The sequence below is a fragment of the Trichosurus vulpecula genome, chromosome 6 (genome assembly GCF_011100635.1).
Source record: "Trichosurus vulpecula isolate mTriVul1 chromosome 6, mTriVul1.pri, whole genome shotgun sequence".
NCBI lineage: Eukaryota > Metazoa > Chordata > Mammalia > Diprotodontia > Phalangeridae > Trichosurus > Trichosurus vulpecula.
The window spans coordinates 238,372,096-238,516,274 of NC_050578.1; the positions used below are offsets into that span (position 1 = coordinate 238,372,096).

General features: G+C 40.2%; 1 protein-coding gene across 1 annotated transcript; it reads left to right on the forward strand.

Annotated features, from left to right (window-relative positions):
• Positions 1–5,287: 5,287 nt before the first annotated feature.
• On the forward strand, positions 5,288–71,970 carry BBOX1 (gamma-butyrobetaine hydroxylase 1). Its single transcript, XM_036763673.1, has 7 exons — positions 5,288–5,596; positions 7,184–7,298; positions 36,813–37,011; positions 53,256–53,361; positions 61,221–61,417; positions 69,499–69,665; positions 71,360–71,970. The coding sequence occupies exons 1-7, from the start codon at positions 5,375–5,377 to the stop codon at positions 71,518–71,520; spliced, it is 1,167 nt and encodes a 388-aa protein (XP_036619568.1). The 5' UTR covers positions 5,288–5,374; the 3' UTR covers positions 71,521–71,970.
• The last annotated feature ends 72,209 nt before the right edge of the window (positions 71,971–144,179 follow it).

A 144,179-nucleotide genomic window follows, 5' to 3' on the forward strand; every position in this document is an offset into this window, starting at 1 on the left:
TCACACAAATAAAGTCATACAAATAATTGGAAACACATCAGTTGCTTGTATCAGTTGCTAATATAATAAAAATGACAATTTCACCTAAATTAATTTACTTATTCAATGCCATACCAATTAAACTACCAACAAGTTATTTTATAGAGCTAGAAAAAATAATAACCAAATTCATCTGGAAGAATAAAAGGTCCAGAATATCAAGGGAATTAATGAAAAGAAATGCTAGGGAAAGTGGCCTAGCCATACCAGATCTTAAACTGCATTATGAAGCAGTAGTCATTAAAACTACTTGGTACTGGCTAAGAAATAGAGTGGTGGGGGCAGCTAGGTGGCACAGTGGGTAGAGCACTGGCCCCGGAGTCAGGAGGACCTGAGTTCAAATGTGACCTCAGACACTTGACACAGTTACTAGCTGTGTGACCTTGGGCAAGTCACTTAACTCCAATTGCCCTGCCTTTCCACCCCCTCCAAAAAATAAAAAAGTTATTAAAAAAAATAAATGCTCATTCTTTAAAAAAAAAATAGAAATAGAGTGGTGGATCAGTGGAATGGGTTGGGTACACAAGACATAGTAGTCAATGATTATAGTAATCTATTGTTTGATAAACCCAAAGACCCTAGCTTCTGGGATAAGAACTCACTGCTGGGAAAACTGCTGGGAAACTGCTGGGAAAACTGGAAAATAGTATGGCAGAAGCTGGGCATAGACCAATATTTCACACCATTATACCAAAGTAAAGTCAAAATTGGTAAACAATTTACATATAGAGGCTGTTATTATAAGCAATCTGGGAGAGCAAGGAGAAGGGAAGAATTTATGGAGAAGGGAAAAAGAGTCACGATGGAAAAAATGATTCACATCCAGACAAAGAATCATGGAGTCTGAATGCAGATTGAAGCAAACTATTTGCTCTCTTTTTTTGTTTTTGTTTCTGTTTTGTTTCTTCTTTCTTGTGATTCATTCCATTGATGTGAAGGCATACACAGAACCTGTATCAGATTGCATATTGTCTTGGGTGGGGAGCGGGGAGGAGAGGGATGGGGAGAAAATTTGAAACTTGAAAACTTGAGAAACAGAATGTTGTAAACTAAAACTAAAAATTAATTAATTGATTGATTGATTTATTAATTAATTAATAAAAAATAAAAGTTACCATGAGCACTGAGATATGACTTGCCCAGTATGATATAACCAGTAAGTGTCAGCATCTCATGGTGGCTTGGAGGAATTGCTGGGTCCCTCTAGACTATACTAGTAGGATATAAGCTGTGGCAGCTCCTATCAGTCTAGGAAGCTTTGAGATATGGGTCAGAAGACAAACTCTGTCCAAATCCCAACCTAGTTAGTTTCATGGAAGCTCTTCACCAAACTATTACTTTGTTGTTAATCAGTCCATCAGTTGTGGCTGACTCTTTGTGACACTGTGGACCAGCTGTCTTTGGGGTTTTGTTAGCAAACACACTGGAGTGCTTTGCCATTTCTTTCTCCAGTTTTAATCAGCATGAGTGCCAAGTATTGCCTAGCAGGTAACAAAAGGTTTCTCGGTCACAAAAACTCATGAGGACCAACCAGTGGTGGGATTCAAATGAATAAACCAGTTTGCCAAATTCAACCTAAAGTTAGGTACCAGTTCTGCCAAACTGGTACAAACCACCTGAATCCCACCACTGGGACTATCCACTTTGGCAAGGAGGTAATTGATCTGCTTCAAAAACAAATGTTTGTGAACCCAGGTCTATCTGACTCCTCAAGGCAGCTTTCATCCCCTACACCTCTAGAGATAAAATTTATAGGGACAAACAGAAAATTCTCTACTTGGATTTTAAAAATCAATTGTATAAATAGTAATATTTGCTTTATAGTTTGTAAAGGACTGTACAGGCATTACAATAGAGACAGTATGGTTTAAAAAGCCATTAGTAAGTGTTTATTAACTATCTACTGTGTAACAGGCATTGTAAATATGTACCAGGTGCTGGTCAAAGAAAGAGCAGTGAATTTGGAGCCCAAGAGCCTGGATTTGACTCCCAGATCTGTTAATTAGTCCAAAGGTTTGACCTTCTCAGGCTTTTGTTTTCTTGTAAGGGAATCCCTTCCAATTGTGAAATTCTTTGAACCACTTGATCCTAGAATGAGAAACATCAGTATGGAGCAGTATATGGACAGTGGGCTACAAGCTGAACGTGAATCAACCCCGTACATGGCAGCCACAACCAGCAATTTGAACTTAAGATGCATTATGGCAGTTCAGTCATATATTCAGTCAATCAACAAGCATTTATTAAATGCTTACTATGTACCAAGAACTGTGCTAAGCTTTGGGGATACAGAGAAAAGCAAAAACAAAACAGAAAATATTCCCTGCCCTCAAGGAGCTGACTGAAAGAGACTAAGTGCAAACAACTATGTTTGTTCATACAAGATAGATACACTTCCCTAGAGGGAAGGCACCGGCCTGGGTGGCAAGGAGGGGGATCAGAAAAAGCCTGCTGCAGAAGGTGAGATTTCTGCTGAGTATTAAAGGAAGTCAAGGAAAATCATAAATAAAGGTGAGGAGAGAGACCATTCCAGACATAGAGTCAGGGGATGGAATGCCATATTAGCTGAAGAGAAAGAAGACTTGTGTGGCCACATCAGAGAGCATGTAGAAGGGAGCAAAGCGTAAGAAGATTTCAAAGGTAGAAAGTGATCGGCTTGTAAATGGCTTTCAAAGTCAGTTGTTAGCTATTATTACCAGCTATTGTTATTGTCCAGGGAGCAACTAGAGTAGATGGTGGCCTCTGAGGTCCTGTCCAACTGTGAGGGTCTGTGATTCCTGAGTCAAAGCCTCGTATTTCCATTACTTGAAAGAGTTTCGTTTCATGGGGCTTTAAGTTATTAGAACTAACTTTCTGATTTGGAGATGAAGCATTTTTACAAGCTTATGTATTTCTGTAACGATATTACAGAATGCCTGGGGGTGGGAGAAGGTGATTTTTTTTTGGTTTGATTTGGGTTCAGTTTGGTTTGGACCTGTTATTTCACTGATCAGAAAGAAACTCCTAGTCAGGTAACCCCCGCTCCCCATCAAAGCAGATCTACAGCTTATAGTCTGGGAGAGTTGGCTAGGGCGCTTGAAAGGTTAAATGACTTTCTCACTTAAAACCCACTGGCTAGATCAGTTGAATACAAGATATAGCGAGTCCTGCCAATCTAGAAAGTCTTGTGGAAAATACTTTATTACATTGTTTAGAAATTTTAATCATTTTTATATTGTTCAAATATAACCTTATGTGACTAGAGATTGTTTGAACAAGATTGCCTTGGCTTCAGTAACTCTCTAGGAATACCAGAGGTGGCTACAAGGAATTTTGGGGTCCCCCAGGTCATGGATCTATCCCAAACATTACGTTTTGGATCCACTTGCCCAGGTCTTTTTAGGGTCCAAGGATTTCTCCTGTGTTTTGGCTGCACCTAAATTTTACTGAATGTTTTTATGTAATGATATCCATCTCAATTTACTTGTTTTCAAGCTGTCCTGTCAGGAAACTTCCTTAACTGCATACTTGGGTTCATATGTGGATACGCTTGTCTAAAATCCTATATAATGGAAACCTTTCAGAACCTGGAGGAAAGGGAGCCACCTTTTCTTTCCAGATCTCTCTTTCTCTCTCTCCTTCTCCCCATCCCTCCTCCCCCCCCCTCCTCTTTCCCTCTCCCAAACAACCTAATAAACCCCATCCTCAAACTATTTCACATTTCGGGTTTGTTCTCACGAATGGCAGTCTTCAGACATGAGGCCAAAAGCAATTTATGCCCGAATCTCAACATAGTTAAATTCAGAGACTCCTAGGACTCACAAAGCCATAACTCTAGTAAAGACCCTAATAACCTCCCATGTGGACCATTGTCATAACTTACAGTATGGCGACATTTGCTCCCTGCCTCAGTTCTCACTTCCCTGAAGTCCATCCTCTTCTTAGTTGACAAAGTGACCTTTCTAAAGCAAAGGTCTGACCACATCAGTCCCCTCTCTACCTGAACTCAATACACTCCAGTTGTTCCCTGATACCTCCCCGATTGAATATAAAATCACCTGTTTATCATGTAAATGCCTTTACAACCTGGCCTCTTCCTACATTTCCAGTCTTTACTTCCCTCCACTCATTCTAAGATTCAGCTCTACTGACCTCCATGCTGTTCCTCACATGCAACACTTTCTCCCAATCACCTTTGCACTGGTTGACCCCCATGCCTGGGATGCTCTCCCTCCTCTCCTCTGCCTCCTATATTCCCTGGCTCCCCTTAAGACTTGGTTCCCATCTTTTCTTCTTTCCCAGTCCTTCCTTCCCTATTCCCCCTCCCACCAATGCTAATACCTTCTTCCTGAGAGTATCTTTTACTCATATTCTATATATCTTGTCCCCATCTAATTGTTCACATACTATCTCTCCCATTGGAATGTGAGTTCCCTGAAGAAAAAGACTATGTTTTGGACTTTCTTTTATACCCCAGCACCTAGCATAGTGTCAGGCATACAGTAGGTGCTCAATAAAGAAGTGCTTGACTAATTGATGTAGCCAAAATTCAAATTAGTTTTTTGTGGATGCCAAACACAAAGTTAATCTGCACTGACCTTATAGTCTACTGTATATGAGTTGCCATCTACTCAAGCTTCCCCATTCTTTCATCAAAAGAAGCACAGACTCTCAGGGCTGGAACAAGGTCACTTATTTTATAAATGAGCACACTAAGGCAAAGAGGAGTTGAATAACTAGTCCAGGGTCACACATCCAGTACATTTCAGCTTTAAACTTAAATCTAGGTCTTCCTACCTGAGGCCATCTCTGTCTCCATTTTCTTTTAGGGAAGTGAACTGTTAGGTGACTTCCTCAGGGTCACATAGTCAGTACATGTCGAAGGCAAGATTTGAACCTAGGTCTTTCTAAGGCCATCTTTCTCTCCATTTCTCATAGGCATTTATTAAATAACAAATAATCTTTGTTATATTTTTCATTTATGGAGAATTTTGCTTCCTAAAAATTCCAAAGAGCTATTATACAGATATACTGATAAAATTACATTTTTCATCGAGTCCAAACTTAGTACATCTGATTATCTAGAATCACAATGGAAGAATTAAAGAACTGATATTTTTTGCAGTCCTTGATTCAAAATAAGTATCTTGTTTATTTTCTATCAACTGCTTCTGTTGCCAGCATGTAAAGTAATCTAACAGGAAAGGAACAAAGGTCTCCTCAAAACGTGGACTGTGGTAGCTAAGGAAAGAACAAACAGACCACACACTTTGGTGAGAGGGCAAAAGAACAGCTTTGTCCTTTTAACTCTGCTCTGTCATAGCAGCTTGAACAATTCGCACTGAAGGCTGGCAGCATGAGCTCAGCTATCCTGAAGGTGGAGGCTCTAGATGCTGAACGTGTGGTCCAGATTCATTGGGACGATGGCGAAGAGTCTCTCTACCCTGCTGTGTGGCTGAGAGACAACTGCCAGTGTCCTTGCTGCTACCTGGATTCTGCCAAAGCTCGTAAACTCCTCATCGAAGCCCTCGACGTTAACACATGGGTCAAGCACTTAACTTTGATCAACCAAAGAAAGGTATTTCTCTCTTTAAACCTTTCATCTTGACTTAAAAAAGTAAAACTAATTTTGAAGTAGTTTGCATTAAGGGACTTTTTTTTTTTACCCTTACTAGCCAAATGTGTACTCGTATCCCCAGAACCTAGCACAGTGTCCAGCATATAGTAGGTGCCTATACTCGATTGACTGATTGAGCTCAAAGTTCAGTGCTGAGACCCCCAACCAGAAGGTTGGGATCTACCAGCAAGTTTTAGAAGTGAATTTTAGACTGAGAAAGGCATCTTGGAGAATTTGGAACCATTTTTGTGTCATGCACCCCTTTGGCGATCTGATGAAGCCCACAGAGACTTTCTCAGTAAATAAATGAAGGAAATGCTAAATTTTAGTCAGAGATTAGTGAAAATGAGATCAATTTTTTTCTACCCAAGTTCACAGAGCCCCTGAAATCTCTCCATTGGTCAATGGAATACAGGCTAAGAACCTCTGAGCTAATCTAACTTTTTCATTTTTGTGTTTGAGGAAATAAATACTCAAAAAGATTGTTCTATTCCAGGTGTGGGTTAGGATAGATGGAGGTTTAGATCTTTTCAACTCCAAAATTCTGTTCTAAGTGACTAATCTGAGGCTACGTTTGTAGTTAGTATCATATCTGGGATTGAAAGCCAAGTATTCCAACTCCTGGAGTTAATTTTTACATGATTTGGCTACCTCTCTAATGTTGAAGTGGATTCCTGGCAAGGAGGGCCTATGCTGTTCACCCCTCAGGTCTCTCATTGACTCTAGGATTTCGCTGCTAGCATTCATGAGCTTCTGAACAACACTCATCTCATTCCCCTACCCCAACCCTGACCTCACAATGATGCCAGACTTGGACAAATCAACAAGAGGCCTCGTACAAAGGCTGAAACCTTGTGCTTTCATGGATATGGACAATCAGAGAGGAGAGAGGAGGTCATGTCCTTATCAGGATGCATCCTTAACTCTATCTAGAACTCTAAAATATGTTACACAAGTGTAAAGTGTCACAACCCCAGACACGCTCATTTCTTATCTTTCATTAGGCTAGGTATACTAGCCTCAGAAGCAGGGTGACGTAGCAAAAAGGACAAAGAATGGGCAGTGAGGAGATCAGAGTCCTTGTTCTGACTCTTGCCACTAACAAATCATGTAACCTTAAGCAAGAGACAGCTCTTTTCTGGGCCTCAGTTTCTTCATCTGCAAAATGAAGAGTTGGGACTAGATAGACTTCAAAACTCTAAAATTTTTGGCTTCTAGGCTAAAGAGTAATTTGGTTTATTTTTCAAATCTGTAGCTATTTGCAAAATCTCCCAATTCTCCATAATTTTTTAAGTGAATGTAGAACAGAGGTGACAAAATCAAAACTCCAGAAAGGTTTAAACCAGATAAAAATGTAATTTGGAAGTGTTTAACAAAAAAAAATAAAATAAAAATACGATATGACAAAGATAATGCTAATTTGTGGTTTTCTAAGTCAACAGGCGGGATCTAAGTCAACAGAGAACGATTTCTATTTGTGTTTGATACTTCTACTGAAAAGTACTGGAGTAACAGCATATAATACATGTTTATTTACTGTGTTAAAAGGTACATATCATATGGCCTGATGAGCACATGAGTGATTTCGAAGCAGATTGGCTAAAGAAAAGATGTTTTTCCCAAAAATCCAGAGCAAAACTCCAAAAAGAATTGTTTATGCCAGGTAGGTATATTTTTTAAATCTTTAAATCTTTTAAATCATGTTAAAGCCCCCTTCCCAGGAATCATTCCCCAATATGTGACAAAAACAAACATGATTTTCTAACGAGGGTTTACTAAAAGCTTGTCAGCAACACATAGGATACTGGTGTTTGGGTAAGTGATGGTTACTCAAGAAACCCAGACAAGGAAGAAAGGGCATCAAAACCTAATGGATTGGTCTCATCTATGGCTATCCCTTTAATTAGGGTAGTACAATGAATATGAAAAGCATAGAAACATAACAGCAAACACAGTTCCTGTACCCAAGGGGTTTACTAATTGGAAGCTGAGACCACAGAGGCAATTTGGCCCCAACTGACCTTTCTAGCTTTACTACCATCTGCAGGACTGCCCTCCATTCCTCAGCCATGCCCTTTTCTGTCTGACCTTCTGTTCACTCATGGCCATTCCTTTTGCCTGGTTCACCCTGAATCCCCAGTTCCACCTCCCCAGTTCTTACCAATCCTTCTAGGTCCAACCTGAATGCTATCCCAACCTAATATAATCATCTCTCAAATGCCTTTACTTGTCTTCCCTCTGTGGCTGAACTGCCTCCTTCTGCCCTCTCTCTTCCCAGCTTTATGTCTACTGATAATCCAGCTTTAATTTCCAATGCAGACCTTTTTCATAAGCAGATAGCACCATTAAGAACCAGGTTAGGACTAGACAGACTTTGATGTACAAAAATTAAGCTTTTGCTGTTACTACAGACTGCTAGATGGTGCAATGGTTAGCGTACTAGACCCAGAGTCAAAAGACCTGGGTTCTAAACAAGCCTCAGACACTAACAAGCAAGGTGACCCTGGGCGTGTCATGTAACCTCTGTCATCTTCGGTTTCCTCATCTATAAATCGGGGATAATAGCACCTACCTCCCAGGGCTGTTATGAGGATAAAATGAGACATTTGTAAAGAGCTTTGCCAATCTCAAAGCGCCATATAACTACTGAGCATTTAGTCAGTCAGTGATGTTTAATGGTCTGAGAGTCATCCTCCTACCTAGGCTGTAACCTTCATGAAGGCAAGGATTCTATCTTACTCTTTTTTGGCTTCCCCAGAGGGCTAGCGCAATGAACAGGACTTACTAGGCCTTTAGTAAATATTGAGTGATAAAAAAGTGAGTTGGAAAGTCAGAGCCATTGGCCTTTTTAGGGGCAAAGGTAAACTCAGAATACAGTAATTGGGCAGTATGGCACAGGTCAACAGAAACCTAGCTTCAAATCTTACATCTGACTCTTAGTAGTTGTGTGACTATGGGCCTGTCCTTTAACTCCCAATATGTGTCAGAGGCAGGACTTGAACCCAGGGCTCTCTAACTTCATAGATGACCTTCTATCCACTATGACAATGCTCCCTCTTCATTTGTTATTACTGTTCAGTCGTTTTCAATCATGTCTGACTTTCTGTGATCCCATTTGGGATTTTCTTAGCCAAGATCCTAGAAGGGTTTGCCACTGCCTTCTCCAGTTCATTTTCTAGACGAGGAAATTGAGACAAACAGGGTTAAGGGACATGCCCAGGATCACACAGCTAGGAAGTGTCTGAGACCAGATTTGAACTCACAAAGATGAGTCTTCCTGACTCCAGGCCTGGTGCTCTATCCACCCCACCACCTAGTTAACCAGCTTCTTCGTTTATTAAGTGCTTAATAAATGTTTGTTGAATTGAATTCCAGCTGTTAAAACTACATGACTTCTCTGTGTGTAGGTTTCAATGGCTCCTTATTAGACCCATTTGTGCCTTGGTTGATGAAGGCCATCATTACACCTATGGAAAGCTTTGCATTAATATTTACAATCAGCATGGGAAAAGTAGGAAAAGGAAGACTGGGGTGGGAAGAGAAGGGAGGGGAAGAATGGAGAAAGGAATAAAGATGGGAATGAGAAGACACAACATAATAAGGCTATCTCGGGGACATGAACCTCCAAGTCCTGAGGAGTGAAGGTTTTTCAAAATGCACACCTTGCGTTTTTGAATCAGACTGGTAGGAGCTTCCTCCATCTACTCTGCAGTAAGATGTGCCTGGTGATTCTGTATTTTACATGTTCATCCAGCGAAATACACCTTCTTAGATCCTTTAGTCTGGCCAAAAAAAAGACCAAAAACATGAATTATAATAATAGTCAACCCTGACAGAGCAGAGAACTTTGAGATCTCTTTGTGTTATAATCCCCACTGTCCAGACTAGGAGACCTGAGTTCAAGTCCCATTTCTAACATGTCTGTGTGACCCTAGAACAGTCATCTGACCTAACTGTTAGTGCCATAGGCAACACCGGGATTCGAAGTTGCAGAGAAGATACCAAATGGTATTGGTAGAGGGAGTTTCCTGAGCTGGAAGTTCCTTATGGCCATGAAATCACTGGACCTGTCCTTAGCCTTACCATGTACATGATTCTGTACTCTCCCCTGGGAATATGAAAACAAGCTAAAAAGTCCCCGCTTCAAAGAACTTATGCTCTACTGAGAAGAAAAAACACATAAGTCACTAAGTTAATACAAGGTAGATATAAACTGATTTTAAAAGGCTGAGAACACTAAGAACCAGGAGGATCAAAAAACACTTGTGTAAGGAATCAGCACATGGACTTTAGCAAGGGAGTGATGGGATGGATTCCAAGAGGTAGAAGTGAGAAGATTGTACATTCCAGACATGGGGAACAGGCTGCACCTAGGCATGAAGGTGGGAAGTGAATTGTCATATTCAGGGAGCAGTTAGTAGGTCAGTCAACAAGCATTTATTAAGTGCCTACCATGTGTCAGGCACTGTGTTATGCACTGAAAATGCAAAGACAAAAGACTATCCCTGCCCTATCAGGAGCTCATAATCTAATGAGGGAAATGACCTGTGAATCACTATGCCTATACAAGATACAGACAGACTACATGGAAGTGGACCTCAGAGGGAGAGCACTGGGGACCAGGAAGGATCTCCTACAGAAGATGGCATTTGAACAGATCTTGAAGAGGGCTAAGAGGCAGAGATAAGAAAGGAGAGCATTCTAGCCATGAGTGACAGCCAATTAACAGAGTTGGGCAATAAGGCATTGTGTTTAAGGAATAGTAGGCCAGTCATTGGATTGCAAAGTATATAGAAGCATGTTAAGACTAGGAAGGTAGGAAGGGGCTAGGCTAGTATGAATTTTAAATGCTACACAGAGGGTTTTTATATTTGATTTGATTATATTTTATATTTATTTGTTATATTATATTTTATTTATATTTATATTATTATATTTTATATTTTTTATTAAATATTTATATTTGATCCACATGGTCAGAATTATGCTTTAGGTCTGTGCTTTTGACTGATAAATCAATCAATCAACACACATTTCTCAAGTACCTACTGTGTGCCAAGCATTGTGCTAAGTGCGAGGGATACAAAGGGGGGGACAGTCTCTTCCTTCAAGGTGCTTCCTCTCTATGGGGAATGCAATCCCAACCCAGGAGTTCTGCGCACAGTTAAAATCATAAATCCTTTTCATGATATTCACTAGGTCCCAAGTGAAAAAACAAACAACACAGAGGAGAAAGCAACAGACTTGAAGTCAAGAGAAATAAAGCTGAGTGTGGTTGGCTCTACCACTATATAATATCGGCAATTTGATTTTAATTCAGCAAAAATGTATTAAGCACCTACCACATTCCAGGCAATGTAGGCAGGTCAGTTTAAATGTATGTAGAAAGATGAGGTAAGACCAGAAAAAAATAAGTGGAAGCTAAATTAAGAAGCAGCTAGGTGGCCTAGTAGATAGAGCACTAGACTTGAAGTCAGGAAGACCACAGTTCAAATCCAGCCTCAGACATTAGCTACATGATCCTGGGTACAAGTCACTCCGTTTGCCTCAGTTTACTGGAGAAGTAAATGACAAACTACTCTACTATCTTTGCTAAGAAAACTCAATGGATAATATTGGCATACAATGGTCCACGGGGTTATGAAGACTTGGAGGTGACAGAACAATATTAAAAGGGCTTTAAATACTAGGCTATGGATTTTTAATTTTATTTTAATGGCAATAGGGAGCCACTGAATATTTTTTTTTCAGTAAAGACAGTAAAAGTCTTATCTGTATGCTAAGTGGTTAATGGATTGCTAATGAGAGAGTTTGGAATCAGGGAACTGATTAAGAGGTTATCATAAATAGTCTCAGCAAGAAGAAATGAGGGTCTGAACTAAGGGGGCACCATATGGGTAGAGAGAAGGGGACTATTGCAAGAGATGTTATGGAAGTAGGACCAACAAGATTTAGCAGCTGACTGGATATGGGGACCTTAGAGATCAATTAATAAAATACAGTTATTCATAAAAGAGGAAAGGACGTGTATAGAAGGTGGCATTCGAGTACTGCTTTGAACTAAGGTAGAATTTCAACCTGAATCTTTCCTGACTCTAAGGCTAACAACATTCTGAAAACATTCAAGCATAAGCCGACATAAGTTCAGTGAATCTCTCTGGTTATAAAAGCCACGAGTAGCCAAGAGAGGACATCCTGACTCAGGTCACCAGTACTCTGCCCACCATAACATTCCCTCCCCACTTTGCTGGACTACTAGCACAGAATATAAAACTGCTTCTTTCCTATTTCAAGGTGAGATCAAACCCTGAAAAAATCCTTCTTGTTAGCAATTTTAAGGCATCACTCCATTGTAAGAAGCAAGACAAAATTACCCAGATCCTTCTATCCTTTCTCCAGTTTAGGTAAAATTAAACAATCTGGATGAGATGCTATTGGAGGACATTCTTCCCTCCCATGTAAAGGAAAATAAATTATCTGCATTTTCCTACCTTAGAAAAAGAGAATGGAACCTGTTTTCTTTCAATGTTTTTCATGAAGAATTTGATTAAAAATAAAGATGAGTATCAAGACAGCATGTCATGGTAAAAAGAACAATGAATGGAAAGCAGGAGACCCAAGTCCTTATCCAGGACCTACCACTAACTAGCTCATGACTTTGAACAAGACCCTTTACCTCTCTGGAACTGTGCCCCATTTATGAAACTAGAAGGTTAGACTCAGTGACCCCTAAGCACTAACAGTAACACTCTAAATCAAATATTAACTCATGTACTTTGACAAAAAGATTTCCATGGTGAGATCGTGATAGGACAGCTGGTGCCAACATATTTTTACTTTTGCTGCTACTGTCATTATTAAGCACCACTATCTTAGGGCTTAATCATTTCTTTAAAGTTTTTCCCCTAATTTGATTCTAATTTAAAATAATAAAAATCACTCTCTTGATTTTGTTTCCTTCAAATTTTCTGCTGTCCGTTTTGACTATTTGAACAATAAGAAAACTGTGTTTTTTTTATTATTGCAGCTTATAACTTTCAAGCATTGTAAAAAACCTCAAGTATAGCATATGAATGTTTCTTGGTCATTATGATTTTATTTCTTTGAGTTGATATTTCTTATATGATCAGAAAGATGATGAACTGCTCACATAGTGAGAGCAAGAGATAACCAACAAAGAGCTCTGGCCCCTTGTATTCTTTAGAGGTCAAGAGAGTCTGAGGAAGGCACCTGGCACATTGAATAGGCACAGTCAGTTACCTTTTGACATAAAATCATCACAAACCCAATGCTAGGTGGCTCAGTGGGGAGAAGGCTAGACCTGAAGTCAGGAAGACCCGAGTTCAAATCCTGCCTCAGAGATTTACTAGCTGTGTGACCATGGATAAGACATTTAACTTCTAAGTGCCTCCCTTGCCTCAACTATAAAAGGGAGTTAATAATATTTGTGGTTTTTTAAAAGAAAAGCTTTGCAAATGTCATTTGTTATTCAGTCATTTAGTCATGTCTGACTCTTCATGAACCATGGGGTTCATGTGGTTTGCCATCTCCTTCTCCAGTGGATTAAGAGAAAGAAAGGTTAAGTGACTTACCCAGGGTCACACAGCTAGTATCTGAGGTTGCATTGGAACTCAGATCCTCCTGACTTCAACAGTGGCCACTGAATTGGAAAAGATTAGTTTACATCTCAATCCTAAAGGACAATACCAAAATACCTAAAGGACAATACCAAAGAACATTCAAATTACCAAACAATTGTACTCATTTCACATGCCAGAGTGGTTATGCTTAAGATTCTACAAGCTAGGCTTCAGCAATATTATTACTAGCAATATTGTTCAGCAATATTATTACTACTACTACAATATTATTAATAGAATTACTAGAAGAAAAGACTGGTTTTTAAAGAGGCAGAGGAACTAGAGACCAAATTGCCAACGTTAGCTGAATGATGGAGAAAGTAAATGAGTTCCAGAAAAAAATATCTACTTCTGCCTCATTAACTATACTGAAGCCTGAGTGTGTGCATCACAGCAAAATGTGGCAAATCCTCAAAGAGATAGGAATATCAGATAATCTCACTCATCCCCTGAGGAACCTGTATGCAGGCCAAGAAGCAACAGTTAGAACCAAATATGGAACAACTGATTGGTTTAAGATTGGGAAAGGAGTATGGCAAGGTCATAAATTGTTACCTTATTTAACTTATATTTACAATACATTGTGTGAAATGGCAGGCTGGATGAATAAAAAGCTGGAATTAAGGTTGCTAGGAGAAATATCAACAATCTCAGATATACAGATACCTCTCTGATATCATTCTAGGTATTTTGGAACAATCCCCCTATATGCATATGTGTGAAATTTCCTTTACTACTCCTATGAGGGCCAGATTTGCCATCTGAATTTTTTTCTTTTGTATTTTAATAAACAGTGGAGAAGCTGGAGTTATTAAATTTTATCTCAGGAAAAACTCAGAACTGGTTTGTTTGGTGTTGTGGAAACTCTTACTGCTTTCCTCAGGCCCCAGGCAGACTGAATTGCTAAGTGTACATTGGAAGGGCCACCCAGGAAAACCAAACCCTGATGTTGCTCAGCTCAGCCTTCTTGTCCTTTGCCCTTCCAACACACCTAGCTCTTCAGCTGTAACATGATGGAGTAACAACTCACAAAACCCAAAAAACAAACCGCAATCTGAACCACAACAAACACCAGGCTGGAGAGTTTAGATTTTCCTCATCTTTTTGTGCTACCCACAGGCAGCATTGGCGTGAGAAACAGGCCGATGCCTTCATCGGGATTATTAGCTGCACATGTTGCCTTTCTGCCCCACAGATGAATTGTCCAGCTTCCCTGCTTGTGGTCACAGAGGGATCACAATTAGCTTCAGTGGAGGGCATACTCACACAGATTAAAAAATCACAGCTACTGAGAGAGAACAACATCAGTAAAGTCGAGTAACATATCTGCCAGAATCAGCAGAATGGAGCAAAACAGAAATAAGACAATTTTCATTGAAACAGTGAAAAAACGGAATCATACTGACAAAATACAGACCAGAACAGTTATGAAGATAACTGGTTGCTGCTACCAGAACACACTGGAAAACTTTCTCATGATTTCAAATGGGCCCTGAATTTTAAAATCTATTTCCAAGGCATAGAATGTATAGGTTAAAGAAGAAACAATGCTATGTATAGATACCTATATGGATCTTTAGGGTCTTATTTTTCTATTTTATTACATGCTTTGTTATTACTCTCTCCCTCCAACATTCAAACTCCATAATTAGTATACAGATCAGTATCTTTATAAAAGATTCTCCAGTAAAATTCTATTCTGATGCCTCATCATGACAAGAAGATAATCCTGGGTTCTCAATGGCAATGGTAGCAGCATAAAGACTGGTGAGTCCTGCCAAGCAGGAAAAGCTTGCAGGTGTAGGGAACCTATGGCCTCGAGGCTACATGAGGCCCTCTAGGTCCTCAAGTGAAGCCCTTTGACCGAATCCAAACTTCACAGAAGAAATCCCCTTAATAGAAGGATTTGTTCTGTAAAACTTGGACTCAGTCAAAAGACCATACCCAAGGACCTAGAAGGCCACAGGTTCCCCACCCTTGCTAATGGCCCAGTGATAGACCCTATGTGTATGGGCTGAGGACCAGCCTAGCAAAGTACAGAGAGGTTCATCACCAAGGTGAGTTCCACAAACATTTATTAAACAGCTATGGTGTATAAAGCATGGATAACGTAGTGCCAAAATGAAATGTCTTCCTGCTTCCTCCCCCCTCCCACCCCAAGGAGCTTATTTTGTAACAGGAGCAGACGAGGGAGAGGGAGAAATAGATCAGATTGTTTGAGGGGAGTAGAAAGAACAAGTTCCCATAGCAATAGTGATGAAGGAAGGCTTCAGAGAGGCGGCGAATGATGATAAATATCCTGGGGGGCAGAGGTGGGGGTGGTTGCGCTGAAAGCATGGGAAGACCTAGCAGGAATAGATGGAGGTAGAAGACAAAATGTTAAGTTCAGAAAACAGCTCTCGGTCCACTTTGGCTATAAGATATAGGTATGTGATGGGGAGAAGTATTAAATAAGGCTAGAAAGGTCTGTTGATGCTCAATTATGGAAGCCTTTAAACGCTGGACTGAGAAGATTTTTCTTTTGTCCTACTGGGAGCCACGAAAGGTTTTTTGAGTGGAGTCATGATATAGTCAGACTTGTGAGTTAAAAAGACTATCATGGTGGCCTCATGGAATATAGACTGAAGAAGGGAGAGGTTGGGAGTCCAGTTAGGAAATTATTGCAATAGTCCAGGCAAGAAGTGATTAAGAGCCTGACCTAAAGTACAACGAGAGAACGATAGATGAGTTTTGTTTTTAAATGATTCTGTGCTAATATAATTAATAAAACTTGGCAACTGATAAGTATGGGGGAGGAGTACAGAAAGAAGAGTGAAGGGGGATTCTGTGGTTATGAACCTGAGAGGACAATCATATCCTTGACAAAAATTTGAATGTTTGGGGGAGAGGCAGAGTTAAGGGGGAAAACAAACAGTTCAAACTAGGTCATGGAGGCAGTTGAGCAGCACACAGTAGATCGACACTTAGAGAGAGGAAGATCTGACTCTAAATCTGGCCTCAGATACTTGCTAGGCAAATCACTTAAATTCTCCCAGTCTAAAGGATCAAGTTAGGCATGATAACCTCTAAGGTAATTTTCAATTCTAAATCTATGATGCAAAAACAGTTAAGAACCCCTGATCTAGTTTCTTGATATCAGAGGGTACCAATGGAACCCACAGGATGTCAAGAGGTTGTTCACTTTTCTTATGAATTATCAGCCTGACGACATAGTAGCTTACAACATTGTTATGACTACATGATATCAGATTTCTGGCCAAAAATTCAAAATGTCATTCAAATACTTGGAAACAAAGATTGCTGAATTTTGCCATTGGTGTATGGATGACTGGAAGAGCCAGAGATTCATTTCTATTTAGAAATACAAAATTTCTACCATACAGTCAAAATGATCAGCCCTTAATGCATTTCACAGAACAAGGGGAAAAAATCTGTATACTGTGTGATCTTCCATATGTGACCCTAAATCCATATGCTTGACTCTCTTTTTCCTAACTGCCAGAAAGCTAACATGTTTTTCCTATTTCTTTGAAATGGCTCAGAAATACTTCAAGTTAAACCCTGACTTTGACTTGTATGTTTTATTATAAATTGAAATTTGTAAGGCAGCTCCAATTCCTTTCCAAAAGATTATCAACGTAGAAGCCTGGTTTGTATGATGGAAAGAACACTGGGCATGGAGTTAAAATGTTCCAGAGACCTGAGTTTGAATCCCCATTCTGCCCCCTTAAAAATCTATGTTTCTTTAGACACAGTATATTATGAAGGGGATTCTTGTGCGGGTATAGGCCAAACTAAAATGGTGTCCTCTGAGGTCCCTTTATATTATTTTCAAATCACTTCTGTGCTTTCTCTCCTTTTTAAGTAATCAGAAAAGACCTCAAATATTGAATTTTTCTTAAAGATCTGGGGTGGCGGTGGGGGGACCGGCCTGATGCAAAATCCTTGGGCAATCTTCTTTCAGTAAGGGAACATCATTATGCAGACTGACCTTTCTTTTCCATTAACACTGATATAGAACTAATTTCACCCCTGCCATTTTGAGATAGGTCTAGTTGTTCATTTTTCCTTACATGAACCAGCCTCTCTAAATTCTATCTCTTCTAGTGCTTCCCTCTGGAGATAAGCACAATAAGTCTAATTTATTTGTTATAAGGTCAGGAAGTTTCATCAAAAATGATGAGACTAAAATATACATGGTTCATTCCTTTCCATTTTTTTTTCTAATCTGATGGCTACCTTAAAAATTACAGCAAATATATCGTTCAGTTACTTTTCAGTTGTGTCCCACACTTTGTGGCCTCATTTGGGGTTTTCTTGGCAAAGATATTGGAATAGTTTGCCATTTCCTTCTCTGGCTCATTTTACAGATGAGGAAACTGAGGCAAATAGGGTTAAGTGACTTGACTTGCTCAGCATCACACAAGAAGTGTCTGAGGCCAGATTTGAACCCATGAAAATGAGTCTTCCTGACTTCAAGCCCAGCACTCTATCCACCGCCCCACCTAGTAACTTTTATAAAGTCGGAAAAGCAAAACAGTGGCACTTGCCTATCCTCTTGTTCTCTCTTACAAGCGCTGTGTGTAGAGTGAGCATTTAATAAACATTTGCTGAATTAAAGTGAATGATAGTTTCACAAGAATGAGTTACCATACTATTGAGTAGGAGAAAAATAGAAAGGATTTTCTTTCATGGGTGAACAGCACTCAGAGGTCTCATGAACAAGGCTGCCTCCCCTAGTCCATGCCCCATTTTCCTTTCCTTTCCTTTCCATTTTATAGTCAGGGAATGTTTTTATAACATTGGCACTTGAACAGCAAAGTTCCAATTTAGAAAAGTTATATGGTATGACACTTTCGTGAAGTGGAGTTGGATGATTTTATGCATTGGCTTCATCTTTATCAGACGCTGTACACCCAAGGGACAGATTTTGGCTTGCTGATTCCACCAGTGCACACGTTGGGAAAACTACAAGCCAAAAAGGAAGCACAGAGTCAAAACTCATTACTCCTGGACTCAAACTCTACCCTGGTCTCTCAGGCAGGCAATCCACGGGGTAAAGCTTACACTCAGTAGCTCAGGATAGCATTCCAATGTGGACCCAGAGATATATATGAATTATTCTTAATTTCTCATCAGGTATGCCAGATTCAGATCCTCCAATACTCCCGCAGGCAGCTGGCATGAATGAAATGTGGACCACCATTTTTTTAAAACATTGTCCATTTGTATAGTGATGAGGGCCTTCATTCTGTTGGTTTAAATCAAAATCCAAGGAAACAATTAGGAAGATAGTGCTTAAGCTTCCTTGGCCTAACAGGACCTTCTTTTTTCTTGTTCTGTTACACATAATAAGTATTAACATCACCATTTGCCAACCACCTACCATATTCTTGCCAAATGTTTTTGATGATGATGGAAAAGATTGATATTCCCTTCCTCTTAGCATAGAATGTGTATTTATTAGAGTAAAAATGTGGAGTCTCACTGAGGTCCATAGTTTATTTACATTCTTTTTGTGCTTTTCTAGTCATCATTCGTCCATGAATTCAACAATTTATTAAGCATTTGATTAAGAAGAAAAGTAGTATGAGGTAAGGGCAAGAGAGTTGGTTTTGGCATCACAGAGACTTAGGCTCAGGCCCCCCCCCCCCCAACATATACTGGCCAGGTGACCCTGGCCACTCGCTTCACCTCTGTCAGATTAATCTTCCTATTGCCGATGCTTCTCACGTATCATAGTTTGTTCTTATTTTTTAATAAGATCTAGCATTTATATAATATTTTAAGATTTCCACAATAACTCTACTAATATCATCTCACTTGATCCTCACAACAATCCTGGGATACGGATGCTATTATTATCCCCTTTGATAGATGAAGAAACTGAGGCAGACAGAAGTTAAGTGACTTGCCCAGAGTCACACAGCTACTAAATAGTAAAGAAGTAAAACTAAAGCTGGATTTGAACTTAGGTCTTCCTGACTCCAGGCTCAGCATTCTATCAGCTGCCCTTCCTACGTTAATATCAGAGAGATGAGGCTATATATAGTTCATTGAAAAATAAAGATTTAAATGGAAAAAATCGTATCCTTAATCATAGTCCTTCCATTGCCCCATCTAACTGCCTATTTTTCCCCTAAATTCTTATATTGTAAGTACCCTGAGAACAGGATCTGTGTTGGGTTTATCTTTGTATTCCTGTAGTGCCTTGCACTATGTACACGTAGTGTGAGCTTAATAAATATTTGTTTAATTTTGCTTCATACATATTTGGTTCACTTAAGTAGTATACACACTTTCTATATCCCCAATGAGGAGCACAATGCCTGGCACATACTAGGTGCTTAATAAATGTTTATTGATTTGCTAAATAGAAGGAAGAATGTGAAAATACAATACTGGAGAGACATAAAGTCCTATGTTGGAGGGCTGAACAACTGGTCCTTGCTAGAAGGATCCAGGACACATAAACAGAAAGGATGGCATCTGAAGTGGACTTAGAAGGATGGGTAGGAAGAGGTTAGTTGGGCCTAGAGGAGAAGGATATTCTAAACAGGGAAAATAACCTGAAGACACAAACAGAAAGGAATCCACTGGCCATGTTTGGAGAACAGCAAGGGATCCAAATTTTCTATGGCATAGGCTGTGTGAAGGGAAGAAGCAGGAAATAAGACTGGAAAAACAGATTAAGACTGGACTGGGAAGTATTTGAATGCCATATGAAGGAATTTGGAATGTGGTTCCTGAAGGATGCATTGAATCATTTTCTTTCTTGGAGTCCCTGTAAAATAGCATTAGTCTCTAGACTTCTGATGCGTAGCTGAAATTTCTTTCAGGTTGCCTCCCTATCTGCTTTTATATCACAGGGCCTGGGACATAGTAGGCATTTTATGGGCAGCTAGATGGCATAGTGGATAGAGCACTGGGCTTGGAATCAGGAAGACTCATCTTCATGAGTTCAAATACAACCTCAGACATTAGCTACGTGACCCTGGACAAGTCACTTAAACCTATTTGCCTCAGCTTGCTCATCTGCAAAATGAGCTGGAGAAGGAAATGGCAAACCATTCCAGCATCTCTGCCAAAAAAAAACCCAAATAAAGTCTCAAGAAGTCAGACATTACTGAAATAACTAAACAACAAAGGCACGTCATGAATACTTGTTGATTTTTTGATTTGTAAACATGGAAGTAGAGTAGGTGATCACTGATCATTGAGTCCAGAGATTCTTAACCTGGGGTCCATGAACTTTCTCTAAAAATATTTTTAAAATTGTATTTCCATATCATTAGTTTCCTTTGTGAAATGTGGACCACCTTTTAAAAACAATTGTCCATTTGTATAGCGATGAGGGCATTCATTGTGTTGGTTTAAACCAAAATCCAAGTGAAATAATTAGGAAGACAGTGCTTAAGCTTCCTTGGCCTAACAGGACCTTCTTTTTTCCTGTTCTGTTACACATAATTTACAACCACCATTTGCCAACCATTTTCCATATTCTTGCAAAATGTTTTTGATGATGATAGAAAAGAAGATAGATATTCCCTTCCTATTATTATAGAATGTGTATTTATTAGAGTAAAAATGTGGAATCCCACTGGGGTCCATAGTTTTTTAACATTGTTTTTTGTACACATTGTACACATTGTTTTGTGCTTTTCTAGCCATTACTCATCCATGAATTCAACAATTTATTAAGCATTTGCTTAAGAAGAAAAGTAGCGTGTATTTTCTTTTATGCGTTTAAAAACATGATTCTCAGATATCCTTAGGTTTTACCAGACTAACTCACAAAAGAAGTTAAGAATTCCTGGACTAGTCATTTTATGGATAAGAAAACTGAGTCTCAGAGAGGCAAAGTCCAAGGTCACAGTGATAAGTGGCAACCTTTCCACCATACTCCCATTTACACACACACACACACACACACACACACACACACACACACACACACACCCCAAAACAGGTTGAAGCATATCTATTACAAAGAGAAATTTTGGATTTGCCTTTTTTTCCCTTAAAATATAAGATTAAGCTATAGGCCAGGCCTTTTATTAGAAGAATAGTAATCGAGAAATTGAGGTTTAAGTTGGGGGGACAAGTCCATTCTTAACTAGAAAAATGTGCCAAAGTCCTTTAACCTGAGTAAGAGTTCTTTTACTCAGCAAAGATCTTTGGTTCATTCTTATTTTGCTTTTTTGTTTCCTGGGCATTCCTATTTGCCATTTTTTTGGTTCCTGGGCATGGCCCAGAGAAGTTATTTACAGGAAATGATACAGAACAATTGGCCCTTCTTCTGCCCATTAGATGGGCTGGTCTCATAGCCAAAGGAACAGTTCACAGCAGGTGGGCTGAAGTTCCTAAGCTTCTGAAATAATACATTTCACTCCAATGTCATGCTCTTCTAAGGCTTTCTCTAAAGAAGATTTGGGGGTCCTTACCTTTTGAAATGAAACTTAAGGCCCAGGAGTGTGACAAGACACCGAACCCTCGGACATGATCCCAACAAATGGCTCCTTGACAGCCAGCACAGTATGTGAATAAATTTTATGATGTGTGAAGCATATGTCCAAGGAAGTATTTACTAGTAAGGCCACAAGGTAAATTAGAAAGAATGGGTCATACCTTAAATGTTCTGTAATTTGCTACCCTATTTATATTCCAATGCCCAAATGTGAAAGTTAAATTTGTTTTGAATGCATTCTCTTGACATATGACTTATTATAGTCAAGTGTGTTTTCATTCAAGTTTTCCATTTAGGGTAAAAAGGAAAATTGTCTTTTTATTTTTTATTTTCAGTTTCTAAGTTTTTGGAGAGAATAATATTGAGTAACACAGTCAGCATCATGTTTTGTTTTGTTTTGTTTTTTGCAAGGGCAGTTTAATGAAGTGTGATTTTATTTCTTCCCAACCATTGGGTTGTTTTTTTCATTCTTTGACAATCTTAATGAATTTGGTAATTGATTTGTCCCAGAGCTGTTTCTTTGAAAATGAAATTTGAAATAAAAGACTGCATGAATAGCTTCCATTCGGGCACATGTGCTGGGATCCTGACTTCTCCAGAGTTTATTTATGCCAGAAAGCTTCAATGGGGCAGTAGTGGTTGGGAATTTGCCACCTTGGCAGAATTTCAAGATCACGGTCACCATTCCCTTAGTCTGGTAAGTCAGGAAAGCATAATCTCAATAAGGTATCTCTAGTGACGGTGGTGGCATAGCACCTATTCCTGATGAACAGGACAATAGAGTTGTGAAGCACTTTATTCACTACTACCTTTCTGTAAGACCAGGACATTGGCTCCCTACTGATGTAAGGGCCAATCATTTTATCTTCTCCTTATCCTTTGTATCAGTTCTACAATATACATAATCAGTGACAGTAGTTCTATAGACACAACTTAGAAGTAAATAGTGGTATGCACACCCAATTTTTGCTGATAGAGTATGTGGCCAAAAAAGTTTGAACATCACTCATCTAAAGAGGGACATGAGGAAAGGCAGGCTCACCCTCAGGTCAGGAGAACCTGAGTTCAAATCTGGACTCAGACTCTCAAAAATCTGGGTTTGAATCCTATCTCAGACACTTGTTTATCTTTGTGACCCAAGATAATTCAATTTCTCTGAAGCTATTCCCTCTTCTATAAAATGGGGATGTTTTGTGAGATTCAAACAAAATAACAAGGCAAAATGTTTTGCAAAACTAACACATGATATAAATGTGAGCTATTACTATTCCTGTTAGTCCAACCTCTTCCTTTTACCCATGAGAAAAATGAGTCCCTGAGGAGTTAACGCTAAATTACATAACATAGTGAGTGGCAGATCTGGTGCTCAAATTCAGTGTTCTTTCCCTTCTACCATGCTTGGAAAATCTGATTTTGTCTATATTTAAAGAGAAAAGTTATTTCTCTTGTGTGGTCTTAAAAGGAAAATGAGCAGAAATATAAATAGCAATTGTACCCAATCATGCATAGTTTGTACCCCACGCACACCTTCTTTTGGATTGTCAAATGTTTAAATATTTACATTTATGTGAATGTGTTTCTTTTTTAATCTGACTTTAAAATTGCATAAGACTCAAGTCAATGAAACTTCCTGTGAAATAAGAGCAGTCTTAAGCAAAACCAAATGGCTCAAATGAATGGGCTACCCAAAATACAGACACATGTTAACAAAGGAAAAAGCTGCTTGACTGTTAACTGTGTCGAAGCACTATTCATTTTAGAAATGACAAGCGTCAGCATTGCGTATAATCTTGTGCAGTGAAACCTGCTTGTGTTGAGGGGTTTTCTACATTGAAATTCCCTCCCCTAAGTGGTATTTATCATTAAATGCCCAGATTCAAGCATGATGAAATAAAAGCTTTCTCAATTCCAACATCAAATCCAACAAATATTTGTCAGACACTTAGTCTGTGCGAAGCACTGCATTAAATTCAGGGAATCCAGGGACAAGCACGAAATGGATTCTCTGTATGATTTAGCCAAGTTATTTCACCTCTGGGAGACTAAGTTTCCTCAACTCTGAAGTGAATGGGATGAACTAAAATAATCTCTAAAGGCCCTTCTAGCTCTGATACCATAATGAAAGATCCTCTCATCTTATTTTAACTGCATAGTAGGTAAAGCACTGTACTTGGAGTCTGGAAGACCTAGGTTCAAATCCCTGTTGAGACACTTACTGCATGATCCTAGACAAGTCACTTAACCTGACCGTGCTGGATTATGTGGCTTGTAAGATTCCTTGTAGTTCTAAACTTAGGAACCTAATTTCCTAAGATGTAACAAACAAAGTAAGTATGAGAGAGTAAAGGAAGAATCAGATAGTGAGATCCAGGAATGTGTGAGAAGAGGGAGCACTAAAGGCTATGGAAGAAGATGTATCTTGGCCTTTCTTGAAGGAAGACAAGGATCCTGGGAAGCATAACTAAGGATAGAGGTCATTGCAGGAATGAAGAATAGCTTATACAAAAGCATGGAGGTAGGAGATGGTGTTATCTGGGTGAGGAGGCAACATATAGAAGAGTTTGGCTGGATTACAGAGTGTGTAAAGGAAAAGTCATTCAAAATAAGACTGGAAAGATATATTGGAAATAAGTTGCAGTGGACCTGAAAATGGGGCTTTGAAGGAGTTTCTGCTTAATTTGGGGGGCAGTAAGGAAGGACTAAAGGTTTATGATGAGAGTCATGATATGATCAGACTTGCGCTGTAAGAAGATTATTTGAAAATCATGTGAAGGAAAAACTAAACAAGGAAAGACTAGAAGCAGAGAGACCAATTAAGAGATACAATAGTTTGGTCACGGCCATGGCAATGAATAGAAAAGAAAGATATTAGAGGTGATGTGAAGGCATCAAAGAAAATGTTAAGGTTATAAATCTAGATACCTTGGATAGGAATGGGGTAGAGTGACCTCAACAGAGACCAGGTAGTTTAGAGAAGGGGTAGACTGAAATGTTTAATGTGCTGAATTTGAGGTGCACAGAGGACACCCAGGTGGCTAACAAAGTAAGACTAAAATTGAAGAGAAATTAGAGCTAGGTGCATAGATAGAAGAGTCATATGCCAAGAGATAATGATGATGCCACCAATGGGAGTAGATGAGATCAGCAAGAGAAAGAACAGAGAGAAGAGACTTGAAGATCAGCCATGCTTAGGAGACCAAAGAGGTCTGATGAGAAGGTGGACTTGGACAGGTACAAAGAGAACAGGAGAGGAGCAGAGTGATGGAAACCAAAAGAGGGAGTAGTCAACTCTTGGTCACAAGTTCCCAAAAGTTCAATGAAGATTTTTTAAAATGGCATTGAAATTAAGAGGTCAATGATAACATTTTGACGGACAGATTTCGGTTATATTTTGTCTCCCAGGAGCCTCTTATAGAGAACCATCAGAGTTCTAGGGATTCAAATAGAACATCAAAGAAATTAAGCAGCCAAAATAGGTCAAAGTCTTGGTATTCACATTTAGCAGACAAGTCCTGATTTTCTATACTAGACAGACACTTGGCACAGTGGCTAGAATGCTATACTTAGAGTCACAAAGATCAGAGTTCAAATCCTACCTCACACTTCGGCTATGTGACCCTGGGAAAGTCACTTAACTCCTCTAAGTCTCAGGTTCCTCAGCTATAAAATGAAGATAATAATAGCACCTGCCTCCCAGAGTTGTAATATGGATAAAATGAGATATTATAGGTAAAGCGCTTTGCAAATCTCAAAGCACTCCACTAATGCTAGCTATTATTAGACTGAACATTCAACTATATATAAGAAAAATAACAAATCACATATATCCAGGACTTAAACATGTACAGGGTGCTTTATATACATCCTTTCCTGTGATCCTTCAACAGTCCTGCACAGCAAATGTTATTTTAACGCCCCATCTTACAGGTGAGGAAAACTGAGGCTGTTTTAATATCAAGCTCGGGGTCACTCAGCTGGTGTCTGTATTGGGAATAAGACCCATATCTTTCCAACATCTAGTCCAACACTATCCATCATGCCATGCCAAATATCAGGTTTCATTTATTTGTTATTCTTCAGTAAGTCTAGCAAAGACAGTAATAGCACGTGCTTAAAGTTCACAAGCACTTGGTATAGTTTAACCCAGTTGATCCTCTCGACAATGCTATGAGATAGGAACTATTTATATCCCCAGTTAACAAATGAGGAAACTGAGGCAGATAGAGATTAAGTAGCTTGACCGAGTTCATACAACTGGGAAATGTGAGGCCAAATTCCAACTCAGGTTTTCCTAACTCCAAGTTCTGTCGTCTATCCATGGAGTCACTTAAATGTCTAATATGAAATGTCACCCTTTGCATCAGTAAGGCCATAGGCACGCATAGAACTCTATGCACACCAATTTAGACCCATTTGTTTTCAGTAGTGGTGATTGGTGTACACTGATCCAGCCATGCTCTCTCCCAGTGTTCCTTAAGACTAAAGAGATAATATTCACAAGATTTTATGCTATTAAGAGACCAGATAAACACTAACCAACCTGTGTGGGTAAAATAATAACAAATTAATAATATTATTAATTAAATTAATAATAATTAATAACAAAATAATACTTTATTATTACATGCTTCTAATTAGCTATGTGGTATAGTGGGCTTGGAGTTAGGAAGATCTGAGTTCAAATCTTGCCTTAGAAATTTTCAAGCTGTGTGACCATGCAAACTGCTTAACCTCTCTAGAAGTAACTTTGTTTTCTTATTTGCAAAATGAGGGGATTGGACTCTGTGGCCTCTTCGGTCCCTTCCAGCTCTAAATCTTGTGATCCTGTTTACTCTCCTTTAATAGGTTACATTTACAAAGTAAATAACTGGAATCATCTCTGCTTCTCACTAGACTCCCATGGGATAGGTTAACAATAAACACTACTATCCCTTTTCCAGAGAAGAGGAAATTAAGTCTTACAGAAAGGAGGTAATTTACTCAAGGTCATACAGTGTTGGCGCCAGGACACCCAGAACTTCATATTCAGAGCCTCAGACAGACTGTCCTTTCCACAGCATCACCCCTTGTCCTTGCCCTAATTGGCATGGGTTGCTAACCAGACAAAAAGAAATCGGTTGGCTTGTTGACTATATAGAATGTCAAAAGTCCTAGGGAACCCAACATACTAAAATGAATGACAGATTGATCCTGTGATCTCTAAGATTCATGCCAGCTCTAAAATTCCATGAATCTATTATTAAGTTTCAGGCTTGATAAAATCGAAGCCACTATCTGTATTCAATCTAAGTTGTCAGTTATATTTCATTTATTTATAACCTTAGATAAAAATAAATGGTGGTTTCTTTTTTATGCCTATATGCTGAAATTCTCTTCCAATTTGAAGTTGGACAATGTTATTGCCTAGTGATCAGTCAACATCCAAGGTATTTATCACCATCTGGGTCTTTTCCATCGATAACAGATTCTATAGCCTGACAAGTGATTTAAAATGGATTGAGCAATCCCAGGAGTGGCTAAAAAAATGTTGGCATGATATGAACATCTCCACCAAGCGGAGATATCTTTTTCTGGAGAAAGCTGGCTGGCCTCATGGTTATGAAGCTCATTTGGAATAGAAACAATGATGGAGACAACGAGGGCCACCCAAAAGAAAAATTGGTGGCAGATCTTGAGGAATACGGACACATAAACAACTAAATCCTGATTTCCCACAGTCTAAAGTGTGTCAAACATTGGGCTCTCTCAACTTTAGAAGAAAGATAATTAGGGTTAGCCAAAGTTACCATGGGCTGTGTGCCTTGTCAACCCCACTAAGAAAAATCAGTAGGGATAGGATATTGGTTGTGGCTTTGTGTCTAAATAATGTTTTGTAATTGAAGATTTTAAGGCTTTAAAACACTCATTCCTCCCTTGTCCTTTAAAGACAAGTCAGCACAGCTCCTGCCTTTACAACAAGCCTTATTAAGCTCACAGGGTTGGACAGACTTACAAAACTGGAATGTTTACTCTTCATCGGCTTGTTCAAATACTGTCAAAACTGCTGATAGTTCTACTCAGATCTCGTTAGACAAAAATGTTCTGGATGGAATCCACAATAATTTGTTGCTTATGGTATGAGGGTGCTTGTTGCATCACCATCCTGACTCCCAATCTGGGAGGGTTTTCTCCCTCCTTCTATATTTCTCTTATCCCCATCTTTAGGGAAAATGAAAAAACCCTTTGGAAAAATTATCTTAATGAATGCTAATTCCATTTTGACACCTTAAAAACAAGTACATTGAAATGAAATTTTTACTTTAAGAAAAAGTAACCTTTTTTTCTTCCTCAATCAACAAATTCTGCCTATCCATTACACACTAGACCAGATCCCCTACGCCTAGACATAACAGAGAAGTAGAAGACAGTGTAGACATTGTAGAAAGAAGGAAATACATATTGACAGAGCACCCAATATGCACCAGGCACTGTGCTAAGTACTTTATCTCATAGGATAATAACTTGTTTGACCCTCACAACGACCCTAGGAGGTAAACACTATTATTATACCCACTTTAGAGTTGGGGAAACTAGGGCAAACAGAGGTTAAGTGGCTTGCGCAGGATCGCACAACTAGTAAGCAGCTGAGGCTGGAAAAAGTACTGGATTTGGAGTCATGCGACTTGAGTTCAAATCCTTTGCTCTGTTGCTTACTACTTGGATGACCTTAGGCAAGTCACTTCACATTGGGCTTCAGTTTCTTCATCTGTAAAGTGAGAGGTCTAGACTAAATGCAAGCTGTCTTCTAACTTGAAATTCTATGTATAATCAACTAACCTATGTGTAATATACTCTGGAAAACAGCAAGAAGTTTTTTTTTAATTTACTATTTAATTGTTTTTAACATTCTTTTCCTTTTAAATTTTGAGTTCCTAATTCATTCTCTCTTTCTCTCTCTCCCTCGCTCCCTCCCCCACCCACTGAGGAGGCAAGCAAGCAACATGATATCAATTATGCTTGTGAAATCATGCAAAACATATTTCCATATTAACCATATTTCAAAAACAGCAAGAAAAATGAAGTGAGAAAATTATACTTCAATTTACACTCAGTCTATCATTTCTCTCTCTGGAGGCAAATAGCATTTTTTGTCATTGAGTCCTTTGAAATTGTCTTGGATCATCATATGGATCAACATAGCCAAGTCTTTCACCGTTGATTGTCATTACAACATTGTTGTTACTGGGAACAATGACATCCTAGTTCTTCTCACTTCACTTTGCATCAGTTGATATAGATCTTGCCATGTTGTTGTTGCTGTTTTTTTCTTGAAATGACCCCCCTTGTTACTTCTTATAGAATAATAGTACTCCATCACAATCATAACTTGTTCAGCCATTCCTCAATTGATGAGCTTCCTCTCAATTTCCAATTTTTTGCTAAGACACAATAAAAGCTGCTATAAATATTTTTGTACACATTAGTGCTTTTCCTATTTCTTTTATACAGACCTATTAGTGGCACTGGAGGGTCAAAGGGTATGCCTTTTGGGCATAGTTACAAACTGTTTTCCAGAATGGTTAGACCAGTTCACTACTCCACCAACATTGAATTAGTGGACCTATTTTCCCTCATCACCTCCAGTGTTTGTCATTTCTGATAGGTATAAGGTGGTACCTCAGAGTTGTTTTAATTAGCTTTTCTCTAATCAATAGTGATATGGAACATTTCTTCCTATAGCCATAAATATCTTTGATTTCTTCTTCTGAAAATTGCCTATTTATATCCTTTGACTTTATCAATTGGGGAATAGCAATTTTTATAAATTTGACATAGTACTGTACTGAGTACACATTTGAAAAATGAGACCATTATCAGAAAAAAAAACTTGCTATAAAATTTTTTTATTTACTTTATTGTCTATGGTACCCTGATTACCTTTTCATTAAGTTTATTTTTGCTTTTGCTTTGTCTGAGATCATGATTGCTACTGTTGCCTTTTTTTTTTAACTTCAGCTAAAACATATTAGATTATGTTCTGGCCCTTTATTTTAACTCTGCATCTGTTTCAAGTATGTTTCTTGTAAACAAAATATTTTTAGATTCTGGTTTCTAATCCATTCTGCTATCTGCTTTCATTTTATGGGTGAGCTAATACCATTCACATTCACAGTTTTGCTTTACTATCTCTGTATTTCCCTCCATCCTGTCTTCTTCATCTTCTCTCTTTATCCCGTCCTTCCTCAAAAGTCTATTTTGTTTCTAACCACTGACTCCCTTAATTCATCCTCTCTTTTAGCATCCTCCCCTTTCTCTTGTCCCTTTTCCTCTTATTTCCCTAGTGGGTAAGATATAGTTCTATACACAATTGAATTGTGTATATGTGTATATGTATACATATATATGTAATATATATACATATGTGTATTCTTCCCTGTTTGAACCAATTCCAATAAGAGTGAGGTTCAAGCATTGCCCATGTCTCCTCCCCCCATTTCTCCCTCCACTGTAAGAGCTCTTCCTTGTGTGCCTCCTTTTATGTGAAATAATTTTCCCAATTCTACCCCTCCCTTCTCTCAGTAGTTCCCTCTTTCTCATCCCTTCATTTTTTTTAAATCATTCCAACATTATCTACTCAGACCCATGCTCTCTGTCTATGTAAACTCATTTTAATTGCCCTGATAATGATAAAATTCTTAGGAAATACAAGTATCATCTTCCCATATAGGGATGGAAACAGCTTAACCCATTGAATCCCTTACAATTACTCTTTCATGTTTATCTTTTTAGGCTTCTCTTGAGTCTAATGTTTGAATGTTAGATTTTCTATTAAGCTCTGGTCTTTTCATCAGGAGTGCTTGAAAGTTCTCCATTTCATTAAAAAACTATTTTCCCCTGAAGGATTAAGTTTAGTTTTGCTAAGTAGGTTATTCTTGGTTGTAATCCTAGCTGCTTGACTTCCAGAATATCATATTCCAAGTCCTTTGGTCCTTCGATGTGGAAGGTGCTCAATCTTGTGTGATCCTGTGACTCCACAATAACTGAATTTGTTGCTTTCTGGCTGCTTGCAATGTTTTCTTGTTGACTTGGGAGCTCTGGAACTTAATATTCCTAGGAAGTTTCATTTGGGGATCTCTTTCAGGAGATGATCACTGAATTCTTTTCATTTCTGCTTTACCCTCTAAGATATCACAACAGTTGTCCTTGATAAATTTTTGAAATATGGTGTTTAGGCTGTTTCTCTGATCTAAGTTTTCAAGTAATCCAATAATTTTTAAATTATCTCTCCTCAATCGATTTTTACAGGTCAGTTGTTTTCCCAATGAAATATTTCACATTTTCTCGTATTTTGTCATACTTTTGACTTTGTTTTATTGTTTCTTGATATCTCATGGAGTCATTAGCTTCCACTTGCCCAATTCTAATTTTTACAGGATTATTTTCTTCAGTTAGCTTTTATGTCTCTTTTCCCATTTGGCCTATTCTTCTTTTTAAAGAGTTATTTTCTTCAATGATTTTTTGTGCCTCTTTTACCATGCTGTTAATTCTCTTTTGGTAACTTCCTTGCACTACTCTCATTTCTCTTTCCAAATTTTCCTCTACCACTCTTATCGCTTTCTTTAATCCTTCCAGGAATTCTTGCAGGTTTGTGTCCAATTAGCATTTTTCTTTGAGGCTTTGCTTTTATCTATTTTCACATTATTAGCTTCTTCTGCATTTGCGTCTTGGTTTTACCTACCACTGTAGGTTTTTATGGTCAAATTCTTCTTGTTTGTTTTTTGCTCATTTTCCAGCCTATTTCTTGACTTTGAACTTTATGTTAAAGTTGGGCTCTGCTCACCTGCAGGAGGGGAGGCACTGTCCCAAGCTTCAAGCTTTTTTCGTGCTGCTGTTTTCAGAGCTGCTTCTGGGTTCTGCCAGTTTTCAATGCTTCTGAGTTGGTGAGATCTGGGGATCTGTATGAGAGGTATGGTATTGGTCGGCACTGAAGTATTTACCCAGGAAGGGCCCCTGATCCCCTGCAATTAGAACTCCTCTTGGTCCTGGACCTGTGGCGAGGTCCCCTGCTCTTCTGCAGCTACAAGCTGTAAGGCTCCTCTTTGCCTTAGAACTGTGACCAGGGCCCCTGTTTCCTAGTGATTGTGATGTGGATACAAACAGTGCCCTAAGAGCTAAAATTAATAGCTGACTTTGTGGAGCTCCTAGTTTTCTTTCTAATCTGAAGGTGCCCTGGTGTCTCTTGTCTATCTTAAGCTACCATAAAACTTCCCTCTTATCCTGGACCACAAAATTCCTTGTCACCCCCTATCCAGGGTCATAAAATTTACCATCTCCCTTATCTTATGTCCTTATCTTGTGAGACTTATCCTATCCCTAAATCCCCAACCCCCATAAGACACCCTAAAATCATCCTACAGGCTATATAGCTTTTTGTCTATATAAGTCTGGTTCCTTCCCTACATCAGCACCTTTGTTTAGCTCCTTGCTAAATCTCAGGTCCATATGCTTTTGCATCAATAAAGCTCCCCTCGGCTACAGAGAAGGTCTAGGTGAATTCTTTCACATTTGATGAACCAGCTCTCCCAACTCTGACCTCATCTTTTTACCACCAGTGCTTCTATCCACCCTAGAACTATAAAGCAGAAATGTGTATGGGCAATAGAGTTGTCAATCAGCACCAGCTGCACACAGTGTCAGCAGAGGGTCCCTGGCAATCTCTTCCTGACCAGTTGTGTGACTCCCTGACCATCTCTGGGTTGAGAGCTCCTGAAGCTGCTGCTGCAATCAGTGTTGCCGCTACTGCTATGTTCATGCACTCTGGACGGACCTCCACCTAGTGCCACAGACTTCTCCTGATAACCTCCTAAGTTTTCTTAGGCTTTTCTTATCCTAAAATTTGATATGAGCGTTATTTAAAAGTTATTTGGAAGGGAAAGTTGAAATAGTTTAGCAAGATTTGCTGCCTCTAATCTGCCATGTTGGCTTTACCTTGGAACTTCAAAAGACTAAGATGTTTAAGATGGAATGTAAAGTTCCTTTCCTCTTCCAGATTCCAATTTAGCTACTCCCTATTGCTGCAGTGCTGTGTCTTCCCAATGAGAAGAATAGGCTCTGACCCAAAGCTTTCTATGGCTCATTCAGAATAGCAGTAGATTCTATTGGCCTTAGAACTTGCCATCTAGAGGAAAACCTTTGGGTTGTGTTCTGGCTCCTATTGTGATAGCCTTAGAGAGCAAAGGGTTTTGAACAAATCATCTATTACAACCCTCACAATTTAGAGGTGAGAAAACAGAGATCCATTCCTTTCAGTCTTGGTTTTTCAGCTTCAGCAAGAGATTCCCTGTACCCGGAACCAAGCTATTTAGAACACTTATTCAGTCATTTTTCAGACATGTCCAACTCTTCATGAATTGGGGAAACCCATTTGGGGTTTCCTTGGCAAAGATACCGGAGTAGTTTACCATTTCCTTCTCCAGCTCATTTTATAGATGAGGAAACTGAGGCAACCAGACTTAAGTGATTTGCCCAGGATCACACAGCGAGTGTCTGAGGCCAGATTTGAACTTAGGAAGATGAGTCTTCCTGACTCCAGGCCTTCCTGACTCTAGCTATTACACCACCTAGCTACAGGCTGTTAGGGTCCAGGGTCTCCCAGTTTCTCAATTCTAAAAACTTTTCCATTCCCTCACATAGATGAGAGCTAGAGCAGGGGATGTAGAGAAGGCACAAAGACAAAACTCATGCCAAGGGGCAAAGTCATTATCTTCTCCAGGTCTACCACACTCTTTTCTTTGCTGTATTCATGAGGCCAATGAAGCCTAAACCCATTTCAGGCATTCAGTTCCCTTGCATCAAGGACAAGTCAGGCTACGTGGCCACCAAGATTCCATCCAGCTCTTCAATTCTGTGATTCTGATCTAGATGTAGTAAGTTAGGAGTCTTTCTTCCTGCTTGTATTTATATTCCTAGAACTTATCACAGTGCCCAACAACTGATAAGTGCTTTATGAATGCAAATTGACTTGACCTGATGATGGGGAGTACAAACAGAAATATTCTATAAACAGTTGGGATTCAGAAATCAAGAAAAGTCAGTACTTCAAGTATAAATTTGAAATTTGGCTCATGACAAGTGATAGCTGAACCTGTAAGGGTAGATTGAGTCACCTAGAGATTTGACTGTGTCATTTCCCTGTTCAAGAAGCTTAAATGGTTCCCTGTTGCTTCTAGGATAAATCTTTCATCTGGCATTTAAAACCCTTGCAATCTTTCCAAGTTATTTCACATTATTCCTTACATACTACACAATATAAGTGAGTCTATTTTATTGTTCTCCAAATTCAGTATTCTGTCTTCCAGTTTCATTCCTTTGCACAGGCAGACCCAAACCACCCCTAAGCATGAAATGCTCTCCTTCACTCCTACCTCTTAGGATTCCTTGTCTTACCTCTAACACAAAGCTTTTTATATTCTCTCTCCCCATCATTAGCACTTCTCTATCCTTCTCCCCAGTAAAATCACTTCCTTCCTTCCTATGTTCTTTCTAGCTCTGGAACAATGTTCTTAAGATTCTCATCCCAGAGTTCTCCATTTTTCCTCATAAATATTCCATAGAGGAGACATCCAAAGTTCTAGGCAAGTTCCTCTTATTTTTAAATAAACCTGAGCAAAACCTAAGCACTAATGATTTTCCTGATGCCAGGATACTCAACTAGGGGCAAGGAGAGGGGGAGAGAAAAGAAGACTCTAAAAAAAAACAAAGAAGGGGATGAAGAGAAACTGACCATAGTTCATTGCTGATTAGTCCATCAATTACTTAAAAGATGCCATTAGAAATAATTCAGTAGAAAAGGAAAAGATTTTAAGTCAGAGGACCTGAATTCAAATGATGACTTTGAACAGTCTGGTTAATTTCTCTTGGGCTCAGTTTTTTTTCCAATTCATAAAATGAGGGATTTGGATTAGGTAAACTTTAAAATCCCTCCCGGCTCTAAATCCTGTGTTGTAAAGAGAATCAGATTCTTCCTAAAAAAAACAGGGGCTCTTAACCTTTTTGTGATGGGCTGGTGAAACATACCATGGACTCCTGTTCAAAATACTGCTTTTAAATGCACAAAATAAAATGAAAAAGATCACAAAGGAAACCAATCAATACTAAAATATAATTATTAATATTAAAAAAACAAGTTCATGAACCTTAAGAACCCCCATGATAGAATAAGCTCCCAACTCTTTCCTCAGATGTAAAATGAGAGGGTTGGACTGTATTCATTCATTTTTTTTTAGCAAATCTTAGTTTCTTCCACTATACAATGGAGTGTCTATTATAGACTCTGCATGGTCCCTTCAATTCTGATATTCTATAATCTGTTGTTTATTGAATCTCCATTTTCCCTTGGGAAGATGCACTGTCATTCAATATGGCACAGATACACACAAACACAGACACATTTCTGCAAGCAGGGGTATGCTGTTGAATATTTAACAACCAGTTTGGGTTGGGGAGCGGAAAATGTACACACAATACACTTTTAAATTTTATCTGCATTAAAAACATTTTGTCCAATCTACAAAATCAAGTCTTGGTTTGTAACATTTGCTGATTTCCAAGATTGAAAATTCTCACACTGAAAATTTAACAATCAGCTCTCCAGCTGGTTAGGTTCAAACTGGCTCCAGCACCCCATCTATAGATGTTCTTATACAGCATGACAACAGAAAGACTCCTAGGACTGGTGGCCTTTGAACTTTCTCTGGTTTTATGCAGGGAGTTACCAGGCTCCTTTCAAAGACGGAATAATTATCTCCCCTTCCCCAGAAGATCTGGAAAAATAAAGATCTCTCACAGGATGACGCTAGTCTATTATTCATTCCTAAATTGGGGATCATTTTAATATGACATAGATTACAAGTTTTTTTTTTAAAAAAAAAAGGTTACTATACTGATTCTGAGATCTTGAACACTTAGCCTCCCACTTAAAGTGGGTTTTAACTTTATAACAAGATGTGGATTAGAACTAGAAACCAAAGTGAATGATGTGGAATATCCTTCTTTAGTACGGCTGCTAATATCTGAATTGTTTGCCTTGGCAAAGTCTGGTTTCCTTTCTCTTCTATCTTCTCTGGAAGACACTAGTTTGCAATTCAAAGGGTCTTAAAAAAACACCAGTTTCACTTTCATCTTTCTACAGTGAATAACTGTACTGAATAATTCATACTTCAGCACTGTTCAATTAGAAGGAGCAGCCAGGCATCCACGCTTCCCATTATTTAACCTTTATTTTCAGTGATGTTGCCAACAAGAACCCACTTCATTGGTTTGAAGCCCAAGATGCAATCTTAATGTCCCAGGGCCAAGTTTTCATTCTACCCTCACTCTGGGCAGCTTCCACTGAGCTCCAAGGAAGCCTTTTCTCAGAAAAAAGAGGCTGGAGAAAGATCTGTCCCTGTTCTGATGAGAAGCATGTGTTCTTTCTTTTCCTTTCTCATTCCCATTTTTCAAATGGCATCCCCATTGATTTTACCAGGCCTTTTGCAATAAAATAGATAGATGGTAAATAAAGTAGAAATACTCAGAAATATTTCTGAGCAGATGTCAGGCACACAAGGAGCACAGAGGCTGAGGGTGTGTCCCATTGATATACTAACCAACTGCAAGTTGTTCTCTCATAATGGATATAACAAATAAATTTTATTTAGGTTCAACTGGTGGATCCATGTGTACACTGAGAAAGGCCAAGATTTGAGAGCTAAGTTCTTCCTCAGAAGTTCCCTAATAATCTATTTTTTATCTCTAATAACAATTCTGTACTCTACCTTGTAGTTACTTGGGCACATCTTACCTCCCCTACTCAGCAAAAAGAGCAAGAGACTCGGGGCCCAAAGATGCGAGTTTTGAGTTCGCTGCTCTGTCCTTTACTAGTTGGGAGTCTTTAGGAAAGTCACATTGTTAATCTGGGCCTCAGATTGTGCTACCCACTTCGTGGGGTTGCTGACTCATTGATTTATTAGGATGGCCTTTCCGTTATTAACATGAATGAATAATAATGTCAAAACCATGACATTTTACATTACCTTTCATTGATCCTCAGAATGTCAATATTGGGGCGCAAGTCTCCAGCTTCCTACTCTGGATTTTGAGGATGTTTTAACAAGTGATGAACATGCCTATAACTGGCTGTCCACTCTTAAGAAAATCGGCATAGTGAGGCTAACCGGAGCGGCTGCGCAACGAGGTGAAGTGGCGAAACTTGGCAAGAGGATTGGCTTCCTGTATCTCACGTTTTATGGGTGAGTCCCAGCTCAACCAACATACATAACATTTGGTCCACTCTGCCTTAGAGGTGAATCCTTTCACTGGAATTGTTTTAGCTGTCAATGCTAAGGCAGAAATTTCCATAACCGGCTGGAAGCTGGATAAGAGGAAAGCCAGTCAAAGAGGAAGCTTTGTAACCACTGGAAAAATTTTAAAAATTAGCTTAAAAGCCACAAGATGCCAAGAGCAATTAGTAGCTCATTCTTGAGTGTGGAAGAAGATCAAGTCTTTCCAGTCCTATTTCCAAATACTCAGATTTCACCAGCATTGATATTCTCTCTTCACAGAGACATAGTATAACTTAACGTGTGTGTACACACACATATATACACATATATGTATGTATATGCGCGCGCGCGTGTGTGTGTGTGTGTGTGTAATTTTGGGGAAGTAAACCAAATCCTACATATTCTGGGAAGAGGAAAAAAGCAAGCAGCCAACATTTATATAATGCCTTGAGGTTTGAAAAGTACTTTAGGTATTGTAGCTCACCTGATCCTCCAACAAGTCCAAGAGGCAGGTATTATTATGATGCCCATTTTACAGATGAGGCAACTAAAACTCAGACGTTAAATGACTTGCCAGGGTCACTCCCTCTTTCTGAGCCTCAGTTCATTCATCCATAGAATGAGGGAGTCAGCTTCAATGACTTCTAAGGTCCCTTTTGGCTTTAAATCTATGATCCAAAGTATCATAAGTGGGATTTGAACCCAAATCTTTCTGAGTCAAAAGGTCGCATATCTAGAGATGAAAGAGACCCTGGAAACCATTTAGTCCGATCTATGTATTGGACAAATGAGGAGCTGAAGCTCAAGAGGTGAATTGACTTACCTATTGCTGCATAGATAGTATCAGAGTAAGGACTGCAACTCGGGCCCCCAATTCCAAATTCAATTCCCTTTCCAAAGTCAACATTCCAACCACTTGACTATACCAACACTAATAGGAATAAGTGAGTTTTAAGTGAATGGAAACAATATATTTGTGCTCCATAGCAAATAATCAGAAATTTAATGCATTTCATTTTGAGTAAAGAGGCTGCTTAAAAGAAGGGCCCAAGAGTTCTTCAATAAGGAAGGATGACATCTCCAGAGAAAGAACTAATGGAGTCTGAATGTAGATCTAAACATGTTTTTTTTTAATTCTCTATTTTTCTTGGGATTTTTGGGGGGATCTGTGTTTTCTTTCACAACATGACTAATAGGGAAATGTGTTTTGCACATCTGCACATGTATAACCTATATCAAATGGCTTGCCTTCTCAATGAGGGGGGAGGAGAGGGAAGAGAATTTGGAACTCATAATTTTTTTAAAATGTAAAAAATTGTTTTTACATGCAGTTGCGGGGGGAGGGGGGTAAACTATTAAATAAATAATTGAGAAATAAAGAAGGGTGGCAAATAGCGCTTGGACATTGTAATCAGCACAGAGATACCTCATCCTGTTCCTTCCTGGGATGACACAGTTTAAATGTATTTATAGTCTTCCACATTCAACCTTTTATGAAGTTGTTGCCTTTAAATCTAGGATTATTTTTCTTTCAGTTACTTCCTATTATTTAATTTTTATACCTCACTCTCTTTCCAAAAGGGCTTGAGACGGCTCAATGGTACAAACATTCCTAACATCAGATGAGACAATTAAGTTCATAACAATTCAATTCAACGAACCTTTCTTAAGGTGCTTTTTTTAATTGTGGCTTCATAACGTTCCATTACATTCACATTACATAATTTGTTTTGCCATTCCCCAATAGCTGGATAGCTGGGCATCCCCCTTAGCTTCCAGTTTGGGACTACCGCAAAGAGTTGCGCAGATATATATATATATATGTGTATATATATATATATATATATGTGTGTGTGTGTGTGTGTGTGTATATATACACACATATACACATATATATACATATATACACATACATATATACATATATATGTACACATATATGTGTACACACATATATACATATATGTACATATATACACATATACGTATAAATACATATACATACACATATACATACAAATATATAGACACATATACATACACACATATTATATATAATGTGTATATATATTATATATACACACATACATATGGGTCTTTTTCTTTGATCTTTTAGAAATATAGGTCAACTAATAGTTTCACTAGACCAGAGGGTAGGCATAGTTTAGTGGCTTTTTAGTTTGTTATGCCTTTAAAAATAATTTTAAGGTGCTACTGTACAAATACTAGATCAAAATAACAGTAGCTCAGAGGCCAAAACACATGTCATTTTCAGCAGTTGTAGTTTCTCAGATGATGTCATCAAATTGTCAGCTCATTATCTGGACAACCAGATGAGACGGTCACTAAGACCCTATTTTAAGAAAGATGAATGTTTGCCCAGTAAGGGAGAAATAAGAGCAGAAAGAAAGTCTGTGCTTTCACATGAATCAGTCAGGAAGCATTTATTAATTGTCTAATGTGTACCAGGCACTGGGCTAAGCACTTGATGCATATGCATAGATGGTAGTGTCATCAATTGAGAGCTAGAATCTAGTACAACCCCCTGTTTTTACAAATGAGGAACATGACACCCAGAGCAATTAAGATCTGAAGCACCATGTTTGGGGTAGGGGGGACAGACTTGCACCTTTTTCTTTCCTTTGGAAGTGGTGTGGTTCAGTGGAAAGAATTTCACAGATCCTGGGTTCAGATCTCAACTCTACCATGTACAACCTGTACGAGTTTGCACTAGTCACTTAACTTCTCTTTTCCTCAGTTTCCTCATTTGTGAGAACAGTGTTGGGCTAGGTGAGCTCAGAGCATTCTTCTAGCTTTAAAGCTATGACCCTATGATTCCAGGGAATGTAACTGATTAAAAGCAATTAAATAACTGAGTTGAATAAATAGTCCAATAATAATAAAGGTGGGGTTGATGATGATGATGATAACGACAGATCCCTGGAGACATTTAGAACTAGGACGGGGAAGGGAGTGGGGGGAGAGAGGGAAAAGAAGAAATAATTTGCTATCTTTTTTTGTAGAATTAGATTAAAACAAGACCAGAGATTTCAGAAAGGAGACATGACTTAACCAGAAGTGGAATGTTCCTAGGACACGATGCTTCTTTATACCCAACCATCTTCAATGAATATTCCAAAATTTTGAATGATGCGTCCCAGAGTAAATTCCAAAGGAACCACATCCTCTGGCAGTTAATAGGAGAATTTCCTACTCTATAATCAGTCATCTAGTGGAAAAAAATCACTAGACCAGGAATTAAAAGGCCTCCTGAGTTCCAGCCCTGCAGCTCAGCCTGTCCCTTTGTTGCCAGGCTATTTAGAATCCATCATTTCACCTGCAGGCCTCATTTTTCTCATCTGTAAAAACGAGAGAGCTGGACTCGGTGATTTCCAAGGTCCCTTCTTCCAACTCTTAAATTCTTATGTCTCGATCTTTTCCCAGACTTCTTCCTCACAAAACAAAACTGTTCTTCAGGGATATTATACTTTATTTTTAAATGAATTTTTGATGCATTTTGGTTCGCTATTACAAATCCTTCCCAATACCCAAACCACTTTTCGAAGTACATTCTCCAAGAAAACGACTTGATTTTTTTTGTTAACAGAAAAGATAAATGGGTCCTTGAACTTTGGCAGTACAGTAATAAAGATGACTATATAACTGATGAGAAGTTGCCTCTCCATGTTGACTTTTAATTTATATTGTTTCAGCCACTATACATGTTGTCCTTTTAGCTCTTGTTTTCTTTACTCTCTAAATTCTTCGTATTTGTCATTCCTTACAATCCAGTAATTTTCCATCACATTCACAAGTCATAATTTGTTCAGCCATTCCCCAACTGTTAAACACAGATTTTGTTCTACCAGCAATGAAATAGTATGTCTTCTTCCTTCAGCCAATCCACTGTGGCTTTTTCCATCCTGATAGGTATGAAGTAATAATTCGAGGTTGTTTTAATGAACCTATCTCTGGTTATAAGAGATGTGAAACATTTTAGAGTAGTTAATGATAGTTTATATTTAGGGTCATGTTTATTTAGGATCATAATAAAAATAAGGTAGTAATAAGAAGTGCTGGAAGAGACTTCATAGACTATATAATCTGACTCTCATTTTTCAGATAAGGAAACTGAGGCAGTAAAGTAACTTCATAACTGGAAAAGTTTATCTGACATCACGCTCTCAGGAAGGGTATGATAATTTTTAACATTTAAAACTTTTACATTAAATATTCTAGACCAATTACAAAGCCACTGTAATGATAGGAGCTGAGATGCCTTAGCAGCACCTTGGAAGAAACAACATAACAAATAAATCTCAGATTTAAAATACACAGAAAGTTTTGCACAAATTGAATGTGGCAAGAAACAAATCAGAAACTGGGCAATAATCTCATTAATAAGAACACTGGAGATAGCCAAGGAGTATATGGAATACAAACCCCATCAACAGTTGTTACAAACAAAGAGCAAACATTAGTTGTTTCATAACGAGGCTATTCATCTTCTGACAAATAAAATATGCCATCACTTAAAGAGGAAGTTCCCTTAACTCATATGTGCCTACAGATCCCAAAGAAATGGATAGGAAGTTTTCTTCTACCAAGAATGCTATATGCCATGACATACAGCATAAAGAAGATAATACGTGCCTCTTTTTAGATGCTTCCCTCTCAAGGACATAGCATGATGGATGATGGAGTACCTTGTCGTAAGAGTGAAGGGCTGTTTCTCCATTCCATTGTAGGTGGTGGAGAGGGCATAGTGCTGGGCAAGAAGTCAGGAAGACCTGAGGTCAAATCCAGCCTCAGAAACTCACTGGCAGGGCAGCCAGGTGGCGCAGTGAGTAGAGCACTGGCCCTGGAGTTTAAATCTGGCCCCAGACACTTGACATACTTACTAGCTGTGTGACCTTGGGACACTTAACCCCAATTGCCTTGCCTACCCCCCTCCAAAAAAAAAAAGAAAATCAGAATTGGGCAAGGGGAAGCCAGCAAAGTTATAAGAAATCGAGAAATAATAAAACAAAATATAAAGAATGAAAAAATAGAAGAGAATATGAAACATCTCATAAGCAAAACAACTGATCTGGAGAATAGATCAGGAAGAGAAAACACAAGAATAATTGGACTACCTAAAAAAGCTATGATCAAAAAAAAAAGAAAAGAAACTCAACTATGTGACTCTGGACAAATCATTTAACCTGTTTTTCTGTTTTCTCAGTTGTAAAATGCAGATGATAGAACTTTCCTCCCAGGGTCATTGCAAAGCTCAAATGGAATATTTGTACAAAGTACTTAGCATAGTGTTTGGCACATGGAGGCACTATTTTTATTATTACTATTGTTATCATTATTATTATTATTCATCTCTCATTAATAATATTATCATTATTCACTTTCAAGACCCCTTTTAAGAACTTTGATTTAGGTACCACTGTAGTCAAGGGTTAACATGAAGAAGATTGGTAGCGGTAAGCTAACGCAACTTGACTGGGTTCAAAAGATCAGAGGTTTAGGGTTGGAAGGGACCATAGAAGTGATCTACTCCGATTCTCTCATGTTGTAGATGAGGAAACTGATCAAAGACATGGAGCCCCAATCCATTCACCTCTTGGACTTTTTCCAGTCACCCCTGCACTAGCTACATCTGTCCTTCCCTATCTTGACCCCTCAGTGAACTAGTTCAACTCTACTCTGAACTTTTCTTAAGTCCCTTGCCCCCTTATCCTATTAAAGATCTTGCCCTACCAAGCCTCAGCCTTGTATTTCTCCATTCATCCACTACCTGAAGACCCACTTACAAACCAGAGAATCAATAAACTGTGCTGACTGGATTCACTACAAATTTATGTTACATAATCTCAATCAAGCCCTTGATGTGGCAAAGCAATCCATTTTCATCTCTCTAATCAACTCACTCTCCCACTCACCATAGCAGATTTTCCAAACCTTTTCATCTGCCTTCAAACTTCCTAAGAAAGTTTCCCCCTGTCCTGTTCACTGAAAAAAACAAGGCCATTTGCCAAGAGTTCCTTCTTTTCCCTCAGTACTCAGATGCCTCCTGCCACCATCTCTCATTCATCACCAATCTCATATAAGGAAGTGACCCTTCCACTCCAGAGAGAGGATGGGGGACGCACAAGCACCAACAGATAGAATGACCAATGTGTCCATCAGACATAGCCTCTGACATTCAAAGTGGTTATATAAGCGCCTGTTTATCATTATCTGGCTCCCTTCTCACCTCTACCTTTTAAAATCCCTAGTTTCCTTCTAAGATCATTTCAAGCTCTATCTCCTTACGTAAGACTTTTCCTAACCACTCCAGCTGCTAGTGCCCTCCCATACACACACACACACACACACACACACACACACACACACACACGCACACAAATCACCTTGCATTTATTGTGCCTGTGTATTTTTTAAATTATGAACATATAGCCATGTTGTTTTCCCAAATAAAACGTAAGGTTCTTGAAGGCAGAGACTCTTCAGTTTTTTTTCTTTTATCTTTAGAGCTACCACAGTGCCCGGAACATAGTGGACACTTAATAAATGCTCGTTGATTTCTCAATTGTTTAACAGAGTATGACACCACCTATCCAGTCTAACTACTTCTGGTGTGGGTCTTCATCTCTCAGAACCAGAAACAATATTGAGACCCAGTTGGCAGCAGGCCAACTATTAAATAAATAATTGAGAAATAAAGAAGGGTGGCAAATAGCGCTTGGACATTGTAATCAGCACAGAGATACCTCATCCTGTTCCTTCCTGTATCCTCAATGTCCGTTGTCCAATGGAAAGTTTCTTACTGTATCAACGCATCTTATAGCTAGATCAATTGAGCACGGGGCTCCCAGACCGAACTGTCAGTGCCTTTCTGGCAGAGACAGCAGAGATTCTATCTCTCTATATCCCTTTTTCAATCTCAGAACCTTTGTTTAAAAAAATCGAGTCTTTTTGAGCAACACAGAGAAACTCCTCCTTTGCCTGAAAACCTTTATATACCAAAAAGAGGTGGGAAATAGTTTCAACTTTGCGTTCTTTCAGATGAGAGTGCAGAAGTTAAGATGTATTTCCCTCCTAAAACACTTACTATGTAGCTGAACACATGCTACCTCAGCAAATGGGGAACTGGTTAGATAGCAAGTGCATTATGTAGATGATAACAAAAATGTGTTTCTATGAAATATTGATTTGCATTGCTAGAGAGAAGGGAGGATGAAAGAAGAATTTGTACTGCCTCAGTAATTGAATTTGGTCCCAGTCCAATACAACCCAACATGGCTCCTATTTACCTTTCCAGAGTTGTTTCAAGAGTACAACCAAGTCCCACTGGCCTGCTAGCTGTTCCCAGTACATAAAGTTCCATTTCTTTCCATGCTTATTCACGTGGCATTCTTGGAGTGCATTTCCTTCCTCACCTTTGCCTCAGCATCAATAGCCAGCTGAAAGCATAACTCAGGTGCCATCTCTCACCCAAGGTCTTCCCTGATATAGCCCAACTCCAGTTATTAGTGTTAGCTCTCCCTGGGAATTAATTTGCATAAATATGTTTATGTGTATAATGTGTATGTTTGTGTCAATATGTATATATACGGACATAGACATACATGCATATGTACATATATTTGGTATCTCCCATATATGATACAAGCTTCTTGATGAAGGGGGCTTTTTGTCTCTCAAACACCATCCCCTAGCACTATGTTTGGATCCAGTAGGTGCTAAGTGTTTGGAAAACTGAAAAGGAAAAATATTTATTAAGAGCCCACTAAATGTATGACACAGTGCCATGCACAGGAATATAATGACAGAGAATAAAAGACAATACATTTACTGTGTCTTTGGCACGTAAGACTCTGTGCAAGGCATCAGTCCTATGAAGTTATTTATTAAACAAAAATCTAAGAAAAACTAAGAAAGATCGGGGCAGCTAGGTGGCACAACAGACAGAGCACCAGTCCTGCAGTCAGGAGGACCTGAATTCAAATCCAGCCTCAGACACTTGATACTTACTAGCTGTGTGACTGTAGGCAAGTCACTTAACCCCCAATTACCTCAAAAAAATTAAAAGTTATAGCAAAAGAGTAATTGGATCTTTTTTATGTATTCTTTGCAGCTCTAGTAGAGAGCCCTCTATCCAGCAGCACTCTACACATACCTATTGATTATTTGAGCACCACCATCTTATGAAGTGAGAAATGACAGCTATTCACATTTACTAGATATGTAACTTTGGACAAGTCCTTTGATCTTTGCCTCAGTTTCCTTAACTGCGAAATGGAAATAATAATACCACCTACCTCACAGGGTTGTTGTGAGAATCAATCAGGATAATATTTGTAAAAGCCTGGCGTAGAGTAACTGGCATATAAATGTTTATTTCCTAATCCCTCGCCCTTATTTAGTGCTTTAAGGTTGGCAAAGCACTTTACATGTTATTTCCTTTGATCTTCACAACAATACCCAGAGATAGGTGATGTGATTGTACATTGTACAAATGAGGAAACTGTCCGGGATTACATAACTAGTGAGTTTCTGAAACAGGATCTGAATCTAGGTTTTCTAGATTCCAAGTCCAGCACCCTATCAGCCATAGGAAGAGAAGTTACTATCAAGAAGGCTAAAGTATATGTAATCCATCAAACAGAAAAGCCACAAGTGGAAATAAAAGGAAGGGAATCTGAGTCTGAGTATGGTCCTACCACTAGTTCTTTGCTGGGAAGCAATTGGTGTTACCTTGCCACATAATTTTCCCTATCCCTATGACCCATAGAGAACTCAGCTAACATTTAAGCTTGGGAGTTCCTTTACTATCTTGGCCAAATACTCTCAGGTCCTTGTATAGAATTCTAACATGCTACTGCCCTAACCTTGTTATCATGGATTTCTTTTCCATAAGTCCCATCCACTGATAAAGTGAAAGCAAAATGTGTCCTTAAAATCCTGTTGGGATCTTTGTCAAAGAAAGCATGCCAGACTGGTTAAGAATTAATAGCAATAGCCTCTATGGGCGGGGGGTAGGGGAAGGTAGATCTATATAGTCTTTCCAACATTCAACGTATTCCTGCAAGCATTTCTGAGAGCTGCCTGCAAGCCAGCCCAGTGGCATTTCACACATTTGGTAATGTTATGGATCCAGGTTTCTGTCTGAGCAAATATGATTATTTCTTGGCATCTTGCCCACTGGAAGCACACAAGTGACTCTGAGTATTACCACGGAGGTGCAGGTTTTAGCCAAACAGGACAAAAAAATGGCTACTGGTTTGTGGTATATAACATTCCCTATTGACTTTGAAAGAGGCACCAACTTAGAAATCCAGAGAACAGAATAGACTATTAGGAGAAGAGCTAACAGTCATATATCACTTTAAGGTTTGTGAAACCTGCATTATCTACAACAACCCTGTGAAGTAGATGCTATTATTGTCACCGTTTTACAGATAAAGAAACTGAAATAATAAAAAAGAAAGAAATTGAGATGCAGAGAGGCTACATGATCTGTGTAGGGTCATACAGTGAGTGTCTTAGACAGGATTTGAACTCACATCTTCTTGACCTCATGTCTAGTATTCAATCCATTACACCACCTACCTGCTTAGGTAATAGAGAAAGAAAAGGATAAGTTTGCTCATTTATTGTGGCTCCTAACCAAAACTTAAAAAAACATTGCAGCCTGTCCTCAATAATAATGACTTCTCTCCTACAAATCAGTTTGACTTGCAAGGAAAACAGAAAAGACCTCTTTAAATTTTGAAGCTTGGTGGAAAAGCCCCTTTTCATATCTACGTTGGGGTATTTAAAAGCCTACTTGAGAAAAATTTGTTATTATAGTAAATTGGGGGAAATATTTTGAAAAAATATATACCCCAAGGAATGGCAGTTTTCCTCATTCAAGTCAAGCTAAGTTCTTTCAGGCTGTTGTGAGTCCCAGTTTAGGTTATCAGCCAATAGCTCTTCCCTTGGGGTCCCTTTGTAGCATTAGGTTTCTCTGTAATTAACATGGATGCCAAGAAAACCATTTGAGTATGAGGTCACCTCATAAATGAAAGGAAAAATAATTTGTGAGTCTCACGCCCTTCCAGAAATCATTTGTGGAAATTCATGAGAGACCCTGATCAAAACAATCCTTCTGCACCACAGTTGTCTGGACTTCATTGCCTTTCCTTCTTAGATTCAGTTAACTGGCTTCTGCCCCAACTCCAGTGCAGTCAGATGGCATGGCCCTTGTTTTTGACATGGCTTTCCCTTTTCCCCCTGATAATGGATTCATCATCAGATTCATCTTCTGCCAGAAGACTTACTCTTGGGTTCAAAGAATCAAACTAAGTGGCTGGTGTAGGAAATGGCCTTGTGCTGTTCTCCAACACTCAAGGGAAGTATAAAGTACAAATGTAGCAGGTATGGACTTTTTATAGGATAAAAATTATTTGACACCAAAAGCCTTATTTAGGCTCCTCTGTTTTCAATCTTTAAAAAAATGCCCAGGAGTCACTGTTTGTTCTACTCAGCTAAAATACGCCCAGTAGACCATAAGAATTATTCAACATAGGTCATTGCCCCCCCCCATTGGAAATTACCTCTTCTTTAATTGACTTGATAGCATTTGTTACTCCTCCCATGCCTTTTGCGCGTTTATTTAGGCCTATTTGAAGATACATTCTAGATCTCCCACTAGATTATAAATTCCCTAAGTGTGAAAACTGAGTCTCATTTACGTTTTCATCACCCAAGTGCCTAGCAAGATGAAATGTCCATAGTAGGTGGCTTATCACTTGATAAATAAAGCAATGAATTCATACTTCTCACCAATGATTTCATTTTTTTAGTGTTTGACCTCATTAGTTATTCTGATATTAACTAGCTGATTGAGGCACCAAATCTGGGGCCATCTCCAGTCATCCTGATCCATATCTGGCCACTGGACCCAGATGGCTCCAGAGGAGAAAGTGAGGATGGTGACTTTGCACAGCTCTCCCTCGCTTAAATCCAACTCACTTGCAAGTCAAGGCATCATCTTCCTGAAGTCATGGTCCTCTTTGGAGAACAAACAACAATTGGTTGAGGCCGTTATTTGAATGAAAAGTCCTTGAATGAAAAGACTAGGCAATTTTGGTTTTGCCTAGTAGGTGTTTTACAAAATGCTTCACTAAATCTGTAGAATCAAGATCATAGGAACGTACAAACAGAACTCAAAGGGATCTCAGCAAACATCTAGCTCAGCTTCCTCATTTCACAGATAAGAAACCTGAGTCTGAGAGAGTTTAAGTAACTTGTGCCTGGTCACAGTGATAGTAAGCATCAGAAGGAGGATTTGAAACCAGGTTCTCCAAAGACCCCAAAGCCATCATACTAATTGAACTGAATTTTTATTATTAAAATGGTTCTTTAGTTTTCATAGGTTTGGTCAAGATCTGTGGTTTCACTGGGAGAGGTAACTCTCAGGGCGTAAACTTCCTCCGCCAATGGAGCCCTTCACATCAGCATCTTCTCTGCAATCTTTCATATCAGAGAGATGCCTGGGGCATTCACAAATTAAGGAACTTACTCAGAGTCACGTGTCTATTTTTAGCTTTTTTCATATTGAGAGTGAAACAAGACTTTTTTTAACTTAAGGAAGGAATGTCAGATAAAAATGGAAGGTTATCCTTTGTTTTGTTCATAATTTGTCTTAAGATATCCATGCACCCAAAAAAGTTATCAAAATGCGTTTTCATCCATGTAATATAGCTTTCATAGACCCTCATTTTTTAAGGGTGAACTAGAAAACTGATATTTTTTAAACATACAAATGCTGAAGTCACTCTATAAATTATTATTAACGTTAAATAAATTTGGCAAATATTTAGTGCCTTGAAAGCAGATCATTGTGGTTGTTCAGTCATATTTCAGTTGTCTCTAATTCTCCATGACCCCATTTGGGTTTTCTTGGCACATATACTGGAGTGGTTTGCCATTTCCTTCTCTAGCTGAGAACAGGTGTGTGCTGGTATATGTTTAACAACCAGCTCTCAAAAAAAGATATACCGTACGTACTTGTAAGTTTAATCTTCACTGTTAGCATTCCCCCAACACTTTCTTAAGTTTAAACAACAAAAAAGCAATACACCAGGCCCTGATTTGTAGCTTGCCCATTTCTGGTCGTTAACGATCAACTCTTATGAGTAGGTTTGAGCCACCTTCAGCATATCCCTGCTTGCGAGGCAATTAACTGTGGAAAAAGTCAAGATTTTGAATCAAAAGACTTAGATCCAGAACTAGACCTCTCATGTATTAGTTGTGAGACCTTGGGCAAGTATAAACCTCACTTTTCCTGTGTAAAATAAGGGAATAGAATGCCTTCCATAGAGTCAGTTCAACATAGTTTAATTAAAGAAGCATTTTTAAATGCCACTTTGTGCCAGGCACTGAGGTTACAAAAGCAAAAATAAACTAGCCCTTCTTTCAAGAAGCTTATATTCTACTGGGGGTGATGGTGATGCAGTGAACCAATAAATAGATAAGCAGACACAAAATATATAGAAGATAAGTACAAATTAATTTGGTTTTAGTGGTAGAGGGCCCTAACCATTGGGGGGACCAGAGGTGGCAGTCGAGATCAACCTTGACATGAACTAAGAGGTCTCAGACAACGGAGTGTCCAGTCCTGAGGATCAGCCTATACAAAAGATGCTAAGGACTAGAATGCTGTGTACAGGGAAATGACAAATGGGCCTATACCATATTGGTCCTCTACTTTTACCCTCTTTTCTCAGATTTTCCTGAAATATATAAATATACATGTGTACATGTGTATGTATACTATATGTGTATGTATGTATAGTGTATGTGTAGGTATACATGTGTATATACAGATACATGTGTACTACATGCATATATACTATGTGCATATTGCACCACATGTGTGTATACATAGATTTCATGCATTTATCCATATATGAACCTGCATGCATATGTGCAAATGTGTATATGTGTGTTTACACATGTGTATGTGTATATGCATGTATGTATATGCATGTATGGCAATGTGGGTGTATGTGTTCTGTGAAAGTCAAGGTTGAATAGTACATAAATTAATTGCATTTTATTCCCGCTGTTTTCTTGAAGATTTAATATTTGTAAAAAAAAAAAAAGAGAGAGAGAGAGAGAGAGAGAATAATAGGTGTAGAAAACAAAGCCATCTCCCTGGAATGGCTGAGTTCCACCTAGGAGAAAGATGATGTCACAAGATCCTTTCCAGAACTGTTCTGTAACCATTACCAAAATGTTGTGACCAGAACTGATCAGTCCCATATTCAGGTCTGTATTGGTTCAATCTTTCAGTCTAAGCTGCCTAAGTTAACATAGGAGTGTGAGAGATATTTACTCATCACCTGCCAGTTAGCTAGAAAGAATACTGGCAAAGCCTAGGTCACAGCACAGGTTTGATCCCCATGAGATCCAGTTAACTTCAAAAAGAGAAAATGCTGCTTTTTGGAAACAGATGGAGCCCTGAACTCTAGCCAGCTGTCTCCCAAATGATTCCCCTTCATCAGGAAAGGGGCCAGGTGAAAAAGTGGGCAGGAGAGGATCAAGGCAAAACCATCAGCACTTGGGGGCAGGGGGTGAAAATCAATTCAATTCGAAACACATGTCCCAGGGACAAGTCGGGAGTATTGTCTTCACAGACACCACATTCCTCCTCTTGGTGAAATGAGATTTTTTTTTGCTCCTTTTAAAATTTCCTAAATCTTGATTATGCGTGGAGTGTCTATGTTGACAATAGTGTAGATCTGAATTCTGTATTACCTATGGAGTGCATCCAATTACATGAATGCCATAAAGAACAGATTTGGGGGGCTCCGGTTGCTACGATATAATGGATTGTTTGATTCAGACTTGAAATGTATTGCAGTAAGTTAAAAATATCTCTGCTCCTTTCACGCAGTCAGCTTTTCAATTCATGACCCTACGCTGTCTGTTTCATCTTAAATTTAGGTGAGAAAAACAGAGAAATAAAGAAATTCATTCTTAGTCACCAGGACAGGGAAGAAATTGTACTTACTCAATATGGAAGATATTCTCAGCTGATGAAAGAGGGTTTGACTTTGCTATATTTTTAAAAAAAGACAGTTTTATAATTTACATGCTTTAAAAAGTATTTTTAAAAATCCCTTAACATAGTACTATCTCTGCTCAAGCATAAATTCTTCCCCTACTCCTCCAAGAATTTAAGGAGGCAAGCAATATTTATTGACTATAAGATAATATGTTATATTATAGCATATAATATATATTAATATAATAAAACATATAACATAATAAAATGGAATACAACACAATTTAATATGATATAGTGCATAATATAAATAATAAATTTTAAATACTATATAATATTATATAATATGTTTGTGTGATATATGATAATCCTTACCTTCAAGGAAATTACAATTTAGTGGGGAAGTAGGTCATATACACATAGTAGGAACTTCATATGAGCTCCTTGAAAGTAGAGCTTGTTTCATTCTTTGTACTTGAATCCTCAGTGCCTAGCACAGTGACCTGCACATAGTAGGTGCTTGTTAAGCAGGTGCTTCACAAATCCCCATTGTTGGACTGTTATATTTATTTTTTAAAAATGATAACTACAAATATGAATGAAAAAATGGTTCAGTCAGAAAGTGCTGCTCCAGTTCAGATGTAGCAGGGAATGTTGTAATGCTCAAAGAAGGTCCTTTTAAGGTCAGCTAGGTAGGTGGTGCAGTGGATAAAGCACTGGGCCTAGAGTCAGGAGGATCTGAGGCCAAAGCCAGCCTCAAACTCTCACTAGCTATGTGACCCTGGGCAAGTCAGTTAACCTTGTTTGCCTCAGTTTCTTCATCTGTAAAATGAACTGGAGAAGGAAATGGAAAAGCACTCTAGTATCTTTGCCAAGAAAACCCCAAATGGGGTCACAAAGAGTCAGACATAAGTGAAAAATGACCGGACAACAACAACAGGATGTGATTGGGGTCTTTGGAGAATGAGTAAGTTTTTGAACAGGCAGAGTAGATGGGAAAGGGAAATCCAGGCATAAAGAATCTTGCTTTGGACTTAATTTACTAAGACAGAATTTAATAGTGTTAAATGTAGGGTTTTACACTTGAGTTAAAAACAAAAACAAAAGGGTACAACAAAATACAACGTAGAGTGGACGTGGTTGAAAGATAATTTATCTAATGAGGATCTTGGGGTATTAGTGGACTTCAAGCTAAGTATGCATCATCCATGTGATATGTGTAGCAGTCCAAGAAAAATAGAGAAAAGCTCTAGTGTCAAGGGATCTGTATGGTGTCCTGTATTCTGCCATAGTCAGCCCATCGAGACTCAGCTTGGGGTGCCACATTTTAGGGAGGATAGTGATCAGCTGGAAAGAACCCAGAGGAGGATCACTTAGATGGTAAAGGAGTGGAGATGATGCCTTATGAAGAGCGGCTAAAGGGAATAGAAATGTTTAGCCTGAAAAAAAGTAGTCTAAGCAAAAACATGGCAGTTGTCTTTAGCTACAGGAAAAGCTGTCATATAGAAAAGAGATTCTACTCATTGTGCTCATCTCCCTTGTCCACATGTCTCTAGCGCTTTGCACAGAGAATATGTGCTCATTGGAGAGGATTGGAGGCCAGTTAAAAAACCACTGAGATTTCAGGCATGGAGTTGGAAATGCCAAGGTCAGAGGTCAGTTTTCATGTGCATCTTCATACATATATGCATCAAATCAAGAAAAAAAACACCAAAATGTTCAGAGAACAGCTGGAGTAAATTATGGGATAGGAATGCTAGTGAGCAATCACAATGTCATGAAGAAATACACCTCGTGTCAGTCAAGCTAAAGGCTGAGCACCAGCCCCAATAAGAAAAGGGACCTCCTCTGGAACACTGTGGCTGTAGGCACATCCCAACTAGTCCCCATCCTCAGACCTGGAGAAAGCTTGTTGGATAAAAAGCATTTATGCAATGCCCCTTTACTGGGAGCAGGAATGGGAGAAGCCCTTTTGCCAGTGGCCGATTGGAGCAGGACAGGACCCCAGGGATTCCCTGATCCAGTCATCAGCATCATCCACCACTTCATATTCTGTTCTGAAAAGGCCCAGCAGCCTCTGGGTATCGAGTTCATACTTTCACGTTTTGTCTGTCTGGCTTGGCAGCAGCCTGTGCAAACATGTGTTTCTCTTATTTTACAGACATACTTGGCAAGTACAAGACAAAATCGATGCGAATAACGTGGCTTACACAACTGGAAAGCTAAGTTTTCACACAGATTATCCAGCACTACACCATCCACCTGGGGTAAGGTGAGCCTCATCACTTTTTCCACAAGGCAGGCCAGGGAACTGGATTTTTTCAATCATTTTGAAGGCAAGAGATTATGGGTTCCTTTTGTGTGCATGTCTGTGTGACAGAAAATGTGTATGTGGGCACACACACATATACACATCTAAATTATATATGACATGCACAATAGCAAAAGGTACATGTCTATACATTTATGTATGATGTATATACATATATATGTATATGTATATACATATATATGTATACACATATGTATAAAAATACACACACACACACACATCAGTGAAAGCTTAACCCTTGTCAAAGAATGTTTTTGAGGCTGCTGTAGAAATGGGTTGGACTGGATATCCTCCAAGGACCCTTTCAATTCTGAAATTCTAAATTTATAACATGAATGTCCTTGAATTATGTGTATGTAGACACTTATACATAATACATAATATAACCAAGAGAAACATGCATGTGTCTTTATGTTTGTGTAGATACTAACGCGTCCATGAGTTTCCCTGGGAGATATTCAATTAAACACTGAATTACCATGTGTCAAGGAATGTGAGGGATGTACGTAGCTCTAGCTATGGGTTGGACTATATAACATTTTCAGGGTTCCCTTTCAATGCTGAGATTCTGATTTTGTGTGTTTGTGTATGTGTATCACATACAGGAAAGGCAGTCTTGACCTGGGGGCTGTGAACTTTCATATATATTTTGATAATTATATTTCAGTGGAATTGGTTTCCTCTTCAATGTTTGTATTTGATTTTATTCATTTAAAAATATTATTCTGAGGAGGGTGGGTTCTAGAGGCTTCACCACAGTGTCAGAAGGTTCCATGACACAAAAAAGGTCAAGAAGTCTGATCTAAGTTCATTCTTACAGACAAGCAGGAGAGCTTTGAAAATAATATATTGAATTTATTCTATTACATGTGTATACATACACACATATGAGATTTATGGTTTCATATACAATCCTCTTCTTTCAAGTATAGAAATGTTTCTATCTGGGGAGAGGGAGTCCTAAATCCAGCCTCAGACACAAACCTCATGATCCTGGCCAAGTCACCTAACCCCTCTCGGTCTCATTTTCTCCATCTGTAAAATAGGGATAATAATAGCACCTACTTCCCAGGGTTATTGTGAGGACCAAATGAGACGGTAATATATGTACAGATAGACCTTTGCAAGCCTTAATATACTATATAATTACTAGTTATTATCAAGAGAAAAGTTTATCTGGAACTCAGACTAGGTGGAATCCTAGGACATAGAGCCAGAGCTGGAAGGGTCCTTAAGCACCGCCATTTTACAGCTGTCTAGCTATGTGAGCTCGGGTCATAGAATTCATAAGTGCCTGAAGCTATTCCTGATTCCCAATCTGACCTTCTATCCATCATACCACAATGAATGAGAGCAGTATAAGATTAGGCTGGATAGGTAGGTTGGAACCAGTCCGGAGTGCACTCAATTCTCAGATTATAAGTCTATTCAATGGACAAATGGAACACCACTAAAAGCTTTTGAATACTGGAGGGATATGCTCTTAGAACTGCACTAGGAAGATTATTCAGATATTGGCATGAAGGATCAGAGATTCAGAACTAAAATGGACCTTACAGAACTTGTAGTCCAACCCCTCATCTTACAGAGGAGGAAACTAGAGAAGTTGAATGACTTGTACCAGGTCACAAAGGAAGTCATCATTAGGGTTGGATTTGAACCCAGGTCCCTTACTCCAGAATCAATGTTCTTTCTAGTGCAGAGGGTTAAGAGCCCAATCTCTTGAGACTTGGATGATTCACATCATTTCTCTGGCTCTCTATATTTACTGAATTCCTGGCATGTATGTGAATTAGAGATAGAGAACTGGATTTAGAACCAGATAGAATTGGGTTCACGTCCCACTTCCAACACCGACTACTTGTGTGACCCTGGGCAATTCACTTAGCCTTTCAATTCCCCAGACTCCACTCTAAGAATATGTGATGAGGAAGAGATTCCCACATATAGCAGGACAGTGAGTTCCTCACTACATGATGAAATCATAGGTCTAGTTAACCCCTCCCATCCCTACCAAATTTAAAAAACAAAACCCTCCCATGTATAAATTGCACGAGATATGGTTTCTACACTTCATGTAGGTCATGCTTACATAAGAGATAACTATCAATACAATAAGGAAAAGGAACAATGTGGTCAGTATGTGTTAATAGATTTCAGACATGAGATGATATTTTTGTGGTATGGAATGGTGAAGGGAGATTTTAAAGAAGATAGGACTAGAATTAGGTCTTTGAGAGATTTAGGCAAGCAGAAATGAAGTATGGACACTCTCTCCATTTAACACAATATATTTTAATACCTCCATAACTTAGTGAATAATCTCATGAGTTACTGCAGCCAAAAATATGTTATCGCTACAGATTCTGACATACACACTTATATATCACTCGGGGCCCAGTCTCTAGGTTTATCCTCAGACAACAGACAACATATGTCATTGCCAGACCCAGAGTTGAGTCCTCTCCATGTTGGCAGGGCCTCTCAAAGCCCATACCCCATTGGCATGGCCTTTGAGAATCTCAGGGTCACCTCCATGACACAGTGAAGCACTGGAGAGAGCTTTCCATGGAAGGCATGCTATCATTATTACAAATAATACTGGAATCTAATGTTTGACTTCACATGTTTTAAATTACTGTGTTGATTCAAAAATACCACATGTGTTCTTTGAACTAAATGATGACAGAGAAGTGACCCTCCAGAGTCACCTTGGGGGGTTCGGGGTGGGAGGAGAAATGCAATGTGATTGTTCTAAATATGGCCTAAGTTTGGAATCTCGTAACCTCTTCAAGTCCAGGGGTTAAATGCCAGACTGATCAGCTCAGCCTTTTCTCTGCCAAAGGCCAGTTGAAAAAGAGGGGAAACTCAGAGTTTTGGAGGAGGACACCCTCAAACCAAAGGCACTGCTTGATTTTTAAAAGCTCATAATGCCTTTCACAAGGTTACATATTGTTTCTGGGACATAATCTAAACTTACATAAAACTGATTAACTGACTCCATGCATTTCCCTGATGTATCATAATGATGCCTTACATTTGAAGAGAGCTTTCTTTATAGACTTTCATGTGCCTCTTATTGGAGTCTCCCAAAAACTCTTTGAGGGAGACAACTACAAAATGAGAAGGAACCTTAAGGGCTATCTGGTCAATATTTTGAATTTACTTATGTACATTTTAATTAAATTTACTTAAAAGTAAATTTAACATTTACTGATGTATATTTGTGTGCTGTTTCCACCCAACTGAATAGAAGTTGTTTCTATAATCCCTAACACAGTAGGTGCTTCATGGGTTCTTGTTTTCAACTGAAATTCACAAATAATTGCCTACTCTGTTCAGGACACAGTACCAGGCTCTGCAGGAGACAAAATTTGGAGAAGCTGTAGTCTCTGGCCTCAGAATTTACACTTCGTAGTTTAACTCATTTTACGCTGAGAAAATTGAAACCTAGCAAAGTTACTGAGCTAATACCTAATAACGAACTATTAGTTGTACAACTAATTGCTGCACTGAGCCCAGGCTAGACCAGAACTCTTTCTATTCGGTCTTCCAATTTTTTTTTTGAAAACCAAATTTTAAAATATATACTCATTTTAAAATAATAACAATAAACCCATTATATGCTATCATAATTTACATTTTAATGAAAAATAACTATATTTTCCGAAACAAAAAATATTAAATGAGAATATTACTTTACATATTTTTACAAGACTTTAATGTCTGGCTTAATAAAGGTAGCTGGAATCTCCTATCTGCTTCTGCATTCAATATGCTGTGATATGTTGTTTTGGTTGAAGTCTGTAAAATCATGTCTTATATAGTCACATGGAAAAGGGAGAAGTATTTGAATAGACAAATAATGTCTTAGTGTTATTATAAAAATGGTTCTGGCCTCCCAGGCCCCTCGAAAAGGCATCAGACACCCCGAAGGGTCCTCAGACTCACCCTTTGAGAATCTCGGTGGCGTAATGGATGGAATAATGTTAATTTGGAATCAAGTGACACAGTGGATAGAGGGCTAGGTCTAGAGTCAGGAAGAATCCTCCTTGTGAGTTCAAATCTGGTCTCAGACACCCACTACCTGTGTGATCCTGGGCAAGTCACTTTACACTGTTTGCCTCAGTTTCCTCATCTGTCAAATGAGTCAGAGAAGGAAATGGCAAAGCACTCTAGTACCTCTGCCAAGGAAACCTCAAATGGGGTCACAGAGAATGAAAACACGACTGAAACGACTAAACAACAACAAAAATCAATCTTCCAAATTTTGAGTCATAGTTCTTCGCTGAGCCCAGGTTAGACCAAAGTCTTTCTACTCCTGAGTTTTGAATCACAGTTATAGTTTATACAACATAATTTTTTGTGGAATCAGGTACTGTGATTCAGACATCTTTTTCACAACACTTCACATTTCCATATCATTTGGCACAGCGTCTTGCACCATGTAGATGCTCAACAAATACCTATTTTTGCACGAAACAGCTGGGCAATTTCCCAAGTTTTCCTCTTCACTTGGCTAATATGAGATAGCAAACTGTTGATAAAGAACAAACAGGATTTCAAACCAAATGATAAATGAAAAATCTAATATTACATGGGAGAGGATAGACACTCAAATAGATTTTTGGTAGAACTTGATTCTTGAAATCTTCAGCTCCAATGGAATAGTGGTTAACATGGGTCTAGTTCAAGTTTCCAATTTAAAAAAAAAAGTTTGTTGCATAAAATTATTTCAATCCAATGGGCTGAAATTTTAATGTAACAAGCAGGTCAAACAATTGAGGTTGGTTTTGTTGGGTTTTTTCCCTTCCTAAACTAGTACCAAGCGGGCCAGGTGACAAGTTAGTTACCTGTTGAGAATTCATTTCGATCAAAATCGCTAACATGGAACAGGAAGAGTGGGTTCACTCTATTAATTCAAACCACATGCAGCTTAGCTCATTGTCTTTATCTGCGCCAAAAATCACATGCTGCTACAAAGTAACATAAAAAGGCTTTTCAGCTCAGAACCGCTTGCATGGAATAAAATTTGGTTTTATATATGTCAGACACACATTAACCATTTGGATTAGCACAAGTGTTAAGTTGTCTGGCTCCTACATTTAAATTCTTTCACAAAATTATATTAAAAATCTAGATGGCAAAGATGTCCTTGGTTCTTACCATATGTAAAAGAAATCAATTGGATTTTTTAAGAGTTTTAGTTCTGAAATGTGCAGTTCTCCTATGTCAAAATCTAAAATGTGATTTTAAGAACATTTTTCTACTTCCCTGAAGAATATCTTTATATTATCTTCAGGGAATTTGGTTGATTTTGACATTAACTTTTCTATTAATTTTTTTTCTAATCACATCATTTCTCCATCATTCTGAAGAAACCAGTTTGTTTTTAGGTTTTTTTTTTCGTTTTTATCCTGAACTTTAACACAAAACAAAATGAACAGTTCCACACACAAAGCAGACCAGAAAAAAATTATACATAAGACTGCATGTAGGTTTGGCTTTGTTTTTGGTGTACATGATAAATTCAACGTGCGATTTTCAAAATCGTCCTGCTGGTCTATGAGTCCTTTTGGCCTTTCTTATGTTCTCATTTCATTTGGGGGAGGGAAAGAGCGAGCATTCTACCCCTAGCCTCCCTTTCCTTCGCATCTGCCCTCAATTGAAAAAAAAGAAAACCCTTGTAACTAATATGTACAATCAAAATCAATTTCCACACTTGGCCATGTCCAAAAATGTATGTCTAATTCTGAATCTTGGATCCATCACCCTTTTCAGGAAGTAAATAGCATGCTTCATCATTAGTTCTCATGAGGATATAGAAGGCAGGAACCATATCTTTCCCCCAATGGTGCCTGGCATATAATATAATAAGCATTTAATAAATGCTTGTTGAATGACCAGCTGACTGGAATCATGATTGGTCACTGCACGGATCAGAGTTCTTAAGCCCTTCAAAATTGCTTTCCCAACACTGTCATTGGAAAAATTGGTTTCCTGGCACACTTCAACTCTGCATCGGTCCATGCAGGTCTCCCCAGGTTTCTCTGAAACCATCGCTCTCATCTTCTTCAAGCATAATAATATTCTATTTCATTCAAATGCCCTAATTTCTTCTGCCATTACTCAGTTGATGAATATCCCCTTAGTTCTAATCCTTTGCCACTACAAACAACAACACTAGAGTGTTCCTTCCTCCCAAGCTTTGTATGAGACTTTTTTTTCCTCATCTTCAGGTCAGGGTGGGAGTCAGGGAATTGTTATATTTGGCCTGTTGATGGAGGGAGGCAGGGAAACCAAGCAAACTAATTTTAAAATTCCTTTTCACTGGACCTGCTACCTTCTAATATCTGAATTTGGTCATATTTGGCTCTCTCATTCAGGGACCCTTCAGCCAGACATTGGCTTTTATTTTTATTTTACTTTGGCATGTACAGTTTTCACAGCTGAATGATGTTAAATGGCTTCTTCCTGCCGAAAATAATTCTCTATATTTAGTTTTACAAAAACATCCACAGTGATAATAAAAATAAGTCACATATCCAACTAATTCAGAAGGACTCCTCCCAGAAGAATATGAAGAAATTAGTAGATTTTTCAATTTTCCTAAGAAGTCAACCTAAAATTCTCATTCCTAATGTACTTTAGTATAAAATTGATAAAAACTTTATCTCTCTTCCATTTCTTTGTCCAACACTCTAGTTGACTGAGGTCATAATCACCGTCTCAATGGTGCCACCATAAGTCTTTTCAGTGGCATTCCTTCCTTATGTCTCCCCCTGTTCCAACCTATCTCACTATAATGATCTCCCTAGAGATCATACATTCATCATATCACTCCCCTACAGAAGGAGAACATTCAATAGCTCCCTACTGCCTATAAGAGTCCAAATTCCTTGGCCTGACATTTGAGACCCTCTACAACTTGGCCTCATCATACCTCTTTAATTTACTCTCTGACTCCATTTCTGCCATATGGTTTGCTCACCCCTACTAAAACACACCTCAAACTTTTCTCCTTTCTGCTTTGGAATGAATGGATGAAAAAAGCATTTAAGTTTTTACCATGTGCCAAGCACTAGAGCCACAAACACAAAAATAATAGCAGCTTATGCCCTCAAGGAGCTTACATTCTAACAGTCAACATATATAGAGGCTGTAATGGCTAGGGGTACTTGGGTTAGAATAGCAGTATCAATGTGATTATGGTTTCCAAACTTTTGTCCATATTGTTCTCCAGTCAACAACACCCATTTCCTTGCAAATCCTTTTCCACTACCTAAAACTACCCCCCCCCTTTCAAGGCTCCATTTTTCCATGTAGCGATCTCTGTTAGCCCCAAGCTGGAGTGATCTCCCTCCCCTGCCTAGGAATGCATTGGTTTCATCACGTATTATACATATTATATATATTTCTATACCACTCACCCTTTAATATGTCTTCAGCGTTGCCTCGAATTGTCATTAAAATCTCATACTGTTATTTAACCTATCAGTCAGTCAATAGACATGTAATAAGCACTAAGTACGTGCCAGGCACTGTGTTAAGTGTTGGAAATACATTATGCCTAGAGTGTAAGCTCTTAGAAGGCAAGGATAAACCAAGTCTCACACTCCTGTGTATCTATCCCCTGTGATGCCTTGAACACAAAAGGCTTGCAATAAATGTTTAACTGTATTTTTATACTAATATTGAAACTGTCCTGATCTAGGGGCCAAAAACATTGTTCTTAATCGAGGGACATTTTTAATTTGCATGTCTTCTTAAAGTTATTTCTCCATTTGATTACAGGTCCAATTCCTTCATTGCATAAAGCAAACAGCCACTGGTGGGGAAAGTGAAATCGTAGATGGATTTAACGTATGCCGACAGCTCAAGGAGCAAAATCCTAAGGCATTCCAGATCCTCTCCTCAACCTTTGTGGATTTTACAGATATCGGAGTTGACTTCTGTGACTTCTCAGTGCAATCCAAGCACAAAATTATAGAGTGAGTAGTGTCTTTTAAAATCGTGTGAATTATTACATGGATAGTGTGAGAACTTATGAACAGGAATGTGAGACTATGAGTGGGTTCATTGAGAACAAGTCACTGCTGAACTAACCTCATTTCCTGTTGATTGTTGTATCGAACTAAGAAGTAATGTAGGTATAGGGTAATAGATTTCATGAAGGCACCTTGACAGATTTCTCATAGATTTAGAGTTAGAAGGAACCTACTTTAAGATTCCCAGTATCCCTATGGATGAGAATAAAATGTGGACTGGATAATAGTAGGTATATGGATTTGTAGTCACTTATCCCCTGCCTCAGTTTCCTTATCTGTAAAATGGAGATAAAAATAGCATCTACCTTCTAAGAGTTGTTGTGAGATAATGAGATACTATTTACACAGCATTTTTCAAACCTTGAAGTGTTATATAAATACTAGATACTATTATTAGGTAATTGATTGCATACAGAATGGGAATGAAAGGATCAATCAACTTGAACCAAATTTCTAGTGACATGCCACCATGCTCTATCCTCAACAATGCTCCGCTCAACATCTTTAGCAATGATTTAAAGAGGTATAAGGTATCTTTATCAGATTTGTGGATGACACAAAGCTGAAAGAGATGCCAAAAATATTGGATGACAAAAACCAACATTCATAGAGATTTCAACAGGCCAGAACAAATATAAAGATATCTGTTATTCACTTAATATGAATAATGTAAAGTTCTGCATTTGAATAAAAAAGTCAACTGCTTAAATCAAGAATGGGGAAAGGATATGCTTGATAGCTCTTTGTGTAACAAAGACCCAGGAGATTTCAATGTACCACAAGCCTAATATGAGTCAACAGTGTGATGCAGCCCCAATAAATCTAACACAACCAATCCTAGGCTCCACAAATAGAAGTAGAGAGTCTATGTCATGGGTAGCAATTATTCCATTATGCTCTAGGGTGGTTAGGCCAAACATGGAGCATTATGTTCAATTCTAGGGGCTACCTTGTCCAACAAGCACATATCCAAGGAGAGAAGGAAGAATAAGAGAGAAGAGACATTAGATGAATTTGAGGGGCTGTGTCCTCAATGTAATAGCGTCCAGGGGTGTGGAACCTGCTTCCTCAAGACCATATATTCTATGAAGTTTGGATTTAGTCAAAGGGCTGCACTTGAGGACCTAGAGAGCCACATGTGGCCTTGAGAAAGCAAGTTCCTTACTCCTGGTCTGGTCCTGCATATAACAACACTGTTGTCCCCAAACATCCACGGGCGCAACACAGGAAACCAAAAAAGTGTCCTGTCCTAGCCCATTTTTTCCTTATTATAAATCACTGGTATCACATGCCCTGTAAGTGAAGCATGTTGACAGAAGCCATTTTGACCAAGTTAATCAAAGGAACTATCCTGAAAGCCATCCGTATGATCTTAAGTAAGTCACTTTGCTTCTTAGAAACTCTATTCATGTAACAATAATCAGTAAAAAGCAATATGTCAAAGTGGACAGTGAGCTGACCTTGGAGTCAGGAAGTCCTGGATTCAAGTCCCACTGCTGATACATATGCTGGGTAAATCATTTAATCTTTCAGTTCCTCAAACAACTCTAAGATTTTTTATTGTTATTATTGTTTCTCCATCATTTTTGAAGAAGATGTCTTGACTTGCATGTGAATTGGATTTAAGTGAGGCAGATGTGCACAGAGTTGTCAGCCTCACACTCTCTTCTTGAGTCAAAGTCCAGTGGTAAGATATAAGTCAGAACTGGAGATGACCCAGGATATGGTGGATGGCCTTAGCATCTTTGATGTCTGACCAAGCCACCTTCATGGACCCATACATATAAATTGTAGTCAGGCAGTCAATAAGCTTTTATTAAACACCTGCTGTGTGCCAGGCACTGTCTAAGCACAGGGAATACTAAGAAAGAGGAAACAGTCCCTGCCCTCAAGGAGCTCCCAGTCAAGTGGGGAAGACAGCATGAAAACAATTATGTTCCAACAAGCTATAGACAGGATAAAGTGGAGATGACTGGAAAAGAGAAGGCACTAGAATTAAGGGGACTCTGGAAAGGCTTCCTGTAGAAAGCACACAGGTCTTGAAGGAAGCCAGGAAGCAGAGACGAAGGAGAGTTTTCCATTCATGAGGGACAGAGAAGAAGACCAGAGCCAGGAGATAGAGGAAGAAGATCAGCAAGGAGGCCAGTGCCACTGGATGCCAGAGTACTCAGGAGTGAGGTGCTCATAACTGTATTAGCACAATGCCTGACACACAGTAAGTGCCTAAAAAGTGCTTGTTGAATTACTTGCTGACTAAGAAGACTGGAAAGATGGGGTGGCAGGGTGGGTAGTGGGCAAATTACAAAGAACTTTGAATGCTAAATGCCAAAGAGGATTTGAGATTTGCTCCTGAAGATGACAGGGAGCAGCCACCGGAGTTTATTCTCTCTCACCTCCAGCAACCAATATAAAATCGTCTGTCTCACATCTGAAGCTTTTTTTGGAACCTGTCCCCTTCCACCTTTCCAGTTTTCTTATACCAACATCCCTCCCCCATGTGCTCTACAATCCAGCAACACCGGGCTTCTTGCTGCTTCTAGATCAAGTCAATGCATCTATCAACTGCAGGCATTTTCCCATGGCCATCCCCCAGTCCTAGAATGCTCTCCCTCCTCATCTCTGCCTTTGGCCTCCCCTGGCTTCCTTCAAGTCCCAACTAAAATCCCACCTTCTACAAGAAGCCTGTCCTCCTTCCCCTAGGCCCTAGAAGCCTACCCTGAGTGATTATTACTAGTGTCTCTTATCTATACATTGTCTTCACATAGTTGTCTGCATTTGTCCATTCCATTAGACGGTGAGTTCCTGGGACTGCCTTTTGCATCTGCAGTGCTTAGCATAGTTCCTGGCGCTTAGTAGGCATATAATAAATGTTTACGGACCATGCGATTAGAGGTGAGACGTGACCAGACCTGAACTTTAAGAACATCATTTTGACAGCTGAGTGGAGGATGAGTTGCAATGGGGAGAGACTTGCATCAGGGAGACCAACAACAGTCTAAGCATGAGGCAATGGGGGCCACCGCCAGGGAGATGGCAGTGTCAGAGGAAAGAAGAGAACTTGTATAAGGGATAATACAATGTAGCATTTGCAGAACAAATGCTGATCTAAGTTGGTAGAGGGAAATTATTCACTGGAAGTTCCCTATTCCACTGAAATCACAGGTCTAGACCTTCTAAAATAAAAATGATCATTATAGTAATATTTATCATCTAATACTTCAAGGTTCACAACAACCACAACAGACATAGACATCATCTCAGATGAGAAGGTTGGACTAGGTCATCTCTCAGAGTCCTTCTAACTGTAAGATCCCATGACTAATAGAAAGAAGCATCAAGCAATGAGTCTATTATGGGCATGGTGAGAAGCACTAGGGATGTAAAAGCAAAATTAAGGTACAGTCCTTGCCCCCACTAGCCCCAGCTGGGCCTGAACTCAGGAAGACTCATGTTTCATGAGTTCAAATCTGGCCTCAGATACTTACTAGCTGTGTTACCCTGGGCAAGTCACTTCACCCTGTTTGCCTCAGTTTCCTCGTCTGTAAAATGAGCTGGAGAAGGAAACAGCAAACCACTCCAGTATCTTCACCAAGAAAACCCCAACAAGAACACAGAGAGTTGGATATGACTGAAAAATGGCTGAACAACAACATGGTGATTTTCACTGAGGATACAAATTCAAAAGTAAGACAATCCTCACCCGTAAGGAACTTCACATTTTTTTTGGCAGGATACAGATTCACAGATAAGTCAATTCAGGATACAGACAAAAGAACCACATGTTGCTTTGTATGAGATAACTATGGGACGCACAGGTAGAGATCTCCATCAGGCAGCTGGAGACGTGAGCCTGGAGCTCAGGTGAGAACTGGGTATGTAGGCTCAAGTGTCATCTGCCTAAAGAGGTGGTTGAATTACGAAGGTTAATGAGATCTCCAAGAGAGAGCGAGAAAGAAGCAGAGAAAGAAGAGAAGGCCCAGACCGAAAAAAGATTAAAAAGCAGAGAACCCATGTTCTCATTCTGGATCTAACCACAGCCATAGCTCCATCACCTTGACATGGTGTAATAGATAGGACACTGGGGAGAGTGACTTGGAGACAGGGAAGTTGTGGTTGTAGTCATGGTTGTGGTGGGAGTTGTTGTGGTTCAGTCATTTCAGGCATGCCCAACTCTTCATGACCCTACTTGGGAGGAAACCAAGGCAGAGTTAAGTGACTTGCCCATGTTCACACAGCTAGTATCTAAGGACAGATTGGACTCAAAGATGAGTCTTCCTAACTCCAGGCCTGACACTCTATCCACTGTACCAGGGTTCAAATCCTGCCTCAGACACTTACTAGCTAAGTGACTCAGGATAAGTAATTTACCCCTCGGGGCCTCATTTTCCTCATCTATAAAATGGAGGGAGGGGTTTACACTCTATGGCCTCTAAGGTCCCTGCTAGCAGTGACCCTGTGATGACCCTATGATTTCATCTCTCTAGGTCTCAATTCTTTTTGCTGAGTTTGTTTTCTTGGAATTATCTATTGCTCCTAAAAGTCAAGTATAATTTTTTTAATCCAGTTAATGTATGATTTTAGTTACTAGACTTCAGGTTAATTGAGGCTTTGCAGTACAGATTTATTCATCCACAAATTATGGGGTTAGATTAGGTGATCTTTAAGGTCCCGTCCAGCTCCCAGATTCTGTGACTCTACAATGCCATGAGAGACAGGCACCAACAGAGTAGCTAAAACCAGTTTTAATTACTTCATGATGATATAATTTTTGTAATACAATAAAATGACATTAAGAGCAATTAAGAACACTCGTCTTAGAAAACATAAACATGGAGGAATTTCACTCAAATGAAAAATCTAAGTTGTATTAAATGCAAGAAAAATAACTTTCACTGGGCTAGCAGTCCCAGTATTCAAGTTGTAACTTGTGGTGGCCAATTGCAAAAGACTAAAGTAGTTAAGAACTTGGTGAATCCTGACTGTTGAGACTAGGGGCCACTGTGTTTTTGGGATCTTTCACAGTGTTTTTCCACTATTGTCTCCCATATCCAGTAGAAGGAAAGAGGCATGTTTAATCTGGAGAAGAAAAGTCTATGACACAGGCCAGGCTGCTGCCTTCAAATCTCTGAAAAGCTACTGTGTGTAGGAAAGTGATTGAGGACAAAGTGGTTTATTGAAATTGATGCCTGGTGTTGGCAGATCAATGAGTCCAAGACATGAGTTACAATAGTGCTTAACTTAATAGTTCATTATTTAGCCTGGCAAATTCTTTTGCTCAAAAACTGGGCATCTTGGCTCCTAAAACAACCAGCCTTATAAGGTGTGGAGGAGGGGGTTGGGGGGCAGAGAGAGAAACGCATCCATCTCTGCCTCATGGCTTCCAGTTTTATAGGCCATCCTCTACTCTCTCTTCATCTTTTTTCCTCTTATTTCTGGCCCAGAAAGTTTAAACCAATTTGTTTCTTCTGTTCCAAAAGAATTAGATTCTGTCCTTGAGGTTTTGGAACAGACTGAAATACTGGTAGTAACTGAGCTTGAATCTATAATTTGGAGCCAGTGTCTGCTCAATAAGAAAGCCCTGTAAACACCATCCAGACAATGAAAAATGAAGGCACCAAGCACAGAGACAGAGAGAGAAAGGAGAAAGAAAGAGAGAATTGAAGGGAAGGCAGCCACAGTATAAGAGAAAAACCACTGGCTTTAGAAGCATAGGACTTGAATTAAAATCTCACCTCCGATGCCTGCTAGTCATATGATCTTTGGCAAGTCATTTAATTCTCAGGGCCTCATTCTCCTCATCGGTAAATTGGGAAAGAGTGATAAACTAGCTAGCTTCTGGAGGTCCCTTATGGCTCTACCTTTGGGACTCTACGGAAGCCAAGCAGCAGGTTTCTTTCCAAGTAGAAGACTTGTTTTGCCTTGTCTGGAGCAAGAGTTCTACATTTTTTATTTGTGAGGGATCCCTTTGTCAAAAGTGAAACCTCTCGGAATGGCATTTTTGAATGCAAAAAAAAAATACATAGGATTACAAAGGAAACAAAATTATACTGAAAAAATAATTATTTTAAAATGTTAAGTTTACAGACCCCAGGTTGAGATCACCTAGTCTGCAGGGCAGACCTGGAACAAAGGTGGAAGTTAAAAGGGAAGAATGTGACAATAAGAGCTATCCAAAAAAATTGAACAGGCTGCCTCGGTTGCTGAAAACTTTCAGACAGAAGCTTGCTGTCCTCTCCTGAGGAGTGTCTTTATCCTCTCAATGAAAAAGGGAAGAGGTTAAAATGTGCAAACTCTTAACCAGTGAGCTTGACTTTGATATCTGGTGAGATTCTAAAACACATGATTAAGGAGATGATTTCTAAGTACTTCAGAAGAGAAACACAGATCATCAAAATCCAACATGGCTTCTTCAAGAAAAAAATCAGGTCAGGCTAACCTGATTTCCTTTTCTGACAGGGTAACTCAACTGGTAGATAAGGTTTTTAATTGAACTCAAACAATTTCCCTATATCTTCATAGAATGTTCACTAAAACTCTCATGCTATGATTGTGGATAAGACGGAAACAGATGAGCTAGATAAGAGAGCATTGTTATCGATTTTGGAACTAGCTGAATGACTGGGCCCAAAGAGCAATCATTAAAAATTCCACGTTAATTGAGAGAGTGGTCACCAGTGGAAAGTCCCATACATCTGTCCTTGGCCCTATATAGTTAAACATTCTGATCACTGACATAGGTGAAGGAAGAGATATTATGCTTCACAGGTAATGGTAAACTTAAGAAAGGGACAATTAACATACAAGATGACAACTCAGATCCAGAAAAATCTTGATGGGCTAGAAGGTTAGGCCAAGTCAAACAACATGAAACTGAATAGGGGAAAAGAGAAAGTTCTACACTTGAGTTCCAAAACAAAAAAAGAAAACTTCCCATAAAGAGTAGAGAACACATGGCTAGATAACGGCTGATCTGAAAAAAGGGTCTTAGTGGACTGCCTGAGCTCCACTGCAGTTAGCCATGTTATGCGACAGTGAAAAAAAAAGCTCATGTAATACTAGGCTACGTTAATAAAGGCAAAGCATTCAGAATGAAGGAAGTAATATTTCCAGAATACTCTGCCCTGGTGAAGCCCCATTTGAAGTATTGTTTGGTATATTTAAGAAAAACCATAGATAAGCCTGAATGTGTCCAGAAGAGAGTAGCTAGAGTACTTAAAAGGCTGGATAACATGTCACATGAAGATGAGCTAAATAAACTAGGAACGTTTGGCCTAGCTTTAATAGCTTAAAACTGTGTTAAGATCATAGGGATACCTTGTATTTATAATATTTTGTTGGGGGCAGGGCGAGACTTGTTTGACTTGAACCTGGAGGGCAGGACTAGGGACAATGAGTTAAAGTTTCAGAAAAGTCAACAAAATGACATAATATTCATAAAGTACTTTATATAACCTTAAAGATTGTGGGCTCCTTGAGGGCAGAAACTGTCTTTTGCCATTCTTTGTATCCCCAATGCTTAACATTGTGCCTGGCAGAGTTGGTGCTTAATAAATGCTTATTGACTTCCTACATAAATGGTAGTTACTATTATCATTACTATTAGTATTATTTACCATTTAGGTTTGATGTAAAGAAAACCCACCTAACAATGAGCTGAACAAAAATAATAAATGGGTTTCCTTGGAAGGCAGTGGGATTCCTCCTCATTGTACATCTTCAAGTAAAGACTGAAGGGTTGTTTTTTGAGGATGTTGGAGAAAGAACTCTTGGTCAGGCAGGGGTAGGGCTGGTAGCTTCTATGGTTCGTTCTTGTGTTCAGATTCCCTGAATTTACAACTACACATTTATTATGTGGTGGAGAGATTCATGCTCTAGCTACCAGTTGAACTAGATGACCCATTAGGCCCTCTGAGGGGCCTCTGAGATATGATGATTCTAAGAAAAAAGGACTGTTTCTTTAAAAAGCATATAGCTATGGCCTGGGTTGTTCAAAATTATAACACCTTTAAAATAATTTTTTACAGAGTAGACAATAAAGGTCAAGTGATTCGCATTAACTTCAATAACTCAACCAGAGATACAATATTTGACGTCTCTGTTGAAAAAGTACGGCCATTCTATGCTGCCTTGAAAGAGTTTGTCGACCTGATGAATAACAAAGAAAACAAGTTTACCTTCAAGATGCATCCAGGTCAGTATATGAGCTTTTATCAATGCAGAAAATCATAGAGATTTTTTGTATTTATTTATTAATTAGCCAAAGCATAACGTAGAGAAGAGATTCTCAAACAAGGGTCCATGAACTTTTAATATAGATATAGATAAATATACTTCAATATGTTTGGGTTTTTGTTGTTTTTTGGTTTTGGCAATCACACGCATATTATTTGATACCTTTAATAATACCATTCTGAGAAGGGATCCATGAGCTTCAGCTGCCTGCCAAAGGTGTCCAGAACATAAGATAGGTCAAGGATCCTTGATTCCAGAGTTTAAACGTGTTACAACCAAGCTGTTGAAGAATTCTATTCCTCTGTGATAGCATTATGTGCTGATAGTCATTTAACAAAAAATGGGGCTTATCATCAATTCTTAAGCCTTGAAAAACTAGAGAGATTCCTCATTCATCTCATTTAAAACTACATTTAGCAAGGAATTGCTATTTACACCAGCCATCCTTTGTTTGTATCCTGAAATTTCTGATTCTCTAGAGTTAGCCACCTTCCTGCACCACCAATCCCCCAAAGGTGAGAGATTTGAAGGCAGAGGCTGTCTTTCTCATGGATGTATGTGTATCCCCAGTTCTTAGCACAGCGCCCAGAACATAGTAAGAATTTAAGAAATATTCAACTGACCATTTGCATATTAAGCTTACAAAATGAGAAGGTGTTGGGGGCACCTAAGTGGCTCAGTGAGTAGAGCACCAGCCCTGGAGTCAGGAGGATCTGAGTTCAAATCAAGCCTCAGACACTTGACACATGTACTAGCTGTGTGAACTTGGGCAAGTCACTTAACCCCAATTGCCCTGCCCCACCCAAAAAAAAAAAAACAAAATGAGAAGGTCTTTTAAACAAATGAAGATGAGAAATATTCTTATTTCTTCCAGGGTATCTCTAGATAACTGAACCCTGCAACTATTCCTATCTTTATAGCATGTTAAGTGGAAAGAACTCTAGAAAAAGGTCAGAAAAACTTGGTTCAAGTTGAAGCTTTGCCACTACTTATTGTATGATGATAGATAGTCAGTTTATATCTCTAGACCTCAGGTGGCATAGTAGAAAAAAAACCATGATTTGGAATGAAGCCATCTAAATTCGTAGCAATCAATCCATAAGCATTTATTAAGAGCTGACTAGGTCACTTCTGTGGTGCCAAAGATACAAAGACAAAAACAAAACAATCCTTGCCTTCAAGAAACTTGTATTCTGTCATCCCAGTTGTATATATTACATTATGACCTTTGGGCAAATAATTTTCTCATTAAAGGCCCTCAGTTTCCTCATCTGTAATATGAGTGGACTAGTTGAAGTCAAAGGTCTCTTCCAACTCTTTGATTCTATTAGTTCCTACTTTCTGTACTTCCTGTCTAAAGCAGAGTAATGATTCCTCTCCATTGTCTTAGTAATCTGGAAGATTCCCCTGATTCATGTTTCACTATGAAAAATGGCTTTTTGTTCATACTATAGCAATACCAGAACCTTTAAGCAGGCTACCACCTTTAATTCCAGTATCCTAAGTCCTAAAGCACCTTGTGCCATGGGTTGAGTCAAGTGAAGAAAGAAAGATGTGACAAGTGATGATATCAATTCCTAAGGTATTTGCATTTTCCAAGTAAGTCGTGTATTAAACATACGATTTGTTATGTTTTAAAATGATCGATTCTAGGTGATGTAATTACATTCGATAACTGGCGCTTACTTCACGGCCGACGGAGTTACGAAGCAGGAACAGAAATAACTCGCCATCTTGAAGGTGGTTATGCAGACTGGGATGTGGTTATGTCAAGGCTTCGTATCTTAAAGAAGGCTGTCAAAATTGAAAATTGAATTTAATAGTTGCACTTTTGACATTAGTGGAACTAAGGATGGTTTTTTGTAAGAAACAAAGTACTTAATCACCACTTGCCACAATCACTAGGATATGGATGGCCATATCACATAGATATTAATTTCTTTGACATTAAGAATGAAGCCAGATTCACAAGATTACCTTTTCCTTTATTTTTATAAATGTTATGGCAACAATATTGGATCCAGAAAAGAAATGAGGAAATATATATCTCTCTCCTTTCCTTGGAATGGTGGGGCTATGGGTACAGAATGTTATATATACCACCAGGCATGATTGCAGCATCAATTGGTTTTGCTCAACTATTTTTATTTTGCCTTAAGGGGAAGCTCAGTAAGTTGGGAGCAGGAGAGGGGGGTATATCCAGAAATGACTGTGATATAAAAATAAAAGTTACTAATAAAACTTTTTTTAAAATGCTATGGCAATGCTTGAGACTTTATTGTTTTCTTTTCAACTTTGTTCTTTGTAGGTAATTTCTTCTTTGATAGCTAGCTTGATAAGTGACTGGTATGCCCATAAAGTGAACTTATTAATGACTACATTCCAACTGCCTAATGGGTATCCTTTGAATACTGATAGAAACAAACAAAAAAGATCCCAGCAGGGGGTCATGGTTATAGAAATAGAATTCCGTGAAGACAGAGAAGGATATCTTTACACATCAGTGACTTGTACTTAAGGAGGATGGCATGTTCTTTTTTTTTTAATCTTGCAAAATTACAAGATTTTTCTTGCATAATTTAAAAAAATATCTAAACAGAGAGATATTCATTGTTCATGATTGGACTGTGTCAGCATAACAGAATTAATGATGCCACATCAATTAATCAATCAATAAAGCATTTATTAAGACTTCTATGTGCCAGGCCCCGTTCTAAGCAGTGGGGATACAACAACAAAATAGTCCATGCTCTTAGGAAGCTTGCATTCTATCAGGAAAGCATGTACATATATAAGAATAGACACAAAATATAGACACGTAACAGAATGAAAGTGATTTCTCTCTCCACCCTCCAGCTCAACTGCTATAGTTACCACATATTAACATCGTGATACAATTAACAAGATATAACACCTTATGATCTCCTTATGAGGTAGAAACTCTCTGAGTTGAAAGGTAATAATTTGATAGTTGAACAAATTAGCCACATCATTGCAGGTTTTATGTAGCTAATTTCTAGATAAATTTTGGGAATTTGAGGGTTTGAAAGAAATAAACCCCTGAAAGAGAAGAAGAGAGGGGTTTTTTCTCTCCTCCCTCTACCCAACCTTGACCCTTGTTCATGTTGCTTTGAGATGGAGTTTCTTGATTTCTAGGACACACTGCATTCAACAGGTAGCAGAATCACAATGTCTAAACAGAGATGGATACTGAGAGGCAGTCACTTGAGGCAGGAAGCAGCAGAGAAGAGAGAGTTCTATGGAGAGAACAGAAACTTGGAGCCTACACAGCAAACACAGCTCCAGAAGTGAGAATTTAGTGTAAGGTATATGTATGATGATCCAGAATAGAAGACAGAAGTGGCATCAAACAGGAAGAGGGAAAACCAAAAGAGAGCAGTGAACTCCCTGCCCCCACAACAGAAAGGAAGCATATTCTCCTAAATGCTGGCATCCTGAGACAAAGCCCCAGTCACCCCATTCTAGCTATAGACAAGCTGAGAATAGCATCCTTGTAGATATGACCCATAACATAAATGAAGTAGCTTTTGTGCCTCACTTATGGAATTAGTCCTTTAATTCAAAGACCCGAGAGGCAGTTTGGTGTAAGAGACATAGCACCAAACTTGTAATCACAAGATCTTAAGTTGATTCCCAGATCTGCCACTTGCTACCTGTATAACCTTGGCAAGTCACTTTTCCACGTTCTCATAAGACCACTCTTTGGTCCTTCGTTTCCTCATAGGTAAAATGAACAGTTCAGACCAGATAACTGCTAAGGTCTCTCCCAGCTCTCAATCCATATGTTACTATAAAATGTTTTATTTTGTTTTAAACCCATCAATTTTATAAGCCTTTCATTAGGTTGCCCTAATGACTTCATCTTCTTCCATTCCACTCTGACACCTTTTATCCATCATGCCCTTGGTCCATCAGGCTGTCTTAAGGAGATGGTGTTCTCTGCCACTAATCTTCCATTTTTATTGCAATTTTTAAAAACCTGCAAGGGAAATGGGGACTGTAGGACCGAATATAACCTCTACAATTTCCAAAGTGTTAGAGATGACATGACACATTATGGGCTACGGCAACTGTTACAGTCTAAAGATGATTAGGTTTCCTGGATACAATACTCTACAGATTTGACTTTCCACCAAACTCATAATAGATTTGAGGTTACTTGGATTAGAACCCAGGCCTGGATTGTCAAAGTGAGGCTGGCTGCCTGCTCTAGTTGTCTGATTTGCTCTTGGAAGGAGCTTTTTTTTATCATCATTGTTCTGCCATATTGAACGCAATCTTTAGTTCATCTGAATAACTCCAGCAGTCACTAAAGATAAAGCCCCAAGGTTCTCCCTTTCAGTAGCAAATGGTACCTCCCCTAAATGATAGGGGAAAAAAATGAGTAATGGGAATCTGTGTAAAATCAGGTCTCTGGAGTGAAACTTGAGAATACAGAAAGCTGTTGTTCTCCTCCGGAGGAACTGCAAGGAAGAAGTCAGAGACTTGTTATCTATCAAACAACATGTAAGAGATTCCCAAATGAATCGTAATCTTCTCCCTGGGCTCTGTCTCCACAACACAGATTCTCTATAGGTTGTCTTTAGTTCTAGTACTATAGCTTGGACATCTGTATACCCTATGAAAATTACACCCACTCTGTGCTGCTGTCCACTGGTGGAGGGAGGGGAGGCGGGGCGGGGGCGGGGGGGTCTTACATGCAATGCAATATCATGAAATAAACATATACCATGGTCAATATGATTTTCTAGCATTAAAAAATGCACAGTTTTAAAAAGTCCCATTCATAAGTATCCTGTGTTTTGGACCCTCGATGATTTCCAACTTTGCCTCTCTGACTCATGGTGCTGCTTTGGGGTTCTTTTGGATGTTGTTTTGACCAACACTCCCCTTTCAGTCCTAACTTTCTTCCCATTGCCACAGCCAAGCCCTTTGTTCAGTTCAAGACTGCCTTAATTATGGCATTTCTCCAGAGTGTATCAAGTACAATATCCCCTTTGTCCAATCACCCCACTGCAGCACCCAAATTCTTCCCAAAGCAGGGGAGTATCCCATGGAGTATGAATGGGGATGAACCCTGACCTCATAAGGTGAGCCTCATGTCCTAATTGGTCAAAGAGTCACAGTACAAGTGGCCCACTGAGAGGGACTAGGGCACAGGACCACGCCCACGCATGCTCCATGGGATGGCTCCGACGACAGTGTTTCTGTCTAACTTGTTGCTTGTGTCTAGCATGCTCTCATCCCTTACTTCTAACTGATAGAACCCCAGCCTCTCATCAAAACACAGTTCAAAGTCAACCATCCTGGAAAGGAGGCCTTTCCAGATCCCCCTCCTCCACCAATTTAAACTTTCTCCTCTCTCTCCAAAAGTTTATGTTTGCATTTACTTTGCATATATTGTTTATAATAATGCATGTACATGTTGTTTTCCCCTATTAAAATGTAAGCTTCTTGAGGACAGGGGTTATTTTGGTTTTTTTTTAACCCCAGCACTAGTACAGTACCTGGCACCATGCAATAAATGCTTACTAAATTTAATTGAAAATCCTGTGTTTATGTAGTGCATATCAGCGCATTTGTCAGGTTTTTCTTATTTTGTTTTTATTTTAAATGCTGGCTTCGTCCAAGCGTTAACAGTTTACCCGTCTTGTAACCTTCACTTGGGATGATTTTAATGTGATCACTTTTTCCATTCTTCAGGCCAGTGAATTATGTAATACCTTTATCACATCTACTAGAGTTATTCAGCTGGAGACCAAAGAACTGCTTAGATATTTTCCCAGATATTGTAGAGAGTATTCCTCTTTAGATGACGGTGAATTAGATGGCTTCTCAGGTCCCTGATGATGCTGAGATTCTCTGAAATATCTTGGGATGACATGGAGTCTGAGTGGTTGAGAGAATGCTGATAGTAAAACAGACAGAGTCTTAAGTCCTAGATGCAAGGCTTGCTTCCACTACTTCCTGGCAATGTGAACTTTGATCAGTCACAGATCCAAAAGAGTTGGAAGAGACCTTGGATGCCATTTACTCAAACTTAGGCCTGATCAAGACTCCCTTTCCCCCAACAATCTTACCAACAAATGTTCACCCAGCCTTTGCTTGAAGACTTTTAGTAATGAGGAGGAGTTTCTAGATAGCTCTAATTGTTAAGAAGCTTTTCCTTCTTGTAGGATTAAAAAACAACTGATTTGTGGACCTTCTCTGATAATTCACACATCATGCTCCCTCTATTCTTGACATGCCTAATAGTGACACTTCCTACTGCCCCTTTCTGGAAACAAACCAAGCTAGAGATGCCCATGCCCCACACCTGTGGGCCTTGCCAGTCACTTCCCAGAATCTCCCTAGAGGTAGATTTGGGGAGAAATGTCCACTCTGGCATCAGAAATGAATAATCAGTCCGGAACCTAGGTTTGCCAAATTGAGAGCGGCCTCTTGCAAAAATATGGCTGATACCTCCCCATCTCACACACACACACACACACCTTTCCTTCTCTTCCAGTGGCCAGAAGAACATCGCACCCAAGTCTCCAACATCCTCCCAGGTTGCATCCCTGATTGCCCCAATCCCATCCACTTTGATTTTTTTTTTAAAAGGAAGTTAATAAAGGCCTATTGCCTCATGAATTATTGTCCATTGGACTGGGTCGCTTTTCATTGACCTTTTTTAAGCCATACTTTTCTCTACTCTAAAACGGCCTCTTGTGAGTAGAGCACTATATACTGTCCCTATGAGTTATGTTGTTGAGTATTTGTGTGAAGTCAGGTGCCATTAGTAACTATTTCTTCTATTTCCTCCAAGATAACGGTGGTAGTAGTAGTGGTAGTAGTAGTACTTATATAGTATTTTAACATTTGCAAAGAACTTTAGCTATGTTATCTCATCTGAAATAAAAAATGTGAAGCAATATACTACTCTAATACTTACTATGACTTTTACAGAAGGTCTTTGACCCAGTAAAAATTTTGAAAAGGACTCTTTTACCAACTACATGGAATTTTTTCCTCCAAAGACCCAAAGAATGCATAATGGCTATACTGTGAACTAGTCCAGAACTTTATTTCAGCAGGAAATTAATTATTTTTCTTACTACAACTAAATATTAACAATGTGAGAGGAATGCAGATGGGGTTAGCAGATGTTATTAAAGGAAATATTTTTTGCCTTAAGACTATAGCATTGATGTAAGCACTTAATCTTATATTTGGGCAGCATAAAAACAATTTTGCAACAGATTTGTTTATGGGATTGGGGCCCACTGTCAGCCTGTGTTGATCCCTGCAGTAATGTGTTTTAATGAAATATTGGAGTAGTTTTAGAAGGAGTGAAATTTTTGCCTCCAAAGTCATTTCCTAGGCTGCCGGACCATTTTGTTAGCTCAGAAACAGGAATAGATTTTAGTGGCCACTGTTTAACAAGATGTCACTCAGTTCAATCTAGCAATAAGTGACCAGCCTGGATACTGCACTGGTGTTTGACCTTAAAAAATAGAAACAGACTTAAAGAGAAGTTTCTAGGACCATGAGTGGACTCTCTAGGGAAAGACATGAAATCTCCAAGGATCCAATCAAAAGAACACTTGAGTAAGACTTAGGTTGAAATCCTACCTTGGAAGTTTACTCCCTGTATGACCTTGGGAAAGTCACATAATCTTAATTTCCTCATCTGTAAAACAAGGTGATTGGAATAAATGGATTCTGAGATCTTTTAGAGCTCTAACTCTATGATCCCATGATCCTAAGAGGCAGAGAAGACCTATGACCCACACTAGGTCACAAGCAGAGTCATCTTGGTCCTTCCATTGACCCCACACTGCCTCACCCTTCCTCATCCCCAATAATGAAATCAGGTTCCAGGTCTTGATGAGATCTGATCTTTACAACATCTTTCACTTCTTCTTCCCCTCCTCTCTGCTCACACAACTCCCCTCATCACACACACACCCCCATCTAGACTATTGCAAAGGTCTCCTTCCTAACAATACACAACATCCAGTCTTTCCCCTAACCAACCCATCCTTCATACATTTGCTGAAATTAACTGAGGACCATAGGACCAGAGATTTAGAGCTGGAAAGTACCTCAGAGGTCACCTAGCCCATCCCCTTCACTTAAAAGATGAAAGCCAGAGAGGTAAAAATAGCTTACTGAATGGCATAGCAAATGGTGGTCAGGATTTGAACTCAAATGCTCTGACCGTGAATTCATCATTCTTTCTCTTGCACCATAAGCTCTGAATTAGTAGACTAGGCAATTAGTGTTATGAATGACCAGCAACTCCCAACTTAATTTTTGTTATAAATGATCATTACTCTTTGACTCTCTACTCAAAGCCCATTTCCCATTGTTGTATCCCCTTTAGTGGGCTCATACATGCTGGTGACTGGGGTTGAGAAGAAGTAATCTAATCTTTTCCAAGAGAAAGAGGGGCCGGGTCTGAATCACACAGGATACAAGTAATTATAAACCAAAGGCCAGGCAAGGAACCTCCTAGTCTGTGTAATGCATCTCCTCATTTCCACCTCCACACTTCTCAAACATGACTTCTCTCTATTTACATAGCTACTACCTTATTCAGGCCCTCCTCACTTCCTGCCTAGATTATAGCAATGGCCTTCATGACTCCACTGTTCCTTGGTGGGCTCTGTTGATGACTGTCTGGACTCCTTTCTCCCCCATGACCTGACAGTCTTCTCACCCTCACTGCAGCCCCTTCCTCTGATTGGTCAGTTCTGCCTGGAGCCTCCATTTTAAGAAAAGCACCCAAGCTAGCCTGGTTTGTGCATCCACTTCTCTCTGGATTCCACTACAATCTCTTCAGTTTGTTGTGAGGATCAAAATGAGAGAATATTTGTGAAGTGCCTGGCACATAGTAGGAGCTTAATAAATGCTTTCCTTCCTTCCTTTCTTCTTTCCTTCTATTAGGATATAAGGTCCTTGCACATAAGGATTGCTTCCATAACCATATTTATATCTTTAGTACTTGCCACATAGAAGGCTTGCTGATTGATGGCCTGAGGTCACACAACAACATACTACACAAAGCTAAGACTCAGATCCAAGTATCTGCTTCTAGTTCAGAGTGTGTGCATGTGTGTGTGTGCATGTGTGTGTGTGCACGCGTGCACGCGCACATGCACACACCCACACATGTAAGCATGCCACACTGTAGCAAACTACCTCATCTGAAAGGTCTGGCAGATACCACAGTTATAAAAGTTAATTCTGTCAAAATGGAAGTATTAATCATCTGTCCTGATGTTTCTCCACATTATGACATTTCAGAGCATTGAATACCACATGTAGTTATGACAGTGCTTCAGTATTTCAAATCAAAGATGCTTTCCTTCCCATTTGGCTCAAATCATGGTGTTAGCTCAGATACAGGTGTGGGTTTGAGTAGTTACTGTCTAGACATACTTAATTCAATTAAACCAACATTGATTGGAATAGAATAATCTCAGGGCTGGAGTGACCTAAGAGGCTGTCATATCTAACACATACCTAAAAAGCAATCTTCTTTGTAACACACCTGATGCAGCCATCTGGCCTTCGCTAGAGAGCCTTAAACAAAAGGGACCACACTACCCCCAGAATCAACCCCTTCCATACATAGAAAGTTCCAAATTTTTATATATTTTTCTGGGTATCAAACTTAAAGCTATATACGTTCCACCCAATGCTCCTAGTTCTTTCTGAGGTCAAGCAAAAGAAGTTGAATCTCTCTTCCACAATGAAGGAGAATGAGGCTAATTTTCACGGGTGTTGATTTCATGGTCTTCATTCCTCTGTGGTATTAGAAAAAGTGCATGCTCACACATGCATGCACATGTGAGCGCACGTACGTGCACGCGCGCGCGCACACACACACACACACACACACACACACACACACACACACTTTCAAAGTTGTAAGGAACCTAAGTAGCCATTAATCCAACCCATACCTAAAAAAGGAATTCCTCTATAACATACCCAAAGAGTAGCCATCCAACCTTTGTTAGAAGAACTGCAAGGAGGAGGAACCTACCACCTCCCAAGGGAGTCTTTTCCGCATTGGGAGAGTTCTAACGGTCAGGCAATGTTTCTTTATGTTCTCCTGAAATCTGCCTCTCTAAAATCCTCTATGTGTTGCTCCTAATTCTGCCCTCTGGGGCCATGCAAAACTATTCCATTCCCTCTCCTGCCAGACAATTTTTCAAATACTTGACAATAGCTATCATGTACCCCTAACTCTGCTCTTCTCCAGTCTAAACATATCTAGTTCTTTACACCTATCCCCAAATGGGATCTTCTCAAGGCCCTTCACCATATTGGTTGCCATTCTTGGATCACTCTATGGCTCATTTTTTTACTGGACCTATTGATATCATCCTTGTAGGATACTGCATTTAAGGTACTTCACCAACCAGAGCATACCGCCATCTCCTCTGCAACAAATATTCTTAGTGAATTGCGAGAGGTGATGAGTTTAAGGCTCTTAGGGCCAATAAATATCAAAGGTGAGACCTTGAATTTAGATCCCCTTTACATGGAGGCCAGATCTCTCACCACTACAATAGGCTGCTTCTCTTATCAATGACCCTCCTAAAACATGATGCTCACTACTAAAGCAGCATTTCATTTGTGATCTGTGTAGAGGGGAATACAATAGAGCTCTCAATCATTACATCCAAAGTCCTAAACTAGAACCAGGAGGACATGAGGAACTTTGGATTTGGTATTTGAAAAGGGTTAGAGTAACGAATGAGTTTTTATTCTTCCTATACGAGGTGGCATTTCTGATAGTCCTCTGGCCCATTGAGTCTGGGAGGATGTACTAATACATTTATTCTCTTGAGGGGCTGAATTTAATTTCATGGCAAAATATTTTTCCTGACTACAAAAGTCGGCTTCAGGACTGTTTATGTGCAGAATAAGCTATAGGACCTGACTCCCATTTTCAGTCTTGGGAAGCCATATGGAAGCAATTACTGTCAGTAATGGCTGATGAACCCAAATATCACCGTGGTCTCTGTCCAAAAGATATCTGGAAGCTGTCCTGAGTTCCATGTGTTCACTCGCTCTTTGACACATAAATCCCAGGGTTACCTTTTAGTGCTGCCCATGGATGAGACTAGTAAATAGCATTACCACCTAAGGGACAGTGTAGCCTAGTGGGTAGAGAATTGGCCTCAGAGCAGGCTCAAGTCCTGCCTTTGAGATATATAGGTGGTATGACCCTGGACAAGTCACAATCCCTCATGATGAACATTCTACCACCAAATCCCACAATTCTCTAAGCTTATAAATTACAGACAAATTAGCAAAGACTGAAAAATAATACAGTCAAGGAAATGGGACAGCACATGACGTTCAGGAGGCATCAAGAAGTCCAATTTGGCTGGATGTCAATGCGTGGTCTACATCAAGTGGACAAATCTTCCACTAATGAAACTCCTGTTCTCCCTTCCCTTTAACCATCCCCCCCCAAAAAAATGTATTTCACTCTCTTGGGTTAAATAACATATAGGAGGACCTAATCCTTGGTTTTAGACCAAAGAGTTTGGGAAAACCCGTGTATAGTAATATATTCTAGCAAGGATTATTTTAAAAGAAAACTTCTTATGAGATTTGTTTTGTTCTTTAACTCCTATACAATGTGTTTCCTATATGGTATATATATGTGTATGTGTGTGTGTGTGTGTGTGTGTGTGTGTGTTGTGTGTGCATACATATATATAGAAAGCCTTAGGGTCTGCCAGAGAAGAAATGAAATCTCTTAGCAAGTTTTGCGCTTAATGTCTCTAGAAAATCCTCCACTTGGTTTTTGGATACCAGATCAAGACTAGTCCAGGCTAGGTTGAAAAATGAGCAGTAACTGGAACAAATAATGTGCTGTTCCTTCACTTTATTTAGAAACCCAAGTTCAGGTTCAGAAGCAGTTGCTGCCAGTAGTTATAGTGAGAATATACATCATTACATGAGAGATGCATTAAGTGCTACTTACTGACCAGGAAGATCAATCAAGGAAGGCTTCATGTAAGAGGAGGCATTTGAGCTAGCATTTAAGGGATGGGCAGGAATCCAACAGGCAAGAAGAGAAGTAACCAAGAATTCGAGTCATGGGAAAGAAAATGAGTAAAGTGAAGGAAATTGGAAAGCAGAAGCTGTTCAGAGGCTGCAAGATATCCAGTTGGGCTAGAGATTTGAGTACAAGGAAGGGAATAAGCATGAGATTGGGTTTGAATAGCAGAGAACACCAGAGCATGGAGGGTCTTGAATGCCAGGCTGAAGAATATTCACTTTACTTGCTGGGCAACAGGGAGCCCAATTTAAGAATTTTGAAAAAGTGATGACATGAGTAGAGCGATGCAGAAGAATGGTTATTGTTTTTTTTTCCCCTGGGATCCCAGTTCTCGAGCTAGAAGTGATCTTAGAGGTCATCCAGTCCAATCCCCTCATTCTACGGATGAGGAAACCAAGGCCCAGCGATATCCTAAATCAGGGCTTCTTAAGCGTCCTTTGTGTCACGGACTGCTGATGAAGCCTAGACACACTTTCTATTGAAGGAAATGCTACATTTCAGTGAGAGGTTAGTAAAATTAAAGATGTGGGTTTTTTTCCTGCATCCGGATGCACTCCTGAAGTCTATTCAGAGACCACAAGCTAAAAGACCTTGTCATTGATCAGACTTAAATCTGGAAGGGACTGCTGAGGCCATCTTGTCCAACCCTTACATGTTACAGATGAGGAAAATGAGGCCCAGAGATGTCATAGACCACAGACTCAAATGTGAGCAGTAAATGTCAGAGATGGTGACTTTCCTAAGAAAGTCAGATTTGAGCTGAACCTTGAAAGAAGTCAGGGAAGCTCTGAGTCTCAGGTAAGGAGGGAGATCATTCCAGGCATTGATAGTTGAACTCAGATCATCTGACTTCTCAGCCTCTTTCCACTGATTTTTTTTTCCAAAGATTTTTTTTTCTTTTTTTAAATCTCTGCTGCCCCAAAACCTTGCACTGTGCCTGATGCTAAGAGCAGCAGCATACTAATAAATGTTTAACAACCAGCTCTCCTTTTAAAAAAAAATATTCATAAGACACTTAAGTTAAATCCACATCATTAATACTTCTCCCATCATTTTCTTAAGTCCTGCACTCAACAAAATAATAAATCAAGCCCCAGTTGTAGCCTTTACTAATTTCTAGGGTGTAAATGCTTACAATGAAAATTTAACAATCAGGTTGGCTCTAGAATATCCTAGTATAAAAGGCATTTATTAAATGCTGGTAGAATGAATGACCTCTTCAGCTCAGATGAGCTCCTCCTCAGCCTAGTTCTAACCCCCAAACAAAAAGAGTCAGAGATAAGATTTGAACTCAGGTCTTCTCACTCCAAACCTAGAGCTCCTTAGCTTTATAACAGCCACGGACTAAGACAAGATTCACACTCTTAGATAAGCTAAGGCAATCGAGGGAGACTCTCCCTCCCACGGGGAGATTTCTTCCCAGACACTTGGTACACTTTGCAGACACAAGGTACACTTGACCTCCATGAGGGAGCTAGGGTTTTTTCACCTTTGGGATAAAGGATTATTTCTTTCTTACAATTAATAATCAATTATTGAGTTAGGACCAGGATTTTTTCAGAAGTCTATACATTGTCCAGTCTCTGAATAACATTGATGATGAATGAGACTGCTCAAATCCCCGGAGTATATGCCTTTCCATCTTGAGTGGGAGGCCTCACTCAACTAGACAACCTTACAAAGAATTTAATTTGGGTGAAATCTGGCCCATTATATTCTAGTCAGACAGGTCTGAATGATCAAAGTCATATCTCCCAGCTTCTCATTAGAATAGGTCCACCTACCATTATAATATTCATTCTCTCTCATTACTCATTAACCAATCGGAGTTGATTGCCACCCTCAGGAACACCCACTCTTCCAAGGACACGTAAGTTTTGAGTGGGTTCCATGAGGGCCTCTGGCATTCAAAAACACCATTCAACCCTTTTATTAATTATTTGCTAGTAATGATAAATTATAAACTACCCAGAAACTATCCTATCTCTAAATTTTTTTATACATCACTCCTTACATCAGCATGGTAGGATTGGGCCATTTTTTTTAAAACAAGTATGTGCCTGCAATAGACAAGACATGTCTGCAATATCTTCAACTGGTTTTTATGCCTTTTCTGAAACACACATTTTGGAAGTCAAAATACCCTCCAATACATTTAATCAAGGGCTCCAACATAATTAACTTTGATCTTTGAGCAATGGGATCCTCTTGAACTGGAGTCCACCTTGCTCAGATGGGTGTGTAACAACAATGCCGCTTGCAGCTGCTGTGGAGGTGTAAGACCAATAACACCAGGGCACAGAAGGGCTCTAGCACAGGTTCTTTGATCTGTTTTTCTAAGGAAAGCAACTTTAAGAGGTTTACAATCTCACTTTAGACATACATATATCGTTCACTTAGTTCAAGGGGAAAAGTCAGCACCCTGAACTTCAGAGAAAACACAAACAGAAATTACAAGTAGAAATTATACAAACAGAGCAAGTAACACAAATCAGCAGACAGGGCTTCTAGCTGTCTGTCCATAGCAATAGATACATAGTTACCAGAGAGAAAAGCAATAATATCTGGGTTTTCAAAGCCAGGGTGGCTCCTTAACAGCTACACAGAGTCTCATCTGGCCAAATCACACAAACACTCTTCCAATGAGTGAGCCCCCAAGCAAAATGCTAACTCCAGAGTATATATATGCTTCTTAACGGTCAGAGGGCATCACAATCATGGGACTCAAATTCATGTGACCTAGGCCTTCCCCAGACTTAAGCAGGTCATCAAAGACTCCTGATTCAATCAAAGACTCTTGGTTGAAACAAAGGCAAGACTCAAAGGCACTTGATTGCCTTAGTGCTGAAAAGCACTCCAAAACAACATACAGCAAAAAGTCCCACCCTGCTTGCCATTACAGGGTGTCACCAGGGTTTGTTAGGGGTTCTTCGATATAAAAAGAGGTCCATAAAAATATATCCACATGTTCTACACATCTGGCTGCCTTTGGCTTTAGATCTGAGGGTAAGAAACTGTAATGTTTTATTATTTTAAAATACCAAAACGATTTGACTTTTTTTCAGTTTTTATTTTCTTCCCTGAAGAGCCCCAAGGAAAGGCTAGGTTTAAGTCAAGCACTTGAACAGAAACAGATACGATCAAGAGATCAGAAACCAAATTACATTTGCATATTTCTTGTGCATCTTTCACCACCTGATTACTTGCCAAAGCATCACTTAACCTCTCTCCTAGTTTCTGTTTTAGGTAATCCTATGCAAAGAATGATGTAGAAGCTAGTATTTTTAAATATCACCTTTATAACTATATTTCCTGCCATGATCTGACTTGAATTTGTCAGCCCAAAATGACCAATTTTATTTTGTCAAATGTCTAGCCCACATGGACAAGACTTCACCCTGAGATCTGGAGAAAGCTTTTCTATTTCCATGCCTAGTCAAAGAGGACAAACTGCCAGATTAGTTTCCCTTAGGCACAGGCCCATGTGGCACTGCACTGGGGCCATCTCCAGTCTTCCTGATCGATATTTTGCCACCAGACCCAGATGGCTCCTGGTGACTTTGCACAGCCCTCCCTCACTTAAATCCAAACAAAAGACAAACAAAAACAATTCTCATTAATTATTGTATTAAATTCATATAAAGAATTAACTAATTAATTCTTAGTAAGCTAGATATCAGCATAGACCCTCTGCTTTGCATTCTCCTCACTTACTCCTCCCAAGCCTATAGGAGACAGGGTCAGAATCCTAAAAGATCACACCAATTGAATTCAGGACTCACTCTCCTAGTCCCTTCTCTTCCTCCCCACCTCCCATAACTCCTCCAGCATCTGGGAAATAAACAGGTTTAGGCCTCAAGCTCCAGGTACTCCACGTGAACCAGACACCTGAGTTATAGACCAACCAGAAGTTAAGTTCATGGGCACACAGAAAGGCACACAGAAAGTCCCCAAGTCTATTTCAATTCTGCAGTTAGGAGTTTAGTTATGAAACATGATTGAAGCTCAAAATGCATTCATGTCCTCCGAGTCTGGGTTTTCCATTTCTGTGGGTGGCACCTTCTGTTTCCAGTGGTGCCCAGAATATCCCACCAGGGCTCTTTGAATAGGTCCACATTGCCTTCTCTTTTCATTTATATATAATCCTCCTGTTAGACCATAAGGTCCATGATGGAGGGGACCATATTTTAACCATCTTGGGCTGTCCCCTGCCAGTGGCTTATTACAGTGATTTGTATACAGTATTTATTTAATAAATGTTTGCTTCAATGAGCATAGATTTTTTTTTAAAATCTATATTTAAGGCAATGACTGCCTGTGCAACGAATATAACTAAAATCCTTCTCCCCTGTTGCATCAGAGTAAATGGGACCAGCATGAATAGGGCTTTGTGTAGTTTATAAAACTATTAGTTTGAAAAATAACTGTCTGGATATAAAATAAGAGAAAAAGATTAAACTAGAGGACTCCAAATTTAATAAAAATATAATCTCCCCACAGAAATCCTGGCAGGCCGGCAGAGAATGACTTAGTCACTTCTTAAGCCTTGGGGCTCAACATGCATCCACGTCTTCTGAATCTGGGTTTATAGTTTCTGTGGGTGGCACCTCCTGTTGCCAGTGGCGTCCAAAATATTTCACCAGGTGTAGAAATGGGCAGACACCCAGAATGCAAGGTACTCTCTCCGGTCAGCCGAGCACCACACCCTCTTCTCTGTGCCTCCCCAGTGGCTAAGAAGCAGCTCCTTCAGCCAGAAGTCCCAACGAGGACCCGAAAAGGGCAGACCTCCGGAAGCCAGTGGAGGCTGCTGCCCTCAATTAAACCTGGCCTCCTTCCCCTTGCTTGTAAAATTCAGATCAGCTTCGAAGGGCAGCAGCTCCAGCAGCGGGTGGCTGAAAGGAGAAGTAGGCTCCTAACATGCGAATGTCGAAACAATTCAGTGGAAATGCTCTGCCATCTACTGTAATATCAGGGGGATGTGTTACTTGGCCCAGGGCTCCCTCAGATACTCCCACTCCCACTCATAAGCCAAAAGGAGATGAACATTTTTCAGGCTACTTTCCATTTTACACTCAGTTTCCCCAAATCCCAGTAGCAACCTCAGACTTTTATTTAATCTCAGACTTTATTTAATCATAGGAACACAAATTTAGACCTTAGAGTCCATCTACAGCTAATCAATTGATCAACATTTTAACATGCATTTATTAAGCACCTGCTGTATTCCCAGCACTGTGCTAGGAACCGGAGAGATACAAAGAACAAAATCAAAAACCTGTTTGCCTTGGAGGCAGCTAAATGGCTCAATGGATAGAGTGCTGGGTTTGAGTTCATATCTGGCCTCAGACACTAGCTGCCTTAATCCCCTGGATAAAGAAATGGCAAAGCACTCTAGCATCTTCGCTAAGCAAATGCCATGAACAGTGTGGTCCACAGGGTTGAGACAGGTCAAACATGACTGACCAATAACAAAGAAGATGACCCTTACTTAAACTGAATGCTGAAGAAAATCATGGCATCTAAGAGGTAAGAAACCAAGACTCAAGGAAGAAGGAATTCTAGGCTTGAAGGACACAGCCTATGCAAAGGAAGAGAGAGGAGAAATAGAACCTCGTGTTCTGGGACCAGGAAGTAGGCCTTTTAGGCTAGAATACAGAGCATATGAAAGAGATTAAGGTTGTTAACATAGCGCTGAAGGTCAGGAGAGAGTCTGTCATTTTATACCCTATGGTCCTGTCTAGCTCTTCTATTTCCTATGATCTAAGTATGCATAAGCAAAATGAATTAGCAGCTAACATTTACTCAATGCTTTAAGGTTGGCAAAACATTTTGCATGCATTATCTCTCAAGCTTCTCAACAAGCCTGTGAGGCAAACGGCACAAGTATTATTATCCACATTTTACAAATGAGGAAACTGAGGCCTACTGAAGTTAAATGACTTTCTGATAATCATACAACAAGGAAGCATCAGAGACATATTACAGACCCACCAGCATTCCTTCCACTCTAACTTACTACCTGTAATGTTAATGGGTTAGGAAGATCTTCTACACCCATTAATAGACCTCACGTGGAGCCCATTAAGGGGAGCTTGCTTAGGGGAGGCTTGCTTATAGGAAGGCTTTCACACCTTTTGCTAATTTCTAATTAGCCACTGAGTCATGAGGGTTGTCATGCCTTCTGGCTCAGAGAAGTGTATATATACTCTGAGGTGAGGTTTTGTTTATGAGAAGGACTTTGTGATTCCCTTGTCGAGACTCTGAGTAGCTGCATCTTCAAAGCTCCCCAACTGCTCAGAGGTAAAGGTTCTCTCAATCCAGTGATGTATGTACCGTGTATAGCAATATTGCTTTGATTCAGGCAGTAGAGCCCTGTCTGTTGGTCTTTCTTTCTCTGCTTGTATTTTCTCTGCAATTCAGGGTACTGACTTTTCCCCTGAACTAGTGAATGTAATTTCAAAAGATTGTTGATCCTTTAAATAGCTGTCTTTCCTAGTAAAACAGATCTAAGAACCTGTGCTAGCAGCCATCTTGGGGATGCCAATGTGGGTGCCATTATGCTCCCATCACATCTAAATCCACCACTCAGTTGGGAGTCAACAGCAGCCTATGACTCAGAGAGCCAATTTCTTTGGGCTAGTCTTTAGACCCAGGAAGATCTGGGTCACCAAAGAAATGTCAAAGGAACTGGGACCAGAAACTAGAGATATTTAGAAACCACAGCCTGTTAGTGAGTTTTGAATTCCTCTGTTGATTACGCAAAGTCAACAACTCACCTGACTTCCTTTTTCCACATGACATGGTTCGGCTTACCATGTTATAGTTACCCAGGCATCCTGGTTTTGTTTAAACTAGAAATTCGGAGGATGGTTTGGTTTACTGGGAATACTTAAAGCACTAATCAGAAGGACCCAAACTGGACCAATGGAAGAAAGACTCCATGGGGGCAGTGTAGTATCCCTGTCAATATATAGGTGTCAAGCAGAATAAGTCTTTGGGAGGCCACCCATGTGGGAGATCAGGGTTGCCATCACAGACTTTTTACAGAGGTTCTCTTCTGAATTAGCCTTCAAGCCCAAGGCAAGTCATTGGAATATCCTCAGCAGAGGAAAATCTGTCCTTTGAGGATGGGCTTTACATCTAGATCAGATGAAAGTCATCAAATGTCAAGCCTAATGAACAAAGTACTCTGGGAAATGCTGCCTGAAGTTACAAAGATTGGAAAACTCAAAAAAACCATTTCTGACCTCATTCCTAGAGAGTCATGATTAATCACTGATCCCACGCAGTATTCCCCAGCATGTTTTCCCATCTGATTCTCCAAACAGAAAGGAGGTTTCTCTTCTGTGGCCTGTTAACCAACTGTGAAAGTTACTCTCAAAAAGCATCTTCCTTCTTGTTCTGAAAAATGGCAGCCTCATTGAAGAACATCTTTGAAATTTATTCCCTTCTCTCAACTCATAAAATCTCTCCCATTATGAAGAGCCTGATAACATTTAGCTTTGGATCATAAGTGATTGAAATGTGGAGTTAAAGTAAACAAGACCAGAATTTGAATCCCTCCACAGACAATTACTGTCTGTGTGACTCTGGGTAAGTTACAATCTTTGCAGATCTCAGTTTTCTGAGCAACAAAATAAGGAGAGTAAGAATGTTCACCTTGGAGTATTATTGTGAGTGTGTGTGTGTGTGTGTGTGTGTGTTGCTTTGCAAACCTTAAATCTCTATGTAAATCTTACATAGAATAGCCTTTTAGTTGGCATCCTTGCTTGCAGCCTCTTTCCCATCTGATCCATCATCCTCAGAGCTACCAAACTGATACTCATTAAAACACAGAACAAATTATGTCACTTTTGGGGGCGGAGCCAAGATGGCAGCTGGAAAGCAGGGATTAGAGTGAGCTCCATACCGAGTCCCTCCAAAAACCTATAAAAAATGGCTCTGAGCCAATTCTAGAACTGCAGAACCCACAAAACAACAGAGGGAAGCAGGGCTCCAGCCCAGGACAGCCTGGATGGTCTCTGGGTGAGGTCTATCCCATCTCCTGGGAGCTGGGAGTGGAGCAGAACCCAGCCTGAGCGGCGTGGACCATCCAGACCAGAAGCCGGGCGGAGGGGGCCCTAGCGCCCTGAATCAGTGAGCTGTGGCAGTTACCAGACTCCTCAACCCACAAACACCAAGGACTGCGGAGAAGGTTAGTGGGAAAAGCTGCGGGAGTGGAAGGAGTTCCCAGTTCAGCTTCCAGCCCCGGGGGCAGCAGAGGTGGGGCAGCTACAGCTGCGGCAGCTTCTGGCCCCAGGCCCACCTGGTGGGAGGAATTAAGTGGCGGATCAGAGCAGGAGTGCACAGCTTGCTGAAGATCTAAGCCCAGTCTGGGTTGGGGGTTCTTGGGAAGGAGTAGTGCTGGTGTGACAGAGCTGGCACCTCCCCCCCAAACGTGGAACATAGAACTCGTTAGTCTACAAGCAGTCATACTCCACTGAAAAACTCAAGGGTCAAGTTAGTTGGTTGGGAATATGGCCAGGGAGTGAAAACACACCCAGATTCAGTCTCAGACTTTGGATTCTTTCTTTGGTGACAAAGAAGACCAAAACATACAGCCTAAAGAAGTCAACAAAGTGCAAGAGCCTACAACAAAAGCCTCCAAGAAAAACATGAACTGGTCCCAGGCCATGGAAGAGCTCAAAAAGGATTTGGAAAAGCAAGTTAGAGAAGTAGAGGAAAAATTGGGAAGAGAAATGAGAATGATGCGAGAAAACCATGAAAAACAAGTCAATGACTTGCTAAAGGAGACCCAAAAAAATACTGAAAACTACACTGAAGAAAACAACACCTTAAAAAACAGACTAACTCAAATGGCAAAAGAGCTCCAAAAAGCCAATGAGGAGAAGAATGCCTTGAAAGGCAGAATTAGCCAAATGGAAAAGGAGGTCCAAAAGACCACTGAAGAAAATACTACTTTAAAAATTAGATTGGAGCAAGTGGAAGCTAGTGACTTTATGAGAAATCAAGATATTATAAAACAGAACCAAAGGAATGAAAAAGTGGAAGACAATGTGAAATATCTCCTTGGAAAAACCACTGACCTGGAAAATAGATCCAGGAGAGAGAATTTAAAAATTATTGGACTACCTGAAAGCCATGATCAAAAAAAGAGCCTAGATACCATCTTTCAAGAAATAATCAAGGAGAACTGCCCTGATATTCTAGAGCCACAGGGCAAAATAGAAATTGAAAGAATCCATCGATCGCCTCCTCAAATAGATCCCCAAAAGAAATCTCCTAGGAATATTGTCTCCAAATTCCAGAGCTTCCAGATCAAGGAGAAAATATTGCAAGCAGCCAGAAAGAAACAATTTGAATATTGTGGAAACCCAATCAGAATAACCCAAGATCTGTCAGCTTCTACATTAAGAGATCGAAGGGCTTGGAATGCGATATTCCGGAGGTCAATGGAGCTAGGATTAAAACCTAGAATCACCTACCCAGCCAAACTGAGTATCATGCTCCAAGGCAAAATATGGATTTTCAATAAAATAGAGGACTTTCAAGCTTTCTCAGTGAAAAGACCAGAACTGAATAGAATATTTGACTTTCCAACACAAGATTCAAGAGAAGCATGAAAAGGTAATCAACAAACAGAAATTGCAAGGGACTTACTAAAGATGAACTGTTTTGTTTACATTCCTACGTGGAAAGATGACATGTATGATTCATGAGACCTCAGTATTAGGGTAGCTGAAGGGAATATGCACATATATATATATATACACATATATATATATATGTTTATGTATATATATAAGTGAATGTGTATGTATGTATATATCTGTGTGTGTATACATATATATATATATATAAAAGAGAGAGAGAGCAGACACAGGGTGAGTTGAAGATGAAGGGAAGATATCTAAAAGAAATAAAATCAAATTAAGGGATGAGAGAAGAACATACTGAGAGAGGGAGATAGGGAGAGATAGAATGGGGTGGATTATATCACATAAAGGTGGCAAGCAGAAGCAGTTCTGTGGGAGGAGGGGAGAGGGCAGGTGAGGGGGAAATGAGTGAACCTTGCTCTCATCAGACTTGGCCTGAGGAGGGAATACCATACATACTCAACTGGGTATCTTACCCCACAAGAAAGAAGAGGGAGGAAGATAAAAAAATAAAAGGGGGGGATGATGGAGGGGAGGGCAGATGGGGGTGGAGGTAATCAAAAACACTTTGGAAAGGGGACAGGGTCAAGGGAGAAAATTCAATAAAGCGGGATGGGTTGGGAAGGAGCAAAATATAGTTAGTCTTTCACAACATGAGTATTGTGGAAGGGTTATACATAATGATACACATGTGGCCTATGTTGAATTGCTTGACTTCTTAGGGAGGGTGGGTGAGAAGGGAAGAGGGGAGAGAATTTGGAACTCAAAGTTTTAAAAACAGATGTTCAAAAACAAAAAGTTTTTGCATGCAACTAGAAAATAAGATATGCAGGCAATGGGGCGTAGAAATTTATCTTGCCCTACAAGAAAGGAAGGGGAAAGGGGATGGGCGGGGTGATAGAGGGGAGGGCTGACTGGGGAACAGAGCAACCAGAATATATGCCATCTTGGAGTGGGGGGAGGGTAGAAATGGGGAGAAAATTTGTAATTCAAACTCCTGTGAAAATCAAAGCTGAAAACTAAATATGTTAAATAAATAAATCTAAATTTAAAAAAAAATAAAGACAAAAATGAAAAAAAAATTTAAAAAAAATTATGTCACTCTTGTATTCCCAAAGCTTCAATGGCTCCCAACTACCTCTAGGATTAAAATACAAGACCCTCAGTCTTGCATTTAAAGCCTTCTACAATCTAGTTCCCTCATCTCTTTCCAGGTCCATTCCCCTGAATATGACACTAAATATTGGAAATCATCTATAATGTCATTGATTTGGCGCTTCCCTCCACCAATGAAGATGACAACCTAACCACATTTGCCCCTCCCCTCCCATGAGTTCTCCACAAGTGGAACAACCATGGCAAAGACTTTCACTTACCCTTACCAGTGGGACACTCAGGTTTTCCATCCTTCATTCTCCCCCCTCAGCAATAACCAACCAATCTTGTCTTCTTCTGATTGCTTTTATAGCAAAAATGTCAACATTCTGATGATTCTTCTAGCAGTATTTCCTCTTACTGATCACCCAATAGAGATCTCACATGGAGAATACCAGTAGCCAAGTTATAATTATTAGATGTGGTAAATTATGTTATTCTTGGCATCCTCTACCCTTTTTCCAGCACTCTGACAATGTCACTGCAAAAGGAGGGGGGGGGGACTACGTAGGACACAGGGCTATTTTGAATTTTTCTTTCTTTCAGGGGTTTCAATGACCAAAAGAACTCAACACCACATGGTCAGACACTAATCATGCTGTCTTACCCATTAGATTGGGAGCTCCTTGAGGGCTGGGACTGTCTTTTGCCTCTTTTTGTATCCCCAGTGCTTGGCACAGCATTTGGCACATAGCACATACTTAATAAATATTGACTGATTGTCCAGTCAATAAGCATTTATTCAGTGCTCACTATGTGCCAGACCTTGTACTAATGACTGATCAGTGATCTCTCCCTCTCCCCCTCTTTCCCTCCCTCCCCCACCCTTAGAGACAACTAGGTAGAGTAGTGAATAGAGTGTTCGACTTTGGGTCAGGAGGACCAAAATTCTAATCTTCCCTCGGGGACTTGCTAACTATGTGACCCTGGACAAATCACTTAGCTTCTTTCATCCTCAGTTTCCTCATGTATAAAATGAAAATAATAATGACACTAAACTGCCAGGGTTGTTGGGCAGATCCAATGAGATCATGTACTGAAAGCATTTTGTGAACCTTAAAGTACTATAAACATGCCAGCTGAACTAGGGAATCTGAATGCAGATTGAGGCACACTTTATGCTTGCCTTTTTTCCCTTCGTTTTTTTTTCTCTTTTGTTTTGGGGGGGTTTTTTGGTTCTGTTTCTTCTTTCTCATGATTCATTCCATTGGTAATAATTCTTTACAACTTGACTATTGTGTAAGTAAGTTCAATGCAAAGTTATATGTAGAAGATCTATCGGATTCCATGCCATCTTGGGGAGGGGGAGGAAAAAGGGAAAAAAATCTCAAACTCGAAATTATGTAGGACCAAGTGTTGCAAACTAAAAATAAAAAAATCTCAAAAAAATAAATAAAAATAAAAATGCTAGCTATACTAATAATACTGTTACTACTACTTAGCTAAGCTGGTCCTTGAAAAGCAGATTCAGTCCATTGACAGACTCCCCCCCATTCAATGCTTTTCCATTTGGGCAGAATCCAGCACCACTCTCAGTACCCCGGGGTCATGCCCACACAACAAGTCATTAGACTAAGAGTTTGTGGAGACTTTGGTGAATAGTGAGAGTTTAATAAATGCTTGTTGGATTGGAGTATGAAACTTCTCAAAGAAATTACATTAAAGGGGATTAAATTCATTACATTAAATTTAATTACGTTAAAGAATATCTCATGTGGATTTTTAAGTTCTGCCATGTTTGGTGAAATGGGTTAAATCTCCTAAACATACCAGATGTTTAATAGACATAAAGCTCCATTTGACCTAATATCATGCTGAAACTAAATCTTCCTAAGACTCAAAATACATGCCCAGATTTTCATTTAATGAAGCTGATTCTTCAACAGTTGAAGAGATCTTTGATTTTTGCCAGTGCAGGACCCTCTTCCCAACTCCCATTCCATATGGAGCCAATGCAGATTTCACTCCCTGCATGCCCAAAGTAGACCACCTTCATAAATGGTGGCAGCTTTAAAATTTAAAAATTAAATTAAAAAAGCAATCTCCTGGTGGCAATCCTTTGTTAAGTCTCTCTATGTTTAGGTAGAATAAAAGAGACAGCATCTGAAAAGCTCAAAATTAATATTGCCTCAAGTTTCTACTGTATTGATTTCTACCATATTGATTCTACAATATAATTGATTTTATACTGTATTAATTTTATAATTGGGTCTGCATCTGCCTATAATCACGTTGCTATGTCTTTGAATTGAGCTCAGGAATTTAGCTTTCCCACTGAGCTACTTTGAAAGTGCAATTTTTTTTAAAGTTCTCTTTCATACCAGGAGCCCTTGGGAAACTTCCAAGCCCCACAAGTTACCACCCCCAAAAGATGTCGTTTGTCCTTACCAATCCTTGTGAAATTAGGGAAAATTTTATCTCTTTCGAGGAGACAGCAAGTCTGGTAGTTTTGATCCTCTTAGCAAAAAATTACAAGGTGCAGGTAAGTCCCATACATTTCTTAATTGTTAGAGGAGTAGGATTAGTTTCACCTAAATGCCAGCCCACTTTTCTTGGTATAGCCAATTATAACGTTCCACAACTGCCAAGACCCCTTCTTCCTGTGTTTCAATAAAGAGAGTCCCCTCTTCTTATTGAGGTTGCTGGTTTGGGGGAGGAGGGGTATGTGTGTGTGTGTGCATGTGTGCGTGTGTGTGTCTCAAAAGTTGTATGCATAACTGTTAATAAACTGATTTTGCTCAGAATTATATACCTCAGGTCACCTTTATTAAATTTATTTGAGAAACTTCTATTATTTACTCATATTTAAAGCTTTCTACCTTAGTTGGACCTCCTAGAACCTCTGCTCCACTGACATAGACTCTGAGAGACCAGCATCACCTCAATGTCATGAGGAAGTAAATAATTCCTTAAATTCAATGTCAGTCACTCCTTTTGTTTTGGCAATGAAAAAGCTGGCAATTTTATCACCCTTAAGGATTGCATTGCTCTTTACATACTTTTTCTCATTTGTGCTTCACAGCAACCCTGGGAGATAGGGACCCCACTCCTCCTTGAACTCTATCTACTATCACCACCGTGAATTCACCCATTTGGTGAACTCTCAGTGGGAAAGTAATTCCACCAATTCAAATTAGTAATTCTTTTGTAATTTATAATCTTCAGATTAGATAAAGCATTTATTAAAAGTTTACTATGTGCCAGGTACTCTTAGGAGAGTTGTTTGGAACACTGAAAGGTTAAGGATCAAATGAGATAATATTTGTAAGTGTTTAGAACAGTGCCTGGCACCCAGTAGGTGCTTAGTAAATACTTCTTCCCTTTCCCCTTAATTGCTTTGAATTAGGACTTTAACGTAGCTTTCTCTGACTATTTATCTAGCTAGTGAGCCAAGGTAGTAGGTGTTATGGGTATTATCATCCCCATTTCATAAATGAGGCTCAGAAATATGAAGTCACTTGCCCACCTGGCAATAGTTAGCAAACGTGAGGCAGAATTCAAACCCAGATCTATGAGTTCTTTGCCATCTCCCCAGATGCTAATGCCTTTCCCTCCAGTTACTTTGTGGTTATCTATGTACATGTTGTCTCCCCTGATAGAATGTGTGTTCCTTGAGGGCAGAGACTCTTTCTTTTTGGTAGCCCTATTATCTAGCACAGTCCCTGGCATATATTAGGTGCTTAATAATGCTTGTTGGTTAATTGATTTGTATCCCCACTGGATATCATAGTGCTTGGCACCTACTCAATGACTAATAAATACGTGTTGATTCACTTCTACCTCCCAAGTCCAGCACTCTTTAGCCAACTTTGTGGGCCTTCTAAGACTATGTTTGTTCTCCTATAAGTCTCCGTGACAGAGCATTAAAAGAAAAAAAAAATCGGCATTAAGTCAGAAAGTCATGTTGAATATTTATAGCTCACTAAATCAGTCTATATTCTGTTTAAATTAATGCTGTTTTATGTGCAGCATAAATACCCAGTTACTCCTGGTGTTACTTGCAAGGAAAATAAAGTCTGGCCTCCAAAGTCTAAGCTTTTGCTATGGGGTAATTGATAGCAGTCAGAAAAGTCAACTCCAATGCCAAAAATATCAGTTGCTTATCCCCAGAGCCAGCTGAGTCTCCTGTATTAAAAAGCCCCAGTATTCCATGTGGAGGCCTGCAGGTAACAAGATTCTCTATATTTCCCAGATTTCCCTTCAAAGGACAAAGAACTCTTCTTAGGAACAAACAGTGCACGAAGTTCTTGGAATGGCTTGTAAAAGAAGCAAGGTGTATGCTAAAATGCCAAGAAGGGAAAAGCCCTTTTTTGTGGTCCACTGCCGATGTGAACACTAGGGCAGTGGTCTCAAAAGTGGGGTCCCTTCCCCCATCATGGGCCCTTGCATTAATTCAAGAGATAACCAGACAAGATGGGAAGAGGAATGAAATCCATACTCTTCTCAATCCATAGCCAAAGACTTGTCTCCCTACAATTATCCCACCCACATTTCTCACTAACAAGCAATCCTACTCTGCTATTCTGCCCTCCCATAGCTGGCCCCCTGTGGTTGGGCATACTCTTAGCCTCTCCCCTTCTGTTCTGAGGCATTGGCCCCTCAAGGCAGTTAGCTGTTACAGGGCACCCATAATAGTAACTGCACAGGCAAAACTTCCCCCCATTCATACACATGTCCTTGCCCACACCACATCATTAGTATTTCAGGGGCCTCAGACTATGTTCACAGTCAGTCTTGAGTAAGCCACACAGTCTAACCTTTGTTCTCCTTCAGATGGAGTAAGCTGCACAGATTAAGCAGATGTGGATGGGTTACAATCCATATTGCAGATTTCATTATATTATTTTTCCTGCCCTTCTTCCAAGCTTCACCTATTTCTATCAAGGACCCCACTATCCTTACAGGCTCCCAGCTTCTCAAGCAACTCACTGTCCTTGATCTTCCACTCAACAACTGAAACCTTTCTCTTCAGAGATATCAATGACTTCCCAATTTTCAAATCTGGTACTCTTTTCTCAAACCTCATTCTATTTGTCCTCCCTAAAGTATTTGACACTGACCACCCCCTCTCTCATTTCTGAGTTGCTGAAAAATCATTTAAGTATGTCACCTCTTTAAAAAAAAAAAAAGACTTTCATTTTATACACTTCACAAATTTAGAAGAAGGATTTTCTAACCCATTTGAAAATTTTCCAAACCAAGACTTTTGTTGGATTTTGAACGCATTTGTATAAAAAAAAAAATGTGAAGCACAGTACCTTAAAATAGATTACAAGAACAACTGAATGACCTCAGAAAAGAGGGAAATTTACAAACCAGAGTTCTATAAAAATCTTTGTGTAATTGGTATGTGAGATTGAAAAATGGGTATCAAGATTTAGCTAGCCCAACCAACAATGCAGTTCTTCCCTCTGGATCGATGCATCTTTATGGAGTATCTTTTTTTTTTTTTTTAGCTATAACAACAATTAAACCCTAGCATCAAAATAAACTAAACTTGAAACTATACCTTTGAATTGTCGTATTACAAAGTACTAAATCATTTGTTTTAAAATAACATTGTTCAAAAATAATGAATCATATTCTAATGATTGCTATTCAAAATGTTACTATTAATTATAATGTTAATAATATAACTGGTAATCTTACTATTACTTTAGTGAGCACAAAGAGTTATGCATTAATAAAATATTTTTAAAATATGACTTTATCTTGATCCCTTTTTAATTTCTATTTATGCATAACTGTAATAAATATTAGTGTAGAATATGATTATAATTTATAAATAAGTAAATATACATATAATGAGGAACATGCTAAAAAAATTTTATTGATGGGGTATAGAATCAAAAAAGTCTGCAGACTTGCTCTCAGGCCCTGACATGGTCAAGGAAAAGAAAAACTCAGTTATAAAGCCACCATGATGCTCCTCAGCTTTCCCTACTGCCCATTACCCACAAGGGAGCTAAGTTTTTCCCATAGTAGAAAGGCCCAGAAAAGACTGAACTTTTTCCTTCCCAATCAAGTAAGTTCTTAAGGCAGGACTTCCACCTAGTGGTATCCAATGGAAATAAACCCATGAGCTTGCTTTTGGAAAAATAAGCCTACTCCTTCCTTGTACCATATGATTGCCTCCCGAGATTCCCCACTTGGATGGCACACCATCACCTCCACATGCCCCAAACCAAGCCCATCCCCTTCCTACTTAATCCTGATTCTCCTTCTGACTTAACCATTCCTGTCTCTTTACCCAGCTTCTTCCTCTCATATTCAAAACCTTGGTCTTCTTATTTGACTCTTCTGTTCCTGGAATATTTCATACGGTTACCCTCTACCTCCCCAACATTTGACTCCATTGCCTCCTATATCCCCACTGTCACCACCCCCAGTATAAGCCCTTATCACCCCTCTGCCCATTCAACTGCAGTCACCTTTCAGGATTTCTGGCTGCCACTCTTCATTCTACAACCTAAATAATCTTTACATGAAGAATCAGTCATGTCATTTCTCTGTTGAAAATCTTCACGGCACCCTAGTGCTTACCTGATGATGCTCAAGCTTCTTTGCCTGGCATTTCAGGACCTAAGTAACCTCTTAGTCAAATTGGACTACTCTCCATATTCCCCCACCTTAGATACACTTTATTCTCATTTGGTCACACATAGGCCTGGCATTCCCTACCTTCCTTTCTTTGCCTGTTGAAGTATTATTCTTTCTTTGAGCCCCATCTCAATACCATCTCTTCCATAAAAAAACTTTTCTGATCAGTAATGACTTCCCCCTCAGACTTTACAAAGGCCTTTGTCATGTAGCACATTTATCACATAATAATGTTTATTATACCACCTGTGTCACTGTCTTATCCTCCTATCAATCCTTGAAAGGGCAGAGACCTCGTCTTATCTAAACTTTGCATCTAGCCCACAGAATTTAGCACAGCACACTGAATACAATAGGTACTTAATAATTGTGTTAACCTTGAGCCAAAAGATTTCTTCTAACATGAAAGATCTAATTATACTTCTCTAGATCATTGAGCTGTGAACTTCAGTATCTAACAGGAGTGTGGAACTTTTATTAAGGAGGTTTGTTCTATGAAGTTTAAATTCAAAGGGCCCCATTTGGGGACCTAGAATGGGATTTTTTCTGTGAAGTCTGGATTCAGTCAAAGGGCCATACTTGAGGACCTAGAGGGCCACATGTTGCCTTGAGGCTGCAGGTTCCCCACCCCTGATAATACCCCTCGCCCTACCCCAAAGGTAATCACAAGCTCCCCTTACCTGCATGCAGATTCACAAAGCTTAGAGGACTCAAATCCAAGACCATTAAAAAGTAGTGATAGGACGGATGATACACATACACACACACACACACACACACACACACACCCCCATGCAGGGAACAACTCAAACCTCTGGAAATCTACACATTCTCCATGACCTAGACAGCACTGTTTTAGCTGGAGCTCTAGCCCTAGCGTGGTCAGCAATGGCTCCTCCACGCCAGGGCTCCCCTGCTGCAGTCCTATCTCCACTACATCGGTTGCCTCTGACTGCCTTCATTTTCTCCACGTCTCAGTAGATACCGCTGGTTACAGCTCCCCATTGCTAACTCCCTAGTACAGCTTTCCACAACTCTGTTGTAAATATACTCAGCTCCCACAAGATGGTCCTTTCTTTACCCGTCCAATTAAATATCCTGCAAGGCTCTGCCAGATGATTCTCATGATCTTCCTCAGGGGACCAATTCTCTTAACAACCAGTTTATATAAGAACTAAGATAAGAATCTGCAGGCATTTTTACAGCCATTATTTTTAAGGCTTCTTTTGTTGATGGTCCCTGCCGTCCCAGCCCTCACACAAGTTGTGTGCTGGGGCTTAGAAGAAAACTCTCTCCTTGTACCTTATAATCAAATTTATCCCCAATACTATGCAACCTCATGGCAACCCACTACCATTTTCCTTCTGTCTCTTCCAATGTCTATGGAAGGCAGTGTCTCTCCCACTCACTTCGGCAAATCCCACTTGATACAGGGTTTCATGAGGAGTACCCTCAACTAGGTAGCACAGTGAATAAAGCACCAGCCCTGGAGTCAGGAAGACCTGAGTTCAGATGCAGCCTCAGACACTTGACATTTACTAGCTGTGTGACCTTAACCCCAATTGCCTTGCTTTCCCTCCCTCCAAAAAAAAGAAAGAGGAGTACCCCAATTGATTCCTCACTATCCTCAGAACAATTCTTGTATTTTATTCAAATAGACTAGGTTTGCTTTCCAGAAAATTTAGAAAAGAAAAAAGAATGTTGCCATTCTCACCAGTATGGATACCCATGCCCTAGGGAAAGACTGATTTGTTCTCACCACTATAAATGTTTGTTATGTTATCATAATTAATATAGTGTAAATCCCATTAAGGAGCTAGATACACGGATGGAAGTCCTGGACTCTGCATTTCTTCATCTGCAAAATGATGAGGTTTGAATTAGATAATTTCTAACTTGCTGAGATAGGTGGCACAGTAGATAGAGTACCAGGCCTGGAGTCAGAAAGATGTAAGCTCAAACCCAGACTCAGACATTTACTAGCTATGTGACCCTGGGTAAGTCACTTAACCCTATTTTTCTCAGTTCCTCATCTGAAAAAATGAGGATACACTGGAGAAGGAGATGGCAAACCACTCTAGTATCTTTGCCAAAAACAAACAAAAATCCCTGGACATAGTCCATAGGTTCACAAAGTGCTGGACACAACTGAACAATAACAAAGTTGCTGCTAGCCCTAACATTCTCTGGCATCCTAAGAACCATTATAGTAATTAATCATACCATAGGCACTTATAACAGGTACTTAAGCCATAATCATCTCTTCCTTGATTATAAAAAATAGTGACTTCCTGACTCCTTGGCTCTTAGAATAACAGCACTATAAAGGTAGAAAAACAAACGTTGTACACAGAAGGAAATGGTACCTCTGTACTCCTAGAAAGAAATGACAGTCATGAAATGTCCCCACAAGATTTTCAGGTGAAAACGATGACCAAACAGGGGAATGAAAAAGAATAAAGATGGAAGTAGAGAACAAACGATACGATGCTGAGATAACGTACGAGTTTATCCTGGCTTCTAAAACATCTCGTTCGGCATAATAATCTTTCCTTTCTAGTCTTCCTTTCCTATTAGTCCTCTATACACTCCCTGTGCTCCACCCAGACTCTACCACTAGCTGCTCCCAAGCTCAACATCCCATTTTCCAGATTCATGGGCTCCATCTTCACATGTATCTCCTAGGCTCCTTATCTGCCCTGCTTCAAGGCTGTTTAGGTACCACCTCCTCCATGAAGGCTTCTCTGATCCTGTCTACCATTGAATTGTTCTTCTCTCAAAGGATCTTGACTTCTACCAGGTAGGGGTTTCTAAGGGAAAAGTAGGAAACAGGATGGGAGCAAGCCAGATAAAGCAGGAGCTAGTGAGAGCAGAAATCAAACCTCTCCAGGGTAAGGACCATCTCACTTTTGTATTTGTATTGCCAGTACCTGGCACATAGTAGGCATTTAACGTTTGCTGGTTAATTGAAACCAACTGGGACAAAAGGCAAATAAATCAGAATTAATCATAGGAGACTGAGCAAATTTGTTGATGATACAATAGGAGAGACAGAGGTCTCAGAGGTGAACTGTGAGCCTAGACCCCAAGGACAGCATTTTCTGGGGCGAATAGTAGGCCTGGATCTGTTCCTTATTCATTGTATGACACTGTCTAAGTTGTTGAACTTCTCTGTGCCTCAGTTTCTTCATCTGTTAAAGAAAGGATTGAGCTTGGATGAGTAGTTCTCAAAGTTTGGTCCGAGTACCCTGGGGGCCCATGAGACCCATTCAGGATATCTGGGAACAATACTCAGTTACTATTGAATACTATTCAAATATTCCTCCACTTTCCAAATACATATCTCTATGAACCCAGATTTTCTTCATGTACTCCAACCAAACCAACACATGACAACAGATTGAATACAGAAGCAGATATGAGAATCCAGCTATCTTCTACTAAGTCAAACATTTAAAAAGAATTTGCAAAAATTGGAAAACGATGATACTCTTCTCACTAATTGTTTTTTGTTTTGGAAAATAGTTATTTTTCCTAAAAATGTCATTTATATTAACATATTATGGATTTATCATTTAAATACATTAAGCAATATTTTAAATGTATCATTTTTAATTTCTAATATAAGTATTGATGGATATAACCCACATAAACAAAAGCTCTTTGGGGAAAGGGTCCTCAGTTTTTGAGAGGGTAAAGAGGTCCCAAGACCAAAGGAGTTTCAAAACTTCTAAATTAGACAATCTCTAAGGTTCCAGATCTAAGTTCTAAAATCTGCAAACATGGCATATGCCCTCAGGAGACTATAAGTAAGGCCTGGCTATTTTTATCACTGTATTCCTACCACCTGAAAGAATAGTTTGAATATATTAGGCCCTTAAGAAATGTTTACTGATTGGATGGAAAAAAATTAAAGGAAAATATAGAATAAATGTAAATACAAATAAAAAAGCTGGAAGCTATAATTGACCCTAACCCCAATCAAGGAAACTTGCATTCTCATTTAAATTCCATCACAGACTAACTACAAGACTGTGGGCAAAATGTTTAACATCTCTGAGTCTCAGTTTACTTATCTGTAAAATGACTAGGTTAGGCTAAGTTATATGATCACATACACCCCCAAATGTATCATTCCACAAAACACACAAAAGGGGGCCATATAAACACCCAGAGTCACATAGCTAGTAAGTGTCTGTGGTCATATTTGAACTCAGGTGAGTCTTCCGGACCTCAGGCTGAGTGCTCTATCCACCGCGCCATTGCTATGTATCGTTGAGAAATTTGATTTCTCCTCATTTGGAGGCAGGCAGTTTTCTGCATTATAAAAGGAAAAATTTCCTAACAGAGCTATCCAAAAGTGAAATGGGAAGTAATCATAACAAAAATAGCTAACATTTATGTAGCACTTACTATGGCCAGGTACTGTGCTAAGCATTTTACAAATATTATCTCATTCGACCCTCACAACAAACCCAGGAGATGGGTGCTATTATTATAAATGGATAAACTGAGGCAGACAGAGGTTAAGTGATTTTCCCAGGATGTCACAGCTAGTTAATGTCTGAGGCTGGATTTAAACTTAGGTCTTCCCAATTCCAGGTTCAGTGCATTGCGTAGTAATGGATTGTCCATCGCTGTGAGGCTTCAAGTACAAGTCTGGACTTCAAGGATATTGCATAGGGCCGGTGTTTCTGCTTGAGAATAGGTGGGACTGAAGCAATGGCAACAAATTCAAATAGAAATGGGGACCACTAAACCACATATAAAGTTCTCCGTGGTCCATACAATGAATTAGAAAACCATATATTAATATTATCTCTGTATGTCTGTTATTACGCATAATATGATACATATATTATACTGTACATCTATGTTCGTTTTATTAATTTTGTTACACATTTCCCAATTACATTTTAATGTGGTTCACCATGTCCATGGCCATATGTTTGACACCTCTGAACCAAAGAACTTTAAAGTCCTTTCCAACTCAGATTCTATGGATTATCAGTCATTCCACAAGCATTTTATAAGCACCTACTTTTCCCCGGGGATACAAAGAAAGGTAAAAACATTGTTCCTGCCTTCAAGAAACTCATAATAGAATAGGGCAAGCAACATGCAAATGACTATAAGTATTGGATACTAGGGGCAGCTAGGTGGCACAGTGAGTGGAGCACCGACCCAGGAGTCAGGAGGACCTGAGTTCAAATCCAGCCTCAGACACTTGACACACTAGCTGTGTGACCTTGGGCAAGTCACTTAACCCCAATTGCCCTGCCTTCCCCCCTCCAAAAACAAAACAAAAAAGAAATAAATGGATGAATGAATATTAGATACTGGAAGAATAAATGGAAGGAAATCTCAGAAATAGGCACCTAGGGAATGGGGAGGGAACCAGGAAAACCTTGAGAATGTTTATTTTGAGCTGACTTGAGCAGCCAGGTAAGCTAAGGGGCAGAGGAGTATTGATGGAAAGAATAGTCCACAATGGCAAAAAGTGCCAACCTTTGAAAGTAGCAAAGGAATGCCTGGAGTTCAAGAGCTAGAGTCCCAAGTCGGTGGGACTCTAAGATGAAAGTGTGGGGCCTGGGGCCAGAAATCCATCAAAAACCGTTAATTAAGTAGCTTGAAACCAAAATGAAACAGCCCCAACCTTCAAAAACTTAGATCTCTTTAAGGGGAAATAACATATACAAATGTAGTCAGATACAAAATACATACACACTGAAGATACGGTTATTTGGGGAGAAACAGTTACTAACACATTTAGCAGGCAAGTCTGAAGTCTTGGAGCCAACCCTCCATTTACTCTGAAAATTCTGCAGAGTCTAAGAGCTCTGAAGGTCATTTTCTCAGCAAGTATTAAGCGAGAAGTTGAGTAAGGATTTTCTTCTGGTCAGTTTCTCCACAATTTAGACAGGGATATTTAATGAAGAGGGAAGGAAAGAGAAAGGAAAGAAGGAAAGGAAGATGTTGGTACCAAAATGTTACGTTAATGAAGGCAACTTTGTTATTTTCATCACCACCAGGGAACATACATTCTCCTTGCAGTCTCTTTTGGTGGCCCAGTGGATAGAGTGCAGGGCCTGGAGTCAGGAAGAGTCATCTTCCTAAGTTCAAATCTGGCCTCAGACACTTCCTAGCTGTGTGACCCTGAGCAAGTCACTTAACCCTGTTTGCCTTAGTTTCCTCATCTGTAAAATGAGATGGAGCAGGAAATGACAAACCATTCCAGTATCCCTGCCAAGAAAATCCCAAATGGGGCCACAAAGAGTCAGACACAACTAAATAAAATGACTGAAAGACAATAATCATCTGCTGCCATGTGTGACCTTCAGCTCCCTAAATACATTCTTTTTCTCCTCTAAATGGGGAAAAATCAAATCATGAAAACCACTCATTAGAGACAGAAGCCTCATGAGGTCCTAGGTTGGGAATATAAGCAGCATGAGAACTTGGGCTTCTCTCCTGGAAAGAAGAGTTTTTGTACAGCTTTAAAGGAAAAAATAGGCCTACTTACCTTTACCTGTCTTCAGTCTATCAAGCAGTTTCCCAAATCAATTGTGGAACACGCTTGGCCTTGAGCCCCCTTAGAGGCAACGTTGATACTCCCCTCAAACAGTTACCAGCTCAGACTTAAGTCTATATTAAGATACAGAACCACTAATGTTTTTTCAAAAAAATCCATATGCCATGAAAGTTCCAAATACCCACTGCCTTCTGTCTTATCCCAGTCACTTTCCTTGTCCTCCTTCTCCCCTAGGCCAAAAGAACACAAGCCCAAGCTAAGGTGTTGACACCCAGGCTCAGCCTCTTCCAGCTTGTGACCACTCTGCTCAGGTATCTCTGGGGCAAAAAGACAACGGCCCCAACATCCAGCTTGGGGCAACCCTGCTCTGCAGGAAGCTGGTTGGACAAGGACTCAGAGAAGCAGTTTGTGAGGGAGACTGACGTGGATTTTCCATCTAGGACCTTGAAGGGATTAAAAAACGGTAAAGGTCACATGTGGATAATTAAATTATCATCCACCCCCTACTAGGCCCCCACAATGCAGAGCAGGTGTGACTGCTTATCTCTCCCCCTCCAGCAGCAGTTAATCCACCAGAGCTGAGGGTTCATCCCAGCCTTTGATTCTGTGGATTTGTGAATTTTCCACTGCAAAGTTAGCTTTAACCTGATATCACCGGGATACGAATTTTGATGAGGTAGAAGATGTTTTAATGGGCGACTGATCTAAGGAAGTCCTCCCTTCTCTCCTCTTCCACCTTATTCCGCCCTTCTCCCCTACAAACAAATAGAGTATTTTGTGGTGGTTGTCCTTTCTGGAAACGATTTAAAGGAGAAGGCAGAGAATAGCAAGGGTCTTAGAGGCTCACATTCTGATTTTCATTTGCCAGATACATGGGCCCAAACACAGAGGCATAAGTGTGTGTTACTTAGTTGTGCACACATGTGCACACACACCCATGGAAACACTCACAATCGTATTGAAGTACTGCCTCAAAGCAATTTACTCACAACAACCCTGTGAGGAAAGTCATTCTTGCACTTTTAGCTTCATTTTACAGACAAGAAAACTGAGGCTCAGAAAATTTCAGAAGACAGAAGTCAGTGAAAGGAGCCTGCCATAAAACCTCAGCTTCGGGCAGCAAGATGGCAGAGTGAGCAGAGTGCTGGACTCTATAATCAGGAAGCTCTGAATTCTAATCCCACCTTAGACACTCATTAGCTCTGTGACCCCTGACAAGTCACTTAACCTCTCTTAGCCTCAGCTTCCTGATCTGTAAAATGGGGATAGTAACTGTACCTATTTCACACGATTGTCGTTAACCAGATGACGCATGTAAGTCATTTTGCAACCCTCAAAGTACTATTTTAAATGCTAGATATTTTATCATTAATGATAACTAACAATGAAAGTAAATGCATAAACTATGAGTGATTGGCAAAATAAGTTGGCCCAGGGGACCCCACTACAGCAACCCCTCCCAGGGGAGCTTAAGTCTCCAACCAGCCTCTAGTCTAAGGATTCAGTCTTGTCCATTTTTGTTCCCATGTTTCTGGATCAAAAATGAACACTTCTCAGAAAAAAAAAAATCCAAATAATTTCAGAGTGGGGAGGGGCCTTGAATGTCATCTAGTTCAAACTCCTAACTTTACATCACAGTAAACTGAGGCCCTGACATGGATAAGTACTTCCCCAAAGTCATCCAGCTAGTAGTAGCAGAAGCAATGGTTTTGTTTCTTCACACTGCTGCCTGTAAGCTCCCTTTGTTGAAAATCGATCTATCAGTCTAGGCTGCCTCCAGCATCCCCACCCGGATTGGTTCCACAAGCTTAGAAAGATTCCCCCTGGTCACACAGCTGGCAAGAGATGGAGGCAGATTTGAGTGGGGCTCTTCCTGATGCCGCTTCTAGCACCCTGTCTACTATGCTTTATGACCTCTCTGTAGAAGACACCTATGCTAAAATCCCAGAATCCTAGAGTTAGAAGGGATTCCAAAGGTCATCTAGACCAGGCGTCCTTAACTTTTTTGAGTAATATATTTGTAATTCCGTTTTACAATAATTGGTTTCTCTTTAATCCTATTCATTTTATTTGATGCGTTTAAGAATATTCTGAGAAGATATCTATAAGCTTCACCAGATTGCCAAGAAGCCCTGGCTAGTCCAACCTATAATTCTTGATTGAGGAGAAAAAAGCAGATGAGAGCATGGACTAGGTCAGGGTATATCATCATGGCTGGACAGCTAGGTGGTACAGTGGATAGAGTGCAGTGCCCGGAGTCAGGAAGACCTGAGTTCAAATGTGACCTTAAACATTTACTATGTGCCCCTGGGCAAGTCACTTCACCCTGTTTGCCTCAGTTTCCTTATCCACAAAATGATCAGCAGACGAAAATGGCAAACCACTCCAGTATCTTTGCCAGGAGAACCCCAAATGGGATTATGAAGAGTCAAACACAAGTGAAACAACTGACCAACAATGTGCCCATGGATAGACCTGAGTTCAAATCTGCATTCAAATACTTACTAGCTATATAACCCTGGACAAGTCACTTAACCCCTATTTGCCTCAGTTCCTCATCTTAAAACAGTGATACACTGGAGAAGGAAATGGCAAACCATTCCAATATCTTTGCCAAGAAAGACCCATGGATACAAGTCTATTGGGTAACATAGAGTCGGACAAGACTGAATGATTGAACAAAATGTGCTAGGCACTGAGAACACAAGGATTAAAGTAAAATATGTAGTTCCTGCCCTCATAGAGCTGGCATTCTCTTGGAGGAAGCAAAATATATGTATGTATTGGTATGTGTTGTATTAGGAGGGCAGAGTTTATAATCTCAAAGAGGATCATAAACATGTCTGAAACGTTCGGAACCGCCGGATATAAGAAACTCTCAAAGTAGAAGGCAGAAGAATCAAAACATTTATTTAGGCTCCACAGTAACCAACCCATGAACCAGCAACCCCATTTTGATATATTGATCAAAAGCTTCCAGGCCCAATAAGTACGCCTTGAAAGAGTAACCAGGAGGCTACAGAGAAGCATGATTGCGTAAAGCAAAATCATGTTTCCCCCTCTATGGTAATAAGATTACCCACTGGCCTGAAGTCTTTGTTCAGCTTTCTCCCGTAGGTCAGCTCTGCTACTGGCAGCTCCTGCTTCAGCTGTGTCTGTGGCTGTGGCTGTAACTGACGTAACTGTCGTAACTGCCTCTGTAACTGCCTCTGGCTCCAACTGTCGCTGTAACTGTCGCTGTAATGGCCTGAAGTCTTTGTTCAGCTTTCTCCCGTAGGTTAGCTCTGCTACTGGCAGCTCCTGCTTCAGCTGTGTCTGTGGCTGTGGCTGTAACTGACGTAACTGCCGTAACTGTCGCTGTAACTGTCGCTGTAACTGTCGTTGTAACTGTCTCTGGCTCCAACCAGAAAAGGAAAAGAGGATCTTCAAGCTGTCCTCTCCCCTCTTATAGAGTTTTTTGACATCATCAAGCACTGCCTGAACGACCAGGGCCGATTGGTTCTTAACTTGGCCCCTCCCCCTAGCATAGCCGTTAACACCTCCCCTCAGCCAGCCCCATGACTCATCACACAGGAAGTTGTCTGCTTCCCTGGAATGCTCCTTGGGCTTCCTGCCCCGGAAGAGCAAGCCACAGTGTCCAGAGGCTCAATGAGGTAAGCTGAGTCATTCAAAGAAAACAAAGGCCATTCTGGCTACATGTGTGTATGTATGTACATGTGTATGTATGTACAAAATAAATGTAAGATAATTTGGTAAGGGAGGGTACTAATAGCAGGGTGGGGGAGGGGAATTAAGAAAGACGTAAAAAGTGATGCATGATCAAAGTCTGAAGGGAAATCCCATATTCTGAGAGGCAGGGGTCAAGGAGGGCATTCCAGCAGTGGGGGTGGGGGCGAGGATGAAGGGGAAGTAGTTGAAAAGGCGTAGAGACAGGAGATGGAGCGTTATGTATAAAGAATTCTAAGACCACAATGCAGTCTCCTAGAATCACAGCATCTCAGAGTCGCTAATAACAAGCAGATGTGAGAACTCAAAATTCCCAGCAATGTGGAACTGCTTAGTGCAGGAACAAAACACCCTATCCATTCCAATGATCATTCAGAGTACACTGCAGTCCGATTCAATAATTAATGGGTGCTCCTGATGACAAAGATGATAATAACAGCCAGGTGGCGCCATAGTGCCCAGACCTCTGAGCTTGGAATCAGGAAGACTCATCTTTGTGAGCTCTATCTGACCTGACGCTTATTAGCTGTGTGATCCTGGGCAAGTCACTTAACCCTGTTTTCCTCAGTTTCCTCATCTGTAAAATGAGCTGGAGAAGGAAAAGTAAAACCACTCCAGTAGCCAAGAAAACCCCCAGATAGAATCACAGAGGGTCAGACATGACTGAAATGACTGAATAACAACAAAATATTTCTAAAGCACTTACTATGTTCCAGGCATTGTGCTAAGCACTTTATGATTATTTTCTCCTTTAATCCTCATGACAACCCTATTATCACATTTTACAGACTGAGGAAACTAAGGCAAACAGAGGTTATATGACTTGCCCAGGGTAACACAGCTGGTAATTGTCTGAGGCTAGATTTGAACTCAAGTCTTCCAGACTCCTGACCTACTGCTCTAACCACTGAACCACTTAGTTGTCCTTTCGGATGGCTCTGACTCATTCAGAAAAGGGCAAATTGTCTGTAGCGGACTTTCTTTATTTAAGAAGGCAGGAATTATTTGAGAAAGCTTCCCACCAAAAATAGTTGAAATATTCAAAATTTAATATCATATGGGAGGGGCCTGGAACAAGCATTTAAGAACCTACTATGTGCCAGGCACTATATTAAGCTCTTTACCGTGTTTTGCTCATAATGGAAGATTCCTGAATGGCTCCGGTCTACTTGCCAACCATGAAGGGATGTCAAAACCCTCTGAGATTTGCACCAAGATGCTTGGGGATCGGATGTGCTCCAGTAGACTCAGAGTGAAGAAGGAAGATGGAGAGGAAGAGAGGAAGTGCATGGAGAAAATAGGGACCCTTGCCCTGGTGGTGACCTTTGGCCCCTGATGTCCTGAGGAAGACAATAGCAGAAAAAAAGGAGCCAGGGATGTGGCCTGAGGAGTGAGAAATATTGTCATTAGAGTGACATCCTCTATGTTCAGGCTCTAAGGCCTGAGAAGGTGGGTATTGGGGACATGGACTGTGTGGGGCCAACTGGCAGACTAGAGGTGGAATAAAGGCAACTCTAGCCTTGAGGAGCCACAGAACTGAACAGTGCCACAGTGCCAGAACTGAAAGCCCAGTCTGGATTACCAGCTTTATGAATTTTCATGTGGAAGTGGTGATTTCCCCAACATCTTGAGAGATGTAGGGTTTTTTTTTGGGGGGGGGGGAGTAGGCCTTGAAAATCATTCTATTGCCTGTTTGTTTTTCCTATATGCATTACCCCACATATTTTGTTTTAATTAAACACTTTCTATTTGATTCATTGTTTCTGCCTTGTCTGGGAATAGAAATAGTACTATGGAGTGATCAAGCTAGGATTTGCATAAATATGATTACCCAAAACACCCCACATGAACCCAAAATCATAATTTTCTGGGGAACCATAATTACGTTTGAATTTAAAGGAGGAAATCTGGAAAATTCACTTACATGGCACACCTCATTCCCCCATAACTGAAGATAAATAAAGTGTTGTTTCATATAACCCTCTTTTCCTCAGCTATAATATCTCTCAGAAACCTGAGAGCTGTGTTATAATTAAAGGCAGGGCTCTACATACAGATTAGCTCTGGATCTAGGAACCAGCCCTCCAATTTAGGAGCCTGATGGATTTGGCCAGCTGTTAGGCAAAACAAAACAGTTCCCCTTATTGAGGGGGTGGAGGGGAGGCAGCATGTCACCAAAGGGAATCGGTTCTCTACCTCAGGTTGACATCCAAATTAAGATCACTAAGGATCTACAGAAAATCTTCAGGCAATCTCTAATGATCCCCCTCAAAAGCTCAAAGTGGGAACTCAGTGGATCTTGCCAGGATATTTCTGTGGCTGAGGGCTTAGGGAGAAGGTGGAAACCATTGTAGAGGACTGAGTAAGACGTGGAACTAGAAAGAGGCAAGGCTTATCATGTCTGGCACTTCTTATTCCTGAAATTATCATAATAGTTCACATGTGTATAATGTGTTAATGCTTATGAGAGAAATTATTATTTCTATCTCATATTAATAGCCAATCATTAAAATTTAAGAGACCCCAGCTTTTTTTCCCCTGTGCTGTTTCCTTGTTCAATCTCACAAGGACAGGACTGCTGGAAGACAGGATTAACATTCTCCTGGTTCTGAGTATTGCTACTCCACCCACCTAGATCAGGCTTGGGTGGGGGATATAGATTCTTTGTCTAGATTGCCCATGGCTAGGTGTGGTCTAGGCTTAGGGATGGTCTCTCTGTCCAAGAGTGACAAGATACAACTCTTAGTCCCTCACTGGAGTGAGCTCGCTTCTCTTTATAAAGTCTACCTCTCATTAATTGTTAACCAATCAGAGTTGATTACCACCTGCAGAAATACCCCTCCTCCAAGGTCATATAAGCTGAGAATCTGCATTGGCATTTGAGAGTGTCACTGACCTTTTATTAAAAATGCTGGCATTATTAACCAAATGACTAATTACCCAGAAATTGGGTCTCTCAAACTTTTTAAACACCACACCTAAAAGGGAGGACAGATCCCCTTGGTCCCTCAGAGGCTGAAGAAGTTCCTGGCACCGAAGAAAGAGCACTGACTAGTCTAACTGGGCACCAAAAGACTTGAGTTCTAGATCTAGTGTAACCAACTTCCTGTATGTAAATCATTTTCCTTTTTTGAGCCTCAGTTTACAACTCTGTAAGCTGAGGAGCGAGTGAGATCAACTGATCTCCAAGATCCCTTCCAGCTCTAACCATGTAGGAGTCTGTTCCTGTATCTCTAATTAACAGGAATGTCAAGCAGAATAATTGCTGGTTGTTCCAATACAATAAATATTGACTCTGGCCATCTATTTTACATACCTGTGTTTGTACTATGAGGCTCAAATAATGTTAGGAGATGTGAATGACTATTGACCTTCCAGCTGAAAATTTATGTTTTTAAACTCCAACAGTCAACTTTTTAAAAAACTAGCATTGATTGACAGAGTGTTTACCTTCGCAAGGAAAGGGGGAAGCCAAAACTTGTGTTGACAGAGTTTGACTGTTAGAGGAAAGTACATACCTGCAGGGGGAACCATATTTAACAAGAACCATGCCATCAGGCTCTGTTATTCATTCAAAGCCAGGCACTACATCCAAACACAAGATCAGAAGGCTCATGTGAAGACTTGTTAGAGTCAAACTCTATCAGAAGTCTTACATCGTAGCCAAGATAAAAAAGGGTAAAAAAGCAACTAAACAGGGGCTGAGAGAATAAATGCTCCCATGAAGTGCCAGTGATAGCCATGGGGGCATGTGTGGCCTCCAGGGGTGCCAGTTTCCAGAAATAATCTAATTTCTTCCCCCTCCCCCTTTCCCAACCCTGGCCTCAGCACTTTCTTCTTGTTACTCCTGCTCCACCCACCATTTTTTTCCTCAGACTCAGAATTTAGCTCTGGGGAAAGCCTGACTTTTCAGTAAAGGAAATGGGATCCCCGACTATCATCTTCCTTGATTCCTCACCCCCACCTGGCTTCCTAAAGAAAGTTGCTAGTTGAGGATTTCCTTGACTAGAAAAAGGAAGCAGGGTGTCAGAGAATTTTTTTAATGACACTCATTGTACAAATCTGAATTTGGCATGGAATGTTTATTCCCACTCAGAAAAGGGGATGCTGAGCATAAAAACATCATAGTGTGCATTATAGAACAATTAGGACAGAATAGAGTAATTCAGAAACATGAGTAAAATCTGTTGGAAGGCTCATAATCAAACCTTGTTGGGACATAAACAATTTTTACAACGCTACTAATTAACCATTTTACACTTCATTATCACTTACCACAGTTCATTCAAAGAGCAAGTGTAATCTATTTTCTGATAGTTCCCCTTCCCCCAATGTTGATTTTTCCTTTGGTATAGCCTGCTTCTGCTACCAGTGTTTTTATTCTAATTGCTCTGAGAGATGCTAGAGCTTCTTACCATCAGCCACAAAACATAGATGTTCACAAGGTTAGTACTAAAATTAAAAAAAAAAAACCATTTAAGAGAGACAAAGGGCAGTCAGGAGTCCTAATACAAGCCCAGGTATTATCTATATTCCCCATGGGGAGTACCTACCTTCATCATGTTAGGAAAGAGACCGGTCATCGTTCTCCACCTCTCACTGAAATCATATCTTATCACCAGGTGACAAGCTACATTCTCAAAGATGGCCACCAGATGGAAGCCTCTTCTTTTGTGATATGTAGCAACCTACCTGTATAGACTGTAACAGGAGGCAACCAAGGGACCACTTAGAGTCTAACACATTCTAAAGCACCAAAAAGTCCTTTCAGTACTGAACCACCACATGGCCAGGAGCTGTGGAAGTCAATCATTCCCAAATTTCCCGACAAGGAATGACATTGTCCTTGGGGTCCCTGGAAGCTTCCAGTGGTGCTCTTGAGTACATGCTCCCTGGAACGGCTTCTGTAGGATCCTTGATACATGTATAAAGTATTGATACTGATACATTTCTGCCTCAATACATTTATACAGTGAATCATCAATATATAGAAATGAAAAATAGCACAGGCAGTCAATCAACAAGCACCTACTAGAAGAAGTATTTATTATGTGTCAGGCATTGTGCAAAGGATACAAATCCATCGAATTAAAGAATCCCTACTCACAAAGAACTTAGCTTCTAACACATGCACAGATAACTATAATGCCAAATGATGAAAAAGCATTGGAGAGAGCAACAAGACAGGCATGAATGAGCCAGTGTGGTGAGGTAGAAAGAGCTCTGGATTTCAGAAATGAAGGACCTACAGTCAAAATTCTAGTCCTACTGATTACAGCCTATGTAACCTTGGGCAAGGTGCTTGGCCCTTCTGATCCTCAGTGTCTTCATCTGTGAAATGAGAGGGAGTAGACTGGGATCTCTTCCAGCTCTAAATCCACAGCGTGATGATGCCATGATCCTAGGTGGTACAGAAGGTAATGCCCTAGGTTTGCAAAACATCTTACAAATGGTGTCATGCTTACTCTCCACAAAGCCCTGCAACATAGGCTTATTATTGGACCCTTTTTGTAGATGAGGATGCTGAACTTGAGGGGTTAAATGCCTTGCCTAGGGCTATACAATTAGTGCACATCTGATGCAGAATTCAAACTCGAATTTTCCTGACTCCAAGTCTAAGGTTCTTTCTATCCATTACGCCATCTAGCTGCTTCAATATTGCCTTTAAATGTATTATTTTATTTGATCCTCAGAATGATTAAAAACCCATTTTAGAGATGAGGAAATTAAGGCTAGGAGCAAGTAAGTGACTTGCCTAGAGTCATCCAGCTAGGAAGTAGCTGAGACAGCATTTGAACTCAGGTCTCCCTGACTCCAAGTCTAGCATTCTACTACAGCCACCCAGCTAAGGCATGGACAAGAATTACATAGGAGAGGAAAACATTTGAGGGGTCGCTATTTGTAGCAATAGAAGAAGTTTGGATGAGATTACAGATCAAAGTAATGAATTAAATTTAATTCAACAAACTGCCATGTGGTAAGTACTGTTCAGTATGGCATGCCCTCATCACAGAAGCTGCTGTGCTCTCTATGAGCAAAGCAGAGCTGAAACAGCTCAAAGGAAATGCAGGATGTACAAATTTAGAGACTCCACCCCAAATGTCCACAGAGATTATTTGTGCCTGATCTGTGGTAGAGCATTCTGAGGTCTTATTGGTCTGATCAGCCGCAGTCGGACACATTGAACCTTGACTCAAGCATAGTAATGTCATTTTGGTCCTCTTCCAGAAGGAAGGACAACAACAGGGGAGATAAATCCCTAAACCAAATTATCCCTGCCCTCAAAGGGTTTACATTCTAGTGTATGAAGCCAATCTGCCCTAGTAACCTCTAGGAGTGTTGTGAGGATCGAATGAGGTGATACATACAGGGCACTTTGGTAAAGGGCTTCATAGAGACCTTAACTCTTATAATTTCTATATAATATTTGTTCCTCTCCAAAGCAGCTTTTGTTTCATCTGCAGGAAGTAGAGTATGGCTTCGGCTCCTTATTTTTGTTCAGAACAATCCCCCACAACCAGAAATAAAAGGAAATTGAGAGGGTAAATTCCCCTCCCTTCTGGCATCCCCATTCTTCTTTTGTTCTTCTAAGAAGCAAGACTGGAACTGTTGGTCCCTCACCTCCATCATCTGCCCTGCTCCAGGCCAGCCTCCCCATTACCTCTTCCCCAGCCAAGAGGGGAATGAAGGCAGCTGAAAATGAGGAGCAAACTGCCTCCATTATTAAACTTTGCCACTCCCTTTGGCCATCCTTGAACTTCTGCTCCTCATCTTTTGCCCAGACCTTCGAATTCCTTTTGTTCGTGTTCTCTTGTTTCTTTACCCAGTCTCTGACCCATTTGCTGCCTTGAAATTTGTGTGTGTGTGTGTGTCCTAGAAACAGAATCACTGACCTTCAGAGTTGGAAGGAGCCTGAGGAAGTCATGCAGTCCAATTCAAGAACAGAATCTTATCTGCAATATCCTAGATGAGTGGTCCTCCAACCTCCAGTGATGGGAAGCTCACTACCTACCCAGGTAGACCATTCCACTTGAGAATAGTTTCCATTGTTAAGAAGCTATACCTCACATTGAGTTCCTTCCTCTAACTTCCTCCTGTTGCTCTTAGGAGACTAATTCCTTTTCCATGAGCAAAATCGTTCCAATTCTTGAAGATCTCAAACACATCCCCTCCCTAAGTCTTCTTCTGGCTAAATATTCCTGATTCCCACCCTCTTTTGGAGGTGCTTCAATTTATTTACAGAGTGTTCCTAAAGTCTGGACACATGGGCAAAAATGCATATTTTCAAGAAATGAAATGAATGAAATTTTAACAACATTTTATTTAATTGGAATATTAACAAATAACATCTTCAATATGATTTCCATCATTTGTGATGCAAAGGTTGATGCGCTTTGCAAGATTCACGTGAACTCAATGCAATAACCCCACATTGCCGTCAATTTTAGCACATTCACTCTTTATGCGTTCAACCAAGTGTGTTGCATCTGTGATTTTCACTGAGTATACCTTCTCCTTTAGCATACCCCAGAAGAAGAAATCAAGGGGGCTAAGGTCTGTTAATATTCCAAATATCAAAATATGCGGTTTTGCCCATGTGTCCAGACTTTAGGGGCACTTAAAATGTGTAGCCCCCACAAGTGGACAGGATCCTCCAGATGTGGCCTGACCTGGTATGAGGGATCTCTAGTGTCTAGACTTCTAAGTTTATCGACTTAAAAGTTTATTGACCGACTATGTACATACTTATTTGCATACTGCCACCCCACCCCACCCCATTAGAATGTGAACTCCTTAAAGGCAAGGACCAGGTTTTTGCCTTTCTTTGTATCTTCAGGTGTAGTTTTATGTGTCTGGCATTTAGTAAGTGCTTAATAAATGCCTGTTGATTGAATGGCATTTCAGTTCTAGATCTATGATCCTAATAATAATTCACATTTCTATAAAACTCTAAGATTTACAAAGTACCCTTCTAACCATGGTACCTTGGGACATAGCAGTATGGTCCTTATTATGCCCGTTTTGTAGATGAAGAAACAGAGGCTCAGGGAAGGTAAACAACTTACCTAGAGTCACAGGACTGATAAGAGATGGAGCCACAACATGAACCCGGGTCTCCTGCTGCTAAGTCTCCATAGTAGGTCTTTTGATCTGCCACGCTCTGATGTGGAAAATCACAGACATTTTGCCAACAACCGAAAGGAGAAGGTCAAAACAACACCTTCCATGCAGATTGCTGTCTCCATTCCTATTTTGTTTTTCTGTTTGCCTCATGCTCTCAATTATAAACAAGCTGCCTCTTGCACATCATTTGCCTGCTCCTGTAATATGCTCCCAATGGGCCTCCAGGGCTGTTAGTCCTAAGACTGGAGAAAGAAGTTCCAGTTGGAAGGCTCAGGCTCTATTCCAGAAGGATGCTGGCACCTCAGGCCAGCAAGAGGATTGAAAGATGGGCCCATCCCACCCCCATCCTGATAGGCCTTGTCTTGCCTGCCCAGTGGATAAAGAATTCTTCCCAGGAAAGGAAAAATCTCAGAGCAAATCTGAAACAAACCAGTGTCAAAATATTAGTACCAAAGGATAGAGCATGAGTGGGGAACCTGTAGCCTCAATGCCACATGTGGCCCTCTAGGTCCTCAAGTGCAGCCCTTTGACTGAATCCAAATTTCACAGAACAAATCCTCTTAATAAAAGGCTGCACTCAAGGACCTAGAAAGCCACATGTGGCCTTGAGGCCGCAGGTTCTCCACCCCTGGTATAAGAGTGATGTGTTAGATATAGTCAAGAAGTCTCACCTCCAAGTCTCATTGAAGTAGAAGAAGAAAAAGAAAGGTACATTAAGATAATATTGCCACTATGATCATTGTTATTATAGTTGACATCACCATCATCATCATCATCTGGCATCTCATCAACTCCTGGAGTGGAAAACCCTTTCAGCAATGCAGATCACAGTTGATCCATCACTTAGCCTTGGAGAGCTCTCTCGGGCACACAGAGAGGGTCAGTTTCTTGCCCAGGATCATAGATCTAGTCTAGGCCAGGATCAGAACTTAAACTAGAGTGTTCTTGACTCTAAGGATGGCCCTCTGCCTACTACATCACACTGCCGAATGATACTTTATGGCATCAGTGATTCTCACAACCACCCTACCACGTCAGCAGAGTAGGACTTCTCAGTCCCATTTTAGAGGTCTGAGCTGAGGCTCTGACAGGCTAAGTCACCTGCTCTGAGCTCATGAAGTGACAAGCTCAGGCCTCCTGGCTCCCAAGCTAACATTCTTTTCATCACACCAGTCTAGTTTTTCTCTAAGCTCATCTTGGCACCAGGCACCAAGAGAACAAAAGATAAACTCCCTTGAGTCCGTGGGTGTCTTCCCCTCCCCTTCTTCACCACAGCCCTCGTGTTAGTGTTTGCTCCAAATATTTAAACTCCAGGCCAGAAGCATCTCTAAGGCCTTGCCTCTCAGTTTCCAGGCAGCTAATACTCTGTTGATGTTGGCTCTCGAGCCAGATGATTTGCTGCATCGTTCAGTAAAAGAAAGAGAAAGCACAATGAAGCAGTGTCTCTCCCCCCACCTTCCACTCCACCACTGGGTTGTTTGTTTTTGTTTTCCCGCTCACTGATTACCCGGGGATCCTTTGAGGCAGGAGTAGAGCAGCTGTGTTTGCAAGCTCAAATTCCCCCTATTAATTAATGAGTCTGTTAATTAATTACTGGCTTGCACATGAGCTGCATAGTTTGCCTGGCTATTGGGACTGCTGTGAAATTGGATGGAAACTTCCTGATGGGACCTGGAGTCCCTGGGGGACAGTGTCCTGGGCCATCCGCAGCATAGAGGCCAAAGAAACAAACAAGCCAGTAAAAGGAAGCCCACCCAGAGGAGCTTGTCAAGGGCCAATAACCGCATCACCCCTCTGACAGATTTCCCTGGGACCCCATTCATTCCCAAAGGGGCCCTTGACCTCTGTTTCTCTCTTTACTGAGTCTGAAACATCCTGCTTGTAACTTATCCCTTGGTCCTATTTCTATTCTCTAGGGTCAAGACATGAGAGCCATTCAAAGTCTCCTCTGTCTCCCCTAAGCCTTCTCTTTTCCAGAAAAAACATCCCCACTTCCTTCAAATGGAGGGTGACCTTGTTCCAAGTCCCCTTCTTATCCTGTTTGTTCTTGTCTGGAAATACTCAAGTTTATCAACATCTCTGTCCAAATGTGGCACCCAGAACTCCCTGTAATACTCAAGAGATGGTCTTAATGGGGAAGAAGTCATGGGGACTGTCACCCCCTCGTTTGTTCCGCCAAAAACTGTATTGGCCTTTTTTAGTTTTTTTGTGCATTCAGATCCCTCAGCGATTCATCCTCAAGACCACATGTGGCCTTCTAGGTCCTCAAGTGCCTTAATAAAAGGGATTTGTTCTGTGAAGTTTGGATTCAGTCAAAGGGCTGTACTTGAGGACCTAGAAGGCCACATGTGGTCTCAAGGCTAAAGGTTCCCCGACCCTGAATTCTTTTTTTCACTGAATGGTTGTCTAATTACAGTTCCCCCATCTTATCCAACTGGTTGGTTTTTTTTAAACATATTTTTCTATTAAGTTTCATTTTAGGATTATATATTTAGAGCCAGAAGGGACCTGGGAGACCATTCAGTCTAGCCTCCTCATTTTATAGTTAAGGGAGTATAAGCAACTTGTTCCTGATCATACAGGTAAGCATTAGAGTCAGAATTTGAACCCAGGTTCTCTATCTCCACAGCCAAGGCTCTTTCCATTTTATCATGGCTTTCTCTTATTAACTCTCAACAGCTATTCGAGCCCAGCAAGATCTTTGTGAATCTCGGTTCCATAACCAAACATGTTGGTCCTCTCTCCTAGCTTTATGCTAGGTGAAAATCTAATAAGGAAAGCATCTATGCCTTCATCCCAGACATGATAAAATGGCCCTAGGACAAGTGCATGGGGCCATAGTCCACTCAAGATCTTCCTTCAGGCTAATCTCAGTCAATGATAACAACACTCTTTAGGCTGGGACATTCTATCAGTCTTAAATGGATGCTTTTCCAGTCCATGGCTCACTATCTCATCCACAGGTCTAGTTAGCAAGACAATTTTCAATAAATGTCCTGCTGGAATCGAAAAAAATGGAGTCTGTATAATCTCCCATGTTATCTAGATTAGTAACCCTCAGGCCTTGGACAGATTTTTTTTGGGGGGGTGGTGGTTAAGGAATCAATCAACAATCATTTAATAAGTACCTATTTATTAAGCATACCAAGCACTGTGCTAGACACATGATGTCAAGGGAGACAGATACAGACTGAAGATAAAAGTAAACTTGTATTCTGGTCAGGGGAATCAACATGGATGAATATTGTGGAAGGGAATAAGCATCTGTTTACATAGTGTCTACTATGTGAAAGGGCAGCAAGGTGGCACAGTGAATAGAGTGCCCAGCCTGGAATCAGGAAGATTCATCTTCCTGAGTTCAAATCTGGCCTCGGACATTTGCTAGCTGTGTGACCCTACGCAAGTCACTTAATCCTATTTGCCTCAGTTTCCTCATCTGTGAAATGAGCTGGAGAAGAAAATGGAAAACCACTCTAATATCTTTGCCAAGAAAACTCCAAATAAGGTCACAGAGAGTTGACTGAACAACAACGTTTTATGCCAGGCACTGTACTAAGTGCTTTTAGAAATAGTATCTCATTTAATCCTCACAATAACCCTGAAAGATAGGCACTAGTATTACTCTCCCTCACCCTCAATTTACAGCTTAGAGCACTGAGTCAAGTGCTCTAAGTTAAGTGACTTGCCTAGCATCACACAGAGAATGTCTGAGGTCACATTTGAACTCAGGTCTCCCTGGATCCAGACCTGGCACTCTGATGCATCCCAGCTAGCTGCTTCTCTGTAGGTAAATAGCCATAATAGATACAGGAGGATTTGGAAGATAAGGAACCAGCAGCTAGAGGAAAGAAGGAAAGCTTTGTGGAGAAGGTAGTGCTTAAGGCTTGAAGGAAATTAGTCTGGAGGGGCAGGTGAGGAGGGTATCTAGCCTAACCAGGGCAAAGGCAATAGTAGGAGATGGTGGGTGCTGTGCAGGACGGGGAACGAGAAGGATGTGTTAACTGGACCATAGTGGCTGTGGAAGGGAATGATGTACAATCAGGAGAAAAAGGTAGGCAGGGGTCTTTAAATGCTGAACAGTTTATATTCTCTTTGATATTGGAAGAGGTTAGTTCCAATCACAAACTATCCTACCCATCTCTGAATCTTCTCCAGAACATGAAACAGTTTTCTTTTAGAGGGAAAAATCTTCGACTATAGGTGCACAATAAACTCTTATCCTTCATTTATTCATTCTGAGGCAAACTATTTGCTCTCTTTTTTTTCCGGTTTTGTTTCTTCTCTCTCATGATTCACTCAGAAATCTTCTTTGCAGCTTGACTGTTGTGTAAATGGGTTTAATGAGAAGGTTTATGTAGAATCTATATCGGACTGCATGTCGTCATGGGTGGGAGAAAAGAGGGGAGGGAAGGGAAGAAAATTTGAAACTCAAGAACATTTAAAACTGAGTGTTGTAAACCAAAAATAAAAAGTCTAATTTTAAAAAAAATCATTCGTTCAAAGATTCGCTCAAGAGGCCTATGGGTACTTACTAGCTATGCCACCTTAGACAGGCCACTCTCTTCGTCTATAAAATAGTAGCACCTACCTCACAGGGTTGAGTATCAAACGAAATGACATGTAAAGTCTTTGCAAACATTAATTTTTTTAAAAATAACAGCTATTATCATCACCATATTATTGTTGCTGTTAGCATCATCATTATGCGGAAAAAGCACTGAACAAGAAACTTGTGCTTCTTGGACAAACTCTGCCCCTTCTCCAGCTATATGGCCTCAGGAAAGTCACTTCTCCTTCATAAGCCTCAGTTTGCTCATCTGTAAAATGAGGCGGCACCAAATACCCTCTAAGGTCCCTTCCATCTCTTACTAGCTCCTTTGGTACCAAAGACATCTGCTAGTCTCTTTTCTGCCACTAGAGGGCAGGAGGTCCTTGGGTTGAAATCTGGCCTCAGCCCCATGGTGCTGCCTCCCCTCCATGCTCCGGATGCATGGATCCTCAGAGCTACCGGGTACCTAAAAGAGTCCAGTCTCACTAAGTGGGGGAAGGGATCTACCCCAGCTCTTCTCTTAGGATGATTGGGTTTTTAAAGGATTAATGCAGAGAGAAGCTGTGCAGTGGAAAGAAGGCCAGCCTTAGGGTCAGGAGGATCATGGAATCTTTCATGTAAAGTGGGATGAGGCTTGGAAGGCCACTTGGCCCAACCCCCCTCATTTTACAGTTTAGGAAACCAATGTCAGAAAAGGGGAAGTGCCTGGCCTGAGAACACGACAGGGTCATCAGAGGTGGGATTAACCCCCCTCTTCTGAGTCCAATCATTACTCTTTCCACTGTTTCAGACAACCTCCCCCCACCTCACCCAAAATACTGGCTACAGGACGAGGACCAGCCACTTCATTTCTCAATATCCCAGGTCACTGTCGTATGACTATAAATTGCAGCACAACTAAAGATGTGTAAGGGTTGAGAGAAGGGATTCCCTATAACAGTGAAATCACAGGTCCCAGTGATGACTAAATACCAAAGGGAGAAAGCAACACTTAACCCAAAAGGTGTTTCTAATGGTGAAATTTTTGGCACACAGGTGAGGAGAAATGCCCCTCAGATCGTGATGAATTTGTGCCTGCCTCCCTTGCCCATTCGGATAGACTACCCCTGGCTAATTGGTCTCTCTGTGCCCCTTGTAAAGGTATGGATTGTCCATCATGGATGCTAGTGAGTTTAGTTCTCCTTTCTAGTATTTCAAGGTCTCAACTGTCAGTCTTAAGTGGAAAGCAGGATACAGCTGGCCTCAAGGGGGAGGCCTAGCAGTGCTAAAATTCCAAGTTTCAGATTTCCTTTGTCCCAGGGCCAAGATAACAGCTTATTTGGGCATATGCCTTTATCACCTGGTGCTTCTTGTGTTATATTCTAAATCCAGCTGAAGGAGCCCTAGTTCCATCTAGGCCTCCTTCCAAAGTGGGGACAAATGTTGCCCTTTCTGCTCGACTCTTATTTCTCTCTTATTTGGTGGTAGACAGCATGGATCCCCACTTCTGGGAAGTGCAAATTTCTTTAGTGCTCACCTTCCCTGGAAGAAAGGCAGGAGGGAAGGAAAGGGATACAGAGGGAGGGAAGGAAGGAAAGAGGGAGGGAATGAAAAAAGGGTAGGAGTGAAAGGCTGAAGGAAGGATTGAAGGAGCGAGAGAATGGAGGGAAAGAGAGAGAGAGAAAGAAAGGGAGGGAAGGAAAGAGAAAGGGAGGGGGAGAAGGAGGGAGGGAGAGAGAGAGACCAGAAATATCCAAGAAGCACATAAGTCAAAACTCCTTTTTCAATGTTTAATTGATGACTTTTAAAAAAAAATCTCAACGTCCCTTCTCCATAACTTTCTCCATGCTATAGAACCATCTCTGGTAATAAAAAAAAAACATTTGAGCAAAACTAGCTGACTGGCAATCACATCTGACAGGATGTACCCTTCTGTACCCATTGTTCCCCACTTCTTTGCTAAGAAAAAATATTTTGTCATTGGTCCTCAATCCCAAAATTGTTCCTGGGTGGTCATTTTGTTTGTATTTCCATTTGGGCTTCAATCTAGGAAATGCCAACTGTTACAAGAGCCCTGAGGGGGACGTCAGAAGATACAGGATCCCACCCTGGCTCTGTCACTAATTAACTATGTGACATCAAGTAAGCCACACTTCCTCACCATAAAACAGTGGGGGAAGTGTAGGCTACGTGATCTTCCAGGTCCATTTGCCAGTTCTACTGTGAAGAGTCTCTCCTCCATGGTCTGCCTAATGGTCAAGCTCTTATGGGGTAGGCATCCTTCTGATGGCCCATCATAGTGTAGACATTGCCTTGAGTTGTCAAAATCTCTACAACCAAACAATCAAGAAACATTTATTAAGTATTTGCTATGTGCCAGGCACCGTGCCAAGTACCAGGGACACATCCCTCATTAGATTGTAAGCTCCTTGGGACTGGTTTTTGCCATTTTTGTATCTCTGGTGCTTAGTGCAGTGCCTGGCATACAGTAGGCACTTAATACATATTGATCGATTGATTGAAGCAGGCAAAGTAGTCCCTGTCCTCATGGAGCTTACAGTTTAATCAGGGAAACAAGATGAATAAATCAGAACTCAGAAGGAATAGTGCTAGGAGCCAGGGAGACCTCAGAAGGGAAGTCCTGACAGGTCCTACTAATAAATCAATGAGCAAGGATTTAGTAGGTAAATATGTTCCTGGCACTGTTCTAGGTGCTTGGGATAAGGATTGGATGTGAACCTGAAATTTTATTGGCCTATAGAACTCTTAAATGAGGAAATTCTCTGGGTAAGTGGCTTCAGTTCTCTATCTATGCCCGAGGAAATTGGGGAGAGAGAGGGTAAAAAGGAAGGGGGGGCTGGACTAGAAGGTTTCAAAGTTCTTTTCTAGATCTGTGACCCCAGACCCCCCTGACTCCAAAGCCAATGTTCTTTTCGGCACAGCACACTGCTTCCCAAGGAAGCAGAAAAAGGAGGGAAAAGGAAAAGGAAGCAAAGAAGGCAGAAGTGAAAGGAATAGAAAGAAGGAGAAGTGACTAATTTAAGAACCCTGATATTCTGGCTAAAATGCCTTAGATTCAGACAGTGGCTACATCTCTGCAAAGTAAGGACAGTTGGAGAATGAAGGACGCGAGAGGTGGTCATAAGCAGAGGCCCAAGATGAGAGGTCTTACTGAATCTTACCTTTTTTTAAAGCTGAATTAATTGCTTTGTGTGCCTAGAGAGAGGCAAAGTCTATTCTCTAAAAGGGTTCCAACAACAACAACAACAAAAAAAAGGAAACCATACTTCCCCCTTTGTTCCTCTTCCGGTGATAAGAGCTTGAGTCAACTTTGCAGACACATTAAAAAGCATTTCATTATGTCATCCACACCCATTTTCTCTGATTACTATTCAGATCATCTATCTAAAGGAACACAGGTGCAGGCCCAAAGACCAGTGCCTCCACCAATGCGTTCCCATGAAAAACTAACTTTCAAAAGGTGATTGGAGTTTTCCCCACCAATGCGTTCCCATGAAAAACTAACTTTCAAAAGGTAATTGGAGTTTTCCCCACCAATGCGTTCCCATGAAAAGCTAACTTTCAAAAGGTAATTGGAGTTTTCATGGGCTCAGCCCCTGCTTTAGGATGGAATAATATTAGGGGGCATAGTAATCCAAAAATATTAGTGCCTTAGCACAATTCCAAGCACACAATAAGCAATTAATAAGTACCTTTTGTTTGACAGCCTGACCAACCAGTGTCCACATTGTCCACAAGATAAAATACAACACCCTTAGTCTGGCATTCAAGGCCCTTTACAATCTGACTCCAGCCTACCTTTTCAGTCCTATTTCACAATATTCAGAGTTCCTGTACTTTCTGTTCCAAACAGAACTATTTGCTGTTCTTCAGCTTTGGCCTCCCCTTTCCTGACTCTTAGACTTCACTCACACCAGCCCCTATGGTCCAGTTCCCTGTTAGAATTCAGTTCAGGTCTCACCTCCTTCTTACTCCATTTAATATCTCTTGTGCATTTCTGGAGTCAACATGGCCGAGTAGATACATAGATAATAGGGTGTGCTTTCTATTTGGACAACCAAGAAACTACAGCAATGGCTGAATCTGAGTCCTCAGCTGAGATCAATGAAGTACCGAGGATGGTTTCATCATTCTTTTAAGAAAAAAAATAAAATTAGTGGGAATGGATAAAGGCAAGGGTATTCTACCATAGTCATGGAACAGGCATTTAACCCATTCCTTCGGTCCCAGCTGAACTGAGCTGAAATGGCTTAAAGGGGAGAAGGGAAGATGGGACAGCTTGGCCAAGGGAATATGTCAACCAGATCCCCCCTGCCTTCCCTGGACACTATCCAGTTTATTAATTTCCTTTTTAAACTGTAGGGTCCAGAATTGAATGAAGTCCTTCAGATAAAGGTTGACAAGAGTAAAGTTCAGTGGGAATATTACCTCTTATCCTAGAAGCCATGTTCTGCCCAATGAAGCCCCACATCTTTTGGGGAGCTGCCACCTCATGAAGGTAATGCACTGATGAGCTTGTAGTCCACTAATACTCTCAGATCATTTTCAAAAGAATTGCTCTCGGGGCAGCTAGGTGGCGCAGTGAGTAGAGCACTGGCCCTGGAGTCAGGAGGACCTGAATTCAAATCCAGTCTCAGACACTTGACACATGTACTAGCTGTGTGACCTTGGGCAAGTCACTTAACCCCAATTGCCTTGCCAAAAAAAAAAGAATTGCTCTCTTCTCTTCTCCTCTCCTCCCCCCCTCTCTTTTTCTGTCAGTCTCTCCCCTTCTTTCCCTCCCTCTTTCCCTGCCCCACCCATTTTATACTGATGAAGTGAATTTTTCTGTTCCCAAGTACAGGAATTTATATTTCATTGCTACTAAATTTTATTTCCTTATATTCAGCCAAATGCTCAAAGTGGTCAAGATATTTTGGGATCCTGACTTTGTCATCCAATGTTTAGTTCTCCTCCCAGCTTTGTGCCATCTGCAAATCTAACTACCATTCACCAGCTATGCCTTTACCCTAGTCGTTAATAAAAGTGTAAAGCAGCATCTAACTATGGTGTTCCAGGAAATATTTAACAACCAGCTCTCCAAAAATGCATCACATACTTTTAAGTTTAAAAGTTTTAACAAACCTTATTATTAATGTTTTCTCAAAACATCACTTTTCAAAATCTGGATAGTCAACAAAACAATAAATCAAGTCAAGATTTGTGGCATTTGCCAATAGCCAAGGTGTAAATGCTCACCCTGAAGGTTTAACAATTGGCTCTCTCAAGCTAGTAGGAGTCAACTCTGGTATGTCCTAGGACCCCCAGCATCTCATGTTCCAATCACAAATTATCCTTCCCTTCCTTCTTTTGTGCCCTCTGAGACCGCCTGCTCTATCAATAACAAATTATCCTTCACATTAGACCTTTGCCTTTCCCCTAGAAATTTACTTTGCTCACACTTTGTATGTATATCATTTTCAATGCACATGCTGTTTCCACCTATTAGAAGGTAAGCTCCTTGAAGACAAGGACTGTCTCATTATTGTCTTTGCATGCCCACTCTCTATAGGTGGCTGGCACCTAGGCAGGTATTTAATAAGTGGTTTTTGGATGGAACCAACCATTGCACATAGTAGGGCATAGATATGGATCTGGAAGGGACCTTAGTGGTCATCCAATCCAATCCTCTCATTTTACAGATGAGGAATTGAGGAAAAAGCAATTTGCTGGCAGTCACACAACTAATAAGTGTCTGATGTGGGATTTGAACCTCTGTGTTCCTGAGTGCAAATCCATCATGTTGTCTACTAGGTCTTCATCTCAGCAACTTAATAAATGTTTGTTGAATGAACAAATGTTTATTGAGTGATGAATGAATGAATAATACACAATGTTTTTCAGACCTAAAAATAATGAGAATGGCCTTCATCCCGTTTCTTACTTCTCCTAAGCAAATCTAAAGTCACATTCAGTGTCTGCCTGTGGAAAGAAATCCCTGCTCTCAGAGTGGCCCCAACCACAGGTAGTCTAATCCAGTGACAGAGTTTGAAGGAAACTCAGGAGGTCATTTCATGCAAACCCTTGCCTTCCAGTGGCCCCCTCCCCTCCAACACATGCAAACACAGACTGGAGATTTTCATTAAAGCTGAAGTGGGTCTGTTTTCCACTCTCTGCTCTCCTTCCTCATCTGAATGCTGTTATTTTTAAGCCCATTCATCAAAGAAGAAAACTCAGCTAAAAATCTCTTAAATACACATGGGGGTGGGGCAAAGATAAACAGAAAACTGTCTGAGACTTTCTAGGACATTTTAGTTGCCAATGAATTTTCTGATTTCCTTTTAGGGAATCATCGAACAGCTACACAGATTCACTCTTAAACCAAACAGGCACCCCCATGGCTTAAGATATAACTCCTGACCCATGAGCACGAAGATGTTATCAGCACTGAAGGCTAATGGCTCTGCAGACAGCTGGTTCCTTTTAGAGGGACCAGTTGATGGGGAGAGGGAATGAGCTCAGCTTCTGAACATAAACAGGAATTAGGAAGGTAGGAAGAGGACAAATAAACAACCTGAGGAGAGACATTTCCCAAACAGTCAGGCCACTGTAAAAGAGGCAGCCAGGGAGATGTCTGAAGTAAATGAACCTTTATGCAATGGCCCCCTAACTGGACAGCCAGTGTCCAGTCTGTCCCCTTTACAGCTGCCAAAATTGTCTTCCCAAAGCATGACCAAACGCCTCACTCCCCCACTCAACAATCTTCAGAGGCTTCTTATTTCTTTTGTGAGACAAGTTCTTAATCTCTTCTGTATCATGGGCCCTACTGACAGTCTGGGAAAGAAGGTGGACCTCCTTCTCAGAATGATGGCATTTAATGAATTTTTTAAAACTACATTGGATTGCAAAGGAAGCCAATCTTAAAGTTCAATATGAACTTCTCAGTTTGGCTTTTCAAAGCCTCACACTCTTGTTTCAGTCAATTGTTCTTGTGTTATACAGTGTTCCCCATCATACACTCTACATTTCACCCAAGCTGTTCCCAAAATGGACCCTTCTCCAGCCTCATGCCTTTGCTCAAGCTGCCCCCCATCTCTGTAAGTCATTTCCTTCTCATCCTAGTTCTGTTTTATGGATGAGGAAAATGAGTTTCCGAATAGGAAAATGGTTTGCCCAGAATCAATCATGTTGTCAGCTCTGATAGAGAACTTGACTTCTTTGAGGGCAGAGACTGCTATTTTTATAGATGTTTAATAAATGCTTGTTAATTGATTAATCTCATTTTATAGATAAGGAAACTGAGGGTGAGAACAGCTAAGTGGCTTGTCCAAGATCACACACCTAGTAAGTGAAAGAATGGTAATAAAAACCACTTTGCAAACGAAGAAAATGAAAAATTGTATCCACAGTTTTTAACATAGTGCCTGGCATACAGTAAGCACTCAATAAATGCTTGTTGATTGATTATCCTGGGTATCATTAGTGCAATCTGACCTGAGCGCCAAAATTGCTGGTTACAGTACTTCTGGTGGGGAAAGCTGGTGAGTCAAGAGGATTGGGGGGTGGACATTTGACCAGGAAATTCTGCTGGCAAAACACAGGGAGATGAGGTGGCCCTTCTTCTCCTGAAGTCCTCTTGTCCTACCCATAGTCTCTGATCTTTTATACAAGATTTTTCAAAGTTAGCAAAAATAAGTTGCTAAGTATCTTCAATGTTCGTGGCACTCCCCACCCTCCCACCCCATGATTTGAACGAGGAAGAGACATTATAAAGGCATTAAAGGGGAGATAATATTATCTGGATATATAGATAGTATTATAAATATATAATATCTATGGTTATCAATATTATACAATATTTTAATTATATAATATTGATAACTATAGATATTATATAGTTTCAGTCACCGGGCTAAGTGCTTTACAAATATTATCTCATTTGATCCTTACAACAATCTTGGGAAATAGGTGCTATTTTATCTATCTGCCTCAGTTTCCTTGTCAAGTGATCTGCCCGGGGTCACGCAGATACTAAGTGTCTAAGACTGGATTTCAACTCAGGTCTTCCTGACTCCAGGTCCAGTGCTCTATCCATTGGACCACCTAGCTGCCATTATTATTGTAATTATTGCGGTTGTTATCATTATTATTATTAATATTATTATTACTACTATGATCTGGGAGACCTGCCCTGAGGGCTGATGGCACCCCCTAGGAGCTCTAGATATAACACTGTATTTTTTTCCATCAAGAATAGTCAGGCTTCCAACAATGTAATAGCACAAATACATGTAGTCAATCAATTAACAAGCATTTATAAAATACCTATTATGTGCCAGGAGCTGTGCTAGATACTAGGAACACAATTAAATATACTGTGTATGGTGAGTTTACGATACCTACAGGAAATCCAGTTTGAGATGTCTAATGGGCAGTTAGAGATTTAAGACCAGAGGTCAGTAGAAAGATGAGCTCTGGATAGTTATCATAGATCTGTTCATTGACTCCATGGGAGCTGATGAGACCACCAAGTGAAATAGTATAGAGGGAGAAGAGAAGAGGGCCCAGAGCAGAGCCTTGGGGGATACTCACTGTTAGCAGGTGTGATCTGGATGAAGATCCAGCAAAGGAGACTGAGTGGGGGCAGTCAGACAGGTAGGAGGAGAGCCAAGAGAGAATAGTGTCTCAGAAAACCCAGAAAGAAAAGAGCATCAAGGGGAAGAGATGATCAGTAGTGTCTAAGGCTCCAGAGAGGTCAAAAAGAATGAGGACTGAGAAAAGACCATTGGATTTGGCAATTAAGAGATCACTGGTACACTTGACACACTTACTAGCTGTGTGACCTTGGGCAAGTCACTTAACCCCAATTGCCCTGCCTTCCCCCTTCAAAAAGAAAAAAAGAGAGATCACTGGCAACTTTGGAGAGAGCAGTTTCCATTGAATAATGAGGTTGGAAACCATCTTATACAGAATTAAAAGAGTGAGAAGAGAGAAAGAGGAGGCACCTATGGTAGATGGCCTTTTTGAGGAGTTTAGCAACAAAAAACAGGAGATACATGGGACTATGGTTAGTGGGGTGGAAAGACCAAGTGAAAGTTTTTTGAGAATGGGGAGACATGGACATATAGACATAGGGAAGCAGCCAGAAGACAGGGAGATGCTGAAAATGAGTGAGAGAGTGAGGATGACAGAGGAGACAATCTGCCCAGGGTCATGGGATGGGATGGGATGGAATGGAATGGGACGGGATTACGTGTATGGTAGAGAGATTTGCCTTGACGAGAGGAAGGGCTACCTAGTCATTTGAGACGAGGGTAAAGGAGGAGATAGTGATATGAAACGAGGAGGAAGAGAGAAGAGGGCTCACTCTGGAAATAACCTACATTTTTTTCTGGAAAACATAAGGCAAGATTCTCAACTGAGAGGGGAAGGTGAGAGGGGGCCACGAGAGGTTTGAGGAAGGACAAAGAGATTTGGAAGAGCCCTTATGGAATACGGATAGTGAATTAATTAGGAAAGCATAAAGAGATTGCCTTGCTGCAGTAAGGACCTAGTTAAGGTTATGTAACCTAAATTTATGGTGAATACAGTCATTATAGTTTTGTGATTTTCTCCACCTTTGTTTAGAAGCACAGGTACAAGAACAAAGACAGGAGACAGTAGTAGTGATCCAAGGCTGAGGCTAGGCAGGACACAATCAGTAATATAATGGGGCAAAGAATTCAAGAGAAGAAGACAGTGCAGAGTTGAACTGATTTACCAAGGGGTCAAGACAGGGAAAAGAAGACAGGCTTGTGCTAGGGTGATGGCCTGGGAGAGAACTGAGTGGTCAAGGCAGGAGTGGGGAACCTATGACCTTGAGGCCATATGTGACCCTCTAGGTCTTAGGTGTAGTCTTTTGACTGAATCCAAATTTTACAGGACAAATCCTTTTATTAAGGAGATTTGTTTTGTGAAGTTTGGATTCAATCAAAGAGCTGCCCTTGAGGACCTAGAGGGCCACATGAGGCCTTGAGGCTCCAGGTTCCCCACCCCTGGGTCAAGAGATTGGATATCACAATGTGGATGAAGAGCAAAGTTTGGTATTGGAAGTCAGAGGGAGAGTTAGAAAACCAATAGTCTGTGTTCAGTAAAGGGAATTTCAGAGCTCATGAACATTAAGAGTTACACATGTGAGTGATGGGCAAGACCACGAGTAGGACCATCTTTGTGTGTGGCTGAGGTGGGGTGGAGGAGTATGTCATGGGAAATGAGTAGGTTGAAGAAGTCTAATCATCATCACCTTCATTTTTATTGTTATTGTTGTTAATTATATAGACAATGTAATTGTCTAGTTCTCATCTTCTTGGATGGATTTCATATGGAAACAAATCAGCATTCTGCCTTTTATTTTTAGTGTTCTGTGGACTGCTGCACAAGGAAATCAAATAACTGCTTTTGATAGTTGAATAAAAAAATTAGGAGGAGAGAGGCACAAGAATCCTTGATGTATCTCCAAATAGGTTGCCAGCTTTATATGCCCTGCTGTCTGTTCCCATACAACTTTGATCTCCCCCATTATATCTCTATTTGTAGAAAGTTCCCCCCCCATGTCAAATCAACAAATATTTATTAAGCACGTATTGTGTGTCAGGCGTTATCCATGTTCCTTGGAAATTTTGAGCTCTTGGGATGTCAACATGCATTAAAAATATTGTTTTTATCATTTTTATCAGTTTTGTATCTAGTTGACTCCAGACAATAGTTTAGTCTTTGAGCACATTCTAGTCCCAGTATAATTAATTGATTAAGTTCTCCAAGATACAATGAAGTGTGCATTTGTAGTACAGAGATTCTTTGTCTTTTAGTCTATGAAACTGAGCCTCTGATGCTTGTACTTCCAACAACAGCTTTGCTGTCTAGGTGTCCAATAGATGCCAAATTTTTGGAGCCTGCAGTGATGTTACATAATTTTTAGCCATCAGTAAATAGTTAGCAGGCATCTACTACGTGCCAGGCACTGTGCTAAGCACTGACATACAAAAAGAGGCAAAGGCTAGTCCCTATCCTCAAGGAGCTTACAGTCTATTGGGGAAACAACATGCAATAAATACATGTTTAAAAACTATATATGGGATAAATAGGAATAATTAATAGAGGGAAGGCACTAAAATTAAGAGGAGTTGGGGAAGATTCCCTGTAAAACATGGGATTTTAATTGGGACTTAAAGGAGGCCGGGGAAGTCAGCAGGTAGAGTTGAAGAGGAAAAGCTATTCCAGGCATGGGGACAGCCATAGAAAATGCCTAGAGCCAAGATATGGAGTGTCTTATTGGAATAAACAGGAGGCCAGTGGCCCTGGATCAAAGGACAGGTGGTAGGGAGTAAAGTCTAAGGCTAGAAAGGTAGGAGGGAACTAGATTACAAAGGGCCTTGAACACCAAGCAGAGCATCTGAACATTCTACACTGATCCCTAAGTCTGGGGTCTAAGATAACACTGCTTCACTTTGATAGACCTAGCTCTTCTCAGCAATGCAATGCTCTAAGACAACCCCAAAAGACTCATGATGGAAAATGCCATCCACATCCAGAGAAAGAACTATGGAGTCCAAATGCAGATCCAAGCATACTTACTTTCTCTATTTCTGTTGTTTTTTTTTTCTTTCTTGTGGTTTTTCTCTTTTTTTCTGATTCTTCTTTCACAACATGACTAATATGAAAATATGTTTAGTATGATTGTACATGTACAGCCAATATAAGATTGCATACCATCTTGGGAAGGGGGAAAGGGAAGGAGAGGGAGAAAATTTAGAACTCAAAATCTTATAGAAGTGAATGTTGAAAACTAAAAATAAATAATTTTTTAAAAAAAGATAACTTCTTCAATTTCTGACATTGGCAGTGGCAATAACATTGTTCTCAACTGCCACCATAAACCCCTCTATGTGCATACAAAAATTTGCATAACATAGTCATTTGTTCATTATTCGTATTATTGTCACCAGAGCTAGCCCTACTGAACTACGTACGTAATATGATATGGGGTGCTCGGGGCAAGTGCCCATACTCCCAAAATAGCTGCTTCTCAAAGCCTCAAAACCCTCTGACAAGGAACAAAGGCTCCCATTTCAGTTAGAGATGAGGTTTACAAGACAAAGAGCCGGGAAAAGGTGAAGCAGTACTCTATAACTCACTTGAATATGTTAATGGCTAGATGATCTCATTGACCAAATGAGATAATGTAGGTAAGTAAAGCACTTTGCAACTCATAAAATGCTATATAAATGTCAGTTATCATCATCACCATTATTACTATTATTGATGTGGGCACTCCCTCCAACAGGGCAGGTCACAACCCATGCATGTCTTCCCATCCCATGTGATTCTTGTCCAGGTCCTCCACACATCTTCCATTTGGGATCTACTCAATGCATTGGAGGCTTTCTTCCAGGCCTCCTATATATAGCATTCTGGCTATCCAACGGCCTTCACTTGGGCTCGGAAGATGCGATCCGCCAACTTCTTTTTTTCTCATCAAACATCTCCAGAATGATATATTTTCTGTACTTTTTACATCAAATAAAAATTACAGCTATGATCCAACCTATTTATGCCCACTATATTATGCCTCTATGTTTCTCTTTGGGTCACTCATAATTTTGATTTGTTAGAGATCATACTCTATACTCCACAGCTATACAGCAATTCTGGAAGAATGTTGGCATTAATCATATAGGTTTTGTATAAATGAACAGCTTGGCATTAGAGAAAATGTGGCATAATTTCCCAAATGCAAGCCAGTATATTTTCATCTTCTATTCAGTTTTGGACCCAATTCATGACTCTTCTTAACGGTCTGTCTCCAATATAGTTGCTAACTAAGTCTGTGGACTGCCCATTTGACTGCTTATCAAAATCTCAATAGGTGTTCTTCATACACTTAGTTTTTCTTATATGGATCATTACATTGGTGTATTTGGAGTGGCCATGGATCTAACTGAAGAAATACTGGGTACTCTAGGCATTGTCAAACTAAAGGATAAAAGATTAATGCTGGAGCTTTTCCTGAGAGCATTCCTAGGGCTAAACAGAGATGAAAGTGCATCATCAACAAGCATTTATTAAGTACTTACTGTGTGCCAGGTAAGTACCCAAAGAGAACTGAAACAGAAGGACAGTAGGGAAGAAATAAGAAAAGGGAATAGATATGTAGTGGGAGAGCAAAGAGAAATTATACCTATATCACATTTCTTCTGAGGAGAGACTAGACCTGTCAGCAATACATGGCAAACCATGACGCTGGTGCTTGAAAGACATGGGGAACCTCCCTTGGTGCCCTTTCCAGTTATTCTCTGCTTCACCCTGATCATCTTTCACAAAGGCCAATGGTCTTGGTTGTTGGGTGGATGACCACGATCCTAGGGGGCCCCTTCAGTGTTAGGAGCCAATTCCTGAATGAAGTAAAGAAGGAACATTGCTCTTCTAGAAACCTGGGTGAGAATATAACAGATCCTCACTAATTCTTCCTCAGTTGGTCTTCCTTGGCTGATGTTTGACATAAATATCAACATTGAAGCTTGCCTTCTCAAGAAGCATGGAAATACAGAAACATAACCTCTAAGAATGGGAGGATCTTAGTCATCCAGTTAGTCTGTCAAAAAACATTTATTAAGTGTCTACTATGTATCAGGCAATTGGCTAAATGTTACAGATACAAAAAAAGGGCAAAAGGCAGTCCTGGCCTTCTAGGCGCTTACAATCTAATGGGGAAACAACATGCAAACAAATATATATGAAACAAGCTATGTGCAGGATAAATAGGAAATAATTAACTAAGGGAAGGCACTGGAATTAAGAGGAGTTGGGGAAGGTTTCTTATAGAAGGTGGGATTTGTTGGTACTTAAAAGAAGCCAGGGATGCCCATAGTCTGCACCAGGGTGGTGGTAGCGTCAAAGGAGAAAAGACATTAAAAGTTAAAAATCAACAGGATTAGACAACAGATTGGATATTGGAGGTGAAAGAGAAAGAATTTGAGGATAACATCTAGTTTTTAAACCTAAGTGACTGGGAGGGTGGTAGTAGTATCAATAGTAATAGGAAAGTTAGGAGGAAGAGCAGGTTGGAAGGGGAAAAGATAATGAGTTCAGTTTTGGTCATGTTGGGTTTAAGACGTCTATGGATAGCCAGTTTGAGATGTCCAATAAACAGCGGGGGATTCAAGACTTGGGTATCAGTAGAGAAGCTAAGACTGAATAAGATTTAAGAATCTCATTAGCATAGAGATGACAGCTGAGTCCATGGGAGTTGATGAGATGACCAAGTGAGATAGCATAGTTAGAAGAGGGCTGATGATAGAGGAGAATTATTTTACAGCTCAGGAAACTGAGGCCCAGAAAAGGGGAATTGATTTGTTCATACAATTTCAGATATAAAGCTAGAAGGTAACTAAAGAGGTCATCCAGTCCAACTTCCTTACTTTAAAAACAAGAAACTGAAGCCTAAAGTCACAAAGCCCAAAGTCATACTCATAGTAAATGTCAAAAGGAGATCTTTCATCAAGTCCCTCTGACTCCAGAACCAATGGCCCAAGGTCACACAGGAAGTACATAGCAGAGCTAGGATTCAAACCCAGATCCGGCCCCTATCTCCCCAGCTACAATACCCTCAACAACTTAAATATATCTAGCATCAAGGAACCTCCTATGGCAACCTGCTTCATTTTAGGATAATTCCAATTGTGGAAGAGTTTTTCCTTATATTAGTTTCCAGAAACTTCCAATCAACATGCCAAGTTTTGCTCTCTGAGGACAAGTAGAATACATGGCAGCCTTTCTATTACTTGAAGACAGCTCTTAAGCTCTGGTACTTCTCATCCTCCATTCTTTCCTTTCACCTTCCTCCCAAAGAATCTCCACTGCTCTCATCATCACGGTTGCCCTTTGGACAAGCTCCAGCTAATGTCATTGTCCCTCTTGAGTATTGGAAGTAAAAATGTAGAAATCAGTTATTCTTGTAATAAAGGGAAGTCTTTATTAAGTATTTACCATGTGCCAGGCACAGAGCTAAGTACTGAGTATACAAAGAAAGGCAAAAAAAAAATCTCCACCTTCATGAAGCTCATATCCCAATGCAGGAGACAACATGCAAATAACTAGGTACAAGATATAGACAGAGCAGATGAAAGGTAATCTGAGAAGGAGAAGGCATTCACTGCTAGAAGACCAGGGAAGGCCTCCTGACAAAGGTGAGCTGAGTCTTGAGACAGAGGTGAGGGGGCAGAGCATTCCAGGCAGGAGGAACAGTCGGTGAAAGGGTCCAGAGACCACATGTATTCATCATGTTGGATGGAGGAACTACAAGTAGACCAGGCTTGCTGAATTGAAGAGCACATCAAAGACTGAAAAAGTCTATATTTGTATCCTCAGTATGTAACCCAGTGCCTAGCACATTGTCAGCGTTTAATAAATACTTTTTCAAGTAGAAAGCTACTGAACTTCGCAAAGTGGATTATCCCACTCACCTCTTTCATTTCCCCATTTTCTCCCCTTTTCCTCCTTTCTTAGGAAGAATGTTTGTGACATTTCCATATTCCTATAGTCTTCCCTGACAAGTAATAAGTCTCTAGCAGAATTATGGGGAGAATGGGGGGGGGAGAAGACAGAGAGCCCAGCGCATCATTCTGATTCAGTCCCATTTACCTCCTCTAAACTGTTCTCTCTGATGAGCACATTCTCAGTGAACTTTTTTTTTTTTAAAAAAAAAAAACATCCCTGAGAAGCCAGGCCAAAGAGAGGCAGGCTGGGGCAGGTCTGGAAATCATAGGCCAGAATAATTTTTGTACGTTGGAAAGTGTTGCATAAATAGGGGTTATTATCATTACTGCTATTTTATTTATTGCCTTTTTGTACAGAGAACTAGAATCCGGGCACCGCAGACATTACTCAGCAGAGAACAAATACAGTCACCCAGGGGAAACAGTCAGCAGTCATTCAATAAACATCTATTAAACACCTACCATCTGCAGCACTTTTGCTCAGTGCTGAGCAAAATGCAACGATAATGCTTCCGTGAATCCAAGAGCTCATCGGTATGGGGATTCCTTAGGATGAGAGATCCAGGGCTGGAAGGAACCTCAGAGGTCATCTAGTCCAGTCCGTTGTTTTAGAGAAGAGAAAACAGAAGTATAGTGCCTAAAGGTCACGCTGATAGTGTCTAAGATGGCATATGAACCCAATCCTCAGACTCCAGGGTCAATATTCTTTCAGTGGGGAGTTCATGGAATTTTGGAGTTGGAAGGGACCTCAGTGGCCATATTGGATTGGGTCAATCCATCTCTGACCTCTATGAAATAGCCATTAAAAGGTCATGAAGCTTTAGCTCAAAGACTTCCAATGAAGGGGAAGGAACGCCTTTCCAAAGCAGCCACTTTTTGATAACTAATCAGGAAGTAGTTTCTGATATAAAAACCTCTATTTTGCCTCTTTGTCATCTACTCCAGTTATGCCCTCCAGAGTCAAGTCTAACCCCTCTTTTTAAGACAACACTACTTCAAATATTGTCTTCTGCAAATCCTACATACTGCAGACTCTCCCCTCTCCAGTCCATCCTCCACAAGCCTCCAAAGAGATATTGCTGAAGCAGAGGGCTGACTGTGTAATGCCCCTGCTCAAAAGGTGTCAGTGCCTCTAGAGTCTAGAATAAAGTATAAACTTCTCTGTTTGGCTTTGAAAGCTTTTTGGTTTCTGGCTTTGGACCATCTTTCCTGTCTGACTCCACATCAGTCTCCTTCACACTTTGTGGTACAGTCAAAATGGCCATCTATGTCGCTGTTGCGTCTCCCAGATCTGTGCCTTTGACTGCCATGCTCTCCTTCTTCAATCCCTTTCAATGTTTAGCTCAAGTGCTATTTCCTCCAAAAAGTCTTTCCCAATTCCTCCAGTTTTTAGTGCTACCCTCAATCAATTTGTATATATAATTGTGATTCAGTTGTTTCAGTCATGTCCAACTCTTAGTGAACCCATTTTGGGGTTTTCTCAGCAAAGATATTGGAGTGGTTTGCCATTTCCTTCTCTTACTCATTTTACAGATAAGAAACTGAGGCAAACAGGGTGAATTGACTTGCCCATGGTCTCACAGTAGGAAGCCTCTTAAGGCCAGATTTGAACTCATGAAGATGAATCTTCCCAAGTCCAAGCCCAGAGCTCTGTGCACAATGGCACCACCTAGCCGTCCTTTGTGTGTATGTGTAGATGTGTAAACACATATGTACATGTATGTGTATCAATAAATCAGTTAATAAACATTTATTAAGCACCTGCTATGTGGCAGGTACTGTGCTAAGATATATATTCTAAGGCAAGTATTGTATTGTTTTAATCTTTGTATCACCAATGACTAGCACATAGTAGATATTTCTAAAATGTTTACTGATTGACTAAAGAACGCTATCTTGTCCCCTGTGAGTTATCTTCTACACTAAATAATCCTAATTCCCTTAACTTCCCATTCCTAATTCTTCCCTTTCACCATGAATTCCAATCCCTCAGTACTGGCAATGAGGTGGTATAGTGAACAGTGCAGTGGACCTGGGATCAAGATAGACCTGAGTTCAAATCCAGCCTCAGATACTTACTAGCTTGTGTGGCCCTACGCAAGTCACTTAACCTGTCTGCCTTGATTTCTTCACCTATAAAATGAGGATAAGAATAGTACCTGGCACTTATTAGCTGTGTGACCTTGGGTAATTGCCCTGCCTTCCCCCCTCAAAAAAAAAAAAAGAATAGCAGCTGGGATGTGTTGATAAATGTTTAACAACCATCTCTCTGGGTTGGGGTGGGGTTGGGGGGAGGACATGAGGCGGGAAACGTATACCCTACATACTTTTAACCTTCATCTACATTATTAACATTTTCTCCATCACTTTCTTAAGTCTAGACAATCCAAAAAACAATAAATCAAACCCTAATTTGTAGCATTTGCTGATTTCCAAAGTAATGGAAATCCCTTGGATTTCTAACACGCTGAAAATTTAACACTTGGTTCTCTTGAGTCAGCAGGGACTGACTCCAGCACACTCCTGAATGGCACCTACCTCCCAGTGTTGTTGTAAAAATAAAATGCTGTAATAGTATAAAGCTCTTTCCAAACTCCAGAGTGCTACATGAATGCTAGCTCTTATTCCTTTCTCAGGCCATTGTCAGGTCTCTGACTCGCCTTTCCTCCTTGCCCAACCTTCATCCTATCATTAACCAATTCAACTTCATGCCTTCTATTCTAGAATCCCTTGATCCCTTAACCTCCCACTTCTTACTCCTAGACAAACCCTAGACTTACATTACACCTATCATATCCTTCCTGACTTCTGTTCTCTTGTACTGTTGGACAGAGACGGAGGAAGTTGGGCAACCCTGCTGACTATGTCAATTTGATGCTATCCAACTTGAACCAGGTCCTCACCAACACAAGGCAATCCATTTTATTCTTCCCTGATTAGGTCCCTATCTGTCTTCCCAAAGGAGCTATACCAAATCTTGTCTTTGTCCTCTCAAGCCTCTTACCTTGTCCCTATCTAGGAGTGTATCAGTAAAGGTTTAACAACCAGCTTTCCGCACAAAAAAAAAAGTACAATGGGACATACTTTTAACTTTAATCTGCATTAATATCTTCTCAGTCATTTTCTTAAGTCTGAACAATCAACAAAACAAAAAGTCAAGCCCTGATTTGTACTTTGTTGATTCCTGGGGTGTAAACACTCACGCTGATAATTTAACATTCATCTCTCTGTAGCCAATTAGAGGTAGTTCCAGAGCATTCCTCCCTGCCTCCACCTCCCTCCCCTCACACATTGGCTCTGCTGAGGACTTCAACCAGATCATTCACTGTAATCTCCCTCTTTTACCCTTCTCTTCATCTCATTTTAGAGAGGGACTCAGGAAGCCTAATTAACTGCTTGACTTTGCATAGCTAGTCCAAGTGTCCGAACCAGGATTTAAACACAGATCTATCCTTTCACCTTGAAGGCCACACCAAACAAAGGGAGTTGGGTCTAATTTAAAGACACTTTTATTTCAAACACGTTTGTTTTTCAAGTGTGAATGAAGTATAAGAGCTATACTGAACTTTCTTTGCCAAAATGGGCCCAGTCCCACCTTTGGAGAATGTTGCATTCTCTGAGGGTGAGCTAGGAACCCCACCCCCCAAAAATAATGTGAATTAGAGTATGAAAAGTACAGAAGAGGAGTTTAAAGTGCAAAGCAATCAGATCCACCCATGCAACAGCGTCTGCTCACCAGCTCTGTGACTGTGGGCAGCTGACCAGCAATGTAATTATTGCATTCCTATGAAGGAGTAGCCAGAGTCAGATCCTGAGTCTCACACACTTACTAGTTGTGTGACCCCAGGCACTGAAACTCTCTGACCCTCAGTTTCCTTGTCTAGAAAATGGCGAAAATAATGCTTGCTTTACCTACCTTGCAAAGTTTCTATGAGGAAATAACTTTGTAAACCTTTTTGTTGTTCAGTGATTTCAGTCGTGCCCTACTCTTTGTGACCTCTTTTGGAGTTTTCTTGGCAAAGCTACTGGAATGGTTTGCCATTTTCTTCTCCAGCTCATTTTACAGATGAGGAAACTGAGGCAATCAGGGTGAAGTGACTTTCCCAGGGTCACAGAGCTAGGAAGTGTCCAAGGCCAGATCTGAACTCAGCAAGATGAGTCTTCCTGACTCCAGGCCCAGTGCCCTATCCACGACACCACCTAGGTGCCCAAACCTTAGTTAAAGCGCTATCAATAAGAGAGTCTAGTAATGATGGCAAACTGGGGCACCAAAAATATAGCCCAGAATATTTGCCAATTTCAGTCAGTCAATAAACATTTATTAAGTGCCTAACATGCCAGGCACTGTGCTAATTACACAGAATAAAAAAAAGTAGCAAAAGCCTACAATCTAAGGAGGAGGAAACAATTGGATAAATAGGGAATAGTTAACAGAAGGAAAGCATTAGGATTAATGGGGATCCTGTAAAAGATGAGATTTTAGTTGGGGCTTAAAGGAAGACAGAGAAGTCAGTAGACAGAGTAGAGGAGGAAGAACATTCCCTAAACCTGAGGGCTGGAGTGTCTTGTTCATGAAATAGCCTGCAAGTCTGTCTCAATTGGTTTGATTTCAGCATGAAAGGTTTTCTCAGATCAATTTTAGACAAAGAGTTGGACCCAAGGCTGGGAGGGAGGGGACAGGGTTAGGGGAAAGACCTCAGCATCCAAGGGGAGAGAGACAAAGATCCAAAGATAATGACTGCCATCTGCAGAAGTATCTGCTAGGGTGGCTGCCTTTGGGACTATTGGGACACCCTGCATTGGGATGTTACCATGATGGCACCCTCAAAGGAAAGACCACTGTAATGTAGTGCCTAGCTACCACTCTATGGGCAGGGTAAACAACTGGGTGAAGTCAGGCCAAGAAGGATCTCACCCAAGGGGTACAGCTGTTTATGGGAGAAAGCTTCCTATTTGCACTCATTATCAGGGAAGAATAAAATAGATTGCCTTGTGTCGGTGAGGACCTGGTTCAAGTTGGATAGCATCAAACTGACGTAGTCAGCAGGGTTGTCTGACTTCCTTCATCTCTGTCCATCAATACAAGAGAACAGAAGTCAGGAAGGATATGATAGGAGTAATCCAAGTCTCTGGTGTGTCTAGGACTAAATGCTAAGACCCATTGTTTCTACCATCTGAAGGACTAGTAGTGCCATTGGTGCTTTCTAAATGTTGGTGCCAAGATCTTTCTGCCCTACTTTTGGCTCTGACCGTTCTGAACATGATTCATTTTCAAATCACACTCTTGGCCTTGATTGCTCTGTGGCCAGGCCTGGAGGAGGCCTTCAAGACAGGCCCCCATGTCTTATGATTGCCCTGACCCTAAACCAAACCGCTGGCCAACTGAAACCCAAGAGGTTAGCAGATGCATAGTAAAATAAACTTTACCCAGGCCTGGGCTTGAAATATGTTATTCTAAAACACTAGAACCTTGAGTCAGAGGTTCTTTGTGGCTCAGTCCTTTCAGTCGTGTCCGACTTTCCATGACCCCATTTGGGGTTTTCTTGGCAGACATATTGGACTGGTTCACCATTTCCTTCCCCAGCTCATTTTTACAGATGAAGAAACTGAGGCAAACAGGTCAAGTGACTTGCCCAGGGTCACATAGCCAATAAGTATCTGAGGCGGAATTTGAACTCAGGAAGACGCCTGGCACTCCACTATGCCACCTGGCTGCCTTGAGTCAGAGGACACAGGTCAAATCCCATCTCTGATATGTAACTCTAAACAAATCCCTTCATTTCCCTGGGCTTCAGCTTTTGCCCCTGTAAAATAAAAGGCTTGGACTAGATGGTCCTTGAAATCCCTGCCATCTTTAAATCTAGGATACCTTAATCCTAATGAACATGGTAGGCAGGACATGAGGCTAGAGATGGGGGGCCCAGTGATACCCAAGAGCCTGTGAGTGATTTACATGGACATGCACAAGCAGCCAGAGCCCAGGCCTGCCAGCTAGCCTTGACCTTTTCTCCATCAACATCCCAGGCCAAATGCTTTCCCCGAGTCCCTCGCAGCTGGTTGAGAAATCAGCATGATGGTAAACACATGTTGTTATTATCATGACCTGACAAAACTAATTACCTGCTTCCAACATAGATATTGATGGCATTTGAAGAAACCTTGAAATTAAACTCCCTGAGTAAAGGGATTTTTTTTCTTACTGGATTTTTTAAAATATATTTTATTTTGGTTTTGGTTTGGTTTTCTCATCTAAGAAAGGATTTTAGTGCTGGAAAAAAATGCCTTTTTTTCCCTTCTTCCAACCCAGAGAAGTTAGTTTCTGTGTATTCCTGTGATGGGGCCCAGGAGCTACAATTCAAATACTATATTTACAGGCAAAGCAGGGTGGCTATAAAACGGGTGGCCTCCCTGCTTTTGGAGCCTCATAAAAAAGTTTCCACACCCCTCCACCGTGGGACAAATAAGGGTGCTGTTCTCCCCCTCTCTGCTGCCGCCTGGGTGGTTCCATTCTACCCCCATAAAGTT

Excerpts from the sequence above, each read along its gene's own strand:
- BBOX1 (XM_036763673.1), top strand. The coding sequence starts at position 5,375 with ATGAGCTCAGCTATCCTGAAGGTGGAGGCTCTAGATGCTGAACGTGTG. Across the intron at positions 7,299-36,812 it reads AAAAGAATTGTTTATGCCAG|AATGTCAATATTGGGGCGCA; the intron begins GTAGGTATATTT and ends ATTGATCCTCAG. Across the intron at positions 53,362-61,220 it reads CACTACACCATCCACCTGGG|GTCCAATTCCTTCATTGCAT; the intron begins GTAAGGTGAGCC and ends ATTTGATTACAG.